We start from the raw sequence: 144,179 nt of genomic DNA, 5'->3' as shown, positions 1-144,179 counted from the left end.
CTTATCGCTATATGCGAATAAACAGACACAACCACTTAATAGAAGTAAGGAGATAGGAACTCCGTAAAAAGATGTATTTAAGTCCCTAACGGACAACAGGGGGTTACAGGAATAGAAAATACAGGTATAACAGGTAATACGATAGACTAACAATACAATATATTAATCAGGCTCTACTAGGGGAAGAAAACAGATACAGGATACAATCAGCCAACAATACAATAAGAATAAATACCGTGAATGCAACCGTTTACTATCTCCTCATCAAATATGCGCAGCGCAGTCCGGTCAGAGCTCGCTATCGTTCAGGGTTGAACTATAGCCCGGTCGAAGGTCAGGGAAAGGAAGATGTGCCGAAGTGACCAAGGCCGCCCTGGGTCACCCATCTTATAGGGTCAGAAGGGGGAGGTCAAAGGCCATTCCTATTGGTCGGGGGTCGTATGTCAGGTTCTCTGTGATTGGGGGGTAACATGATGCACCTGGTTTGAATGGGTGCAGGGGAGTGAACTTTTGGAGTTCTTTGTTTGTTGGTTTCGTCGTCAGGGGTTGTAAATAACAGTCGAAACCAGTTACATCTGGATTCCTTTGTTATACCTTTTTCAACAGAAACTGTCCTGGGATTATGGAAAATGTCCATAACTATCGGGCCGTGTATATTGCGAAATATTCGCAATGACCGGAATACTGCGCATAAGATACGGAACGGAACGGTACTAAACACTATACAGACAGATGTATGCAATGCTAACTAAACTATGTGTGGCGTTCTAAACCTTTAACTATATTTTATTTAGTGTCAGTATGTTCTTATGAATTTATGTGTAATAGTATGGCTACTCTTCTGGTCCACTTTGTCACACAGACTCGGGTATGGAAACTTTATTAGCGCAACTCTGCGAACCAAAATGGCGGCCATACTATCCTAAAATGGCGTGTATGCAACTCGACTTTCACAGTCCACCCTTTAACAGTAAATATAAAACTGTTACAATACAAAACATTTTAAACAACAATACAGAAATTCATAATCCTAACAGAGAAATTGGGATCCGTGAATTAAACATATAAGGGGAGTAAACCATCTGCTCTTGGCCGATCCGGGATCATGGATAAACGATGGGCCGCATTTATCGAACAATCTACTCAGGGTCACGAAGGATAATATACAATTTTTGGGATAAAAATAAAAACAGGGGTGGTTACAACATATACACGTTCACAAATATGGTTTCTTTAAAGGGAGGTGGTTTCGATTCTAGGGTCATATACCAAACCCTGGTCTTCCTCTGCATCTCTCGTTCTTACACTCATGATTTCTGTACTTTTTGTCTTTCCCCGGGTCACCACCTTTAAACATTTGAACAATAGCACAAAGACTATGATGGCTCCACCGATACAGAGAAGGAGTTTTCCTAGGCTAGCTATGATCCCTTGCGCCCATTCTCCCAAACCAGAGAACCAGTGCATGGGATTCAACCAGGAGGTCCATTCGCTAACTTTGTTACCTATTTCTGCCAGGCTGATATTGTGTTCCCTTCTAAATTCCCATTTAAGCTGAAGAATCTCATCCATCCGATGATCAATGATTTCTTCTGGGTCTTCAGTATTGTTGGTGATATATGTACAACATTTCACCCCAAACTGTGTAGAGAGGGTGACACAATATCCTCCTGTCATAGCTGTCAGATAGTTCAACACCATCCGATGTTGGACTAGCTCTCTTTTATACGCTTGTAACTCCTTCCCAGTGTATCTAAAGGTGTCATCATAAATCTCAGTGATGTTATCTACCAAGCTGGCCAATGCTTGGATATACTTAAAATTTATGACTCCTCTGGCGGTATGGGTGATATCTAATGCGATGAGAAGTTGGATACCGAACGACTCGTGTATCATTTCAGAAGCTAGGGGTTCTTTCTTAATTGTTAAATCCCTTTTGTGGATTTGATCATAGTGGGTATGAGTGTAAGGAGGAGGTATACCTCTGTGTATGCTCACCATCTCATCATGTGTGAGGGTCATCACTTCAGGTAACACTCTACCTAGATAACAAATTCCAACGTAGTTCATGGAGAGCCATTTGTACGCCCTTCTACCACAAATATAATAAACGTCGTCAGGGAGGAAATAAGGGACAGAGTATTTCATAATTTTATCACACATTATCCATAAGAACATTCCTGTCCCCTGCTCCCTGACTTGTTCCTCACAGGTTTCCGGCTGCAGGGTCATATTACAGTAGCCGGCTGATACTCTGCCGGCCATCATTTTACTTTTCTTCACCGTGTAGACATATTTATAATGTCTCCCACTAGTGCGGATCTTTAACAGTAATTCTTTATCAATAGGCTCTCCATCTGGACGCTGGGAGTAAGTTATTGTCTGGTTGTGCCATATCACTTCCCAAGTACCAATCGTTCTGGAACTCGAGAAGTTCATACATACCAGGGACTTATCCACTTGGTATGGGTGTAATCTAAGACTAGGGGACCTGGTATACAGGTATCTCTTATCCAGTGGCCTCCCTTTATTTAATACGCTTATCTCTGAAATATTAAGCGGGTATGGGACTAGGCCTACACTACTCCTTTTATGTAGTACTTGTTAACACACCCAGCATTCTGTTTGGTTTAAGACCTTACCCACTAGTGAGTGGTAATCACTCAAAGGATGTCGGCCTGTAGTTGCTTTACTTGTCGACTGACATCGCTGGATGCATTCTTCTTCCATTTTCGGTTGACAATATCTACAGATACAGTACTCACCAGACAATAACCCATCACATAGCCCTTGAACTACGTTTTCCTTATACCTTTTACCTTCTCCTGTTATGGGTAAAGTATCAAGCTGATTTTGGGATTCTACTCCACCCATGTCTGGGTCCATTATTACACTGTCAGGACTCCGCTCCGATCGCTCTAGAATGTGGCAGCCACCGAGTATTCTTGAATGAGGAAGAGGAAACAGGAAGAAAACAAAGAAATAGATGTACAACTGTGAACCTGTTGCTTGGAGTCCTTCCATCATCTCTACCAGGGGACTTATTTGCTCTGCTCTTGGACCTTTGTTCGCTCAGGTTGCTTGACCTTGGCTGCCTTTCAGTCTTCCCGGAACAATGCTTCTAGCGACACTTCTTCTCTTTCGCTCTCTGCACACTGGAACTCTGGGTTACTGGCTTTCTTGCAGTGGGACGAATGTATCCAAGTCTCTCTCTCTGCGACTTTAATTGATGTAGTGCTGGTCAACAAAACTTGGTACGGTCCTTCCCAACGGTCTATCAAACAACCTGAGCGTAAAAAATTTCGGATCATAACAAAGTCTCCTGGTTTAAGATTATGACAATTCTCGGTAGGCATATCAGGGTTCAGTAAATTCAGCTGCTTTTGTTGTTTCCTTAGCTGTTTGTTTAGCTTTAGGATATACTGTACAGTTAGCTCATTGTTACATTTGAGATCATCCTGTGGGTCTATCATGACGTGTGGCTGCCGACCAAACAATATCTCGAAGGGGGACAAGTTAGCAGAGCCCTGGGAGTGGTCCTAATGCTATACAGCACAATAGGCAATGCCTCTGGCCATAACAACCCTGTTTCAGCCATAACTTTACCCAATTTGTTCTTAATAGTACCATTCATTCTCTCAACTTTGGCGCTCGCCTGGGGACGATAGGGAGTATGAAGTTTACTATTAATCCCCAGGAGTTTACACATGATTTGGAAGACCTCTCCTGTGAAATGAGTGCCTCTGTCACTCTCAATGACCTTTGGGATACCATATCTACAGACAAACTCCTGACATATTTTCTTTGCTGTAAAGGTAGCAGTGTTGGAGGCAGCGGGGAAAGCCTCCACCCAGCTGGAAAACATGTCAACACATACTAATACATATTTCAAATTTCTACAGGGTGGTAACTGTATGAAGTCGATTTGTATTACCTGGAAAGGGCCTTCTGTAGGAGGGATGTGGGATGGCTCTGTTGGGATGGCTTTTCCAACGTTCTTCCTCAAACAGGTGAGGCATGACATTGCCACTCTACCTGCTTGAGAAGCGAACCCTGGTGCACACCAGTAGGCCTTTACCAGCTTGCACATACCTTCCTTCCCAAGATGTGTCAGCCCATGGGCAGCCTCGGCTAGACTAGGAAGGTATGCTCTGGGGGCCACTGGTTTCCCGTGTCCATCTCTCCAAAGTCCGGTGGACTCTTGGCCACATCCCTTCGACTTCCATACTGCTCTTTCCTGTGGGGAACACAAATTCTGCATGTCTATCAGTTTGGATGTGGATATCATGTTCAGTGTACAGAGGTTTGTAGGATGAGTGAGAATATTTACAGGGCATGCGGCCCTTTTCGCTGCCTCATCAGCGCGGCTGTTACCAAGGGACACCGGGTCCTTCTCTGATGTGTGAGCTTTGCACTTGATAACAGCCACTCTGTCTGGAAGCTGGAAAGCTCCCAGAAGTCTTCTAATGTATGTCGCATGCGCCACTGGTGTGCCAGCCGCCGTCATGAAATTTCGGAGGCGCCATAGGGCTCCAAAATCATGTACTACTCCGAAAGCATATCTGGAGTCGGTATATATGTTAACTGATTTTCCTTTGGCCAGTTCACATGCTCTGTGCCAGTTCCGCTACTTGTGCTGAGTGAGGTGGTCCCAAGGGTTCAGCTTCCACAATACCTTCTCCATCTACTACCGCGTAGCCTGTGCACAGCTCTCCCGTCTCCGTCTGTCTATGACAGCTACCATCAGTGAATAAGGTTATGTCTACCTCACTTAATGGGCTGTCGCTTATGTCAGGACGTGCTGTAAAGGTCTGATTCAGGTAGGTCATGCAATCATGCTTGTCCTCACCCTCACTAAACTCTGCTTTACCATTTTCAGCAACATTCCCATCACCCTCCACCCTTTGTGCCTTGGAGGGCACATGAGGAAGGAATGTGGCTGGGTTTAGTGTGTTGCATCTTTTGATGGTAATATTTACTGGGGCCATCAGCGCCAGTTCCCACTTGGTGAACCGTGCTGAGGACACATGACGTGTTTGGGCAGAATTTAGGAGGGCAGAGACAGCATGGGGAGCATGTACAGTTAAATCGTGTCCCAACACCACGTCCTCACTCTTGCTTACTAGTTGTGCTATTGCGGCCACACTTCGTAAGCAAGTTGGGAGTGAGCGTGCTACTGTGTCCAGCTGGCCACTGTAGTACGCTACTGGTCGGTTGGCATCACCATGTTTTTGGATAAGTACTCCTGCCGCACACCCAGCTGATTCAGTTCCGTACAGTTCAAAGGGTTTCCCATAATCTGGCATTCCCAGTGCTGGGGCCTTTGTTAGGCTCACCTTTAGTTCCTCGAAAGCCAGCTCAGATTCCTCAGTATGAGAGACCCGGTCTGGCTTAGTTGAGGAAACCATCTCTTGTAGTGGTAATGCCAGAATAGAGAACCCTGGGATCCAGTTGCGACAGTATCCACACATGCCTAAGAACGTACGGATCTGGTGCTGGGTCTGTGGCAGTACCATGTTCTGAATCGCTTGGATTCGGTCGTCGGTGAGGTGTCTCAGCCCTTGGGTAAGGCAGTGGCCCAGATACTTAACCCTGGTCTGGCATAATTGTAGTTTATCCTTTGATACTTTATGTCCTGTCTCTGAGAGATGCATCAGCAGCTGTCTAGTGTCATCCACTGATGACTCCAGTGACTCAGAACACAACAATAAGTCATCGACATATTGTATAAGTATCGAACCACTCATGGGTTGAAAGGATTGCAAACAATCATGCAAGGCCTGGGAGAAGATGCTGGGGCTGTCTATGAATCCCTGGGGGAGTCGTGTCCAGGTATACTGTACTCCTCTGTAGGTAAAGGCGAACAGATACTGGCTGTCAGGGTGCAAAGGGACAGAGAAAAATGCAGAACACAAGTCAATGACTGTGAAATGGGTACAGTGAGGTGGTATTTGCATTAGGATGACAGCTGGGTTTGGCACTACGGGGAATTGGCTCTCAACTACTTTGTTTACCCCTCTTAAATCCTGCACTAGTCTGTAGCCCCTCCCCCCGCTCTTTTTCACAGGGAAGATGGGACTATTGGCCGTGCTGGAAGTTCTAACTAGGATTTCCTGTTGGAGCAATCGCTGGATTACTGGGTATACTCCTAGCTCGACTTCAGGTTTTAAAGGGTATTGCGGTATTTTTGGGGCTATCCTGCCTTCTTTTAAGCGGATCTCTACTGGAGCTACATTTGCCATCAGCCCAGCATCCTGTCCATCTTCAGTCCAAAGGGAACTCGGTATTTGTGCTGTAATTTCAGCTACCCTAGATGGATTTGATTCTACAACAGTGGAATACAACATTAGCCTCTGAGGACTGTCCAGCATATCTTGCACTTCTTGTGTAAGATTTCTAGGAGTGTCCAGGAATACCCCATCGGGGGTGCAATAGATGACACATCCCATTTTACATAGTAAATCTCTACCCAGGAGGTTAGTCGGGGCCGCTGCAGCCAACAGAAAAGAGTGTTTGGTATGCAGAGGCCCGATTGTAACCTCTGCTGGTTTCGTCAGTGGGTAATGTTGTATTTTTCCTGTTACCCCAATTGCTGCTACTGATTGGTCGGTGAAACCCAAGTGAAGAGGAGTGTTGAGAACAGATCTGGCCGCCCCTGTATCAACCAAAAAGGTTTGCCTTACTCCAGCTATATCAACCTTCACCTGAGGTTCCTCTCTAAGGTGTTGTGTTAGTCTAACTGGCTGTAGGATACAGGTATGACCTGTTTCCTATTGTCTTACCTGGGTTGCCCTTAGTACAGTGCCAGCCATCAGATGGGGAGGAGGCATGTTGCGTGACCTGTCTGTCTCCTCCCATTGTCTAGGGGTTGGGTATCTCCGTGTCTCACCCTGGTGAGATTCCCATTCTCGCCTATGTGTTTTGTAACTCCTGGGGTTTCCTGACTTACATTGTGCTGCAATGTGTCCTTCCTTATTGCAGTTGTAGCAAATAAGGGGCTTTCTACCTGTGTCCCTGGTGTTTCGTTGATATGCAGCTTTATTTGGGGCATTTGTAAGAGCTTGGATGCTAACCATCATCAGTTTATCAGTTTGGAGTTCTCTGTGCTTCTTGATGTTACGGTCGTGGTCTACAGCAGATTCCCGTAGGGCATCTACTGTCATTCCACGCCAATTTGGAAAAGAAGTTTGGACTCTGGCTCTCAGGTTTTCTCTAAGCCCTTCCACCAGCACAGAGACAATCATTTCCCTCAGGTGGGGGTCGTCCTTAGGTTCGGAGACACCAGTGTATTTTGATACCGCCAGCAAGGCCTTAGTGAAATAATCAGCAGCAGATTCACCTTCCTTTTGTTTGATGGTAAAAATCCTGCTATATTCCACTGCCGCAGGAAAGTATACTCCCAATTGTAAATTGATCAGGCATATTTTTTTCCTGGTTGATCTCATCATTTATCTCCTTGTCCACTTTCAATCCACTATCCTGAATGAATTTCGGGATGTCTATGTGAGTGGGGAGACAGGCCCTCAACATGATTCTCCAATCCTTGTTGGTGGGCTCATCAGAGTTTCCCAGATCCCTTACAAATTTCCGGCACAATGCCAGATCTTTCCTAGGATCAGGGAAATCTGTAATGATGGATCGCAGCTCTAACCGTGTCCATGGGTTTAGCATGGTCATCTTCCTGGTAGGTATCACACCCTCTCTGTCTGCCTTACCATAGGGAACCTCCAGTGTGCGCATAGGATATGTTTGTACCACATCCGCATTACTGGGACCTGCTTGGGAGTCGTCTGTGTCTGTGCTGTGTAGTGCCTTCTTACCTGGGTCCAAGACTATGCTGTTGGCATCAGCCGTCTCCTCTTCCTGTGCTGGAGCCCCAGCAGCAGGTTTTGCTGGTTCAGCCTTTCCTTCAATCATATTAATTGCATGGGAGACGCCTAGTGCCAACAGCTGCTCGTTTTCCTTATAAGGGGATAAAACAGGGTACAAGTTAGCAACGGATAAATTACTGCTCATGTTTTGCTTATTAGTCATTAACCCCTTCGGCACATATGGGGGTGGGGGAGCTGTTGCGGCTACGGTTGCATTTTTATTGTGGCTGATTGTATCTGGCACTGCCAGACACCTGATTTCCCATTGTTCCTGTCCTTCCTTCTGCCACAATTTAAGAATTTCTATGTGCTTCACTCTCTTCTTACGACTGGAGAGTAGACATATTTCATCTTTTACTGCCGATAAGATTTCTGGATCAAAGCTACCAACACTGGGAAATTCTAACTTGCTGCCTTGTGTCATTTTTCTCCATTTCTTTTGGTAAACAACTGCTCGTTCACCGTGCTTACAGCACATAATGAAAGCCGCCGATCCTTTTGGTCGACTCGCTTCCTCCCTAACTGGCACGTTATCACAGCGTGACCCGTTATTACCCATAATTACAGGAATAGACGTTCACAGCTAGTAGATACCGGTGGGTTATTACTTGTCTGAGAGCTCCCCAAACACTCACTTCTCAGCGTCCTAGAACAGTCCCACAATCAAGCGGGTGCGAAGGCTACGAGGTATGATACTCAATCGCCAAGCTCTCAACTAGCAGCGAACTTCTAGTTGACCTACAAGGCGCGGCCAATCTTTCCAGGGCACAACAAACTTGTTTTCCTGTACCCCCAAAGACCGGATTTTCTAAAGTAGCTGATCGGATCACTGGGTTCCGATTTAGCTTCTTGTACCCTCCTAGTGGATCAAAATAGGTAGTTCCACGGAAGGGGCAGTTCCTATGGGCACGTCGTCACGTGCACCCTGGTCCTACACTGGACTTGTCCTACACTGGACTACACTGCGCTTGAGTCGTGCCGTCACACACCCGTTCACCTCAGTTTTGTTTCACACTGGGCGCTAGTTACACCTAGGTCTTATGCTTATACTTGAAATATTTCTGTACAGAAAATCTTCCCAGGCTGGTAGCTTCTCACTAGGTACTTATGCAGGTATAAATCCCTTCTAAATAGCTATAGGAATCTATTAAAATAATGCTTGAGTTGCTTGTTTTTGTAAAATGAACAAAAGGAAAAAAAACTTATTTTCTCTTATTAATCACCGCCTTATCCACAGTATATTACTATACTGTTTTAAATAAAGCTAGTGGTTTAATACTGTTCACCTTTGAGTTCCTATGTGTGCTGCATGTGCAGTGCCAATGAACAGCCACGTGTGTACGTACGTTGTTCACAGGCCGCCGATGAATCGGCCACCCACGTGTTCTATAGTGTATTTTCAAGGTTGCGCTCGAGTTTCGCTATACGCAGTAATTGCGCCTAAATGTGGAATAAATCCCTTAACTTCGTCCGAAAGTTACGTATCAAGATGCGAAATAAATCCCGCACTTAATCCGTAAATCACGTACAAAGATGCGAAAATTTCCCGATATGGGCACGTGCGCGCACACCTTGCGTAATACACAATAGACGCTTTACGTTACTGTAAAAGGCCCAGAACTTATCGCCACGTGGCGGAGTCTCTGGTCTTGCAGTAACTAACAATAAAAGTTATAGTTTTGCACAGAAGGGATCCTCTATAAACTCCACACAGACATAGGCATTCATCCACACTCACACCACTTATCTAAGAAATAAAGACGCGTACAACTGAATGGGCTTAAAGGGGACGGCTTATTTATTTTGAGCAGGGGCGGCCTATTTGAATCTAACTAAAATTTATGTCCCTGCTCTAACTAAGGTGGCGGGCAAAGAACGGCATGCAAGATAAATAACATTGCTGAAAAATAACAAAGTAATAAAAATAACAAACTCCGGATCTAAGGGCCACCTGCCCTTAATTGCCAAGGACCGGCCACCTGCCAGCGTCCAAGACAACGGCTCAATTATGAAGCGGACTTTTCAAAAGGGGCCAATTGCCCTTAAGGTCAGGGGGTTGACCTTCTGCTTCTGCCCCTGACCTCGCAAATATCACTAAGGCAGAGCTCACCACTCTGCCCAAGTCATCAAAAAATTGGGCCACCTGCCCTCAACTACAAATGTCCGCAAGAATTTTCGCTATCCGAAGTAGATGATCGTTAAGGTCCAGATGCGGGCCCACCTGGATCGGTGATGCCCACATCTCGACATCAACCACCAGCTAAGTGTAAATACAGCTCTAATTTAACTACCATTCTTTCCGCCAAGACAAAAATAAGCCGACAACAACTAAACGACTAAATGCAAACGACTTCTCAAAAACTAATTCTAACTAATAAATGGGGCGGGCGGGAGGGCAACGTTTCCTGAAGCAAGAGACAGAATCTTCTGGAAGCAAGAACATCACCCCATCAATCTCCACCTCTGACCTCAACCAGCCTATCCTGAACCGTCATTCAAATCAGCCAACCCGTCAATCAAGATAAGCCGAACCCCCGGGCCCAGATCAAGTGTGTGAGCTAAGGATTCCTGCCAATAGCCAGGTGAGTTTATGCTGTTTTCAGCCAGACAAGCTGGCTTCTACAGTCTTAAACTCCACACAGACATAGGCATTCATCCACACTCACACCACTTATCTAAGAAATAAAGACGCGTACAACTGAATGGGCTTTAAGGGGACGGCTTATTTATTTTGAGCAGGGGCGGCCTATTTGAATCTAACTAAAATTTATGTCCCTGCTCTAACTAAGGTGGCGGGCAAAGAACGGCATGCAAGATAAATAACATTGCTGAAAAATAACAAAGTAATAAAAATAACAAACTCCGGATCTAAGGGCCACCTGCCCTTAATTGCCAAGGACCGGCCACCTGCCAGCGTCCAAGACAACGGCTCAATTATGAAGCGGACTTTTCAAAAGGGGCCAATTGCCCTTAAGGTCAGGGGGTTGACCTTCTGCTTCTGCCCCTGACCTCGCAAATATCACTAAGGCAGAGCTCACCACTCTGCCCAAGTCATCAAAAAATTGGGCCACCTGCCCTCAACTACAAATGTCCGCAAGAATTTTCGCTATCCGAAGTAGATGATCGTTAAGGTCCAGATGTGGGCCCACCTGGATCGGTGATGCCCACATCTCGACATCAACCACCAGCTAAGTGTAAATACAGCTCTAATTTAACTACCGTTCTTTCCGCCATATCAGTTCATCTTGAACTGACCCGCCACCAACCTAATTCCAAATACTCCCTGAACTAAACCTCTAAACTTCTCAATGCGTCTATTAAATTCTGAAAAAACAAATCCATCCCGACTAAAGAGAGGTGCACCCCATCCGGCCTGTACAGGGTCTCGTTTCTAAAGGATATGGCCTCGTGCCTGACGACCACTCCGCCCTCCGTTACTATAGCCCTGCCGACTACGGAATTGATCCGCCTACGTACCAAATCAATGGCGCCCGGATTGAGTGCATCTCTCCAAACCCTCCTAGGTATAATCTCTGACCAGAAGAAACGGCAAAATCTCCATTCTCTGATCAGGTCCAGCAATAAATTCCTAATCTCAAATCTAATATTGAGACCGGAATTATGCGTGAGGTCGTTGCCCCCCAAGTGGATGATGACAAAAATTGGGTAACCAAACGCCCTAACTGACTCATCCAAGAGACCCCTCAACGCGGACCACCTCATACCTCTACGCCCCAGCCAACGGATAAATCGCGTCTCAGGGAAACGTTCCGTATCCGTGGTTACCTGGGACAAAGACAACCAATAAATAAATGAATGCCTTACCATCCATATTATATTGGTGTCCAAGCGTTGACCTGTAAGTTGAAATGATATATACCGTTAGAAATTTTGAAATAATGGCAAACATCTGGCAAAATTTTAAAGGGGGGCCCGGGAGATTCCCTTAAAGGTGATTTTGCAGTTCTATATTAAATTGTTGATACTAATAGGAATGTGATTTGGGTGATCTATTTAAGACTAATTGATTATTTGACCCGCTTGAATTATGTATAATCTCTTCCTGTTGTTTCTTATTCTATGGTGGGGGGGGGGGGGGGGGGGTCGCCCGATTTGACTTGAGGCAAAAAACACAAATCTTCCACCAGTTGGCTAAAACCTAATTTAAGACTGGTGATAACACAAAAAAATCCTCAAGGCCCCTCAAACACTAAAGCGTGTTTGGGCGAGCGGCTACTCCTCAAATGGGCTCACTGGACTATGTCGGCCTGATGTATTGCTTAAATGCACCAGACCGCCATCTTCCGAGTGCTCGTATGTCGACCTGAGACCAACCCGCCGCAGCGGCTGCCGAAGCGGCGCCGATACGGAAAGAGTGTGTCCCAAAGTCGGCTGGAGAAAGACCCTGATGCAATATACAGCGCCTGAAAACCGACCTAAACTGAAAGTTGGTAAGGGGGGACCCGTCGATGTGCATCAGCCAGGCCCCGGGCAATTTGGGCCGTAACTCCACGTAAGCCAGAGCCGCCGCCACCGGACAGATCCGGCGGTCGCCACTCCGACCCAAATGGACCCACTGCCCCCTGCCCGCTACATCAGTCTTTGAGCGCTGTATCTTGCACCATAAACCGTCGTGGTGCACGTCGACATGGCCGAACAGCATAGGCGAGGGAGATGCCCTGGTTGCGGACACCAATTCGCCTACTCTGAACGCCCCATGGAAAGCCATGGCAAAGGCCAGCCTGAAAAGTCGAACCTCGTAATCGTTTGAGCAAATTACTCTTAGGGACCTCGAGATTCGACGCAACAGGCTGGCATCAATCGGCCGTCGCCTGTCGGGCAAAACCGGCCTGGCTCTGGCCCATCCCTTAAGCATCCTGGAAAGCAAGAAAGACTTGGTGATGTCTCTCTTCCCACCAAGACGCAAAAAGAATGATATGCCTGCCAGAGAGCGTCCAACAAAACTTCTGGACTTACCCTCCGTGTACAGGCTCCATACATAGGCATTAATAAGACGCTTAGAGCTCTTACCTGTGCCACCCTGTTCCAGCATGAACTCGCTCCAGCGCTCCCATGAGGCCAGATAAGCTCTAAATGTAGCTGGCGCTAGCGACCGCAGGGCCAGCTCCTCTACCCCTCCAGAGGCACCTGCCATAAAAAAGATGGACATTGTTCACCATACTTCTGGGCTAACGGCACAAGTTGCCTGAATCTTACCCATTCGAAACGGGACAATGCATCCGCTACTTCATTAAGTACGCCTGGGACGTGCTTGGCTCGCAACGTAATATTGTTCGCCAAGCACATCATCACTATCCGTGCTAGAATACGCAAAACTGGAAGAGAGGTTGACCTTAGTTGTGTAATGGATTGGACCACCCCTAAGTTATCACACCAAAAGACAACCTCCCTGTTTCCCAATTCTGCGCCCCAGAGCTCTAAGGCGACCATTATTGGAAATATTTCCAATAATAGCATATTCTTGGTCATGCCGTCTCGTGCCCAAGATTCGGGCCAAGCCTCTGCGCACCAACGTCCCGCATAAAATGCGCCGAATCCGGAAGATCCTGCAGCATCTGTATATAATTCCAACTCCGCATTTGCAACGGCTGGAGCTTGCCATATGCATATGCCGTTGAAATTATCCAGAAACATTTCCCACACTTTCAGATCCCTCTTCATTTCTGAAGATAGACGTAGAAAATGTTGGGGTTTGCGAATCCCGACGGTCGCTCGCTGCAGCTTTCTACAAAATATTTTGCCCATGGGTATAACTCTACATGCGAAATTAAACAGGCCCAATAAAGATTGAGCCTGTCTAAGTGTTAATTTAGCAGCCGCGATGGCATAAGTTATTTCGTCATGTAACCGGTGTACTTTATCTAGTGGAAGTTTACACAGACCTAGCTCGGAATCAATTTCAATTCCGAGGTACACCAAATCAGTAGTAGGTCCCTCGGTTTTTTCCCCTGCCACGGGAACCCCGAAATCCCTAAATAACTCAAGCGCTGCTTCTAGTAAACTAAGGCACAGGTCAGAATTTGGAGGACCCACTAAAAGAAAGTCATCCAAATAATGAGTAATGCTGTCGACTCCCGACACTTCCTGCAGGCACCACTGCAAAAATGTGCTGAAGCGCTCAAAATAAGCACATGAAATGGAGCAACCCATGGGCAAACATTTATCTATGTAAAAGCCCCCATTTAATTTAAATCCCATGTACTGAAATGCGTTCTTATGCAAAGGTAATAGTCTAAAAGCTGATTCAACATCCAATTTGCACATGAGGGCGCCAGGACCAATTTTTTGAATGATGTCAATAGCATCCTCAAACAAACAATAATTAACTGTGCATAAATCGTCATCGATGGCGTCATTGACAGACGACCCTCTAGGACAAGAAAGATGCTGAATCAGCCTGAACTTTCCTTTAACTTTTTTGGGAACCACCCCAATAGGGGACAAAATTAGTCCCTCAACTGGTGGTGTTGAAAACGGGCCTGCCATGCGACCTAGTTTTACCTCGGCTTCAACTTTTTGTGATATTATGTCAGGGTGTTCCATGGCGGAGCGTAAGTTTCCCTTACTACCCGTAATAATTGGAGCGGAAACAGGTAATTGAAAACCTTCTGAAAATCCGGACTGCAAAAATCTTGCTCCATCTCTGTCCGGATACCGTTCCAGCCATGGTAACATCCTGACCAATACAATTGGAGTTGGGGCTCTATCCAACGACAGGTGCCGCTGGACCGCGGCTTTGTTTCGTCGTGGACTGAGCCCCACCTCCCCCACCAGTTGGAGGTTTTGTGCAATCCTTGATTGCGTGTTGACCTCCGCATCTGATACAAAGGTGCCGAAAACGACACCGGTTACCCAGGTTGCATTGCCCATTATTAAATGAGTAGCACCTACCATGGCCATGCTTCGTATTACTTCCCTTATTAATATTATTGTAAGGCCTGCTCCCATACTGCCTTACCCACCCCTTATTCTCAGGAGCCCTAATAGGTGTAGCTGATTCGGCAACTTCGCCGTATAATTCTACGTCTTTCTTACCAAAATCGTACACCTCCCGGCCATGCTGTTTCCTCCTAAACTCTTCGTCATAGACCCGCCAACCGGGACCGACGTAAGAGGTGTAGAGTTTATGAATAAGGAACTGGTATCTCACCAGGTTCACATATTCATCTGGATGTGTCTCTAAATAACAGGCCGCAAAAATTAGTATGCCTCTTACCCAGTTGTTATAAGTGCGAAATGCATCCTCGCTAGCGGGTCCTTTCTTCCTTGCGGCCAGAAGGGCCCGCCTGTCCTTGCTTGTTAAAGCAAAGATATCTACATAGCGCCCTTTTCTGATCCTATCTCTAGCCCTAGGGCGCAAACCCCGCTTAACAGCGGTGTTCGCGCACTGGACTGCATCAGACTCAACCGATACATTTGATGACCCGGAGCTATGGGACCTATATTCCCTACGCCTCTTCCGCCTTCGTCTCCTCACGACGCCGTCCGAAGATGACTTATCTTCGGAAGACGTCGATGCCAATGAGGAATCAGAGGTTTCATTTCTGCGCCGTCTCTTACGAGACTTTGCAGATCTTTTCCGCTTAGCTTTCTTTTCTACCGATGAATCCTCTGACCCCCCACTGCTGGACCCTGCATTATCATCCTCAGTCCAGTCAGGATCATTCGTGGACTCACCCGTATCAGATGATGCTGCCCTCCTTCTTCTACGATCACTTCCTCCTCGGCTTGAAGAATGTCCTTCCATGGCTCGCTCGGCGGAATCCTGACCTGTCAATAGAGGCTCGTTAACAACCCCCATCACGGTTGGGACATTCGGCGATACCCTTTCAGCAGAGGAAATGACATTTCCCCCTCGCGCCGCAGTAATAGTCGGAGCTATCGCTTTGGCTATGAGGTCGGATACTGACCCCAAAGTTGCCGGAGGGTCAGTTTCCCCCTGCCCACCTGTCCCGGTGGTTAACAGAGGAGCCACTGCCGACACCACCGCTGCACATATAGATGTGAGCGCCGATGCGTCTAATGACACGGTGTTACCTTCTGTGTTTCTCCCTGCAACCGCGTCCGCATATGAGCGACCCGGTTGCGTCCTGGCCCCTTGTGGTGCCATATTGGTCTCCCTTGCCTTCTCCGCGACCAACCTTCTCCTCGCTGACCCTCTAGATCTGGCGTTAGATTTTCTAACCCCCTCTACCGGATTCATTTCTAAAACAACTTTGCTGGTCCCCGTCACTAACCCCACCTTCTTCGTTTGAACCAGCAAAGGGGCCTTGCTCTTGCACACCGGATTCGCTGCTCTGCGAATCCACTTCATCTGATTCACCGCTTGAGGATACGGATTCAGCCGAATCCTCGCTATTATCCTGCCACGTAGCTACGGCCGATTTAAACATTGCGAATTCGGCTTCCGTTAGCTTATGCCTCATGTCCTCAATAAATTGTCCCTTGGGACTGCTAACATAACTAATACCACCAGATGGCGCTGCTGTATCATTTCTATTCTTCCCCTGTCCCTGAGACCTCCTGCCATTATCTCTCCTTACAGCAGAGGGCGCTCCGGGCATGGAAGTGCTTGCCACACACTCTGCACTGCAGTATGTATCACCCCTGTTCTCTCTTCCCCTGACATGCCTCACGCTACCCTCAGTGCTTATATGCACAGGGCCACCTTTAGTATGACTAGGGCGCGCTGCCCTTCCTTTCTTAGCCTTTTTTCCTTTATTAACTAAGGGTGCGGGACCGGAGTGACACTCGGCCCCCGCACCCCTCATTTCTACTGATGATGCGGCAGCGTCAAGCCTAGTGCCTGCGCTCCGCCTAGTAACCCGGCTGGCTGCTGAACTAGCAGGGAGGGACGCCGGCTCTGTCGCCTGCGTCCCCGCTGCCCTCCCCCTTGCGCGCTCCTGAGCGGGCCTAGCTATCAGCCCGCCGCCGGAGCCTCGCGCGGCAGGAGGTGCATCCGCCCTCCTGCGTTTCACATACCCTGCTCTCCCCCTCTGCCGCCCGCCCGCTTGCGCTACCCGGGCGGGCGAATCAGGTACTTGCGGCCTACCCCGCTGGCGTCCGCCCGCCCGAGCACCGCGGCCGGACGGCGCCATCCCCCTGCATATTCCTCGCCGCCCACCCGCTTGAGTACTGCGGGCGGGCGGCGTAGTCACAGCCCGCGGCACCCCTGCAGGGGCGACTATTTGAGCATGATTCACAGGGGCTGCAGCAGCCGCCTCAGCCCCCCTACCCCGCGACGGTGATGGGGATAAGCCCCTCTCCTCACCGCGGACGGGAGGCCTGTTCCTGGACCTAACCACTACACTGCCAGCATATCTGGTGGGAGCCCCCACAGATCTTTTTGGCCTGGCAGACATAACGAATTTAGATAGGACAGAAAGGAATTAGAAGAGGGAGAAAAGTTTATTAAAGACTAGCAAAAGAATAAGAAAATATAGAAAAGATATAGAAGAAAAGATATATAATGTCAATAGCAATTGAATGTAAAAAATTCTCTGTACTCAACAGTCCTCTCCAACGTTTCCTGAAGCAAGAGACAGAATCTTCTGGAAGCAAGAACATCACCCCATCAATCTCCACCTCTGACCTCAACCAGCCTATCCTGAACCATCATTCAAATCAGCCAACCCGTCAATCAAGATAAGCCGAACCCCCGGGCCCAGATCAAGTGTGTGAGCTAAGGATTCCTGCCAATAGCCAGGTGAGTTTATGCTGTTTTCAGCCAGACAAGCTGGCTTCTACAGTCTTGTACTATAATAAAACACAGGCCTTTGTCTCCACGTGTGCGAATTTTATCGCACGTGGCACATATACTGTAATAAACAAGCAACTCAAGACACTATACCCCGTTAAACTACTTGTGGCAGGCAGAAGTACAGTTTGCTAAACACTTAGATATGCTTTAAAACACGTGGCTTAATGTTTCACTTATTGTACTTCGGGTTCAACGCTAGCACTTCTCGAACCCCGCACCGCCGCGGACCTGGCCTATCCAGCAATGGATAATAAATACTTCCACCCTTTTGCTGGTATAGGTCAAGCCACGCGCCTGGTACTGAGCTCCAGAATGTGAAACGGACGGACGAGCCCTCAATTGTTAATGGCGATTAAATATGACCAAAGAAGCAATAAGTGAAAAGCGCAGGTTACGTATTATGTCCGTAACCAGCGTACCCTTTATACCTAGTTACGTGCGAACAAAACGTAGCGCAGCGTAGCGTACCTTTATTGTGTATTGCACACCATAGAACCAGTACTATATTAAGAGATCCTTTCGCAGTACTCAGACTCTAATCTGCGAATATACCTTTAAGGACAGTGTCCGTAATATACCTTATCGCTATATGCGAATAAACAGACACAACCACTTAATAGAAGTAAGGAGATAGGAACTCCGTAAAAAGATGTATTTAAGTCCCTAACGGACAACAGGGGGTTACAGGAATAGAAAATACAGGTATAACAGGTAATACGATAGACTAACAATACAATATATCAGGCTCTACTAGGGGAAGAAAACAGATACAGGATACAATCAGCCAACAATACAATAAGAATAAATACCGTGAATGCAACCGTTTACCATCTCCTCATCAAATATGCGCAGCGCAGTCCGGTCAGAGCTCGCTATCGTTCAGGGTTGAACTATAGCCCGGTCGAAGGTCAGGGAAAGGAAGATGTGCCGAAGTGACCAAGGCCGCCCTGGGTCACCCATCTTATAGGGTCAGAAGGGGGAGGTCAAAGGCCATTCCTATTGGTCGGGGGTCGTATGTCAGGTTCTCTGTGATTGGGGGGTAACATGATGCACCTGGTTTGAATGGGTGCAGGGGAGTGAACTTTTGGAGTTCTTTGTTTGTTGGTTTCGTCGTCAGGGGTTGTAAATAACAGTCGAAACCAGTTACATCTGGATTCCTTTGTTATACCTTTTTCAACAGAAACTGTCCTGGGATTATGGAAAATGTCCATAACTATCGGGCCGTGTATATTGCGAAATATTCGCAATGACCGGAATACTGCGCATAAGATACGGAACGGAACGGTACTAAACACTATACAGACAGATGTATGCAATGCTAACTAAACTATGTGTGGCGTTCTAAACCTTTAACTATATTTTATTTAGTGTCAGTATGTTCTTATGAATTTATGTGTAATAGTATGGCTACTCTTCTGGTCCACTTTGTCACACAGACTCGGGTATGGAAACTTTATTAGCGCAACTCTGCGAACCAAAATGGCGGCCATACTATCCTAAAATGGCGTGTATGCAACTCGACTTTCACACTATCAATAGTGGTTCCTACTATTTTAATTACAAGGGCTATTTTAGCATTGTACTAATGGCTGTTGTTAATGCAAACTATGAGTTTATCTTCCTGGATGTAGGAAGGAATGGCCGTGCATCGGATGGTGGCACTTTCAAGGACACAAAGTTCTACGAAAGGCTCATAGCGAACACCCTTCACTTGCCGTCTGTCCAGGAAACTAAACAGGGGCTTAACTTTGTGTTTGTGGCAGACGAGGCTTTTGGCCTGCACGAGCATGTCATGAAGCCATATGCGCAAAGGGGCCTGAACCATGACAAAAGGATCTTTAACTACAGGCTATCCAGGGCACGGCGTGTTGTGGAAAATGCTTTTGGCATCCTGGCTAGCCGGTTTTGCATTTTCCACACTGCCATTAACCTGAGGGTGGACAAAATTGACTGGGTTGTCACGGCGTGCTGTGTCCTGCACAATTTGCTCCGCAGAAAAGCCACACAGCAAAGGGCTACAGGCACAGCACTCCAAGAAGACCAAGAACTGCCAGAGGAGGTAGTGCAGATATCCTCCTTGCAAACCCCAACACAACACTACACAGGGAGTGCACGAGCCAAACAGGTGAGAGAAGAGTACATGGCCTACTTTAATGGGGAGGGCGCTGTGGATTGGCAGGAGTAATCAATTAGATAGCCAAAAAAATAGACTCACCGATGCAGACTGCGAATTCTCCTCCTCCTGCGCCGTTTTCCTGTTCGACCATCAGGACTACTCCTGTCCTAATCGACTCCTGGCTGAGGGTGAACGTCAACCTATCATAGTACCAGAGCGATGTTTGATACATCTCGTCGACTCCAGCACCAGACTTCTTTGCAGCCTCCACCTTCTTGTGTTCCTTTAAGAACACCGTGCGCAGATTCTGGATGCGTTTCCTCACCCATTTAACATTGGCCTCTGGGTTAAATGGGAGACTGTAGCGAGCCAAGTCCTCCAAGGCTTGGTTTCTTTTCATTTTGTTTGAATATTCTTTGGATTTTGTTCGCCACAGGCATTCCTGTGAACGATATTTTTCTATAAACCCTTCTAAAAACTCTTGTTCCTTTGCGTTGGACATTTGGACTGTAAAAAGATAAAACCATTTTAGTTGTTATAGTTATATCCATGTTTTGTTTCATATTTAAATTTTTATAGTTATATCCATGTTTTGTTTCTGATTTAAATTTTTATAGTTATAGTTACCAGTTTACCTAGTTCTTATGTTTTAAGTATTTAAAATGTTAATAAACTTTTATGAAAACCACTATACATTTTATTGTGCAGATTGCTATTCACACACACAGGTGAATGGGGCCTAGCAGAGAGGAGTGCATGGAATACTGCAATGGTGGACAACGGTTATATGTATATATCTATATATACACAAACACAGGTGAATGGGGCCTAGCAAAGAGGAGTGCATGGAATACTGCAATGGTGGACAATGGTTATATGTATATATACACAAACAAACACACACACAGGTGAATGGGGCCTAGCAGAGAGGAGTGCATGGAATACTGCAATGGTGGACAATGGTTATATGTATATATACACAAACAAACACACACACATGGTGAATGGGGCCTAGCAGAGAGGAGTGCATGGAATACTGCAATGGTGGACAATGGTTATATGTATATATACACACACATGGGGCCCACCCGAGCAAACAGTGACATGGTCGGGTGCACAGTTGACAAACCAGTGCTCTATACACACTATATACATTGGTGGCAACAGTGGGCATGCATAGGAGAGCATTGGGAGTGCAAACATACCAGGTTGTTGTTCTGGGAGATGAGACAAGAAGGAGAGTCCAACTGCTGCGCCAGCACTGTTTGCTATGTGGAAAAACATGGCGCCGGGGGAGTGTTTAGGAAATGCCACTCAAATAGGCTGGATCAAACGACGGACGCACCGACGGACGACGGAGGCGGCAAAAAACACTCACGATCTGCATACGATTGACGGTCGGTCGGCCTGGGATTGCCAGATCCTACCTGCAGCACGTAGGACCAAAGATGCGACCAAACGAGTGGCGTGTACACGCATTGGATCGGAATCGGATCAAATAAATGGCAAAAACACACGATAGTACATACAATCTGCATACAACCAGTCGGAATTGGATCTTAATTGACAGAATCGGGCCCTAGTCGTCCTGGTGTGTACCCAGCATTAAACTCCATGGGTTGAATGTGCCAAGCACTGCCAGTACATCCCACTGCTTATTGCCACTATGTACTAACATATGTGCTGAGGAATCCAAAGGGAAGCTCTTTGGTATCACTGCCACTGCCTGGGCTTCCGGTGTCCCTCTGCGCATGTACAGAAATGCTGGCTGCTGTGGGGCATGCTGGGAGGGATCCATGTTAGATTCCTCACACAGCAGCATTAAAAAAAAAAGGCAATAAAAATCCTGAAACATGCCTGCTTTGGCAGCACATATAATAAAATTGGAATGATAATTAGAAGATTAACATGGCCCCTGCGCAAGGAAGATACGCAAATTCGTGAAGCATTCCATATATTTTTACAACCACCACTTACTATGTAGAATAAAGCAGGAGATGGCACAGTGGCTCACACAGAGATTCTCATCGCATGAACATAATTAAAATGAATGTATTACCCAGATATATCTTTGTGTTACCCAGAATGTATAACCCAGATATATCTTTCAGTCAATTCCCCTTAAACTTCCCCATTGTTTCTTGATAGATATGCATAAAGCAATTCGCCACTTTGTGTGTGTGCGTGTAGGGGGGGGGGACCCAGGTTCGAACACAACCACCTATCTAGAAGTAAATTACAAGGTGGCCAACAATTACCCTTGATCTCAGCTTATTACCAGGCCTCCATACTCTATAGAGTTCTATACAGGACAAATCCAGAATCAAATAGTAGGAATTGAATACCTGCCGAGGTGGTAAATGAAAGATATTTATCCCTCTCAATTCCAGTTTTTTTCTTCTAGTTTAAGATACTTACTGTATATTAAATTCCCAGTACAGTACGCATTGTGTTTGCTATGGCAATTTGTAACAAGTTGCAAGGTCAGACTACATAAAGTAGGGGTGGAGCTGAGAGCTTGGATGCTTGTCACATGGTCAGCTTTATGCAACCTGATCTCGAGTCAGAGATCTTTCTGCTCTAGGGAGGTTCTACAGTTGTGTTGCGAACCGTAATGCCCATTACACATTATACCACACCGTACTGCATATTACATATTAAACTACACACCATAATGCCACATAAGTGCAGCTTACCTACATGCTCGTTGCCAGGAGATACATGCTTATTGCCAGGAGTTACACGCTCCTTGCCAGGGGATTACATGCTTGTTGCCACAGGGGATTACATGCTTGATGCCAGGGAGAGTTGAATGCTTGTTGTCATGGGGGATTACATGCTAAGTGTGCCAGAATAGGGCACCTCGGACAGGTTTAGGGCTCCACTAGTACCCCTCCCTATCATTTCTGTGCCTTTTAGGCGCCAATAATTTTGAGGGCACAATACATACTTGTGATAGCAGTGCTTGAAGTGGGCCGGTATATACCAGTATGTCATACCGACACTTCTTTCAAGCACTGCTTTTTTTTTTTTACAGCCCTGGCTCCACTGCTCACCCCTTTGAATTTCTGTTTTTATTATTAGCACCGTCATGCAGGGTTTCGTGGGTCAGTTTATTTCATGTGCCGCTTGTCGCAGTTGGAGATAGACCCAGAAGTAGCAGAGGCATAACCAGAGCCGGCCCTAGGCATAGGCAAACTAGGCAAGTGCCTAGGGCATTTGGAATGCCATGGGGGCACCAGCAGCTTCTGCTGATTAAAATGATATGCAGCATGCCTATATTCTGTGTGTGAGTGAGACTGTATCTGCATATGAAATAGTGTATTCATGGAAGTCACTGTAACATAGCATTCCATATTCAGGTACAGCCACAGTCGCACACAGAATATAGGCATGCCACATATCATTTGTCCTGGTCACATAACAATGCAAATAAGACGAATTTTCAATAAAAAAGGTACCCAACGTTAGCAGAACTGGCCAGGAGCTGCATGGCCTATTGAGGCAAGATGTATAAGGAAACATCTGTATCCAAGCAGAGGCAGAGGTCACAGTATTAGAGGCTGTGCGAGTGCTGTCTGCGGGTGGGTTGGTTGTGCAATAGTGTTCGGCATATGTGTAAGTGGCATTATGTGTGTCATGTATAAATGCATTAATAATGTGGGACATATGTGTAAAAGGCATTATGTGTGTCATGTGTATAAGGGTATTAATAATGTGCAACATATGTGTAAGGGACATTATGTGTGCCATGTATATAAGAGTAATAATAATGTGCAACATATGTGTAAGGGGCATTATGTGTGTCATTATGTGTATGAAGGGCATTAATAAAGGTTTGCATATGTGTAAGGGGCATTATGTTTATAAAGACATTAATAATGTGTGTCATGTTTAAGGGGCATTTCTGTGTGGTATTATCAGGGGTGCCGAGAGAAAGGGGTAGGGGGTACAAATTACCCAGGCCAAAGTCTGATGGGAGGGCCCAATGGGGGCTGGGAAAGGGGAGCAGGGTCAGAGGCAGAACTAGTGGCGGTGCTAAGGGGCACCAGCCAAAATCTTGTCTAGGGTGTAATTCAGGCTAGGGCCGGCTCTGCCCAGGCCAAAGTCTGATGGGAGGGCCCAATGGGGGCCCTGGGCCCCATTCCCTTAAGTGACAGCAGCAGCTGCAGCTCTTCTCCTCTGCCCAGCACACACTGCTTTGTGCTGCAGTGTGGCCATGGAGGTGCTTAAAATACAATATCTTCTCAGGATTTTTTTCTAAGGGTATAATGTGAAGAGTAATGTAGATAAGGTAAAGTGGTACTACTGTGTGATGTAACGTGACCAAGGGACACCATTGCATGATATAATGTGAATAAAGTTGCACTACTGTGTGGCATAATTTGAATGGGGGGTAATATTGTATGGCCATGCCCCTTCCCAGCAAGAACACACCCCTGTTTGGGTTGCGCACCGAATGTGTGCACTGTTTCTATTTAAAATATTGCGGGTAGGAGCACCAAAATGATGACTGCTATGATGAGGGTTGATGGTGCTGGGAAAGGGGAGCAGGGTCAGAGGCAGAACTAGTGGCGGTGCTAAGGGGCACCAGCCAAAATCATGTCTAGGGTGTAATTCAGGCTAGGGCCGGCTCTGGGCGTAACTACGGTGCCGCAGACCCCACGGCAGCTTGTGCGAGCCAACGCTGACGGGGGTCTGCAGGGCATTATGTAGCTTTGAATAACGGATTTGGTGCATTGTTTGTGTGTATGAGTGTGGTTGCGTGATTTGTGTATGACTATGGGTGCATGCTCTGTGGGTTACAGTGGGTGTGCTGTGTGGGTGACTACTGTGTGTCTGTGGCAATGAGTCAATGTTGTGTCAAGGTAGTATTATGCACTGTGCATCACTGACATTTATTATCAGCCTGACAGGAAGGTACATCCCACCAGGGTATGGTAGGGTGTTTGTACATTGTGTGACAATGTGTGTGTGTTTGTCTTTCGCTGTAGCTGGTGAGGAACAGTATTGGGAGAGGGTTAGGGGTTAAACAGGTAGACGTTAGGGAGAAATCCTGGATGGGGGGTGTTCTCTCTGTCTAAGCCCCATCATCCATATTTCCATCTATTCTACCATTCGTCTGATATTATGATTGCTGTCACCTGTGTTGAACTAGTTACTTATTAACCCCTTCCCGACATTTGACGTACATTTAGGTCATGGTCGGGATGTACTTCCCGACACATGGCATAAATGTACGTCATGACTTTAAACTGTCACTGCGTCTAGAGACGCAGTGACAGAGGGACGATGTCTGCTGTCCCTGACAGCAGACATGTCCCTGCATGCCCAGGGGGGGCTGCGATGCCGCCCCCCCCCGTCGGCGATCGCTGTGATTGGCTGTTCAGTGTGAACAGCCATTCACAGCGTTTTCCTGTGTTACCAGCGAATCAGACGCTCGGTAACACAGGTGTCAATCACCGCCGGGCGTCAGGGGACATGAGGGGGTCATCGGTGACGACGACACCTCACCCCACCTGCCCCCAAGGCTGTGATTGGTCTGTGGGACCCACGGACCAATCACAGCCAAGGCGCGACATTTAAACTAACGGTGACTGCGCTGCAGACGCCATTCCGGTCTGGAATTGCGTGCAGAGCGGTCACCGTGCCTATCTGCCGTGATACTGACCTGATCCTTGCAAATACTTACCTGATCCTTGCAAATACCTTACCTGATCACCTGATCACTGCTTGTAGCGTGCTGGATGCTTCCTGGATCTGACTTCTTGTGACTTCCTGCTGCTGCTGCAGTGTGATAGAGAGATAGAGAGAGATAGAGAGAGAGATAGAGAGAAATAGAGAGAGATAGAGAGATAGTGACAGAGAGTGCTATATTTTGTGTCTGCTACCCCCCCTTTTTGGGGGTGCAGGTTTTTTTTTTATATATATATATATATATATATATATATATATAACTGTCAGTGCTGCTGCTGCAGTGTCATAGAGTGATAGATAGTGATAGATAGTGAGAGATAGAGAGATAGAGAGATAGTGATAGAGAGTGCTATATTTTGTGTCTGCTACCCCCCCTTTTTGGGGCTGCAGGGTTTTTTTTATATATATATATAACTGTCAGTGCTGCTGCTGCTGCAGTGTCATAGAGTGATAGATAGTGATAGATAGTGAGAGATAGAGAGATAGAGAGATAGTGATAGAGAGTGCTATATTTTGTGTCTGCTACCCCCCCTTTTTGGGGCTGCAGGTTTTTTTTTTATATATATAACTGTCAGTGCTGCTGCTGCAGTGTCATAGAGTGATAGATAGTGATAGATAGTGAGAGATAGAGAGATAGAGAGATAGTGATAGAGAGTGCTATATTTTGTGTCTGCTACCCCCCCTTTTTGGGGCTGCAGGGTTTTTTTTATATATATATAACTGTCAGTGCTGCTGCTGCAGTGTCATAGAGTGATAGATAGAGAGAGATAGATAGAGAGAGATAGTGACAGAGAGTGATAGAGAGTGCTATATTTTGTGTCTGCTACCCCCCCCTTTTGTGCTGATCAGTATATCTGTGCTGATCAGCAACTTTTTGGGGGTGCAGGGTTTTTTTTTTTATATATACCTGCCAGTTGCACTGTCAGTTGCACCAAAGGTTGTGCACCTGCTGCCCCTCACTGGTAATCAGTGTCGCATCACTGATCACCTTTTTTTTTTTTTTTTGAGGGTGCTGTTTGGTCTTTTTTTAATTTTTTTTTATCAAATTTTTTTGATCAAATTCCTGTTGCCTTTGAGCGCTGTTCAGTGACGGACGTTACTGACCAACATCTGTGCTCAATTTTTGGCGCAGGACCTTTTTTTTTTTTTTTCCTGCACTACATACACACTACACACTACATTGAAATAAAGTTTGTACCCCCCCTACACTATACACGTGTTGAAACATTTCACTACCAGAAACACAAAAATAAAAATGGCATCCCAAATGTTATCCCAAATGTCATCCCAGTCATCCAGAAGAATGTATTCAGCGGAGGAGGCATATGCCATGCTTGCCTCTGACTCTGACACAGCCAGTGAGGCAAGCGGGGAATTTGAAGGATTCATCTTAAGCTCCTCTTCCTCCTCTAGTGATGAGGGACCCCCTCAAAGACGCCCCCGTAGAGCAGCTGAGACCCCCCCCCCAATAATTGATCTCGTATGGACCCCACCACCAGACAATTTTGAGCCCCAGGTTCCTGAGTTTTTGGCCATCCCAGGAATCCAATTTGATTCAACAGGTCTCAGAGAAATTGACTTTTTCAAATTATTTTTCTCTGATGATTTTATAAATTTAATGGTGGACCAAACTAATTTATATGCCCAGCAGTTTATTGCTCAAAACCCCACGTCATCATTTGCTAGGTGGACCCCTGTAGATGCAGTAGAGATGATGACGTTTTGGGGTCTGGTGTTTCATATGGGCATAGTAAAAAAGCCAGAAATTAGGCAATATTGGAGTACAGATGTTCTGTACAGCACACCGTATGGCCATGACCCGGAATCGTTTTGAGTTAATCCTTAAATTTTTGCATTACAACGATAATGCACAGTGCCCACCCAGAGATGATCCCACCTTTGACCGGCTATTCAGTCAGGCCGGTCATTGATCACTTCAGTGCCAAATTTGAAGAGATGTACATCCCAGATAAATTCATTTGCATAGACGAGTCCCTTATACATTTTAAAGGAAGGGTTAAATTCCGCCAGTACCTTCCCAGTAAGAGGGCAAGGTATGGCATAAAAATGTATAAGCTGTGTGAAAGCACCTCAGGGTACACCCACAGGTTTAGGGTATATGAAGGGAAGGATTCAAGAATTGAACCGCCAGAATGCCCCCCCTCCCTCGTAGGTGTTAGTGGAAAAATTGTCTGGGATTTAGTGCACCCCTTCCTGGATAAAGGTTATCACCTCTATGTGGATAACTTTTACACCAGCATCCCCCTGTTTAAGGCCCTTGGTTCAAGAGGTACAGCAGCTTGCGGTACTGTGCGCAAGAACCAAAGAGGCCTCCCAAAAACGCACATTGCCCAAGTAATGAGAAGGGGTGAAAGCAGGGGAATATGCACCGAAAATATGTTGTTGGTCAAATATAAGGACAAGAGGGATGTCCTTATACTGACAACAATTCACGGAGACAGTACCACCTCCGTCCCTGTACGAGGTACCAGTACCCACACCTCAAAACCTAATTGTATCCTGGATTACAATAGGTACATGGGCGGAGTGGATCTTTCAGATCAGGTACTGAAGCCGTACAGTGCCCTGCGGAAAACAAAAATCTGGTACAAGAAGCTGGCCGTGTATATCATCCAGATGGCACTGTATAACGCTTACGTGCTATTCCGTTCTACCAGCCAGAGGGGGACATTTATGCACTTTCAAGAGGAAGTCATAAAGGGCCTAATATTTGGGAACCAGCAGGCAGAGGGCCCCAGTACTTCTAGTACTGGCCCCCGTATTGTACCAGGGCAGCATTTTCCTGATGAAATCCCCTCCACTGGAAAAAAGGGCAGGACACAAAAAAGGTGCAAAGTTTGCTATAAAAAGGGAATAAGAAAGCAAACTATTTTCCAGTGTGACACTTGCCCCGACAAACCCGGCCTATGTATAAAGGAGTGTTTTAAAATATACCACACATCTATGGATTATTAGGTTCATCATTTCACCGTGCTTCGGGGGTCTTGCTAATGCCACATAGCACCCACCAAAATTCCACCAGAATCTGAGCTTCCCTTCTGAGTCCTGCCATTTTTTGGTCACACATGAAGCATTGCCGTACTCGGGAGAAATTGGGGCACAGATTTTGGGGTGCTTTTTCGGTACTTGTGTATTTTGGCGGCGCCCACGATGAGGATCGCGTCCATCGTGTGTGAAAAATCGGGTCCATCGCGTCGCGTCGTGTGCATTAACATGGCACACGACGCGACCGACGCGATGGACCCGATTTCTCCATAGGCTTCAATGTTAAAATATTTTAACATTGAAATCGTGTCGGTCGCGTCGGTCTTGTGCCATTATAATGGCACAAGATAAGATGGACTTGATAAAGTCCATTTTACATGGAATAAAATGGGAAATGGGCCAATATGGCCCATTTTTCATTGTATATGTCCCCGTCATGTCCAAATATAACTGCCCCCCCATTGTGAGCGGCACCCCAGTATTGACGTCAACCCGAAGCGTGGCGAGCGCAGCGAGCCCGCGAGGGGCGGCGGTGCGCGTCCTCCGACCTTTTCATACCCCTACTATCCACGTCGGCGTGGAGTTGAGAATAGAATAGTGTGGCGAGCGCAGCGAGCCACCGAGCCCGAAGCGTGGCGAGCGCAGCGAGCCCCGCGAGGGGACGCGGATACCTTCACAGGTAAACGCGTCCCTTCGCGGACTTCACAGGTGTCCGCGTGGCCACGGACACCTGTGAAGCCCGCGTGGGGACGCGGATACCTGTGAAGGTATCCGCGTCCCCTCGCGGGGCACGCTGCGCTCGCCACACTATTCTATTCTCAACTCCACGCCGACGTGGATAGTAGGGGTATGAAAAGGTCGTAGGATGCGTACCGCCGCCGCTCGCCACGCTTCGGGTTGGCGTCAATACTGGGGTGCCGCTCACAATGGGGGGCATTTATATTTGGACATGACGGGGCCATATACAATGAGAAATGGGCCATATTGGCCCATTTCCCATCGTTTTCTATGTTAGATGGATTTTAACAACTACATTTGATCTTGTGCCATTATAATGGCACAAGTCCGACGCGACCGACAGTATTTCAATGTTAAAAATATTTTAACATTGAAGCCTATGGAGAAATCGGGTCCATCGTGTCGCGTCCTGTGCCTTAAAGTTAAGGCACACGATGCCCACGACGGGCGCCGCCAAAATACACAAGTACCGCTTTTTCTCCTTCATACCTTATGAAAATGAAAAATTTTGAGCCAGAACTGCATTTTTGTGTAAAAAATGTAATTTTTCAGTTGCACAGCCCAGTTGTATCAAAATTGGTGAAACCCCTGGGGGTTTGAAATGTACACTATACCCCTAGATGAATTCCCTGAGGGGTGTAGTTTGCAAAATGGGGTCACTTGTGGGGGGGTTCCACTGTATTGGTGCTTCGGGGGTCTTGCTAATGCGACATAGCACCCACCAACATTCCACCAGAATCTGAGCTGCAAAATCCAAAAATCACTCCTTCCCTTCTGAGTCCTGCCATGCACCCAACTGGTATTTTTTGGTCACATGTGAGGCATTGCCATACTCGGGAGAAATTGGGGCACAGATTTTGGGGTGCTTTGTCTCCTTCATTCCTTGTGAAAATGACAAATTTGGAGCCAGAACTGCATTTTTGTGTAAAAAAATTAATTTTTCATTTTCACTGCCCAGTTGTACCACAATTGGTGAAACCCCTGGGGGTTTGAAATGTACACTATACCCCTAGATGAATTCCCTGAGGGGTGTAGTTTGCAAAATGGGGTCACTTGTGGGGGGTTCCTAACTTTTAGCATCTTATGGTGCCTAGAAACCTACATGGTGCCTAAAAAATAATCTCATAAAAAGGAGGCTCCAAAATCAAGTAGGTGCTCCTTCTATTATGAAGCCTGTGGTTTGGTCAACGTGCACACTAGGGCCACATATAGGATATTTATGAAAACAAAAGAATTGGGGGAATCAATTTTTAGTCACATTTCTCTAGTAAAATGTACTGTGTTCCTTAGAAAAATGTATTAAAATTGCAAATCTGCAAAAAAAATGAAATTTTGAAATTTCACCTACACTTTGTTTTAATTCCTGTGAAACACCTAAAGGATTAACAAACTTCCAAAATGCTGTTTTGAATACTGTGAGGGGTGCAGTTTTTGAAATGGCATCATTTATGGGGGTGTCTCACATACAAGTCCCTCAAAGTCACATCAGAACTGAACTGGTCCCTAAAAAAATCAGTGTTTGAAATTTTCTTGAAAATTTGAAAATTTGCTATTCATATTGTAAGCCTCCTAGTGTCCAAAAAAATTAAAAGGAAGTTGAAATAATGATGGAAACAAAGTAGACATATGGTCTATGTTAGTTATTAACTATTTTGAGTGGTATGATTATTTGTCTCACAAGCAGAAAATTTAACATTTTGCAAATTGCTAAATTTTCCATTTTTTTCCGACATTTTGGTATTTTTCACAAAAAAACACAGACTGTATCGACGAAAATTTACCACTAACTTGAAGTACAATGTGTCACGAGAAAACAATCTCAAAATCACTGGGATAAGTAAAAGCAAAAAAAAGTTATCCCCACTTAAGTGATACATGTCAGATTTGAAAAAAAGGGCTCTGTCAGGAAGGCAAAAACATGCTGTGTCAGGAAGGGGTTAAGAAAGTTGATGGCAATCATACTTTAAGAGAGAGAAGTCCTGGAACAGAGCATTTTGTCCCTCCTGGAATGGGTCATTTTGGGAGGTATGCGGTTCTGTGCCTTAACATTTTACAAAAACCTTAGTCAGAGATTACAGTTCACAAACAGACAGTCAGAGAGGGCCTTATTCTAGTTCACTCTTAGAGGCAAATTCCTTCTTAGCTGGACAAAACCATGTGCACTGCAGGTGGGGCAGATGTAACATGTGCAGAGAGAATTTGATTTGGGTGGGGTTTTTCTTCAAAGTGAGATCTATATTGCAGTGTAAATATAAAGCAGTCAGTATTTTCTCTGCACAGAAACAAAATAACTCACCCAAAGCTAAATCTCTCTGCACATGTTACATCTGCCCCCCTGCAGTGCACATGGTTTTGTCCAGCTAAGAAGGAATTTGCCTCTAAGAGTGAACTAGAATAAGGCCCATAGTGTCTACCCTACCCATGAACTGCACACATGGAATCTTACTATATACTTAACTTTATGTGTGCTATTGAGAACGCAGTAATGGATATTATTATTGCACACCTTTGTACCCATTAACTGTGTAAACACAATAAATACAGTACAGGTCTCATTCTACCAACAGGTGGCACTAGAGTCAGCAGAGTGAAGTCCATTTATCACACTTATTTCCTGCCAATGCATTTTGATCTGTTGCAATGTGAGCAGTGTCCTCTCACCTGTGTAAGTGGGCTGGTTACAGGTGAATACATTTGGATCTTAGCCTGTAGCTTTTGAACAAAGTCCCTGTACAGTATTTCAAATCAAGTTATTGTGTTGGATTTTGCGGTGTAGGAAGGAAGCCAATGCTACACAAGGGAGGTGGATTACAGAGCAGTTCTGCAATAATGAAAGGTAAATACTGTACTATTTGTATCAGACATAGACAAACTTATGTACAATATCATGACCATTGTACTTATACCTAACAGTAAACATCAGAAAAATGTATAATGTGGAAACATATAAATTGTGTTGTGTGTATCCAGTAACTAATGTACAACTGGAGCCTATCTGAATTAGGCCAATGGTACTGACCCATTTATGTGCTAAACTGTCATTTGTTAAGCGTTTGTATTACCCATACTTGCCTACCTGACCCTCTCCATGCGGGAGAAAATGATCTGTTCCTGGACTTCCCTGGTAATGTAGGATTGCCATCACCTGTGGTGAAACACCTTTACCTAGCTCCCCACAGGTGATGGCAATCATACATTACCAGCGAAGTCCAGGAACAGAGCATTTTCTCCCTCATGGGGAGGGTCAGGTAGGCAAGTATGGTATTGCCTACCATATTGTACATATACAGTTTTATATTATACTAAGTAGAACTTTTGTAAGATGTGGTAAAGGTTTAACTTTTATGTTTATATTTTCTTATATTCAGTATTTTATTTCACGTCTTCCTATTGCTGGTTCTGTGTCAGAGTACGACTCTAACAATCATTATGTAACTATATATGTGTGTCCATTATACAGTCAGGGCATTCAGGAACAGGCTAATACTGGAAAACATTTTGATGACAGACTTAAACATTAACTTTCCTATGTACTGTATGTTGGAGTCAGCGTACAGCCCCTTCCTTCCACCATCCAAGGCTAAATCTGTATTTCAATGGCCAAGTTTAGTGTTGGAAAAACAAACAGTACTGGTCACTGCAGCTTTGATGTGAGACATATACAGCTTCTTTTTGTAGCAGGGAAAAACATGAGCACTAGCTTCCCGACGACTGTATCCACAACTGGTAAGTGTCCGAGGATGGCACACTAATGCGGACACCGGTAGCTATGTAATATATATTGCGTGCGCAGAGGCGTAAGTTCATCTCAGTCGCCTGAAGGCAAATTGGAGTTTGGTGCCCCCCACCCCAAATATGTTGTGTGTCAACATTCCCCTGTGCATATCATCTGAGTCCAGCAGCATTGCTTGCTGCAGCGCAGGCTGAGTGTTACCAAGCAGCAGCCACCCTGTCCCCTATTGCAGATATTATGCTGTGTACACACGGGGGCAGATATATTGCTCAGCCAAACCAGTTTGATTTTGAAGTGTAAATGATTGCTGCTTTAAAAAAACCCTGGAGATTTCTTAGCAAATCTCTCACTTTCTGGGCAGTATACTCGGCGTGTGCAGCAAATCCTGTTTAGGATTCGCTGCACAGTCTCCGTGTTCCGGAGGGCTAGAGCCTTCGCTGCCAGCCCTCCCTGTCACTGTATTCAATGCCGCAGGGGCTTGCTGCCCCTGGCGGCGATTCTTAACCCCTGCGGCGGACAGCAGCAGGCAGGGAGATTGAAGCCTCCCTGCCTGCGCCAGACACTGTGGGACAGAAGCAGGGCTCCCGGGGACACAGACAGCAGAAGCTGCCCCCCGGGAGAGCTAGCAGGGGACGCAGGTAGGGAGTCGCTTGCACTGCTCCCGATTGTGCATATATAATGATCGGGAGCAGTGAATATATAAATATCGAATGAGCGGCTCTTGGCCCCCTGCTAGCTGTTATGTGTAAAAAAATAAATATATATATATATATATATATTTGAATAAAAATAGCATAATAAAATGCCTGATTTTTTTTTTTTTTTACACCAAATAAAAAAAAAAACTTTATTTAAAAAGTTCACATTCCAGTTCACCATAAAAAGATGGCGATTGCTACACTGTGACACACAGCGAAAATCACTTAGAAAGCAATTCACCATCTGATCATTGAATACACTCACGGCGAATCACATTGAAAAACCACAGCGAATTGCGGTGACTATCAGACGGTGAATTGTCCGTCATTCACTGTTGCCGTCGGCGAATATTGCACGTTGAATAGGGTGATTCACTTTTTCAGTAAAAAGATTCACCTTAGAGCATGAAAATAGCACGCATTCGCCGTAGAACATGGCGAATCAGCCTCATTGAATACTGCCCTCTGAACCTCTCATCCTGTTAAATTTCACGCATAATCTTTTTTACACAACATTTTTTTTTTTTTCAATTTATATAATTTATATAACAATGTGAGCCACACTAGCATTTTTTTAGCCAATATTTTGCACATCTCTCTCAGAGCTGTTGGCAATTTTAGTGGATATTTTTGCGCATCTCTCAAAGAGATGTTGGCACTCAAAGGGTTAAGCGCAAATTTGCTACCTGGAAAGGGGTTGCCTCGACAAAGTGGATGTAATCAAAAGTAGACAATAACAATGTCGGCACCATAATGTTGACAGGCAACATGTCCACATTTTAAGGTGAAATATCGACCTTAGTGCAGCAGTGAAATACTTACCCCTCGCTCTTTGTACGTCTCTTGCTGCTTCTTTAGTTGTTGAGTTATATAAATAATATAAATACTTATAAAAAGTGCATCTGTCTATGCTATTCTTATGCTTTAAAATACTGTGTATTGGCTTTTCTAATGACACGGCTTGCTAAAGTAAGTAAACATGGTCTATTATAAAGAATAAATATTAACACACCAATAACAGTGTATAGGGCACTGGTATTAAGTTCTATGATTAGGCTTATTGATTATACAATGATAAGGGGAGGAAGCTGCCAGGCAGCGCACTAACAAAAATAAAAAACCCAATGATTGGCTGAGACCTCTCCTTAGGACAAGTTGGACTAATGTATGGCGGCCTTTAGACAATGACAGGATAGTAAAAGGATTGTCAGAAGTACGGACATTGCTGGGGGTTCAGATGTTCTAGATCCTGGATGTGATTTCCCTACTCTTCCTGAAAGAGAGAAGCAATGGTCTCTTGTGACCCAAGAGAAACAAGGCATTTAATCTGCATAAAAATAACTGGGGAATATAGTGTGTCCTAGCCTTGCTTAGCTGTTGGAACACTGTGTTTTTATTCTGCATTTCCCTCACTGGCAGGAGACATAAATGAGCATCGGGAAGGTTCAACAAACTGAAATCTCAGGAGCTTGAGCTCAATATGGAAATTCTTACTCATGGCAGTAGGCTTATACCATTGGATAACACTATGGGGTGTACTTCATGGCAGACTGACCATATATCTACCACTTCTGGGCAGCTGCCAAGGTTCCATGATTCTAGGGTCCTTCAATCAGAAGTGGGCTCAGGATATCCTGAGCTTCTTGGGGGGCAGGTATCGAATGTGGGCCAGCGGCCCTGATAGTAAATTACACACAATCATAGCAGCCAGGCAGCATCATCTACCTGCCTCTTAGCATGCAGCCAGACAGTGAATGGCTGTCAGCATGTTGATTGGTGGATGGCTGGAGCTATCCACCAATCAGAATGGTGACATTCACTGTCTTAAAGCATGTGGAGAGACTGTGAGTTGCAGTAGTAGAGAAAAGTTGATTTTTCTTTTTTATTTATTCCGTGAATGGGTGGGTTGAGGCCCTGGTGCACGGCTTTGCCCTTTGCCTACAATGCTGATGCTTTCATTTTTCTGGCAAGCATTCTGCTCCTTGTGCTTCCTGTTTTAATAAGCTTTAATAACATCTTTGTCTGTATAAGACACAAAGCAGTCTGTAAATACCTTTCTTCTTCATTCTGACCGTCCACTGATTTGTAAAGGATGTCACATTACTATTGTACATGTATATTTTGAGATACATGATAATTCCATCACTAATACCCCTTCACATAGCACCTCGGACCCTGGTTATTGCCGGGTTGGTAACATATGGACCCAAGTCGAGGCATTGTGTGAAAGCACCACAGCTTATAACCCAAGTCGCCCTCTGTATAATGGCCTACTCGGGTTTAATGTGAAAGTGCTGGACCGGGTCCAACCCAGGTTTGCGGTGTGAAAGGGGTATAATGTGTGTCTGTAATCATCATCAATGTGGAGAATGGCACTACACCTATAAGAATTTGGATTCTAATGGGCTGATCCTAAGTTGGACGTATCAGTGGAAACTAACACACTTAGAGGTTTTATCCTGTTCTCACATGCATCTTAATCTAAATACGTGGTTTGCTCATGCATCATATGAGGCGTCTGAAGTGGCAAGTATCTCCACCTGTGTTGCATCCGAAGGAGCATAATGTTAAGAAGCCATTTCTGGGCGGCAACTAGAGTATTGTAAAGCATAAAGAACAGCGGTGTCTGTTGGTAGCATCATAGGAATGTGGTGAGAGTGCAGTCCATCTTTCCTACTTAATTTAAGTGTCAGATGTGGATGGGTGACTGTTTCAGACAGATTGTCTGCACCAAACACAGGGCTGGTGCAAGTCCAGATACAAATGATGACAGACTAATCATGGATCCAAAATGCAGAAGGTAGTGCGACCGAAATACATTAGAGCAAACAAGTGCAAACATAAATCATAAATCCCAATATTACCTCTTCCAGGAGGGACACAATGCTCTGCTTCTGGACTTCCCTGTCCAGGACCTGTGTTGAAACACCTTTCTTATCAATTATCTAGCTCACATCAGGTGATGGCAATCATACATTACCAGGGAAATCCAGGAACAGAGCATTTTCTCCTGGACAGGGTCATGTTGGGAGGTATGCATAAATGAACAGATAGAGTAATAAGCATATCTAAGTCTTTAAGCGGTACTTATGTATTATCTGGGCTCCCATGTTAAATGCACCCCATTTTTTCATACCCCTACTATCCAATTCCGCATGGAGTTGATTTTATATAGTGTGGCGAGCGCAGCGAGCCACCGTGCCCGAAGCGTGGCGAGCGGACGTGGTCTCATAAGAAAAACGGGAGCCCAGATATTACATAAGTACCCTTTAAGCTTATAATAATACACATAGAAAGCATGTAGTTCTCTAGATCACAGGTTCTCAAATTCGGTCCTCAGGACCCCAGACAGTGTATGTTTTGCAGGTCTCCTCACAGAATCAAGTGAAATAATTAGCTCCACCTGTGGATCTTTTAAAATGTGTCAATGAGTAATGAATGTACCTGTGCACCTGCTGGGTGACCTGGAAAACAGTCCTGAGGGCCAAATTTGAGTACCACTGCTCAAGATGTATGTAGAGAACTACTAGCAGCATGGACAGTTCTAGCAGCATGGACAGTTCTAGCAGCATGGACAGTTCTTTACTTACATGTAGTCCTCGAGAGCTACCAACAGTGCATGTTTTGCAGGTCTCCTCACAGAATCACAAGTGAGCTAATTCGCTCCATCTGTGCATCTTTTAAAATGTGTCAGTGATTAATGAGTGCAGCTGTGCAGCAGCTAGGTTGTCTTGAAAATGTGAACTGTTGGTAGCTCTCGAGGGCTAGGGTTGGCTACCACTGCTCTAGATTAGGGGTGACCAAACTAATCATCAAGATCTACCAACTGTTCATGTTTTCCAGGCCACCTGTGGATCTGTAGAATGTGTTGGTTAGGAATGAATGTAGCACATGTTTGCAAATGTGACAGATAGTAATGACTACAGCTGTGAACCAGCTAGGGGGTCTGTACAATGTGGTCTGTTGGTAGATTCTGAGGATCGGTTTGGACAGTCCTGCTCTAGATCATAGCTGGCCAAACTGGTCCTCAAAATCTACATACAGTTTATGTTTTCAAGACCAACTAGCTGGTGCACAGGTGTAGTCATTTTTGAAACACAGCCCGTAACATGGCACTCCTTAAAGTGCTATAGTTGTACTTTGTTTCTATTGCCTTGTAACTGAAAATGACTTCCAGCCAAATGTTTAATTAGTGCTTAATTTCGCTGATCCTGTATTTCAGATGCTGCTCTACAGAGTGTGGTTAGTGCTTATGCTCGGCCTGTGGACTTCCTACCCTCTGCCTGCATGTCAGGGCACAGCTAATGTTCAGAACTTCACATTGAGCAGAAACCAGACCCCTGAACAAGATCTTCTGCTCCAGACACCGGAACATTATCAAAATTGGTCGTCTCTGGAAGATGCGTTGAAGGAACAAGGATATTACCTAAAGCAGCTGTTTCACCTGTACGGCGAGAACGACACATTGACTTATCAGGGTCTGACTCTGCTGCTGAAGAACCTGGGCCTCGGTAAAGTGCAGGTGAATGTCTGACCTGTGAAAATGATATATAGGAATTATTTTGGAAAACAGAGATAAATAAATACAGATGAGTAGAAGAAGGAAATGTGAAATACATGTCTCCAGCTTTGTTTTGAAGTATTGTAAAATGTCAAGCAGCATTCTAGCTTTTATAATGGCAGTAATTATTCCTGCTGCTATATATATCCATACTGTACAGGCATGGATAAAAGGGAAAACATTTCCGTGCAACCCACGACAGGACCCTGCATACACACTTGCTGATGCCGGCTGTAGTGAGGAGCAATGGCAGGGTGGTGGGGAGGGGGCTAGCAATTTCCTCCTCTGTCCTGCATGTACAAACAATGGACGCTGTTCTGACGATGAGTGGGAGCACACATCATCAGTGACATTGTGCCTATACACACTGGACAATCTTTTTGACATTCCAGCTTGTCAGAATCCACAAAATTGTTTAAATGCTGTCCATTGTGTGCCCAGCTTTGGGTTATTATACATGATAACATAAAAAAGCATCATGATATGAATTTAATATAAAGATAACTGAATGGTGTTTCACGCCTGATTAAGTTTATACGAAGTCCTATTGAGTGCCTCCGTTCTGACCTCCCTGAAGTCAGTTGTGTCCCCGCGATTGTGCACTCCTGCGGATCCAGGAATGAAGGCATGCATTTTAAACTATACAACGTGCCGTAGCCCACTTCGTCATGCAATGTGTTCAGAAGGCGCGATGTATTGTGCTGTCACATTAAATCATTGCTCGGTACACATCACAGGCGTAAGTTCGTCCCAGTTTCCCAGAGGCAAATTTAAATTTGGTGCACCCTCCGCTTAAAATAGGTGTGATAATGGCCAGTGGGTCATGGTCAGACTTATAAGATTCAGCCATCTGCAGCATGAATCTGCATTTACTGGTGGGTCCCATCTCACAGTTCAACAGCAGAGGAGGTTGCTTTGTTGGTTGCTGCAGAGCAGGCCTAGCGGCACCAGACAGCAGCAGCCCTCCCCTATTGCAGGTGTTAGAAGGGCTCCTGGGACAGAACGGATTAAATATGCAGCAGAATCAGTGAGTGCACCACAAAGCTCCATTGGAAGAGCTGCCGTTACACTTGGATTGTGAACCAGCTGGTGTCCTTTTAGGGCTTGGAGCCCGGAGGCAGGAGTCTCCATTGCATCAGGGGGTTTGCGTCCCTGGTACAAATATTTTTTAGTGCAGGGATGGGGAACCTTTGGCCCTACAGCTGTTGTTGAACTACACATCCCAGCATGCCCTGCAACAGTTTTAGCAAAATAGAAAAACTGTAGCAGGGCATACTGGGATGTGTAGTTCAACAACAGCTGGAGGGCCGAAGGTTCCCCATTCCTGGTTTAGTGTGTACCCAGCATTAGACAGCCTTTGGCTCATTAGCTGTTGTGGAAGTACAAGTCACTCAGCTCCTGTAATTTTTCAAACACTGCCTGTAAAATGAGAGTTAGAAGCTGATTGGTTAGTGCAGTCCAGGGGCGGATTGGGGACTAAAATTGCACCTTGAAAATTGGCCTCATGTGGGCGGCACCAAATCAACAATGGGTGGAGCCAGCATAACAGTAGGTGGGATTTCTACATCGCTATACCTAGAGACATCGGTGACAGGCATGGCTAAAGCATTGGCCAGCGGGTGATGAACGTCGGAGAGTGGGGCCATGTGCACTGCATTGTGCAGCATGACACCCCTGCGATATAGTAGAAATAGACTGTGCTGCACAGTCTATTTCTACTTGCAATATCATCCATGCATCAGTATCGCAAGTCCCCTTAACACTGTGTGATTTTGGCTAACTTTACTTACAATTTTGACTATATGTAGGCAACATTTTTTGCCACATATTAGTACCACTTCACATTACACCACTCAATTCATAGAAACATAGAATTTGACGGCAGATAAGAACCACTTGGCCCATCTAGTCTTCTCCTTTTTTAAACATGTTACCTGAAACCATATTTGATCCTTATTTTTTTGTAAGGATATCAATATGCCTATCGCAAGCATGTTTAAATTGCTCTACTGTTTTTGCCTCTACCACCTCTGATGGGAGGCTATTCCACTTATCTACTAGTCTTTCTGTATCCACTTATCTACTAGTAATGCCCATTACATATTATGTCACACACACCGTAACAACTATTACATATTATGCCACATAACTGCCGCTTACCTACATGCTCGTTGCCAGGGGTTTCTTGCTCGAGGCCAGGGGTTACATCTCTATGCCTGGGGTTACATGCTCCTTGCCATGGGTTTCATGATTGTTGCCATGGGAGATTCCATGCTCATTGCCAGGAGGATTTACAATCCATGCTTGTTGCATAGTGGGGATTACATGCTCACTGCCCAGTGGGGGTTACATGCTTGTGGCCCGGGGATGGGCACTCTACGCTCCTCTGTCAGATGCTAGAAGTGCAGAAGCACAGGTTCCCTGAGGCGCTGCTCCCCGCCGCCTGGCTCCTGTGAGTTTTTTGTTATTATTTAAATGTAAGTAGATTAGCCAGAATCCAGTGGCCTCACGGTTGCAGCAGTTACACAGGTGCCACTGGTGAAGCAGTTACCAAACACTCTCCATTTTACTAAAGCCTAAAATGTGACAAAAAAAAACAAACACAAAAATGCAGTGTCAGGGTTTTTACAGCATTTTCTATATGTTCCAGCCTGCTTGGTGCTGGTGGGCAACAACATCTTTGGCGTTAACCAAAAGATGTAACTTCCCCTGAGAGGAATCCAGTTAGATCCCTTCTTGCAACCCAAATCATGTGCATCTCTCTCTGTATGCACAGAAGGGTAACCGGGTCCTAAACCTGAAGTCCTTCCACCGCATAGGACAGCCCTTGTCAGTAGGCTGTCCTTTGGAAGTTGTTTGGTACATACAGACACTGTTTATTATGGTATCTACAAATGGGATCACATGTGTGATACTTACTACATCCTGCCATCCATGCTGGGAAAAACAACCCCAATTGCCTGGTCTGGATAAGGTTATTAACAAAGTTACAAGCTTCACATGTTTGTGTTGTATTTAAAGAAAACAAAAAATATTTCTTTGATGTTACTTTTATCAACGGACATTCTTGTTTGTTACCACAATTAGGAGAATTTGAAAATTATAGGCAATAATTATGCTTTCTTACTCATTTTATGACCATAGGTGGTAGAGATACAACATCTAGAACTGGGACATGATCACGTTTCCCACCTGGATATACTCGATGTTCAGGAAAACAAACATAGCCATGTGCACTCCACCTGGGACCACTTACCACTCCCCACAACTCCAATGCAACGCAGCAATAATAGGAGGTATTTCAAATATGCTACATTTGTCTGCAGAATAATATTTTACTATATAACTTATTGAATATATGTTTTCAAAATGTTAAAAGGTTAAACTCCTGATTGGGCATTAAGATCATATTCGCAATGCAGCTAATAGCTCTACAACCCCAGTCCTCCACCAGACACCTATTTTTCTGAATAATTATGCATTTTTTTTACATGTCTGTAAAAGACATTGGCGCTGATGGTGTAAAGGTGTACCCCACCCCCAGTGGCACTGGCCATGCATGCACCCCCCCCCCTCCCCCAGTCGCACTGGCCATGCATGCACAGCACTGGTCAGAGCTCATCCGCTTCTTATAATATGCCCATAAACATTTTCAGCACCAGAATCCATCCAACTCCACATTGCAGGTGTGTTTTGGACAAGAACTGACAAAAAGGAACTCAAGGCCTACTATTGGGTCACATGGGTTATCCTAAAATAAAAGGAGAAACAAACAACAAATTGGAGTAAAAAGTCTACGTGATGCAAGAATTCCATCGTCCCAGATACAGAATACTCATCTACACTGTTCCCTACAGTATTTTCCTTATTCCACCTTTATAAATATCCATCCCTGTATGTAGTACACACTTCTGCCAATAAGAGCCCCAAGGTCATTTGATACCAGGTCTGTCGATTAATTTCCCTGGTAGCATATACTATAGTGGACAATTGTCTTGACCCCCCCCCAAGAAACCTTCCTTTTGGAATGATTTCATGTGTGTATCTAATAGCTATGCACTCTTAACCTATGGAGGTGGAGACCTATAAATAGAAACAGATGGCTATAGCTAGAGGGGATGGTATCACAATCCCGGTGCTTAGGATGCCGACAGTAATAAAACCGATACCGGCATCCTGATAGTCCGGATCCTATACATACTAACCCTCTTCCCCTACCCCCCCCCCCTGCAGCCTATCCCTTACCATCTCTGGCATACTTTCAATCGGGATGCTGCTGGGATTCCAGCACTGACACTGTGAGTGATATCGGGATCCTAACCCAACTAGACAACTAGTAGGAAGGTAGAGAATCCTGGAAATCATGGGACAGATTATCGTTACTGACCCTTGACTTAAACAAAAAATGTTGTTTTAGTTTTCCTTGTTCTTGTGATTTGCATATTGTCAATAATTAATAATCTATATTTACACTTTTAGCAGCTCAGATAGAAAACCCAAGGCAAACACAGAACATCCATCAACAATGGAGCCAGACCATAGAAAATTCACGATGCGTACTGACAAAGCAGTTAATGTACCCCCAGTAAATGGGCAATGGCCCCCCAGAGATATTCTGCGGCAGCTGTTAAAACTTCATCATACTGAGAACGGGCATCAACATGAAGGTGTAAGTTATCGTGCATTGCAAGACTCTCAAGAGGGATAAATTGTATATTCTCTATGATGTACTACTGTATGTAATATGCCATGCAATACACTAGAAACACATACAAAGCTTAGTAATTGTCTAGTTAGTGCTTACCTCTGAGGTGAAGTACCACTAGAGGCCACTCGACCGACCAACTTACTCCTAAACAGAAAGTGACAGCAAAATGATATGTTTGAAAGTTGCTGGTCATCGAGAGAGAGGGAGCTTTGATAAAGAGATTTGATGTAAGAGCAGATAGGGACAAGCCGTCATTTTGTAAGGCTTTTAACTAGTAACCAATATTTGCTTAGTGTCCCTGATATTGACATGAGCACTGCCAGGACCCTGGCAACATAGTGGCACAGTAGCTTGCATTCATAGTGTAAGGGCCCTGGATTTGTTTCCCACCAGGAGACGCTGACCTGCTTGATCACCACAAATAGACTTCTGTGCCCTGCTGGCTCCGAGTCAATGCTCACAGGACCTGATGTCAAACAATGATATTTTTAGGATTTTTATTGGATTTCTTGCCAGAATCCTATGAAAAGAGACCAAATCGCAGTGGAATCGCCCTAGTGTTTGGGCACCTTCACACATGGGGATCTGAGATTCTGTACCTCTGGAAATGTAACTAACTGCACACTGGGATAAACTGCATGCAAGGTTTTGGTGCATGTAAAAAAAACAAAAACCTGTCCCACCTATAAAAGGTCTACTCCAGTGGTTCCAAATATTTGAGCATTCACATCAGTCCTTGCCCCAGAGGGAGGAATCTATATTCCCTACCACATGTACACGCACACAGACATTCTAGGGTTAATTTTGTTTCGGGGCCAATTAACCTACCAGTATATTTTTGGAATGTGGGAGGAAACTGGAGTACCTGGAGGAAACTCACACAAGTATGGGGAGAATATACAAACTCCACACAGTTAGAGCCATGGTGGGAATGGAACCCATGTCCTCAGTGCTGTGAGGCAGTAATGCTAACCAATACACCATCCATACTGCCCTATGAAACCGATATTTGTCTTGCTGTCCCCAGATCTGATTATTCAACAGTAGTATCAACCAAATAGAATTACAGTGTGTATGAGAAGCTTTTGTGAATCAGAACTTGGTAGGAAAAAAAATAATAATAATATAGTGCGGAGATCAACGTTTCAGGGTTTTTGTTGCTCCTGTTAATCACTTGTCATGTTTATGTCCACTGCAGTGCCTCAATGTAACACAGTTGCTCCTGAACTTTGGGCTTGGATGGGTGTCAGAAATCACACCTGAGCAGTTCACCCTACTCTGCCCAGCATTGCTCTACCAGATTGACAGTCGTGTGTGCATTCAGCACAATGACCAGCTGACCGCAGATAAGGCACAATTCCAGCAGTCACTGCTAAAAGGTACAGTACAGTATGTTGTGCTTTCTGTGCTTCCTGTATGAACAGTCCTCAAATTACAACTATTCCACTTCCACTGAGCAACTGGAGCCACAATACATTTGCCGAATTGTGCACATGTGTAACAAAATGTATTTGGTCTTCTTAATGATGATCAGTTTAAAATAGCTGTGAATTATGATCAAAACACTGCACTGACCTCATGTTGTCTGTTTTGGCAAACATAGCACAAAGGTCAAAGATCACCTGTAAAAGGAATGGGCAGCACATTTATGGCACTCCCTACTACACTACTACTCTGTGTGCTCAGGAAAGAGATTCCGCAGATCACACCATACAGAGCTTCAGGGAAAATACAGAATCTTAAAGTGCATGGCATGTGTGTGAAGACTTGTCTGTCCAATCAGCAGACCAGATGTGGTCCTTAGACTCAAGACTGATAGCAATGGATTGCTTAGCAATTATCTTATTAGAAGCATCATGCACTCACAGGCCGTTGGTACATCTAGGCTGTGTACATGGGCGGATTGTGAATTTTTGTAGAAGAGACCTGGATTATTCCCAGTGGGCCCTATGACCGATCTACCCGTGAATGTGTTGGTGGTTCATTGTGCCTAAAATCACCACCTTTCTTTGGGACTCGTGTTCCAGTAGCATGACAGTATGCTGACATTAGGTGGCTGCAAACACTAGTCCTAATAAAAGTAGCGTACATGGGCAATTTTTTGTGTGTGGCATAAGGAAGAAGCATCGTACTGCATGGCAGGTATTACCAAAGAGAAGTTTTATAGCTGTGCAGGCACAAGACACTGCTGTATTTCTTTTTGTACTTAACAGAACTTTTTTAAATGAAAGTTTCCACTAGTAGAACATGCACATCTAATAAATTGAACCACTACTGTACATGGAGTATATGTTATAGGGTGCTAGAGGTCTGAGAACAGCTGTATTTTTTTAAAGTGCCAAAGGTAAAACCAACCTGGTTGCCGCTTTAAAAATATGCCCATTCTCTGGCAAGCTCCTGTACCTCCTGCTTCTCGCATCCTTTTACATTGACCCTTTTGTCTTACTAGTTTATACAACTCCAATGGCAAGAATTCTTGAAATTAAAACCATTCGTATAACAACTGATATATTTAATATGGAAAATCATCTGTATGAAACTTTTTTGTTTTAGTAATGGCAAACTACAAGAAGTCCAGTCTGTAAAGTCATGAATGTATTGTGATCTTTTCTGTATTCCAGTCCTGGCTTGGGGGGCAGTTGCGGTTACAGTGATCAGCGCCCCTTCACTACTGGCTGTGGCTTTTGTGCCACTTCTCAGACGCCCGCTGTTCCGCTACCTACTCCGGTTCCTTGTGGCCTTAGCTGTCGGGACTCTATGTGGTGATGCATTATTGCACCTCCTGCCGCACGTATGTCACAGATCTTTTAAATATTCTTATCCTGCTAAGTGATAACAAGAATATCATTTGTTAAAAGTTAAAACTGCCCCTTTATATCTATCTGAGCTTTGATGTATGTCCCTAAAAGTATTTTAATGGCAAATTACTTTTCTTGCTGTGCTTAGTTTGTCCTGTTTATTTTTTGGTCTTACTTGTTAAGTTCATTCATGATAATATTACTATTTTAGGAGCTGTAATAGTATATTTAGAAACATTAATGATATCTACATATATTTTGCTTCTAGGAGCTGCAGCTGATGCAGTCCCTAGAAGCTGTCTGGCTTGGTAATTTGTGTTCATGTGCACACTTACACTAGTAAGGGCATGCAAATGCTTTGCATGGAAAATTACTTATGTCAATGGCAATAACAAAAAATTACTTGACATGACATTGACAATATATGGTTACGGAGGAACTTCATTACACAATACATGAATATGAGCGAGTTCTCCGTGTTCACAGCACTTGAGAATTTTGCTGATACAAAGGGTAAGAAAACTGACAGCCCGATACAGTGGTGGAATATGTGAGTGGCAGGGGGAGACAGTATGACATAGCGGCAGATGGTGGCAATGGAAGCAACAAGAGACGGATGGTTACAGCAGGAGGACGCAGAGGGTGACTAGCAGGGGCGGATTTAGGGGTGAGGGCGCCCATAGGCACAAAAATAATGTCCGCCCCCCTGCCTAATTGTAATATTTTAATTGATTAGTTATAAGCCCTTGTTTGATGATTTGCTAAGTAGGACAACTTACAGGGGCAGTATATGTATGTCCTATCTATTTACACTCTATTCAAGATGGAACCTGGTGCACTACAGTGGAAACATTTTGCAGTTACTGGTACATTTCAGGCTGACAGTACTAATACATGCATCCAAGTGCCGCCCCTAGGCACGTGCCTCACGTGCCTAATGGGAAATTCGGTACTGGTGACTGGGAGAGTGTGACAGGAGGAGACAGTGGGTAACGGGTACAAGCACAATGTCCTGCATGGTGTGGAGAACAAGGGGATTGTACCTTGGAGACATGAAGGTAGCGGCCTCCACTATTTGTGGTTACCTTTAATTCACAGATTGCAGTGAATCAGACATAATGTACAGCTGTCTGTTAATTAGAGGCAGCATGTGACTGTGATCCTCAGCGCTGATAGGTGGTGGGACACTGCTATCAGTCTGGCCCTGCCTCTTTAAACTAAGGTCCCTCCCCTGCTCTCTGCACTGGGCCAATAATGTGACTTTGCTCAAAATGGTCTGCAAAGGGGCCAGGGGATAAGTAATTAATGCTCTGGGCAGCAATGGGCCCCTTAGTCCTCAGGGGCCCCGGTGCAATGCACCAATGGTAGTTCCTCCTCTAGCCCAATACCTGATGTACTATGATTTTGTTGCAGGCACAGGAAGAACACATAGAGGATAAACATCATAATGAACCCCATTCTATGGCACCTGTTTTGAAAGGGCTGTGTGTACTTGGTGGGATCTACATACTGTTCCTTATAGAAAATCTTTTAGGTCTGATGAGACGGAGAAGAAGGCAGAAGGTAAAATTAATCATGTAACAGATTTACATGCTTACTGATGCTCTGCACAATGTATTAATAATTGCTTTACCTTTAGAAACCTCCTCAGACAAAAAAGCCTATTCAGGCTGAAGTTTGCACCACAGTATTATGGGACCTTGGCCACCATGTAGGTGAGTAATACAGTTCTGCATCTAGCAAAGGTATCCAATAGGATCAACGCCCAGCTTGTTCTCCAAGTACACACATTTATATGTTGGGAAGGGAGAGCCTGAGATGCCACAAGAGTGACCTCACCAGGAAAAGTAGGTTTCTATGCAAGATAATTGTAGCCAATAACACATTACAGTGACCGTATTAGATACACTTTGCTGTGCAATAATACCAGTCTGATGCCCCTTTCCCACTGCAGCTCTTAAACGGTAAATTGCCGTTTTTCCCCCACAATTTACCGTTTAAGGCTGCAGTGTGAAAGCACCAGAGTTGAAATACCGGTTAAAGTTAACCGGTATTTCAACCCGTTTAAAAAGCAGAGTCCTACACGTTTAAATACCGTTTCTAAGGCAGTGGGAATGCCTCTTAAACGGTATTTAAAAATCCCACTCTACTTCCCCCTCCCCTTGTACCTTTCCTGGACCCCCCCCTCCCTCCCCTGGTACCTGCCCTACACCCACCCCCTCCCCTGGCACTTACCTGCGTGGGGGATCCGCATGTGTAATAAGAGTCGTACATATAAATGAGATGCTCATTACATATGCGCATATGTAATGAACGGCTCATTTATATGCACAGCGCTCATTACACATGCGGATCCCCCACGCAGGTAAGTGCCAGGGAAGGGGGTGGGTGCAGGGCAGGTACCAGGGGAGGGAGGGGGGGGGGTGCAGGGCAGGTACCAGGGAAGGGAGGGGGATGGTTATATAAAAGACAGGCACTCTTTTTACTGAGAAAATTAAACGGTTCACTGCAATGTGAATAGTACTTAAACTGTATTTAAAACGGTAATCTAGTGCAATGCGAATGCTAATACCGTTTTAAATACCGTTTAAAAATACCGGTACTTTAAATGGCTCTGCAGTGGGAAAGCAGCAATAAGCAATCCCTCAATATGTAAGATCATGTTATCATTGAATGTTTTGGTTTAGAGGGGGTGTCTGGCTGTACTTGGAAAAACACTTAGGCCCTTATTCTGGTTCTCAAATGGACAAAACCAGGTGGGGCAGATGTAACTTGTTCAGAGAGAATTCGATTTGGGTGAGTTATTTTGTTTCTGTGCAGGGTAAATACTGGCTGCATTATTTTTACACTGCAATATAAATCTCACTTTGAAGTAAAACCCCACCCAAATCTAACTCTTAGAATGTAGAGCAGTGGTTCTCAAACTCCATCCTCAGTTTACTTGTTCCAGGTCACTCTGCTGGTGCACACTGACACATTTTTAAAGACCAAAGGTGGAGCTTATGTTTTAACTCGTGATTCTGTGAAGAGACCTCGAAAACATGCACTGTTTGGGGTCCTGAGGACAGAGCTTGAGTATGTATGTTGTAGATGAGGATTAGAGATTATGGAATTGTACTAACTGTGACAATAGCAACAAAACACTGTGACAATAGCAACAAAACCATACTGTGTAATGGCTCTAAGCACAGTCCAAGATTCAAATACAGGAGCCATACCAACTGCCAGTGAGTCTCATCTGGTGATGTTTGATAGAGTGGCAGTAGGCGTAGCCTCCACCTCTGAAGTCGCTACTGGTTAGTACAAAAAGGTAATGTTTGCAGAGAAGTAAACCCCAAGTAAAATATTTTTAGATTGACTAACATTGTCACAGGTGTAGTGTTCACAAGCAATATGTACCTATTTATAGTATACAGTTATATTTACTATTATTATATAGTTCTATGCATCATGTTCTGTCCTAGATGATCTTATTTACTCGCACCCTTTGCACACCCCAATTTTGTAGCACTTAAATAATTGTTAACCTCTAAGCATTAAACATTCTGAAGAGATCAAAATGCATCTGTCTGTAAAAGAGTGCGTATACTCACAAACTGCAACAGCATAATGATAGTGTAAAGATGACAGTTAGGGTAATGCTACACCTAGGAAAGGGGGGAAGGGAATACTAAGCATTGGGGTGTGAACATTGTAGGCAAATCTACATATAGAATACATTAGATTAGGCCTTAAAAGGTACAAGGAAACAGCACTGCGGAGGTGCACTCATGAGAGTAAAATCAATTAATGTAAAAGATTAAGTACCGTACTCTCTTCTGTTAGGGCACTCAGCCTACTGAAAATTAAAACAAAAAATCAATTGGATTGGAGAGAGTGGATTGTTTGCTAAATCTTTCCGTGTGTATGCACCTTAAGATGTATGCAGTAATTTACCCGGAACCATGGTGGTTATATAGTCTAACCGCAGCAGGAAGAAAAGACCTGCAGTGAAGCAATCTATCACTAAAGGAAATAATTCTGACAAAATGTCCTTTAGTCGCTGGGACAGATCATCCAGCAAGAATGCTAACTTGCCAATTATTCTCCTCTCACACACCACCTCTACCGTATTAAAGGGCATTCCCAAAACCGGGCTGGCGTTCCTAACCAGTCTGTTTAGTCAGCAGACAAAATGCTGCTATCAGCAAACGAAATGCTGCTGCCCAACAAACAAAAATATAGCTGATGCCACCACAGTCAAAGAAAATCCTCAGTAGTGCTCCCTGCACCCCAAAATACTTCACTCTCCTCAACAAGTAAAGTCTGCTCTGCCCCTTTCTCTACAGAGCAGCAGAATTATCAGTCCAATCCAGTTTATTGTTCAGACGAAAACCCAGGTACTTAAAGAGGGGGGTGGGGGGCGCAGTGCCTTGTGGAATCCATCAGCTTTAAGCAACATGAAGTAACATATGCACAGTATTGCTTTGAGGGAGATCAGATCTTCTAAAGATTAGCCACATTCCTGGCCTGTTATGCCTCCTTCACCAAGGAAAACAGATATTATCCCCCCCCCCCCCCCCTGCCGCCAAATATTCTGCAGAGTATAGTCAGAATGATATGAGGATTCTCTAACAATGCCAGTGCCCAATGGTCAGTAAGGAAGCTCACCCCCAATGTGGTAGTAGAATGCAGCTCTTGGTATATGTATAGACTGGTATTTATTTTAATACAAAGTCCTAGAGTGCCAGGAGATGTGCTGCTGTATGTTACCTGGGTCAGGGTTCTTGTGCACCTAGGCATCAGGTGGATTCTCTCCCTGAGAGTGCCTGTCTTTGCCTATACACACACATACACACACACACACACACACACACACACACACACACACAAAAACACACACACACAAAAACACACAAAAACAGGTTTGGGATATTTTCTGTACAACATATAAAATTTTAATTTGACGAAATTGAATGGAGGGATCCTTTTTTACAAAACACAAGAGAAGCAGAGGGGTGAGAACTTTGGCACTTTAAGTGAGGTTCAGATTGTATTATGGTTATAGACCACATGTAAATTAAAAGATTGTCCAATACATAAAAATATAAGATTAATAGTAGCATTTCTTTCAGAAGCAGAGTTCTGTGAAGCATCAGATGGCTGCCCACAAAGCAGTGCGGAGGAACAGGTGGAGGAACCAGAAACCGGTGGTTACATGGCACCGTCACACCATGCTCACTCAGGCCACTCCCACAGTGCAGCAGGGGGAGGCATTGCAGAGTTTGTATGGATGGTTCTTCTCGGAGATGGAATACACAACTTTACAGATGGTTTGTCTATAGGTGAGGTGCCGCCAATAAGTATATCCTCTACAACCTTTAGTCTAGAGAATAATTATGTAAAGTAGGTTGAAAATGTTACATCCAGTGGCAAGTAACTAAGGACATATATATAGTAATGTACTATTTCTGTATATGCACAGTCACCATTGCAGGTACTGATAGGGATGATTAACTCCTACAGCACCCACATGGGTCCATCATGGCTCTAGTAGTAATGGAATGAGGTGTGTCAGATGGACAGTGTTGTGTAGCTCTAGAACTGCCTGTTATGAACAGTTGCTCAGCCGGTGACCCGCTAACTCTGCACCTGTATTTCGGTGATGGCATCTGACAGCAGGGGACTTTTTACTATTGAGAAGATCAGCCTGTTCCTAAAGAGCATGAGTGCTTATTATCAGTGGATGTTTCCTGCTTCTTGTAGGTGCTGCCTTTTCTGCTGGCTTCTCTAGTGGCCTCAGCACCACCGTAGCTGTCTTCTGCCACGAGCTGCCTCATGAACTCGGTGAGTGGTGCATATACTACAGACACATATTGTACAGGTACGGAACTACTATTTGTAATACTTGGGTTTTATGTCTCTAATTTGGAACCAGAAATACACATAAACAAATGTCCCCTGCCATGCCCCTATACAAAAATATTTGTTATGCAATTATATTATATTTGTATTTGCCTAGATACTTAATGAACATATGAGTGTAGTTGATTGGTAAGACACCATAGGGTCCTTCAGTGTTAGCTAACAAGCATTGGAAATCGAGCCTCACATTTACAGATATCGGCCCTTATTCTGGTTCACACGCAAAGGCAAATTCCTTCTCAAATGGACAAAACCATGTGCACTGCAGGGGGGGGGGGGGTGGCAGATGTGACATGTGCAGAGAGATTTAGATGAGTTATTTTGTTTCCGTGCAGGGAAAATACTGATTGCTTTATTTTTACACTGCATTATAGATCTACCTTTGAAGTAAAACCCCCACTCAAATCTAATTCTCTCTGCACATTTACATCTGCAGTACACATGGTTTTGTCCATTTGAGAAGGAATTTGCCTTTGCGAGTGAACCAGAATAAGGGCCGTCATGTCCTCTTTTCTTCTCTGCTATTTCTCATGGCTGCTACCAACACCTCACTTGTAAAACTGTCACTAATTAACATAAGGGGCAACTGCACACACCCACAGTGAACATCAAACCTATTTATCTCAGGTTAGTAATGTTGAGGAGTATGCAAATATCCCTAGTTTTATACTTTCCCAAACTGGAGTTGCCCTATGTTAGAGGTAAAGTTTTTTTTTTTTTAGGAGATTATCCAATGCGTGCTTGCTCTGTATAGGGTTGCCATGGATTTTCTCAATGAGAGTCCCTCAGTGCAATCTATTTTTGAATTCATTAGCTTTTATTGATTATTTTTGTTGATTTTGATATTCTAGATAAACAATGTATAGTAAACATTCAACATTGAAACAGAGAATACCAGTGTGTAGTCTCAATCATCAAATGGGGGTTATTCATTCCCAACAGATATTTCCGCCTGTTGAAAAAAATCAACCGTTTTTGACAAGAATAGGTTGAATCTATATTCGACCAATTCAATGTCCATTCCAATCTTCTGACCTTCTGAAACATTCCAAAAGTTGAAACCGACAGGGATTGGCGAATCCACGTCTCTTGTTGCTAATTCGATTTCCGACTCGACTTTTAAAATAGACGTTTTTTTAATAGGTTTTAGCCAATATTTCTGACTGTTAGAAATATCGTCCAAGATTTGAAAACTCACATAGTGTTATGGTATCGCCATTTAAATACGACACAATAACCATACATAGAATATCAAATATAGACAAGGTATTTAAACAAAAGGTAAGAATTACTATACACTCTGATAATATGACATGGTTACAAGCATTTAGCTAAAGTAGAATGTAAGATCATTGCTTCCCACGCTAGAGTTCAGGACATTGCCTGTGCTGCACCCCTTCAGTGGAACGCACTCCCTCGCTCCATTAGACTCTCCCCGACCCTGCAAAACTTCAAATAGGCACTGAAAACTCACCTATTCATCAAATCGTACCCTTACAGTGCAAAAACTAGTCCGGTTCTCCGACCCCCTGCCTGCTTACATCCTGCTAACAAGCCACCGCCCACTTGCTTGCACCTCATGTAATCTGTCTGTCTCCCCTTCCTACTAGATTGCAAGCTCCTCAGGGCAGGGCCCTCTTCTCTTCACATTTCACTCACAGCTCTCCCATACTCAGTGACCATCTTTGTCCGCATACTCATCTCCATCATTGGCCACAAGCCTCTAGTAGTACGTTGATTGAGTCCTCACTACTTATATTTAAGCTGTAATGTGTATTGAACTGTGGCGCTCTTTACCTGTACTCTATTTTTGTTATTTATTCAATGTAATACTAAGTTTTGTCTCCCTGTATTGTTCCTTTGTACAACGCTGCGAAACACTTGTGGTGCCTTATAAATAAAATAATAATAAGACCTTAACATGCTTGGGGGAGTAGATCATGCGTCCGGTGACCAAACCGTACAGAATCCAATGCATAATCGCTAACACACTATAGTCTAAAACCTCTGTGTAATTATGAATAAGTAATTACTTTGTATAAATAGAGATTGATGATTAAAAGTTAATTGAGAACATTTTGTCACTGTGGGGTAGATGTATGAAGCAGTGATAAGGAAGGAGAAGTGATAAAGTGTCTGGTACTTTATCATCAACCAATCAGCTCCTGACTTTTAGGTTACAGGCTGAGTTTAAAAAGGTACAGTCAGGAGCTGATTGGCTGGTCATAAAGTACCAGGCACTTTATCACTTCTTCTTCCTTATCACTGCTTCATACGTCTACCCCTGTATTCCTTTTGGTTTGCACTTGTATGCATCTTCCGACAAAGACAAAGGGACTGCTTTAGACTCAATCACTGGGCTGCAAATCTGCCCCGCCAGAGTCACCCCTCTCCCGCCCCGAATGTAAATATGGGGGGAATAAACATTTGCAATCTCTCACCATCGAATGACTTCCCCCTGTACGCAGCGCCGAGTGAGTCTAAACTTACTCAGAGCTGCAATGGCCATGGGGAGATGAAGGCTGCTGCCGACATCAGAGTTACTTCCTCCTCACAGCTAGGACTGCCTGCATTTTTAGGCGGCACTCCCAGAAAACCACAACGGTGCCTCCTACAAATGTCCACTGGCTGTCAATCAACGGTCCTCCCATAATCATGGCTAAAAAATTGCCAGGGTCTGTTGTTGCTTAGTGAATGACTGACCTTTTACTTCGTAGGTGATTTTGCTGTCTTGCTGCAGACCGGTGTCCCGGTGAGGAGGGTCCTTATCTTCAGCCTTGTGTCGGCATTTCTGTCATATCTGGGTATGATGGTTGGAGCCGTAGCCAGCCAGAGCTCAGCTCAGATCACTCCCTGGATATTTTCGGCTACTGCTGGAATATTTCTATATGTTGCCCTTGTAGATATGGTACGTCAGTGTTACTTCCTTATTCATTTACTGTCATATATTGTTATTTTTTTTGTGCCCAAGTGGTGGAAATACTCCCTGTTCTGGGGCAGTGGCTGTTACACCCTGCTTCATGCACATGAACTGGACCAATAGTTGCTCTGTGGAGCATAGCCAGTGTGTTCCCCTATCTGCAAAGAGCACATGGTTGGTGAGGTGGGAACAGCATTCCCAAGCCCTTCTGCAAATTACTGTCTCTGGTAATTTCTTCCATCTCCATTTCACTGACATTGTAAACTCTAATTATACCGCATATATTGGGCTTGATTCAAAACTGCATTGAATCCTTTGAATATGGGAGAAGAGCATTTATTTCCGAGTTGGCTTCATGTATGTGACCACAGCTCCATTCATCGGCCGTCAGGACATTGATTGGTGCAAGAGGTAGAGGATAAGTTAAAACTAAGCAAACATATTGGAGAATATCAAGAAAACAGGGTTCCTTTCAACTGATATCATGGCAGGAAACTTTAGGCCAGTTCAGCATCCCTGTACAGCAGGATTTCCCAACCACGGTCCTCAAGGCACACCAACAGTGCAGGTTTTGTAGATATCCAGGCTTGAGCACAGGTGACTTAATTAGTATCTGAGTGATTCTGATTAAACATCTGTGCTGAAGCCTGGATATCACTAAAACCTGCACTGTTGGTGTGCCTTGAGCCTGCTGTACAGGGAAGATGCTTTGCAAACCTGCATTCCTGCACCCTGTTGAAAACCTCTCCCAGTCAAGATACAGGGAGTTTACAAAATGCAGATAAAGGCCATTATTCAGATCTGATCGCAGTACAAATTTGTTCTCAAAATGGGCAAAACCCAGGCTTGCCTACCCTCCCGGAATGGCCGGGAGCCTCCCGGAAATCGGGTCCTTCTCCCGGCCCCCCGGGAAGGTGGGCAAGTCTCCCGCATTCTGGGATTTGCCCCGCTCCAGCCTTGCCCGCTGGGTAAAATTACATGAAATCGCGGGTACGCGGGGAGGGGCTTAAATGACGCGATCGCGGCATTTAAGCCACGCCCCCTCCCTCTCGGCCCGCGAATCACGGAGGTTTTCGTCATGGGGGGCGGGGCCAAGTGATGTCAGCCTTGCTCCCGCCCCCCTGATGTGTTGCCTCTCCGGGCTTCTCCCGGAAAGGTGAAGATAAAAGTAGGCAAGTATGGCAAAACCATGTGTACTGCAGGTGGGGCAGATGTAACATGTGCAGAGAGAGTTAAATTTGGGATGGGTGTGTTGAAATGTGCCCCACCTGCAGTGCACATGGTTTTGCTCATTTTGAGAACAAAATTTGTATGCGATCAGATCTGAATAAGGGCCAAAGTATCCTCAATCCAGGCTGGAATCCTAACACTATTGCCAATCTTTTGCCAAAGTAAGCAACCTGTCTTCATAGACAAAACAGATGGAATAGACATAGTTAGAATTACCAAATGTTACACCCCACTACATGTGATCTAGACCCTGCCTCAACCAAGCTTACAATAGGGCGTATGGACATAACTGGACCTGTATTTGCAAAGATAGTTCAATGCTCTTTGCAGACAGGTATTTTTAAAGTAAGCAATTGTTAGACCATGTATTAAAAAGCCTAATTTTGACTCCAATTGGCTGACCAACTACAGACCAGTGTTAAACCTTCCTTATAGAGGAAAAGTTTCTGGGAAAGTGGTTGCAAATCAACTAGAAACTCAACTGTCAACCCATGATATTTATGATCCATTCCAGCCAGTATTCAGAAGACATAGTACCGCAACAAGCCTGGTATGTGTGCCCTGAATGATCTTCTAATAAGAGAAAGGTGACTGTTCAATCATAATCCTTCTAGATCACTGTGTAGCATTTGAAACCATGGGCCATGGAATTCTAATTGAAGAATTTCTGTGGACTGGATTGCACAGCCCTTAGATATTTAAAATAATTTACGATGGCAAGTAAGTTTCTTCTGAAATATACTAATAGTCACCAGTGCCACTAACATTTGGTATTCCAGAGGGTTCTAGACCTGAGGTAGCCAACCCTAGTCCTCGAGAGCTACCAACAGTGCATGTTGTGCAGGTCTCCTCACAGAATCACAAGTGAGCTAATTAGCTCCATCTGTGTATCTTTTAAAATGTGTCAGTGGTTAATGAGTGCAGCAGCTAAGTTGTCTGGAAAATGTGAACTGTTGGTAGCTCTCGAGGGCTAGGGTTGGCTACCACTGTTCTAGACTATCTCACATGCTTTTTTTTGCAGTGCCACTGGGTGAAATAATGAGATACCGCATGGGAGTCTATATGAATCACTGCGGTATCCTGGGTAGTAGTTTGACATATAAACATCAGGTATCAGCCACAAACAAATGGGTGTCTGCTTAGGACCATTGTTTTTAATAGCCATAGGCCATGTTATTCAACCAGATTCAGCCCCTTACTTCCCAATTTTACACATCCCTTTCTGGATAAATAATTACAGGTTTGATTTTTAAAATAGCAAATTGACAAATGCTACTTGCTTGGTGCTTCAGTTGCTTCTGGGTGTAGTGTATGGCTGTATCCCTAAGTACAGAGTATTTAGTCATTAAATCTGTTTATTTATACTTATATTTTAGCACCATAATAGCATCTATAAATCTTCCTAATCATACACAACGATTACCTGTAAGCACTTTGGAACATAAATCTGTGCGTATGTCCATTGTTCTGCTGATATTATATTTCTAGAGCAGCTGAAACCAGTGTAACACTGTACCATATCCATTTGTATTCAGCTTCCCCAAATATTACATGGTGAGATGTCAGAACTCGGCGAGGGCGTGGATTGTGTTCTTCACAGCGCTGGATTCCTGCTTGGATGTGGCATAATGCTGTGCATCGCTCTCTTCCAGGACCAGATGGTGTTGACTTTTTAAGGCATGCAGATGAAAGTTTCACTGAATCACTTTACAGTGGCTGCTGTCAGCCTTGGTGGAGTCTGAGAACATATTGTAACATCTTACACCTGAAGCATGGAAAAGCCATGATCATGCAGTGAATGGCATTTTGGGGGGAAATTACTTCATCACTATGCAAAGGTCTGTCTTTTTATATGAACAGGAAACCATGTGTTTTACACACCATGACAACCTCTCAAGTCGAGTTATCAAACACTAATTGTCAGGGACTATTAATGCTAAGAACACTCCTCACACAGTAAGATACTGTTTATTGAGCCAAAGTGAAGCGGCCATGTTTAAGTGACAAGAAAAGAAAAAAACAACAACTGTACATGTGTATGTACATGTAAAGGTATATACACACTGTGCAATTCAGGCTAATGGCTTATTTATTAACTATCCTATTTCTATGCTTTTTTTTTTTTACTACTATTTCAGCTAACTGCACGTGCAATTTGGACTATTTTGCTATTTGAGCCAGGGCCAAATACATTTTACAGGCACCATAGAAATATAATTGCTAGCGCAGTCTATTTTCCCTTGCAATACCAGCTGTACAGCGGTATCGCAAACCTCATGACAACCGTGTTTTTTTTGGTTATCTTACTGTCCTATGTTGACTGTAGAGTAAAAATTGTATTCTAAATCACACCGTGTGTACACACCATAAGAAGTCAAATGTTTATATTTTGTATTCAAGTAGTTTTGATATGCACCAGTTATTTATGTTTGGTTTTTGAAATTCTTTGTACAATGGAATTTAAATAATGCCCAGGAAGTCAGTGTTGCCATACTTCCCAGAATCCCTCAATAGGTAGAAACCTGGAGAGTTTGCTGGCTATTCCATGGGTTCTAGACTACGGTCTTTTCCTAATCATAGTTTCAACATAGGTTGGTGGTATGGTCAAAGTCATTATCTTGCTGTTAAATGAACCACTGACCAGCTAGCTAGACACTTACCAGAAGCCGGCGCACAGAGGCTGTAAAATGTTGTGGTAGGTAGTGTACATGTCACTGCACCTGTCTATCATGCTTGCTCCTCCATGTTTGATAATAAATATATCCCTGTACCATTAACTGTTAAGTTGTTGCTTCCTGGCATGTTTAAAAATCAACATTTAAAAAGACCGTACTTTTAATAGCATAACATGAGGTGTTTAGCTATTCCAAGCATTGCTCTTACAACTTTTGGGGTCAAACATGCCAGGAAATGTTTTTTTACAAGATACCATTTAATAAATAAACCTCTAACACCAATACACCTACAAGCTGGGTTGCACCTGCAAATTTGTAGTTTCAAACCTGGTGGCAACCTAGCTGGAGAACACTTCTACACCGGCGTCCCCACCCAGCATAATGCTGGGCAGGTCACATCACCGGAGGTGGGTCATTTCACATGGGAGAGTTTACACTTCCTGTAATCCTGGGGTTTTTGCGCACTGCTGTGCAAAACCCAGGTTATTTAGGCTAATGTAAAAGGAGTACTCGTGACATACAAACATCATATGTAACGTTCCAAAGAGATTTCGCAATTTTGGAGGGTAATAAGTGGAGTAGTTACCACAAAACCAACAATCAATGAGCTTCTATCATATCAAAGACGCTGCTAGATAAAATGATAAAAGATGATTGTTTGCTTTGATTTTACCACTCAGCAAGGCTTGTTACATTTACCGCCACCCCCGCCCAAATTGTACATTTTGACTGAAGCCCCCTCCCATTCTTCAGTAGCCCCCTGGCAGCATATTCAGGCCCAGGCAAACCTCTATCATTATTGTAGAACAGCTCTAACCTATTACAGAGGCCAAGAGAAAGCATTTCTCCACTTTTTTTTTTTTATAAAAGGAACATTATATTTTTTTTTCCAGTTTTTGCCAACGTCCATTAAAGCAGTTTACCATAGTATAATTTTATTCTATTCAAGGGACACAAACAAAAGATCCTTATGGGAACTATTCTTGAGAGCATTAGCTCATGCTTTTATGCCAGAAATACTTTAGGACAAATCAATGATGTCACTGCCACAGGGGACTCCTCCACACGGTATGGAGAGCACCTCTCCTGCCCAGTGATTCCCCACTCTGCAGATAGGTGTATGCCAGCAATGGCATACAACTATGGACCGTATCAGATGCAATACATGGCAGATGCTAAAATGCACCCACGATGCGCTGCTGACCACTGTACATATGATTGTGCTGCTCGTCCAACCTCCACATTATGTACTTGTTATGGCTGGGATATGAGCATACTGTGCAGTACTGGATGACTAGCAACTCTGCAAACAGTTCTCAGCCTTTAGCGTATAGTGGTAACAATCTGAAGTTCACAGACCTTGCTTGAGTTGTATTATAATGAACCTGGAGGGTGCATAAAAACACCCAGCCATCATGACAGCCACTTTTGGTTTGTTTCTACATAAATGTCCACCTTACACAATATATATTTATATATTTTGGGCAGAGAATCCTTTAATTTCTATCTAGTAGAACTAGCAGTTACATATGGAGCCTTCCCTTGCTGAAGAACCCCTTTGAACCACAATGCCAAAATGTTAGCTTCCTCTACATACAGAGCAACACCCCACTAAATGAGCGGGACACTTCTCATATGTGTTTTGACCAGTTTTTGTTCCCATATTGGTCTAATCAGGTTTTATACATGACGAGTAATAATATCCAGAACCTATAGAATTTTACATAAGTCGGATTGCTTTTATTTTCACAAACTATACACAAATAAAGAAAAGGCACAAACCACTGATGTTCGAAGCTAAAGCTCTTTAATAAACAGAATCGATTCAAAGCCACAATATGAGCAGCAGGACTTGGTTGCAGTGAACTTTATAGAAAAGAGATCAAGTTTTGAATGCACTCTCCTGTATTGTGATCCCCAATTTATAACTCCCACAGCGTCAGAAAACAAAATAAATGTAGATTTGCACACACATTCTCCCTTGCCCCCCCACCCCAGCCCTAACAAACAGAATAATATTGTTAGAAGACTGAACATTTGCAAGTGGGGTAGAAAGGCACAGCCACAGCACGGGATGCCATGCGGCACTCCGTAGTTGTGTTACTATGATATACCAGAACTATGAGGCAGTGAACAGCCATCACAGCAATATTACCCAGCTGTAACAAAACACAAGTGACCGATAGGATTACAGAGGAATTTAAATTACAACCAATATGCACTACAAAACCCCCATTCCAAATTAAAGTGTTTAGCTGGTAATAAGGGGTTTCGTGAGCTTGAACCCCACCTCTTCCAAGGAGAACACAAAACACAAACATTTTAGCTTCCCCAGGTTTATCCTGTTTGTGGGAGTCAAGGCAAAAAGGTGTCTGGCAATATCTTGTGGTGTTGCGAGAGTGAGTTTTGGGTAAGTTACTCCGAAGTCAGTAATGGATTTAATGCTACGATCACTACTACTAATACTGTACAATAAAACTAACACCGCAAACATTAAAATGTTCTGCTTGAGGCAAAATAGAATATCTTCATTCTCTAACCCAAAAAGAAGGGAACCCACAAATACATAGACGGTACTACTAGAGGTTTAGAATGACATCTCATCTGCAGTCTCAAAACAGGAGATAGATTTCATCCTAAAATAAGACATCTACTACTTGCTTATCCAGCCAACATCTAGTAAAGATGCGCAAACGTTAGATGTTTGTTAAACCATTCTGACCTCCATTCCCAGATAATGAATATTTACAACAAATTGCTTTGAGTGTTGAAGCTAGATTCACTTCAAAAACTAGTGCATTCTTTATCTCTAAAATATTAGAGTCTCCATAGAGGAGACAACAAAGATGTTTCTCTTTCTTTACGAGCCTGCATCTAAATTGCTTGATAAGGAAAATGAATATGAATTCCTGAAAACCGGTCCTGTGGACAGCGAGCAGTTGTCAGAACTCATTTTCAACACTTTCTATTGTGTTCCGGTCTGGCTGAAACCTGGCTATTGCCTGGTTAGATTCTGACAGCTGCAGGACAGACAGAATTCTCTCATAGGCACTTACACGATTACTGTGAATTCTACTCCATATGTTCCAGAGAAAAGTGGCACGGAAGTTTAAACATGCCTATCCTAAGAATGGAGAGGACTATTCACAATAAGTTGACTTGTGCAAGCTGGATGGAAATGCCAGACAGCTACAGAAGATACCTACAACACTATAGTTACAGAAGCGCATCATACCTGGACTTGTGTTTAGGAATCAAAAAAAAAAAAAAAAAAAAAATTTACATCCAGCGGAGACTTGTTTCCTGCCATAAAAGTGCAATAATAATTCATCCTGCAACTTCAGTGAGAAATACTCCTATTCATTACAACTAAATAAACAGCAACACAGACACGTTAAAGTACTCACAGCCATTAATGCCCCAAAAACTCACACGCACAGAAATGTAAAGGTCTCAAGAGGTCTAGGTGTTGTGCAAAAAAGTCTCTACTACTTCTGCATGGTACAGTACAATGTGTCCCTTCTAGCTTTGAAAGGCTGGACTCGAACATGAACCCGAAAATAGAAAACGTAAATGGTAATTCAAGCCGCGTTCCTAAGCATCTATGCTTTCCTCTATCAACGAGGACACAAACACTACGTCTCACTCTCACACCAAGTATAAATAGCTGCCTGATTCTCAAGCTCATGGGTTGTTGCAGCCAAGTTGACCATTAATTAACATTCTAGAAAGAAAACCATATTTGAGTATATATATATATATATATATATATATATATATATATATATATATATATATATATATATATATATATAATTTTTTTTTAAGGCAATTCTATGCTGGTGAAATTTCCTTTGTGTACAGTATAGTTTAAATGGGATGCAGACTTCGAGTACAGCGATTTCTCAAAGCAGAGGGGTAAAAAAAAAAACCCACGAAAATAAGTCAAATATTAGTATCTGCAGCATAAAGACCACCATATGAGGTTCTATGCAACGCAGTTGTTTCCAACAGCACACTAACAACTTTGCTGGAAAGGTCACATGCTTTCACCTGCTGCACTGAAAGGACTCGCGCTAGAGAGAGAATAAACGTAATTGCTGCAATGTCCTAAAATCAAATTTACAAGTATTCCAATGTTATATCATCCTAATCTTTAAATGAAAAATAAAAAACCCATTTTGAACTCTGCTTTTGTGTATTGTGCCATGAGAACCTGAATAGTGTGGCATGCGGTAGATTCTGTGACATCTTACCAGCATGGGGTGGCTGTGCTGACTGCTGGGGTCCCATTGAGAGAGCATCAGCTTCTTCCCTTTCCAATAGCGGTGTGCTATGCAGGAAGCAGCAGCTGGTTTATACTGGCAGTTCGGTGTATTATTGGAGAGGTTCATAATAGCTTGGGTACAAATTATGAATGAGAACTGTGTGTGAGCACAATACTAGTGGACACGAACCACCTCCCCACAATTTGCAAGGTGTGAAAAGCTAAAAAGTAACGTAAGAAAAAGTTATTATGCAATTATTGGCCCAATTTGCAGATTAACTGAACGTTTTGCCGATAAGCGTATGGCAGTGACTGATTTGTAATTATAGGATGGCTGGACATGAAAAGTCTTTCAATATGTCCGACTGATCTAACAAACAGTGAGACGCATCTAATAGATTATGTAGGGTATTCAATCTTGGCCACGTTTTTCAACAGGTGTTAAAAAAAAAAAAAATTTAAAGAAAGGATTTGCCTGCCAGCCAGTATTCAATCACAGACGTTTTTGCCCATTTTAAATTACATTTTGGGCCATGCCATTTCACTTTTTTTGCAGTGAATCAGCATGGGCAAAAGAACGGCCACAAAAACTGTCAAAGACCATGTGGATTTGTGGCAATTTCACAGATTTGCACAGTTTTCACCTAGGCTAGATTTTTTTACCCAGGTGAAAGAAAATCGGCATGAGGCTTGAATAGGGCAAGTTGGATTCAGCCTAAAACCGGTCAAAAGTCACAATTGAATACCCCCCCATGTTGGGCTACTATTGCCCACATAAAATTTCCCCTACGTATCCACAAGGGATGAAAGCAGATATCCTCAGGTATCATGGCTATACACTGAGATATCAGCATGGCATATGCCCAGTAGAAATGTGGACAATACTCTTGAAATAGGCTTTGCACATTTTAGGGATCCCTGCCACTCCAGACTGCACTGAAGCACTTTTTTTCTTACACTACTTGTTACGATTCATGGTGTTGTATCGTTTGAATGAAAGCAAAGATCTATAAAGCACTAGAAAAACTGAATATCAAAAGGCATAAGTGATTAAAAGCATTATATTAACAAAAAGCAAAAGCCACACAAGCGCACACACTACACATCTCAAACACCAGTTGATATAAACCTTAAAGGATGGTGTCAAAGAATTCTCTGGAAACAGCATTTTGTTTTTGATGCAATGGAAACCCTCTCAAAAGAGTACTTCCATTTAGAACACACTGCTTGCAGCATTCCAAAAGCTTCCTGGTGCCACCATCCTTTGAAGTAAGCACTTTCCACAGATGCCTAGGCCTTCTCCTGTTGATAGACTGCAAAGCTACAGTAATCTGTACAAAGACAGGATGTTAAATGAAGGAGGGAAAAAAAAAAAAAAAAAACTAAATGGCCTCAAATTATTATATTATATGCATGATCAGACATAAAACCATAAGTTAAGCACTATACAATGCTTTTTAAAAAGGTCAAGGTTGAATTTACAGACATCTTTAGTGTTAATTACATTCAATGTCACTACAACACTAAATGAAGCAATTTGAATAAAAAAAAAAAAATGACATCAGTTATAGGATATCGGGGCATGTGATCAGAGTCCTCAGTCTATTGCAGACAAGAAGCACTCCTCAATGCTAAGTGTAAACCGGTTCATTCATGCTTAGGACATGTGGTCCTCTCCCAATGTGTAACAAAGTGTAGACACGTTACCATACTGTATGCACCGGTTTACATTTTTTAATAAACAACGCTGCAGAGGTTATTCCACTGCTAAGCATATTGATATTATGGAAAATAAAAGATGCAGAGACAAGCCATATGTTATTGTCCCCACCTTTCAGATTTTGGATATGACTGTTGATGACTGGATTTTTCTCCACCACCAGGTGTTCCACTACTCACACTGTGCTATAGTCTATTACAACTCACAGACTTAAGCCACATGTGAGATTCTATACCTACTCCTTGCCATTAAACATCCCTGAGTTGTTCTTTTATGGCACAAATCAGATATCTAAAGTTGGGGAGTGAAGTAACAAATGAGCCGACACACACAAAGCTGGTCTGAAGACACAAAATGAGCACTTGCTTCCCCCAGAAAATGTAAACGATCAATATGGAAGCACTGTGGCATATCACACCTGTGAAAACAAGTTGTTGGGCCATTGAGAAATGCCTGATATTGGCGGGTATTCAATATTAGGCGTGCTCCCGCAGCCATCTCCCAACGGGGGAGATTGCTGCGGTGCCCTATTCAATGCTGTGTTCCCCGACAGCATTGAACAGGGGTTTTGCACAGAGCGAGCCCAACAGCACAAGCTGTCGGGCTCGTTCTGCCGAGAAAAGCCGGAATTAGGCGAGCTGTGTGTGTGTGTGTGTATATGTGTGTGTATATGTGTGTGTATATGTATGTATGTGGCTATACAAAAGGAAAGTACTGTAAAAACCATAAATTAGTGGCGGCCCTGTCTCACACGTGGTCACTGTTGCTGAAGTAGTACTAGTGTCATTTAACCAAGAGAAACAGAACAGAAAAAAAAGGCTTTATTTCCTTGCGTATTGGAAGAGGTTAGTGAGAAATCACAAGCATACACATGTCACAGCAGACAAACACACACACTAAAATCAAGCCATTTGCAATAACTGGGTTAAAATGTGGGAAGTTTGCATGGTCACCATCAACACACACAATGGAAGGGGTTGGAAGCACTAGACTTCAGTCAGTGTTTATTAGGTTGTGCATATGTGCTGTCAGGTGTAGAAGGAAATGTCCTAACGATAGCAGTACTAAGAGTTCAGTGTTATTTACCTGACTTGTGAAAACGAGGTCTGTTGCATTTACCTCAGTCCCGGCTAAGGGGTCTCAAGGTGAGTTACAACACTTATGAAGGGTGCAGCATTTACAGACAGGGTAATGACATATATACATAGATGGGTAAAGAAAGGATGGATTGCTCCAGTTCGGTTCCATCAGGAAGCCTCCATTAAAAATATAAAGAATTATATGATTGCAATACAGCTGCTTTATGACTTTATTGCCACAGTCCAAAACTCTGGATTTTCCCAGAGACAATGTGCAAACAGAACAGCAGTGGCAACAGGGCAAAGAACAGAGGTAGCCAAAAGAGATGAAACCTCTTACTGCAGGAGACCGCAGGCAATTATTAGGTATCATTTTTACAAATCTCCTTGTTTAAATAAATTGTTCCACACAACCCATACAATAGTAATTTGTGCTTCCAATTCCATTACGAAATAAATCATTTGAGGCTTCTAGCTCCATTTTGTTTTGCTAATTAAGTCACTTAACCACAACCAAGCACATTATGCCCCAACAATGACAACATATTTGCCTAAATTCAGAATAAATTCACACAAAAGGTCTATTCTAGACTAGTTACTGGCCCCCGCAAATAGGAAGGAGATTTTCAGAAAGGAAACATTCAGCCTATATACTTTTGAAGTGTTTTGCTTTGGTTTCTATACAAAAGGCATTCCCTGTTTTATCTCTGGGTGGGCACCATACTACGGAGTAACACAGAGAAGCCATGTCTTCTGTTCTGTATGGAGCATACACAAAAAGAGAGGTGAAACTAGCTCATTAAAGTCCAATTCACATTGAAAGTACCTTCTTCTTACAAGGCATTATGAGCTGCCCAATTAATAGGAATTAAAAAAAAAAAAAACACCACACAACTGTGCATTTAAAAATCAGCCTTTGACATCTGATCTAGCATAACTGTATTATTTCTTTTCTTGTGCTATGGGAACTTTCAAAAGGAAGTTTACAGCAAAAATAATTTCCACTCATTTACAGACCTGGAAAGTAAGGGCTGCCCTACAGTGCATAGTCACTGGCCAGCTCCGTATACTATATTGTTGTGAAATTAATGACACATTGTGAACAGCACTAATCTAATCATTTGTCCGCACTACACTTTCCTTCATTGAACTTCCAGCATTGTGATAAAGGACAAGGGTTCTTCATGGGTCCATGTTTGGCATGGGGTTTTTGGTTTTCAGATTGGGATTTAAAAAAAAAAAAAAAAAAAGAACACAACTTCAATTAATTGGTATGAAAATGCTGCCAGTTAACCCATAAACACATTGCAACGCAGATGGTGGGAGAGGACAGCAATGTCACAATATTCACTTTTGGTTACCTTTAAATTGTAATTACTTATTGCAGTTACATGAAAAAAAAAAAAAGAAAAAATATATCACCCGTAATCCCACCAATTACGCAGTCAGGAAATTAGAATATATTGCTAGAATAGATATTAAGATCAGGAAATTGGCTACCAGTCATGGCTTTATACAATAGATTGACCAAACCATGCAAGCTTGGTCATCGGCCCACTCACTGGATACACGTAGATTACATGGTGTGCTTCCGAACCTGGTCTAGGAGGTTAAATGATTAGTTTAGGATTTCTGAAGAGGGGGCGGGGCCAAAATGAAAAACAAAAAACACACACCAGTAGTTTTCCTGCTTTGGTCCAATTTAATGCAATATGGGAATGGGGTCAAAATCAATCTGCAGCCTCACCCCTATAGAAAATGTAAGAGGATCACACTTTTGGCTTATCAAGAGGTGCAACTGTACACCAAAGCTCAATGAGCCTATGTACCCAATATTAGCTTGCTCCCAGAGTTGAGAACATTTGAGTGTGTCTGTGTATTAATATACTCAAGACAATAGTTAGTGGTTAGAGAGAAAAAAAAATCTTTCAAATCAATGGCAACCAACCATTGCTTCACCAATAAGTGCCAACCATATTTAAATTTCAATTTAATATCTTGGTATATCACGTCAGAGGATACATTCAGCAATATGGCTCACGACAGCTATCCAAATGGATGTAGCTCCTTCTTTATACAGTGGCAGTGCAAGTAAACCTGTTTGTGAAATGCATTTGTGCTGTTTTGTTTCTTTTAAAGTTCCCTCCAATTGACTTCAAATATCAACTTGACCTTCCATCAGTACCATCTTCTCTGCCCAGGAGTGAGCACAGCAATGAAGGACAGGTCAACCTTCACTCCCTCCTTTTACCTTTTACTCATGTTAAGGGCATTCAAACCCTTACAAACCATACCCCTAACACTGTTGCATGGATCTTGACTGCACTGTAACAGCAACGTGCTACAGAGATCAGCAGCAGTGACAGTCATTAGAAAGTGCTTATTAATGAAGCAAGTGCTTTGCATTAGGAGCTGAAAGAAACTTCCATTACAAGAGTGGCACATAAGGGAAAGACCCAAAAGGGGGCCCAGAAAAAGAGTTCTCTGGCCTCCGATGCTCACTGAATAGGTGATGAAGTATTGGAATACATTGGGTCAGTAATGAATATAGGGTGAGGGAGGAGGGGAGGGGGTACTTTGGCATAATAACTTGCTGTGTGAAAACTCCAGTCACCATTCTCACGAATAAATAATACCCAAGAAAAATGGCTGCACAGTTTGGAGGTAGGATGGGATCAGGGAGATAGGAATGGAAGTTTCAGGACAGCCCTGTAAACAACGCACTTCGGTAACCGGACATGACACCTCCAATAGCAATATAATGCACCATCTTTTGCTTATTTCCTTGCCCGGCAGCCCCCGCCCCCAAAAGAAAATAACAAATTATTACTTGGAATTGTCACACTGTGCTGCCAATGCACATTTTATAAACGTTAAAGGAGAACAAGACCAAGCAGAGTTGCTTAACACGCATGTAACAAAATATCGGAGGAGCAAAACTGCTGCAACATGCCCCCACCAGTGGAAGAAGAGGCAGAAAAGAATATGCACAGCTAGGCCAAATCTGCTAAAAAGCCCTTTTTCACAGAACTTTGATTGTCTCATTTTCTCAACATGCAGAAAGAGGGGCAAAAAAAGTGTCACAAGGAAAAATATATATATAAAAAGTTAAATTAAAACACAAAAGGAAATGTAAACACACAGCAGTCAAAACATGCAGCCAGTGAGGAGAGAATAGAACACGTGTGAAATGATTCAACAACTAGCACTGTGGGTTCCTCTTGTTAAACAAGTGACTAGCAGATTCTGCAAAGGCAGTAATAGAGTGCAAAATACCACATTAAAAGGTTTTATCTCCCATCTTTATGTGCAAAACTGTAACATACATGACATAATGCCAACAATTTCAGGGTGTGACAACCTAGAACGCTAGGTTACAATAAAGCAAAGTAATGCAAAAACATGGGAGGGTTAAGGAATTTATTGTGTTCAAACCAAAAACGCTGCACAACTAAACATCTTAGCCCTTTACACTACCACTCAGCATCTTTGGACCCACGCGTTTTTAACGCGAGCAAAAGCTTAAAATGTACGTCACATAATATTGCTGAAGGCAGTCCTTAAATACAATTTTATCTATCCAGCTAAAATAACTGTCAACTTTTTCCCTATATAGACAAATATTCTTAAACCTTCAAATCCGCACAAAAAGAAATCTACAGAAAATGCTACATTTTAAGAAGGCACACATTAGAAATTATATGCAAGGGAGGGGAATTGCAGAACACTAAATGCAAACATGAAAACTGGCCTGTGTGACTCTCCCTTGTGGTAAATACTTAGAAGGGGAAGCCATTCAAGTTTTAAACACCAACAGAAAACTGAGGTAATCTGTGTTGACTGAAAAAAAGTAACACTTTATAGTTTAAGTATCAATAAAGGGGATAGATATGTAACCATACATTTACTACAGTGTGTGTGCTTTTGTGAAAACTTTTTGTTGTTGTTGCAAAATTAACATTTCTAATCCTTGATCATGATATTTTGCCATCTGGAAGATTTCTTGCCCACTGTTTTTCTTCTTCATTATTTTTATTCTGAAAAAACTAAATGGTTATGAGTCTACATGTAGTCTTAGGACCAAATGTGTTTGTTACTCAAGATACATACATAAATTCCTGTTTCATAATTAGTGCAAAAGCCTCTGCCCAATCCCAAAAAAAAAATTGGAATTCCATAGGTCTTAAAATGAGACTACTACTTCATATATTGATTCACAAGTGGGTTTTCATATTTTGGGGGCGGGGGGGGGGGGGGGGAACAGAATTGTAATCAGTGCTGTTCAAGACAGAAATATATGGAATGCTCACAGACCAGGTGTTTGTTGACAACCAATAGTTCTACACTGACAAGAGGTCGATGTGTGCTATATGGTCTATGTATTTTTTAGGGGAGGAGCCACAACTTTTTCATGCTTTACAATCCACGTGGACTGCAGTTGGGAACAGTAAAGTGCGCTGATGGTAGCGGAGCAAGGGTACATGGTACACTATTCAGGGTTATACATGCTCAGGTGTGAACATTACCCCGCCCAAAAAAGTGAAACCCGCATGTGGACATATTGACTGTCCTAGTCATGGTCTGTGAGATGATCCACAGTATCTATAAACTGTCTCTTTTCTACAAAACAAAGTTAACATTGCTCAACAGCATACATAATCTTTAAAAAGTAAGAGTGGTTTAAAAATAATAAAATGTTCTAAAAAAAAATAATGCTAATAAAAGTTGTGTTTTACATACTGAAGGAGGACTACCAAAAAATTTAAAAATAAGTTGTTCAATTAAATTTAAAGGTCATATTTCCAATTCAATATTTGTGTTTATGAATGCAGGACTATCTTTTTCTCTTTAAAAATCCAGTGTTTCTCCTTTTTCATTAATATCGGATATGGTTTTAAATCCAAACAGTGATAATTCACAAAACTCAGCTAGTGCAAGGTCTAAAATCAGACATACCAAACATGCAGAGGCAACTAAAGGTGTACACACGGCCCACAGCCGTGCTAGTCGATCCCCATTTGATTGAATCAGGATCGAATTGCACAGCAAGCCCAAAGACATGCTAGCAATTTTGACTATATAGTACCGATCTGGGTACTTGTGTTGTTTCACGGCACCCGATATATCAGATGCGATATCGGCCGATGTATATCAGATGAGATTCAAAGCATGCTATCCACTAAGCATGGAGTACATTTTATATAGTGTGGCGAGCCCCGCGAGGGGACGTGGATTACTGCGCTCGCCAAACTATATAAAATCAACTCCATGCATAGTGGGGTTATGAACAGGTCAAAAATCGCTTTGGATCGCATCGATATATCCGTCGATATTGCATCCGATATATTGGGCACCGTGAAACTTCACAAGTACCCTGAACTGTACTATATAGTCAATGCAGCCCTATCTAGCTTTGATTTGTGCTGTACAGGTGTGCGCATTTGGATTGAAAGGTTACAAAACCTGTGCGATCATCATTCGATCTATTATCGATCCCGATGCGATTTTGACTATATAGTCAAAATTGTAGGCTAAATTGTACCGTGTGGACACACTATTACTGAGAATTGGGTAACCTGAATAGAAGGCTCTACAAGTTGAGATCAGGAAGTGCCAATAAATGCTGTGGTGCTTTCACAATCAGTTTTCTTCAATCCATAAAGCAATGTGCCAACACCACACATTTACGTACACCTACATAAAAAGGTGTGTGTCTAGGCTCTGTAAGCCCCATATATCAGCGTCCACAATACTCCGACCAGCCAATCGGACAAAGGAATGACAGCTGATCCACTGGGGAAACTTAACATGATAAAGTTGCCCAATTCAACTATCCTCGACCGAAAACTGTTGGGATTGAGGTAATCAGGGTTTTAATTTTTTTTTTTTTTATATTGTGGATTTTGTGACCTTGATCAGGATATTGCAGCACTTAAAATTGCTGCTGTATGGTTGTCATTAGTCACCATCATCTAAAGCAATATTGTTTTGGTAACATGGTTGTCAAAAGGGCAAAAATATATATTTTTAAATAAGTAGTGTCGATGGAGGGACTGCTGGTACAGCGAGGGTATTTACCAATATTCTACTGACGTAGATACTGCACTGTTAGTACATTGCTCATAGGTCTCAATGGAATCTGTACAAAGTGGGAGTTATACAGTGTGCATTGTGGCTGTAGATTAAAGTATATTCCTATGTAAACTATCAAGTGTGCAATAGTAATAGGATAGATATCTGGGACATGTATACATTTTATGAAGGGAGAGGGAAGATATACTAACAGGCCATAATAAATAAAAAGTGAGGATTAGATTTCTGGATTATAGGTGCATCGAAAGCCATTGTATGCAATATGTATGGCAGAGTCACATGAATTTGTATACGTGCTCTCTAAACCCTGTTATACAGAAGATACATTAAATGAATTACCCTCATTAGGATCACATAATTAAAGACTACAACAGTATTGGTTTATGTTGTACTGGCACAAAGCTATTTTAGTACCGGTCATATAACACTGCTCTGGAACATAAACCGTCTGGGGTGTGCTATAAAAGATCTAGAGTACTTTGGTCACCAGTCACAAAAGGTTAACAGATAGAAAGTCGACAGTGACAGAAGGTTGACATGCCAAAGGCCTGACCAGTCTGGGTTACTATTCCCAATCATGGTTCATGTGGATTGTAACGAAACAAATGCTGGGACAACATGTTAAAAATTATTTTTTTTTTTTTTAAATTAAACAATGCATTTACCATTGTTGCGTCGACATAATGAATGTTGACCATTGATTTTATGGTATCTATAGTCTTACTATATTATAGAACACCTGATTAGGAGTCTGGTGAAAGTTGATCACTGGGATCATCCTGTTGGGTATGAAATGCAGTAGGACCCATGATGAAAACAAAATACATAATACAGCAGAATAAAAAGTAAGGAAATATGGACTGGATATGGGCATTGGATCTAAAAAGTATCAAGTTAATTCAAAATTCATAGCACCGTATATTCCTTCTTAGATTAATTGATCTTTGCCGACTACTTTTCTTTTGGCAACTGTAACAAGCTACAATATTCCGTAGTTTTGGTAGATAAGAAGGGTATTCCATTAAAAACGTACCAAGTCAGAAATGGGCAAGTATGTAGGACATATGAAACCCGAATGGCGATGTAAAATAAACCACCATTAAGGAGCTAGGTGCCATAGTTCCCAAAAAACTTAGTAACAGTCATGGAAACGTGCAAAGCTGAAGTTGGCCCTATACGCCTTACCTTATTGCATTATACAGAAGAATGGTTAGGATTAACGCATTGTGATATCTGCTCTATGAATACTAAAATAATTGCATGAATATATATTAAAAAAAAGCACCATTCTTATATTTTTGATAATTAAAACACATATGCAAAAACCTTTCAATTCATATAAAGCTCAAGTAAACAACTAGTACTAAAATAACCTCTCATACACAAACACACTTCCCTATTAGAACATCGCTTTAGGTTAAAAAGTGTAATTCAAGTGCAAATTATACTCCGAACAGAAGAGACTGCAACAATGTGGATCCCAGACAGGAGAGATGGGAAAACAAAAATGACGCAGCCTAGAAAAGCCACAAGACTGAAAAAAAAAAAAAAAAAAGTTACAACCCCCTAGGAGTCTAAAAAAGCTTAGTATAAATAATTCAAATACTGATGACATGGCAGAAACATCTAGTGGAGTCAAGATGATGGGAAGATCAGAAAAGGAATAACAGCAGTAGAAACACAGGGTTACTAAAGTGCCTAACTGGCAGGGGTATTTTGCAGCAGTGCATAGTGGGAATGTCAATTGAAGATCAACCAGCTGGCTAATTTACAGCACCTCATTTGCATAAAGACAAGCAAACAACTTTGCAGTGCCCAAAAATGATTAGGCATTAGGTAAGAGAACCAATAAAGCAACAGTTAAAAAAAAAAATTGTAAAGCAAAATAAAAATGATTCCAGTCATGTGACTAGGAATAGATCATTAAGGTGCTGCTTTCCCGTATAGTCCCTGCCACCCAAACAGAATTACTAAGCTGCCCCTGAAATTCATATTAAGGCCATGTGACCCTTAAACTGTATAATGGCTTTCAGGACCTTACAGCAGCAAATACATGAATTAAACCTTGAAAAAACAGATCCTTCTTTCACCTTCATACAAGACATTGTGAAAGCAAGGGAATCTGCTTAAGGACAAAATAAAGGATGTACCCTATCAGTAAACTCCATTATGCCCGACCTGGGCTTCCTTCACAAAATACAAGGAAGGTACAATATTACATAAGCTTCAGTGCAGGGCAGGATAGCTCAAAAGAGCAGATGAACGTAGGAAGAAAGCCCAGGCACAGCTTATACCTCTGCAATTGTGTCTTGTTCTCCTTTAAAGTGCCCTATAAGTATTACACTAAATAAATTAAAGTAAGGTTTTGGGTAACCGCAGTGCGGGAGGAGCTACTCAGAATAGCAGCCATCCATGGCAATGGAACCATGCCGATCCTTTGCGTAGGCACAGCCACCACCGTTAGGGAGGACAGTCTTCGCAGCGATGCCGCAGTTGTTCAGGAGGCTGAAGCTGAATGGGAGGATGGCGTCTTTTGGTGGGAAAGGCTTCATGGTGGATAGGATAAGTGCCAAGCAATCCGCTACATCTTTGTTGGGAGCACAGGCCAAGGCTGGGGTGTGACCTGCTATCAAGAAAGAATAACAAAACAAACAAAAAAAAGTAGCTGTCAAACAGTGTTGCAGAGTTCTACTATCTACAAAACAGTAGCACATAGATTCATAAGTGAGCATTTTACAATCCACCTCTAAAACAGCATCCACCAGGAGACTTGGCCCTAACCCACGAGCTCCCAACTGGACCAGTTATAAATACACAGCTCAACCCATTCCACTTTTTTTTTTTAGAATCAGTGAAGTTAAATGCCAGGCATGGGCAAAGTATGGCCCTCCAGCTGTTGTGAAACTACAGATCCCAGCATGCCTTGCCATAGGTTTAGCATGCCCTAATAGCAAAACTGCGGCAAGGCATGATGGGACTTGTAGCTTCACAACAGCTGGAGGGCCATAGTTTGACCATGTCTGATATAAGCAATATGATCATTGTTCAGGATTTTGGGGATTTGGGTAACAAATTTGAAAAGTCACCTCCTGTCATCTATGAACAACTATTCGATTAGGTTAGTATGGTAATGTTTCTACCCATAAATTAGCTGAGAATTTGGCGACAGGGATTCAACGGGTCTTCTTAACTTGAGTTTAACACAAGAAATACTTTAACTGCTGTCACACTGGCTAATTGTTAGTTCATACTTAAAGTCCTAGAAAATCAGATATTTAAAAAACTATTTGGACATAAATATTGACAGTTATTTTAAAGGTCCCCATACACACTGCGATAAGCAGCGTGCAATGTGACACGTGGGCAGTACAAAAGCACGTGCAGCACATACTTTTTGTACTGTGCAATGCCTGCGGGAGAGCTCATTGCGTCGCATTGCACACTGCTTATCACAGTACGTATGGGGACCTTTAGATACATCTGTGACTTAAAAGATTATATAAATATTAGTGTTAATATAAATTCACAATAATCAGAAAGTGACCATTTAGGATCTCTGTAGACCAGGGGTGGGGGAACCTCCGGCCCGCAGGCCTTAAACAGCCCCCGTAGGCACTTTGTGTGGCCTGCACTCCCACCCGGCGGTCTGCATGGGAGACATGTAAGAGTCTCACGTGAGGTGGTGATGCGGGTGGGAGCGTGACATGCTTCCAGCAGCAGCCGCTAATCTTCATCCATTTTAAATGGCCCGTGTGACAAATAAGGTTCCCCAGCCCTTCTGTAGACAATTTAAATCTTGCTTTTCCATTCCTCAAAATAACCTGGACAGGCCAATAGAACTCTTAAAATAACCCTGGAGTACAAACAAATGGCATGTACATGATCCTTGCTATAGACTTTATTTATACCTGTGATTAAAATACACAACATATTACATGTAGAAAGAATTTTATTATATATAAAAGATCGATATAGAGATCTCACTGCAAATCTTCAAAAGCATTGTGGCCGACTTCCAAGTTAACTAAAAATGTTTTTGCTATGGATGTGTAAACTAATATTTTGGTGCCTCCTGACCTGCAACCTGAACACACACCTATTTTGCATATTTCTTTTGTAGTTGCCCATCTTTTATTACAGTAAAAACTAAGTGTAGGCCCCTGCAGCAAATAGTTTCTAAAGGGTCTAATACAGCTGTAGGTGGGAGCGGGATTATAACCTGCGAGGTCCCCTCTACAGTGTGTGGAAAAAGTTTCTACTGGGTGTTGCCCTGGAAATGGCCACTGCATGTTAAAAATGTAATTCAGATAATTGCTATAGGAATCATACAACACAAAATATTACATTAATATTTAAAAACATTCAGGTAAATTAGGTTCTCTCATTTACATATGTCTAGCGTCACCAAAAAACACTGCCATCTGTTGGCAGTAAGTGAAACTACATCTTTCTCTCATAGAGGTAAACATGTACAATTAACTGCCTTACTATCTTTCAAAGCATTTGAGAAAGCATTACCTTTTGCATAGAATGTGTAGCTATGAGTATGACATTTTTTCCCCCAATAGGACTCCTGATATATCTTCCCTGTCTGGTGTGTCGCTCTCTGCTGTGGTGCAGCTAGCACAGTGTGGTCTGTATTTCAGCACTGATATGAAGACCAGACCTGTGCTAGAAGCACCACAGCAGAGAGCAATAACCCAGGCAGGGAAGAGGAACTCAATGGGTTTTGAACGATGCAGGGTGCTAGAATGACGGCTATTAAGGGCCATATGTTGAAGATAAGTGGACTGAAGTGCATAAGTGAAGACTTGAAGAAAACTAGGAATCCCCAAGCTTACTGTTTCTCTCTCCCAAACATTTGTTGTAAATCTAACCTACAAACTCAGTCCCCAGAGGTGTCGTGTTTCAGGCCACCTAGAGAGTGTGTGATACACAGTGCATCTACCGGGTGAGCTGGAAAACATGACCTGTGTGGTGTCTTTAGGACTGAGTTTGAGAACCTGTATTGTGCAAGATAGCTCAGGGCACTAGACGGGTGGCCAATCGCAAACTACTTCTTAACTTAGCAAGCTTGGGAGCTGCACACTAAGCTACTGAAGTAAACTACCAAGACAACATCCACAAGAAGCAGATAATATTTCGATATGGGTTTGATGCCTTGTTTTAAGAACTTGGAAATAAGAGAAAGCCAAAACGCAAAGGCTGGGTCCACACATCGACAAAGAATGTGCTTCACACAGTGTGGTGTTGCCACATTGTTTCCCCTGAAATCTGGTCAGCAATGGCCGGAACCTGTTCTGCAGGATCTGGCCACAACAGTGTGTAACCCCACAAAGCCTACTTGGGGCCAAGCGGGTCCCGCTGAACGGGACTCATTTGGCCGCTACTTGTGTCCCAACCCTTCGGTTTGGGCAGAAAGTAACTTTCACTCAGTGGCCAGATAAATCCTAATCTAGTTCTGGCCTGAATAAAATACCCCAGAATACAATACAGGAAGACTACAGTTCTTCAGAGCAGTTACTACCAACTCCAAAGTCAGCAACATTTCATGTTTTGCAGATCAAAAGGTATTGGAGATGGGGAAACTTGGCTCCAGACCCCCATGCCATCACATAGAGCATGTCAAGAAAAGGTCAGCATAATCTTAGCCCTCCTGGACTTCGTATCCAGAACCACAAATCCCAGTTACGGAGATAATTTGAGATATGCTTGATTAAAACAAAAACCCCTTCGAAGTGAACCTCTATGCCAGTACAGTCTCCTTCAACGGCTTTAGTATTGCCTCAATTTGTCCTATCCCATAGGGACTCCCTATGATGGTGATCTGATATTGATGCAGTATGGAACTATCCACCCAAGGAGGCAACTGCAAGTTTTCTAAATCCTTGCAGGTAAAGTGTGCAACCTAAAAGAGACCCGACACCTATGTTTGGTTCCAACTTCACTTCATCTGGTGATACAGCAGTAAAGCCACAGGATCTACAGGTAGGGAGAGATCAGTGCCTAAAGTTCTCACAGAGGGGTGTAAAAGTACAGAGAAACCTTCTGCCGTGGGGAAAAAATAAATATATAAATAAATAAATAAATATATATAAGTTCTGCATGGACTGAGGTAAACAGCTCATCCAGGCATGTCTCCACCTCACATGTTGCAATAAAACATCTCAGGATTGGGTAGACCATAAAATTGGGAGCCTGCTGCCCTTTATCAAGAAGAGGGGAGTCATTCTCTTGGGATGCTTTAACTCTGGAGCCTAAATAGTGCCAATGGCATGGGGTAATAGTCACTACCTGTGGCACAAGTTATTCTTGGGCATTATTTACACATAGGCACTAAAAAGGAACATATAATATGCATAGTTTGGGGCAGTGATGGCTTACCTGGACACTCCAGCTGTTGAACTACACATCCCAGCATGCCCTGCATCCGTTTTAGCATGGCCAAATAGTAAAACTGTAGCAGGGCATGCTGGGATGTGTAGTTCAACAGCTGGAGTGTCAAGGCTAGCCATCACTGGTTTAGTGCCTATATAAACACTGCCAATTTAAAGTGATCTGACAGCAATGCAGAAGCTTTGAGAAACGCAGCAGGACCAAGGGAAGAGAGAGAGAGAGAGACATGGTAGCCTTAAATTCTTAAGACAGTAACTGATCACTCAGGTCACTCAATAAGTGAAGGCCACCACACACAGATGTAATTCTGTACCTATTCTACAGGATAGGGGAGTACAAGTCTCACCTTCCTCATCCACAGCCATAACAGTAGCTCCTCTTGTAAGCAAAGCTTGGACGACGGATGCAAGCCCATTTCGGGCAGCAATATGGAGCGGCCTAGCAGGAAAACAAAAAATTTAGGAAAATACTGTATTCCATTAATAAACAGTATTATCTAATTGTATCTGCAGTCATTACTCGTGTCTTCTAGGTAGCTGTAATTTACATAGCCACCAAAAGCAAATTAGAGGTGAAAAAAACAACGTTTAATAAAGACCTCATGAATTAAAGAGCATTTATTGTCTGGCAGTTATTTCCTGGCTGAATTATCATATTACAGCAGTTCGCTAGGAACCAGTGTCCAATCAAGAGAACTCGTAGTGATGATATGGGTTCAAATGAACAGAATAAAATACAGGCTACAGAATGGCTGCCTTAACCATGTGTAGACCACAATTCATCACAATACACAAGTGTGGTCTAATAGCCACACATGCTACAACATGGCATGAATGAACACATGATGAATAATAATACAAGTAATGAAATTCTTAAGGTATACTGGAAAATGTGTTCACTAGAGGACTGCTTTTAGTCTGCGTATACAGGCAGGGCTAAATCAGAATGTAATGCTAATGCAGGGTACTGGACAGTGACTAACTACCAAGGTGTGAATGCATAATGCACTCGCTGCGTTATTTTACATAACCATGTAGAACAGTGGTAGCCAACTCCAGTCCTCGAGAGCTATGAACAGTTCACATTTTCTAGATCACCTAGCTGGGACACAGGTGTATTCAGTACTCTGAGACATTTAAATGATCCACAGGTGGAGCTAATTACTTCACTTGTGATTCTGTGAGGAGACCTGGAAAATGTTAACTGTTGGTAGCTCTCGAGGACTGGAGTTGGTTACCCCTGATGTAGAAAAACTAATGCAAGGGAACAGAGGGCGTATAGCAACTTCACTCACATTTGCAGCATGCTGTTTGTTGCATTGATAAGGCCAGTATCCTGGGTCTCCCCTAGAAGCAGCAAGGCACACTTCTCATGACCCTGGAAAGAATAACCAGATGAAGGAAGCTGAATGGATGTAGCGATTTGGACAACTAAAATTAAATACTAAAATGCAACCACACAACCCAATGTAGGCGTTTTCTAAAAGATAGGATCATCAACTTAACTATGTGCTGATGCTATGTAGGGAAGGCTTACTTTAGAACCTGCATGGCGAGAAAAATGGCAGATAAGCCCTCTGTCCTAGGACAACTGTGATGCCGGGTACGCATTACAGGATGTGTGTACCCAGTGAGTTCATTAGTGTCAGGAGCCGGTGAGGTAGCAGGTATCAACAAGTGCATGCATACACACTTCCTGATGGCAGCAGCGACGGAGCAAAGGCCCATTACCTGTTCAATATCTGACTCTCAGGAAATGTTATTCCCTAGGGCAAGGACAGTAAATCATTGGCCCCTCCATCTGTTGAACTACAAAACACAGAATTCCCTGCACAGTTTTGCTATTTTGACATGCTAAAACTGCTGCAGGGCATGCTGGGATGTGTAGTTGAACAACAGCTGGGGGGCCAAGGATTCCCCATGCCTGCCATATATTTTTAAATGCCATCACAAGTTGGTCTCTTTAGTTCCACCAAAACCAAAGTGGGTGGAGCCCAAGGGAAGGGTCTAGTGCGGTATCAACTAAGCCTGTAAAGCGCAAATTTGAGCAGTTTGTCTGGTACTTGATCTCTCTGCACGGTTTCATACAGTCACCCCATAATATTTAAATAGAAAATTTGCATCACAAAATCTGAACTCGGTTTATCACAGGGAAAATGTATTTGGTGCATGGGCTCTCTCTCTGTATAAGCAATCTACAATTTCATACAGTTGCATCTAAAGTCTCACTGTTCAGTTACAGTATTTGGTCCCTTGTACACCCAATGCCCCCAAGTGACACCCCCATCCCTTGTCACTAGGCCACAATGCCAAGTTATTACATCACTCAATAAGAACAAAAGAATTATGGAAGGAGAAAAAAAGGAACTTTGGGTAATAGAACGCAGCAAAACTAGCATGAACATGAAACCTGGTTAAATCTGAATAAAGAAATTTCAGATCTGTATTAATTAAAACCCCTGGAAACTGTAAAATATCTGTTTAGGTATAACCTGCGTTTTTTTATACCGCACAAAATATTACATTTTAAGAACAGAGTGCTAACATTTTCAAATGTAAACACTTCAAGGTCTGCAAACCCCTGAGCTATATATGACCGCTCAGGAAAAGCATCTTCAAAGCGTATCATCAATGTTCAACAGTGAAAACACTGACATGGTGATTCTTATTCAATAGACTTATTAATAAGCAGAGCCAGGCACCTTGCTGCAGGCTAGGTGAAGAGCAGTGTTCTTGTTTATGTCCATCACAGTTAAATCTGCTTTCAACAGTAGGAACTCTAAAAAATAACAAGAGAAATCCTGATTAAAACAGAGCCAAGAGAAAGATACACTTCTTAATAAACATTTTTAGTGTATTTTGTCAAGCAAAGTCGAATCTTACCAACTGCGGCAGTTCTTCCGTTCTCTGCGGCTGTCATCAGTGGCGTCCGTCCTGACTGGTCAGTGGCATCTACCTCAGCCTGGTTCTGCAGCAGTAGTTGTAAACCATTCACGTGGTCAGCAAAGGCTGCAGCATGAAGAGGAGTCCTAGCGAACAGAAAGGCAAAGGTTGTTAAGAGGAGTACTGGATAAGTCACCAAGAGTTGAGATTCCGACTGTCGTTTCTTTGACATCAGAATCCCAACTATCAGTAGCCTGACAGTTGGAATGCCAACTATTTTGCCTTGTGAGGGTTCACGACCCCCATAGAAGTAAAATAGAATAGGTGGGACTTGAACCCCCTATCTGGCTCCTGACAGTCGGGATTCCGATGTCGGAGAAATGACCATCGCAAACCCAACTGTAGGCAACCTATACCATACCATTGAGAGAAAGAGCGAGTGGAAACCATAATTAACATAACATTTACTTAAGAAAATAACTAATTTCTCTTTTTTTTCCAGGGGGGCACTGGTAACTGGGTATAGCAGGTGCTCGAGTAGCCTGGGCATTGAATCGTTCAATCCTTTACAGCACAGGCTCATCCTACTATATACTGCGTCCTAGTGCTGAAATAAAATTTCACTTCGGCCTGTGCTGGCCCCAACCTCTTTGCTTGTGGCATTGCGCACAGGGGGCGGATTCAAATGGTTTTTCCTTTTCTTTATTTTGAACTTGATTTTAACTTTTGGGAGAGCTTCAATAATTTCAGAGGCCTGTCAATCTTCACCGGGGGAGCCACTGAGCGGATGGTTTCCTGCAAGAACCAGTCTGAATTCCCCCAGTCGAAGCCACTGGCTTTAGCAGCTATAAATTTGAGACTCATATTAGTGTGACGCCTATTTGGAAAGCTCGGCTCTATTAGAGGCAGTGGCATGTGTAGAGAGGGGTTGGGGCAGTGAAAGCTTCCTCCCTAAACCACCAACACAGCACAATAAGGCACTGTTTTTCAAAAACAATTTTGGCTCTGGGACGTCAGCCCTGTGAAGGAGTTTCTTCCCAGTGCTCCTCCCCCTGGGTACCAGCAGCACACAACCATGTCAAGCATGGAAGCCAAAAGAGTTCCTAAATACACCACTATACCTCAATGTATGTTTGTTTTTTGTGTGAAGCTCTAGTTTGTCTCTATACATTTTTACTAGTAGTTTGTGTATAGCCTGACAAAGCAAACTTCTCTGTATGTGTGGGATCAAAGCAGCCTTTACTGTTTGCCAATTACTAAATGTATCCGCTCTACTGGAATAGTTTTATTTTTCTTGGAGTGAATTTTAACCATGTGTCCTTTCCCACACTAGCCTGTACACTGCTATTGTGATTACAAAAGTTTATAAGGCATATCCGGTCATTAAAACAACCTGTTCAGCAGGACTATCAAGAGAAAATCTTCTACAGCTTTCCAAGAGGGGCTTTTGGACAGAAATTCCATACATGCAAGACATGTTTCACTGTGGTTGTGTCCGAATCCATTATCCGTGCCAGGTCCCCCATCTGACCAACCATAGGAATACGCTCCAACAGGCTATGCTTCAACTGTCAAAACAATTACACCCATCTGGACAATCTCAAGCAGGTTTGTGCAAGACTTAAGCTGGCCATTCACCTAAAGATTTTGTCAGATCTGACTGGTAGGGACAAAAAAACCTGGTAAGAGCTGAATGCTCTCATCCATTTCCAGGTTTTTGTTCCTACCAGACAGATCTGACAATCTTTAGCCATGATGTATAGCCATCTTAAGATTCCCGTAAACCAGATTATTCAGCCTTTGTTGAGCAACTTCCTTGAGTTTCAGTTATGTCCCTGCAGAAGATGCTGGAACCGGCTGTAGTACCCCATAAACACAAAAGTATATTCTCTTGGTCATCACTGTGGGCTTACGATTTGGATTGTGCGCTCTCCTATCATGAGGAAGATATTTTCCAACCGGATTTAGAGCTGTTACATGAACGGAGAGGCCTTGATTGCAATGGTTAAGTCCACCTTCCTTATTGAGGACAATAGGGTATAAGTGAGGGGCAACCGCTGTAGTCCCTATTTAGTGCTTATACTCCTCCAGCACCTACTATACCCATAGTCTCCAGTATCTCCCAAAGGAGGAACCAAAGAAAGGATTTAATGGTAAGTACAAAAACCTCCACGATTATTTTTCTCCAAGGGAAAGTAGGTGGACACAGACTGCTGATCATAAACCCCACTCCTTAACTATCTTATAGCACTACCACATCATAGCACTAGGTGGTAATGGTCACTGCATGATTAAGAGTTAATGGTCAAATTAAAAATCTAAAATGTTCTCCTGCAAATATTGGGGGCAAAGATGCTGGGATTTCTTAGTGAAAAACCAAATGCAAAGAAACGCAGCCAATTTTCTTCACAACCAAGGAAGATTGATCTATAAAATTAAGAGCTACAGCTTCATCTTACCCCAGCCAGACCATAAAATGTGGCCAACCGCTCCAGGGTTGAAAACCTATTTGTTTTAGGATTACAACTTCAGTCAGTCATTCTGAATATAGGCCATAACATTCTGTGATGTCCCAGGGTTCTCTACTTTTGCAGACTTTTACCCCCACTGTGTCCTTTGAACATCTCTGGTCTTAAGAGGTAGAATGTTGCATCCAAACACCCACCCTGAAGGGTATATCTAAAAACCAATATGCCTGAATTATAGATATGCCAACACTCTTTCTACCTCCGCATCCTCCCCATGATAAAGTAGTACCTATGGCATGAACATTTAAATTAAGGTTTTTGATAATTTTTATAAAAATGTAATTGAAAGGCTAGAGGATATGTCCCCAACTGGTATTTAAATGAACTCCAAATAAGGTTTTTTTGCTGGTTGCAAAAAGAGGTTAACCTACAAAAAGCATTGGGTTGTAAAGCCCAGTGCTTATAAAGGTCATGTTTATGGACCATAACTAAAATAAAATTATTTTACTCGCCGTATCTTTCTAGTGAAAGCATTGCTTTTTTTAAAAAAAAATATTGGGAATTAACCCGATCAGAAGGGCTTCGGAAATACAGACTTATTACTCTAAAGTAATAATGAGTGGCTTAGCACGTTGCTTATACCAACCTCCCTTTGGCATCTTTGCTGTTCACAATCTTGGCACCAATAGCCGTTATAAGCATTTCAGCCGAACTGTCTTGGCTGTTAATTCTGCAAGGATATTGCAAAGAAAAAGGTATAAAGCAGTGTAAAAAATATTAAAAATATAAAAAATAAAGAAGTCCCAGACAGACTTACACTGCACAGTGCAAAGGGGTGAAAGGGTTTCCTTCGAGGTAAGCAGATGGGTTGTGTTCAAGTAACAATTCCAAACAATCTTCGTGCCCTGGAAAATGAAGTAAACAAAGCTAAATACAGCATACACGAGGCAGTGAACTCCATTAAATCAATTCTTTTAGGCTGGTATGCTTATCTAAGACAATATTAGGCATTAGGTCTCACCATTGTAAGCAGCCCAGTGCATGGGAGTGTATCCGTTGTAATCCACCACTGCATCCAGTGGGTCTGTAGAGAGTGCAACCTGCAAGTACACGTGCACCAGTGTAGCATGGCCGCAAGCTGAAGCAAAGTGAATTGGTGTGCGTCCCTTGTAATCCCGACACAGCACAAAGGCATCGTGGTCCAGCAGAGCCCCCACACAGTCTTCACAACCAGTAACTGACTGCAGGCACACAAGAAATTGGACTTAAACTCAAATTCAAAATGGCCCAACCATATGGAACAAACCATAATCAATCGCTCTGCTCACCGCTCTGTGTAGTGTGGTTCTCCCTCTTTTATCTCCAGAATCTACAGTGGCTCCTTTCTCCAGCAGCAAGTGAACACAGTCAACATGTCCATTCATCACAGCAAGCATAAGGGGGGTTCTAGCACATCAAGTAAAACATTGCACTGCATTAATGACCATAAAAATGAACATTTGCCAACTAAAATACCTATACAGGTGCATATAACATAACAAAATAGCATTTTGTACAATCATAACCTAAAAACCTTATGACCACTGCAAAGAATTAGATCTTGTATACCACTTAAGGCCCATACACACTTGACGATTTTCAGCTGAAAATCGGTCAAAACAGCCGTTTTGAGCGATTTTCGGCTGAAAATCGCCCAGTGTGTATGCCCCAGAGATTGCCGATTAGCGATGATGCGCGCTCCCGCATCATCGCTAGTTAAGTGGTTCATCTGCTGGTTTTACCAGCAGATGTGGCGATGATGGATGGTTTTTCATCCATCATCGCCATGTGTGTACGCCGGCCGGGCTGAAAGATTAACCACTTTCAGCCCGGCGGACCGCCCCGCTGCCCCCCGCCGCCCCGCCCCTCGTCTGTCATAATACTCACCCTGCAGGATTGGTCCGCGCTGCCCCGCTCAGTCTGCTGCTGCGGCTGGATGCTGCAGAGCATCGCTCCCCCGCCGTCCTCCTGTTCTCCTGGGTCCCAGAGCTCTGACGCCCGGCCACACTGACGGACACGCTGAAGCCCCGCCCCCCTACACCCTGCTTCCTCCGCCTCACTCTGTCCTGCTCCACACGGAGCACCACTGTCCACCAATGTTTTCATTTTTAAGCCAGTAATATATACATTGCTGGCATGTGCCAGCAATGTATATATTGATGGCACCACTGGGCACCAATGAGATCCTTAAGCCAGTAATATATACATTGCTGGCATGTGCCAGCAATGTATATATTAATGGCACCACTGGGCACCAATGAGATCCTTAAGCCAGTAATATATACATTGCTGGCATGTGCCAGCAATGTATATATTACTGGCATCGCTGGGCACCAATGAGTTTCATAAGCCAGTGCCAGTGGGCACCAATGATGTTTGATTTATTAGCCAATAATATATACATTGCTGGCACAGGCCAGCAATGTATATATTACTGGCACCACTGCCCACTAATGATATGCATTGAACAGGAGTGCTATGGGGACAACTGTCCCGGGCCCCGCCGCTCTGACAGAGGGTAGGGTCCAGGCAGCTCTATCCTCAGCACCCCCGCAGTGCCGGTGAGCCGAGCCGCTGCAGCCAGCAGCAGCAGAGACTCCGTCGCCTGATGTCAGACGCTAGCGTAAAGCTCAGGAGCGGAACCACTAACTCATCCGTGTTCCACCGCACTCCCCGTGCCCGTGTCCCATCGCACCCCCCCCCCCGCATCCCACCGCACTCCCCTCACCCTCAACACAGATGCCGACAAAGGTACGGGGAGGGGGGGGGGGGGGGGGGGGGGGCAGACTGAAAATCAGTCCCAGACCCCAAAATTCCTAGTGGCACTGAATTATTAGATGGCCCTTGCTCCCACCATTGGAATTAAAACCCGCCCATTATGTAAATAGCCTTTAATATGAAAGATTTTCAGCAAAGTCTTTTGCCTCCTGAAAATCTCTTGCTCTTTGGGGAAAATAGCTCAGTGTGTACGAACTACTTTGGTGAAAGGTATATCTGTCAGAGATTTTGGCAAAGTCTTTTCAAATGAAAATCTTCTAGTGTGTATGGGCCTTAACTATAAACACTATATGTGGGGGAAATCAATTAAGTCAGTTCTTTTTTTTGTCTAGCGGAAAAAAAACCAGACTTTAGTAATCAAGTGCAGCAATTTTTTAGTTCGTTGATTGTGTCACTTTTTTTTTGTTTATAAAAAAAAAAAAAAAATGTGACAAAAACATGTGGATCTGCAATCAATTCGCCAATCCATGTGTTTGATCGAAATATACGGCACAGACAAGAAGTCAAAAAAATTTGCACTTTTATTGAATAGGTTTAATGTACATTCAGCCTAAAAAAAAAAAAAAAAAATGGTGAGAAGTGTCTTTCGACACCACCCTATTCTGTATTTGGGAGAAGATATTAAAAAACGGGGAGTTCTCTAACTATAGACATGGCTTTATGGCAATTGAGATACATGTATGAATGAGTCAGACACTCAAGTACAGACATTGAACTGCTAAAGAACTCACTGCCCATGTGCATCCGTCACATCAGTAATGTCCGGTCTCTCACTACTGTCGATCAGCAGGTGCAACACATCAGTGTTTCCAGAGGCAGCTTAGGAAGGAATAAAGAGAAAAAAATTAAATATTACCATATTTTTTTTTCGGGGAGCGGGCATGCAAGTACCAGGGGAGGGGGGCATACAATATTAAATATTTTATTACACTATTTGGTTCAGAATATTTTTTTTCTGTTTTCCTCCTCCAAAAACTAAGGTGCGTCTTATGGTGCAAAAATATGAAAGGGTGACCATAATCTTGTCTCAGCTACGCAAATATTTCCTTCAATGGTTTCCAAAAAAACATTGAAGGAAAAGTTGCAATGGTGTACAAAACTGATCCAGAAGTATAAAGGGGGAGAAGAGAGAAAAAAAACCCCACACACGTCACAAAAATCTCCCCATCAGGACAGGCTATGGAATTACTAATTGTACTGAAAATGACTTGCTCATGACAATTTGGTTACTTACCAAATAGCCATTCTCACGGGATGCAGTTTAAATCCCGGCGGTCGGGATCCCGGCGTTCAGAATCCCGACAGTTTCTCTCTCCGTGGGTGTCCACGACACCCCTGGAGGGAGAATAAATTAGCGCGCCGAGCGTAGCGAGGCACCGGGCCCGCTGCGTGGCGAGCCCTCAAGGGGGGGCGATCCACGTCCTCCCCTTGTCGGGATTTTGTCGGTCGGGATTTCATACTGAATCCATTCTCACCTGTACCTCATTTCACATAATATACAACCTAAAAAACCATGAGCAAACTGCCATGCCGCCTTACCTGCTACATGCAATGGTGTCCATTTCTTTTTGCGGTCCTTGACGAGAGGGGAAGCCCCGTGGCTCATCAGAAGCTCAACACACTCCGTGAAACCCCTTTCTGTGGCGAGGTAAAGCGCAGTGCGGCCCTTGTGGTCACGAACATCCAGGTTCACCAGCGTTTCCGCTAGAGCTTTTAGGGTATCGCAGTGACCATTATAGGCCTGCAAACATAATGGGAATAGATTTTTATTGGCTTGGACATCAATAGGTGTCAAACATATACATGTTAAAAAGGAGATAACCTTCATGTTATTGAATTTTTGGAGGCTGGTGTGTGCTGTGATTATTTATGAAAAGATTTTTGTACCTACTGGGGCTTATAGCAGGTACCTGCTCCACCCCTCCAACTGTCAAGAACCTTAGTACATTAAGACAATAGTGAAGAGAGCGTGAAGAAGAATTAGCAAGGAATTTAATTATAGCAGCAGGATCTCCAGTCTAAAGTGACCAGACATTGTGGTCGATATTCTATTGATTCTTTTTATCAAGCTGACCGCGCAAATTAAGTATCATGTTTAGCCACCGGGGAGTACGAGCTAAAATGCTGGCGCCGTGAGTTGATCATGCCCAACAAGAGCAACAGCTGAATAGCCCATCTGCTAACAAATGAATAGCAGGCATGCAGGAGTGGCAGCTGGCTATGCTAACAATTATACAATTGCATAACACCTTTCTAGAGAGATAATGTGGAGTAGTTGCCCAAAGCAACCAATCAAATCCGAAGTCATTTCAAAGACTGTGGGGGAGTGATAAAGTACCAATCAACTAGCTCCTGTCATTTTTAAAACCCAGACTAGTAGGGCAGTTAGGGATCTCAGACAACCTCATGACAGTCAGGATTCCAACGGTCATTGGACCGATATCGGAGACCCGAGTTACCAGGCTATTCTCCCTCGTGGGGGTCCACGACCCCCATAGAGGGAAAATAGCAGATGCTGCGAGCACAAAGAGTCCACAATGGGCTTAGTTGCACTCGCCCACTGTTTGAGTAGCGGCAGCTGGGATTCCAATGTCAGACTACTGCAGGGTTGACGACTTTATAATTCTCCTCTCCTCTTCCAGCAGCTGCTCAGGGGGCGGGGCTTAAGTGTGACGTCCCTAAGCCCCGCCCCATGATGGCAAACGTCCGAATTCGCGGATCTGTGGAGGGGGTGGGGCTAAAATTATGTGCTGGTGTCATTTTAGCTCCGCCCCCTCTGAGGCGCGAGGATTGTGGCATTTTAATGCCGCAATCCGGGGAGCAGGGGGGGGGGGGGGGTGTCCCCCCTGAATCCGGGAGGGTTGTCCACCAGTGTTCCCTCTAAGCTGTGCGCGTGCACACAACTCGCCGAGCCCGCGCACAGACATTACAACTGAGCGCACAAAGGTTAAAATCTTGTTTTAGTGTGCCACGAGTTTAATAAGGTTGAAAATCACTGCTATAGTCTATATGTGTGGTGTGTGAAGTCTGTAAACATTCAAATTGCTTTATTAACTCAACAGAACTCGAAACCTAGGCCTGTATACGTTATGTGACGCACAAAAATGTACATTTCCTTCCAAAGTTGCACAGCCAATATCTTTTTCTGCACAAAGCCTTCGTAAAATTAGAGGGAACATTGTTGTCCACCCTTCCGGGGGGGGGCCAGGAAGGGGGCCCCGGCCATTCCGGGAGAGTCGGCAACCCTGGACTACTGTCTGAATTCCGAATGTTGGAAGCTCATACCACACTCAACAGTTAGGAGCTGACTAGCTGGTAAGGAAGAGTGAATGGGGTAACTACTAAACTGATCTTACAACATACAATGGTTTAACTCCGTGAAGACATACTACATACTATAAGGGAGTGTAAGCAAGGTATACAATGTTCCCTAAGAATTCGAAGAAAAAGATTTAACAGCAAGTACAACGTAATTCTCTTATTTCCTAATGGGACACTGGAGACTTCACAAAGCGTGAGGAAACCCTTCTGACCTGTACGCAATAACATAGTATCTTTAGGAGTCAAAAGATGTAAAACAATAAGAACATAAGTGTGCACTGAAGACTAGACAGCCAATCTACATTTCAGGTATATGCTTTTTCTGCCAACATACATACAAACTGTAAGAGGACATTTCAGAGATTCCAAGTTCTTACTATAGTAACTACAATACTTACAGCTAAGTGCAAAGGGCTAACTGGTACAGTGCTTTCCACATCCTCCAGGCAGTTAAAGGACATCTCTAGGAGCTGTAACACATAAATGCAGTGTTAACATTTGTTCACATAAACAAAACACTAGAAAGAATTAAGGGAAAACCAGGATGGAGGTTTAGCTTGACTAAAGTGCTGTCAGATACTTACTAGTTCCAAATTCTGTCTGTTGCCATAAGCAGCTGCATAGTGAACAGCAGCATATCCCTGTTTATCACGAATTGAAGGATCAGCATTGTTGTCCAGCAGAAATTCTAAGGCGCTGTAAAGGAAGTCGAAAGTTATACAGACATTTGTAACAGCAGAGGAATGTATGGCATTGGGCAGCTAACACTACGAGAAGATAGAGCAGCGTGATTACTACACGAGGCCGGGTACAGCCCCACACACACTAGGCGATAGTGATCATAATCTCACTCAGAAAGGGCGTTTTAAGTGGTATGGTTTACAATATCGCCTAGTGTGTAATGTATGATTGCCATCACCGGTGGTGAAACACCTTTCTTATCCGTTACCTAGCTCACCACAGGTGATGGCAATCATACATTACCAGGGAAGGCCAGGAACAGCATTTTCTCCCCCATGGAGAGGGTCAGGTAGGCAACCCTGGTGTACACTCCATGTTACAGATGCTCACTTCCGTGTCTGTAACAACACTCGCCCTCGTACAAACATGACAGTCGCTCACCCCGCTTGCCGATGCAAGGGCGGCGCACGGGACCACGCACCGCAGATGTCCAGAGCCATACACAAGGAGTGATGATCCGGGCTTTATTTCTAAGCAATCTAGTTTGATCATCCTATGTGTATGCCTCTTTAGAGATTAATCATGATTGAAAGTTTAGAGTAGAAAAAAAAAAGCGTACAAGACAACCAAGTAGTTAAACAGAAAGATATCAGACGTCAATAATTAAGCATAAGTAAGTACATCTGTGATATCCTATAGATTATATCAGACAGTTTTATTTTAGGGTTTATTTTTATTACATAAAATTTTTTGAGGGACACTAAAGGGACCAACAAACATGAATAAGTAGCGATGGAAATCATCATTTAGGATAAATGTATTTTCTTAATATGCCATCCAATCATACACCGCCACTACATAAATTCCTTACCACCAGGGGGAGAGAAGGGGGGGTGTTTGATTAAGCATTAAACACTGAAGCAACAGGTCAGGGAGTATCATCCAATGGTTACTGCATGAAGAAAACATTAATATTGTTCCAGTATAAAACCCAGAGGAGGTTTTTCCATACATGGCTGAAAGTATTCCCCCGTAGGGTCTGATTCAGAGGTCCATGCAAGTGCAATGTTCACACAGTTAAATGTGCAAAGAATCGAAAAACTCACAGGGCACACGCACTTCCACAGAGCACTCCCAAAAGGTGCTGCTGCTGCAAAATCGGTCCCGGTGGCATCACAAATTTTGTGGGAAAACGAATTGTTTCAGGGTGTGACTAGTTTGGAATGGAAAAGAGGGATTTTGTACTTACCGTAAATCCTTTTCTCCGAGTCCACAGGTGTCACTGGAGTTACACTGGGGAATAGAAGGCGACCGCAGGGAGCATGGGCACTTTAAAATAATTAATACATGTGACCAACTCCTCCCCTTCTACTTCCCCTCCCAGGCAGTCATAAAGATCGTGCCCGAAAGGGAGCAGAGAGATACAACACACATCCGAGAGGAGGTTCATCACAACATAACATCATTCAACACGTATAGTGGAAAAAGATATATATATATATATATATAAGAATAAATGAAAAAAACAACAGACACACAGAGTCAAACCAGACAAGACCGGTGTGTAATAAACATGTTAACTGACCCTGACAAGGGAAAACTCCAGAGGTTACCCAATAGGAACCTAACACTGAACGAAACAGGTGGAGAACAGCGCTGAGGTGGGCGTCCAGTGACACCTGTGGACTCGGAGAAAAGGATTTACGGTAAGTACAAAATCCCTCTTTCTCCTTCATCCACTAGGTGTCACTGGAGTTACACTGGGGACGTCCCAGAGCTTTCAACCCGGGTGGGTGAGCGCTGAGATCCCCTTAAAACAGAGCGGCCAAACTGAGAAGCTGGAGCCGCAAAGGTGTCAAACCTATAAAAGCGCGCAAAGGTATGACGACCTGACCATGTCGCAGCCCGACAGAGCTGTTGCAGGGAGACCCCACGGGCAGCCGCCCATGAAGGACCCACCGATCTGGTGGAGTGCGCACCTATGTTAGCCGGAGGCGTTTGAGCCTCAGCAAGGTATGCCTGACGAATTGTCAGACGTATCCATCTGGCCAGTGTTTGCTTTGACGCTGGCCATCCACGGCGCACTGGGTCGTAGGTAACAAACAGGACATCCGTCCTGCGAAGAGAGGCTGTGCGAGAAACATAAATTCGCAAAGCCCTTACCACATCCAAAGACCTATCCTCAGATGAAGCCTCTGCAAAAGCTGGAACCACAATGGGTTGGTTTGCGTGAAACGCTGAGACCACCTTTGGAAGGAAGGAAAGACTGGTACGGAGCTCCGCTCTGTCCGAGTGAAACTGGAGGAATGGAGAGCGACAAGAAAGCGCTCCCAATTCAGAAACGCGTCTGGCCGAGGCCAGAGCCAAAAGAAGAACCACCTTCCATGTGAGGTAACGAAGATCTACCTCCTCTAATGGTTCAAATGTTGAAGACCTCAAATACCTGAGGACCAACTCAAGGTCCCAGGGAGCCGTAGGTGGGCGGATAGGGGGCTGAAGCCTCAGCACCCCCTGGAAAAAGGTGTGGACTTCCGGAATGAGCGCTATACGCTTCTGGAAAAAAACTGAAAGTGCTGAAACCTGCACTTTAAGTGTATTCAGTTTAAGTCCGGAGTTAAACCCCTCCTGTAAAAACAGGAGCAATCTAGCCTTTTTGAACAGAGTAGCAGGTACTCTGCGTCTTTCGCACCACGCCACATAGGATCTCCAAATACGATGATAGTGTTTGGAGGTGACTTCCTTCCTGGCCCTCCTCATGGTAGGTATCACAGCCCTCGGAATACCTGCATGTCTCAAGATGGACCTCTCAGCAGCCACGCCGTCAAATGTAGACGTCCTAAATCTGGGTAGATGAAGGGACCCTGACTGAGGAGGTCTTCCTGAAGAGGTAGCGGCCACGGTTCGTCGACTAGAAGATCCGTCAGGTTGGTGTACCACGAGCGCCGTGGCCAATCCGGCGCTATCAGAAGCGCTGTTACCCCCTCCCTGCGAATGCGCTGTAATACCCGAGGTATCAGCGGAAAGGGAGGAAAGAGGTAAACGAACCGGAACGGCCAAGGGGCGACCAGGGCGTCTACTCCTGCGGCCTGAGGATCTCGGGTCCGCGCAAAGTACGTTGGGAGCTGGAAGTTGTGGCGGGACGCCATCAGATCCGCCTGCGGACAGCCCCAACGATGTACTAGGGACTGAAATACCTGAGGATTGAGGCACCACTCCCCCTGGTGGGCATGCTGCCGACTTAGAAAGTCGGCCTCCCAATTGTCTACTCCGGGGATGAACACCGCTGACAGGGCCTGAGCATGGTTCTGAGCCCAGAGGATGATCCTGCTTACTTCCTTCATCGCCGCTTTGCTCCGAGTGCCGCCCTGCTTGTTGATGTAGGCGACGGCTGTGGCGTTGTCGGACTGAACTCTGATTGCCCTGCTCCGCAGCAGGTTTCCCGCCTGCAAGAGAGCATAGTAGACCGCTCTGAGTTCGAGCACATTGATGGAGAGTAAGCTCTCCTGCCTCGTCCATAACCCCTGGAACTGGTGTTCCAGTGTTACCGCCCCCCAGCCCCGAAGGCTGGCGTCTGTGGTGAGGAGAGTCCACTCCCATATGCCGAACCTCCTGCCCCTTTGCAGGTTTTCGGAGTTGAGCCACCACAACAGAGACAGACGGGCTCGAGGAGACAGGGTCACCCGCTGCTGAAGATGCAGGTGAGACCCCGACCACTGGTGAAGGAGCGACAACTGGAATGGGCGCGAGTGGAAGCGGCCATATTGTACCGCCTCGAAGGAGGACACCATCTTCCCCAAGAGTCTGGTGCAAAGGTGCACCGTTACCTGTGGCCGTCGCAAGACCGACCTGACCAGGACCTGCAGGGACTGAACCTTGTCGGGCGGTAGAAAAACCTTCATTTGCTGGGTGTCGAGAATCATCCCCAAAAAAAGAAGGCGTTGGGACGGCTGTAGCTGAGACTTTGCAAAGTTCAGAATCCACCCATGCCTGATGAGAGTCTCCTGAGTGACCCGAATGTTGGACAACAGAGCCTCCCTCGAGCGATTCTTCAGAAGAAGATCGTCCAAGTAGGGGATAATGGTGATTCCCTGAGCCCTGAGGACCTCCATCATCACCGCCATCACCTTGGTGAAGACCCTGGGGGCCGATGAGAGGCCGAATGGCAGGGCCTGGAACTGCCAATGATGTTCCTGTATGGCGAACCGGAGGAAGGCCTGGTGAGGGGGCCAGATGGGAATGTGCAGGTATGCATCCCTGATATCCAAAGATACCAGGAACTCTCCCTGTTCCAGTCCCTGAATCACCGACTGCAGGGACTCCATCTTGAATTTGACCGCCTTTAAAAACGGATTTAAATCCTTTAGATTTAATATAGGTCTTACCGAGCCGTCCGGCTTCGGCACCAGGAAGAGACTGGAGTAGTATCCCTGAGTACGCTGCTCCTCGGGTACTGGAATCACAACTGCCGTTGTCCGCAGCTTGTTTATTGCTGACAACAGGAGTTGCGCCTTGTCTCCTGAGACTGGGAGACCGGTCTTGAAAAACCTGTTTGGGGGGACTAATTTGAAATGGATCTTGTAGCCCTGGGTTACCAGATCCCTTACCCACAAGTCCTGACAAGACTGCAGCCAGATGTGACAGAAGGACAGCAGTCGAGCCCCGACTCTGGGATCCCCCAGATGAGACCGTGGACAGTCATGCGGCTGGCTTGGAGGACTTGGGCTCCTGGACGGCTGCCGAGGCGCCTCTGCCTCTCCCTCTGGAGCCTCTAGATGGGGCTCCGCCTCTGGAACGACCTCTGAATCTGGTCGAAGGCCGAAAGGACCGAAAGGAGGGCCTTTGAGGGGTCCTGCGTGTAGCTGGAGGAGCCGCTGAGGGAAGGAAGTGGGACTTACCCCCAGTTGCTTGGGAGATCCACTTGTCGAGCTCTGGCCCGAAAAGAACCTCTCCATTGAACGCCAGGGCCTCCACAGCACGCTTGGACTCTGCGTCAGCCTGCCACTGGCGCAACCAGAGAGCTCTGCGAGCTGAAATAGATAAGGCCGAAACCCTGGCTGCAACCATGCAGACGTCAGAAGAGGCCTCTATTAAATAATTGGATGCCTCCTGGATCTGTTCAGCCAGCTGAACAATAGAAGCAGGGTCAGAGCCCTCACGGACCTCTGTTAGGATCTGAGAAGCCCATACCCCCATGGCTTTGTTTACCCAGCACCCGACCTGGGCCGGACGCTGAATAATTCCAGCTGCTGAGAAAATGTTCTTAAGAGTTACTTCCAACTTTCGGTCAGAAGTATCCTTAAGAGTGGTTGCACCCGGAACCGGGAGAACCGTCTTTTTGGACAAACGTGAGACTGAAGAGTCCACTACAGGAGGTATCTCTACCTTCTTTCTACCGTCTGGTGGAAGAGGATAAGCAGCCAGGAACCTCTGAGGTACCTGGAATTTTTTATCAGGATGATTCCAAGCCTGCAAAATATGTTCATCCAACTCCTCTGCTGGGGGGAAGGTGGGTGACTGCCTTTGTCTCTTCCCAAAGAAAGAAGGACGAGCAGGGATATCTGTGTCATCTGACACCTTGCAGGCAACCTTTACCATATGTATAAGGTCTTCCAGACCCGGAGTGGCTGATGCCGGCTCCTGTGTGCCTAACACCTGAGGCTCAGGTTCCACATCGTCATCATCATCATCATCATCACCATTATCTGGAAAGGCAAACTCGCCTTCCTCCAGATCAGGCATATCATCATAATCTCCAGCATCCCCAGAGGGCTGTAATACCCTTTTTCTGAGTAAGGGAGGGGGATTTTGCCTAGAAGATGAAGCAATGGCGCCATCTGCTGGTGTCAAGGCCCTTGTTAGACTCTGCACAGCAGAAGTCAAGGAAGCCTGTTGAGTTCTGGAAGTTTCTCTGTCCTTTTGAGCAGCAGAGAGCTCACCAGCTAAATGAGACATCACATCAGCTAATTGTGATGCCCAAACAGGGGTATGCACGGGGGACTCTGGAGCTGGGGGTAAAGCAGCGCATTTATCACATACAGAGTCTCCCTCCTGAGAAGGTGTAAATTTAACTGCACACTTCTTGCAAGTAACCTTTTTGGAGTTACCCCCTGCCATGGTTCAACAGAACACCCAGCAATCACCACACACTAGCAAACTGATTACAGAAAGTAGGTATAGGATAGGCAGCAATATATTATGCTGGAAGGGAGAGACAGTGAAAGTAAAGAGCTGTCACAGAGCTTTGTACAGCGCTATGGCATATACCTAAGAGCGCTATAGCTCTAATTTTGAGACACAGCCCAATCTGTCTTCACCTAGCTCTAATCCCCACTGTAACTCACAGACCGGATAGAGCGTTCAGCAGGACGGTCACCAGGGGACAGGAATCGCCCAGCTGCAGTCAGGATAGATCTGCAGCGCAACTATGGAGCCTCCAGCAGCGTGTTCAAACGGCGCCAAATGTCCAAGATGGCCGCCGCGACTTGCAGGAACGCTGGGGTATGCCAAGGCTGCTGGGAAGTACCGCGCGGTAACTCCGCCCCCCGCCTGGCAGCTCCGTCACCCATAATGGCGCCAGGTTTAAAAAACCCTCTGCTGCACCGCCGTTTGTGTCCCTGACCTTCCTCTAATAGGAAGGCAGGGTAATACTCACAGTGCTGCGGCCATGCCGTCGGCGGTGGGGCTGGGGGAGGATCGGGTGCACGCTGCGTGAGAGCGGCGCCCGTTACAGCTCCAGAGACGGTGGTCTCTGTCAGCCAGGGAGCCGGGCGCAAACCCTATGAGCAGCAGCCGGCTCCCTCCGGCAGGCTCCCACGTCGCAGGCAGATAGTAGCAGCAACTATCTGCCTGTCCTCAAAGGCAAACTTGCTGCTTTATGCCCTAATATTAAAAAAGCCCAGGAGATGAGCCAAATGTGACCTGCTCCCTTTTGGGCACGATCTAAGACTGCCTGGGAGGGGAAGTAGAAGGGGAGGAGTTGGTCACATGTATTAATTATTTTAAAGTGCCCATGCTCCCTGCGGTCGCCTTCTATTCCCCAGTGTAACTCCAGTGACACCTAGTGGATGAAGGAGAAACAAGTGTTCTGTTCAGTGGGCAACTGCAAGCTGCTACAGATATGTTCCCACATCATTGCTGCAGAGGCGCCAAATGTCCCCTCTCGAGGCCAAGCTTCCACGTCACTCAGTATCTAGGGTCTTTTTGCTGAAAATGTGTCTTAGTGGCAATGTAACGCAGCTAGGATGCAGCAGGACACACACTGGATTAATTTGATCCGAAGCACTTCTATATGTCACAGGTGTAGATGTATGAAGCAGTGAATAAAATTAAGCGGATAAATTGCCTGAGGCAACAAATCAGCAGCTTCGAATAAAACCTCGATCAAGTGCATTTCATAAAACTATACATAGTAGCTGGTAAGTTACCATGGGCAACTTCTTCACTTCATACATCTCGCTGGGGTCTCTGAATCTCTACAGGTAGTGCGACAACATAGCAGCTGCAACTTTTTCCAATATAAGTTTTGTGGCACAGACTCAGTCGCACACAATATAAAAAAAAAAAAAAAAAAGTCTCATATCCAGACACTGCTGTGTGTGATTAAAAAAATAAAGTCTTTGTCAGTGGTTTACAAAGGAACCTTAACTTTAGCTCTCCTACGTCAAAGGAAGAGTAGTCATAGATTTATAGAAATTCTCATGTCATTCTAACGGACATATATTATACTAGATATTGGGGGGGGGGCCTGAACCCTTTCACAGACATTACATTCCAAAAAGAAGGTAACCCTATTAAAAAATAAAACAGTGTCTAGGTCAACATGGGCAAAATCCACATGGACTACAATTTAGAACAGTAAAGTGTGCCGAGAGCCATGTGTTACACTAATTGGGGGTGCATGTCGACAGACAAGCATGTAGTGCTTCTGTCAACCTTTTCATTCTCAACCATTCATGGTAGAACTAATTAATGTCAACCTTGTGATCCATACCCCATTACATACCAGTCATTATTATTAAAGACAGGATGAATAAAAGCCTTAACTGGAATCAGAGTTTGAATACTCAAAATACCCAATAGGCATGTAAAATCATACATTGTGGGAGCTAAGTAATAGTAATACAGGTTGAGTATCCCTTATCCGAAATGCTCGGGACCAGAAGCATTTTGGAAAATGGATTATTCCATGTCAGAATATTTTTATATTTCAATGAGGCATCTTGCATTTATGTTGTATAAACACAAACACATGAAATACACAGAAATCTATTTAATTTGTGTATGAAAACAAGGTTTTAAAAAATGAACCAAAGTTTGTGTACAATCTCAGGCACCGAATTTGAATGCCAAGCAATCATTGGCATTCAGTTACAGATGTACCCAGTAGGTTATTTGCAAAGAAAAAAAAAAAAAAAACTCAACTTGTAATAAATGGAAAGCATTTACTTCAAGAAAAATATAGAAGGCAAACTACTTTCACAGATTTAAGCTAAAAGGACAGACTGAAAATAGGATTTTTTGTACCTACTGTTAAATCCTTTTCTCGTAGTCCATATGGGATACTGGGTTGTATACTATGGGGATAGAGATCCTCCGCAGGAGAGACCGGCACATTAAAGCTTTCAGTGTGGGTGCACTGGCTCCTCCCCTCTATCTCCCTCCACTAGTCAGTTAATGAAAAACTGTGCCAAAGGAGAGCTATGTGAGGAGGTATGTGAACAATAACGTGGTGAGATTCTCACAGCACACCCAAATCAAAATAATAAACAATAAAATAACAAGAGGTGAATCATAACAACTTTTGAGTTCACCAAGAATCATTGAAGAAGGTCAATATATGACAAGCCCTAACCGTGTTAGTAACAGTGTCTTTACAGCAGAAAGCCGCACAGAGATGGGCTCCCAGTATCCCATATGGACTACGAGAAAAGGATTTACCGGTAGGTACCCAAAATCCTATTTTCTCTACCGTCCAATGGGATACTGGGTTGTATACTATGGGGAGGTCCCAAAGCTACCAGAATGGGGAGGGAATGTGCAGAGTCGGCTGTAGAACCGCTTGTCCGAACTGGGAATCCTCCCTGGCCAGAGTGTCAAATCTGTAAAACTTGACAAACGTGTTACTCCCTGACCAAGTTGCGGCCCTGCACAGCTGCAGGGCCGAGACCCCTCGGGCAGCCGCCCAAGAAGTCCCAACAGATCTGGTGGAATGGGCATTCAACGCTGGAGGAAGGGACAACCCAGCCGATGCATAGGACTGTTGTATCGTGCATTGAATCCACCGGGCTATGGTCCTTGTAGATGCAGGAGAGCCCTTCTTTTGCGCATCATACAACACAAACAAACTATCCGACTTCCGGATTCTAGCCGTACGTTTAACATACGCCTTGAGGGTATGTACCACATCCAAAGAGAGAGGTATATCAGGATGTACCACGCTGGAAGGAAACACAATAGGTTGGTTCAGGTGGAATGCGGACACAACCTTTGGCAGAAACTGCGGCCTGGTCCTGAGCTCTGCCCTATCCTCGTAGAATACCAGGTAAGGGCTTTTACAAGACAATGCCCCAAGCTCAGACACCCGGCTGGCTGAGGCCAGCAGGACAAAAGTCTTCCAAGTAAGATGCAGCATGGATTCCGTCGGAGACCAACGGCCTTGCAGGCGGACTCACTGTATCACTGCTCCCCAGCCTCTGAGACTGGCAATCAGAAGCCAGTCCTGTATCTGGAAGCAGCGACCCGCCAATAGATTTGGCAAATCTAGCCACCACTGCAGGGAGAGTTTGGTCTGCGCAGACAGGCAAATCCTCCTGTGCATTTGCCGGGGGGATCCTGACCACTTCGTGAGGATATCCAGCTGAAAAGTCCTGGAGTGGAACCTGGCATACTGGATGGCTTCGAATGAAGCAACCATCTTGCCCAATAGCCTCAGGCAGAGGTGCACCAAGACCCAAGGATTTGATAGGACCTCTCTTACCAATTCCTGTAAAGCTGAAGCCTTTTTGGCCGGCAGGAACACCTTCTGCTCCATCGTGTCCAGAGTCATACCCAGGAACACCATTCTCCGGCTCAGGAGCAACGAGGATTTTGGTATATTTAAAATCCACCCGTGGTCCCTCAGCACCTGCATAGTCAGATCTAACGCACTTCTCAGGGCCTCCTCCGATCCTGCCTTGGATCAGCAGATCGTCCAGGTAGGGTATGACATTCACCCGCTGGAGCTTGAGAAGGACCATCATTTCTGCCATGAGCTTGGTAAAGACGCGCGGGGCAGTTGACAGCCCGAAGGGTAGCGCCTGAAACTGGTAATGGCCGTTTCCCACCGCAAATCTTAGAAAGACTTAATGGGGAGGCCAAATTGGGACATGCAAATAGGCGTCCTTGACATCTACAGAGGCCAGAAACTCCCCTTTTTCCAGGGAGGCAATCACCGACCTAAACGACTCCATTTTGAATTTGAACACCTGCAGAAAGGGGTTTAGCGACTTCAGATTCAAAATGGGCCTTACTGAACCGTCCGGTTTGGGGACAAGGAACAGGTTTGAATAGTAACCCTGACCTTGTTCCTGTATTGGTACAGGTAGGATTACCTTGGACAGGAGGAGCTTGTGAATTGCTCCCTGAAGGAGGCTGGGAGGGCCGACTTGAAGTAGCGTCGAGGAGGGAGCCTGGCAAACTCCAGCCTGTAGCCTAGCGAAATAAGACTCCTGGCCCAGGAATCTAGGCACGAGGCGTCCCACACCTTGCTGAAGTGCGACAGTCGGGCCCCCACCTCGAGACAGTCTTGTGGTGGGTGCACCCCGTCATGCTGCCGGCTTGGAAGCGGCAGGGGCGGTGGAACGGTCCTGATGACCTGAGGAGTTTGGCTTCCTGAATTTCCCTCTAGTGCCTCGGCTAGCATTAGAGGCACCTCTGGCCTTAAGGCGGAACTTGGACCCACGAAAGGACTGCTGGGAGGGACCAGTGAAAGGGCGCTTTGCCAGAGTGGGTGCTGATGGGAGGAACGTGGATTTCCCTGCAGTAGCCTTAGAAATCCAGTCGTCCAGCTCACTACCAAAGAGCCTCTCCCCTGTGAAAGGTATGCTTTCCACACTTCTTGGAATCCAAATCAGCCACCCACTGGCGCAACCACAGAGCCCGCCTAGCCGACACGGCCATTGCAGAATTCCGCGCGTTTATAGCGCCCAATTCCTTCTGTGCCTCACAAAGCACCCGTGTCGTGTCTTGAATGTGACGCAGGTTTTCACCTAACTGAGCCACGGACATGTCCGTCAACAAACCCTCTTGGATCTGCGTGGACCAAGTAAAAATGGCCTTAGCCATCCAGCAACTGGCCAATACTGGGCGTTGTGAAGCCCCACTGGCCGTGAACATAGACTTAAGTGTTGCTTCAAGTCCCCTATCTGCACCATCCTTGAGGGTAGACACCCCAGGAACTGGTAACAGCACCTTCTTTGAAAGGCGGGAAACAGAGGAATCCACCGCTGGCGGTTCCTCCCACTTCTTCCTACCAACAGGATCAAAGGGATACGCATTTGTGAACCTCTTTGAAAGCTGGAACCTCTTTTCAGGGTTCTGCCAAGCACCTTTATAAGCTCTTTCTAATTCAGCCTGTTCTGGAAAATACACCGGCTGTTTCCTCTGGGTCATGAAAAAGGAATCTCCCTCAGAGGGTTCCTCCATAGGAAGCTCTAACACTTCCCTAATGGCCTTAATTAAAGCCTCAGAGCCGGGGACTGACCCTACCCCTGACACCCTCGAAGTAGGACAGCTGCCTGGTCAAAGCAGCGTCCCAAAATAATAAACTAAATAAAATTTTAAGAAAAACTCTGGAGCATCCAGAAAGCACTGCCTCTCCTGAGGCACATTTTTCTAAAACTGACTAGTGGAGGGAGATAGAGGGGAGGAGCCAGTGCACCCACACTGAAAGCTTTAATGTGCCTGTCTCTCCTGTGGAGGATCTCTATCCCCATAGTATACAACCCAGTATCCCATTGGACGGTAGAGAAATAAATAAGATAAAATGCAATCCAAATAAAACCATGAATTGTATATGTAAATAGTGTGACAAGCACTCACAAGAAAGCCTCCTTTTCTAGTGAAGCTTTCGCAACATTTTCCTCTGACTCCTGGCTTGTTCCAGAGTTTGAGTCCACCGCTCTGAGCAGGTAAAGAAACACAGGTTGGTGAGGAAGTATAACTGTTCAAAATGTCTTCTTGGTGGGTTTTTTTTTTTGTGAATACATACTATTCAAAACACACGACAACAGAAGCCACTAATTAGAGCCCTAGGTACTCGTTTCTAATAGAAGTGATAATAGTAATACAAATATGAAAACACTGCATACAATATCAACTGCCCTCCACCACAGTGCAGATTTCTATGCAAGAAGTTTAATTATTCGGACAACTATGGCATGACAACGTCACCTGATTTCACCCAGTTATACTGTAGCTATCTGAAAACCACATAAGAGCCCTGCCTTATTCCACAAAACCATCTGTACATTATTACTTCAATCTGCATTTCAGCCACCTTCATCTTGTCTGAGGTATTTTCATTAAGTGAAATTGTGGTCCACAGCTCAAGCCATTATATGGGTCATTACACGGGTGCTGAAAGTGCCCCAGTACCAATATGTAGGTACAGGATATCAGAAACTAATAGGGATTGGTTAGAATTAGCCTTAGAATTCCAGGTACTAGATTGAGAAGGTCAAGAGGTTTGATCGCCAGCTTCTGGTGAAGGCTCAATCCAGGGAAGTTAACCATGACCGACAGTGATACTGGAGTACCACCACTGCGTCCTGTGATAGACATATCTGCCTGATCAGTATGTGAAAAGGTTCTTTTAATATAGAAACCACTGGGAGGCGGGATTTATGGTGTCTCTGGATAACCAGGACATAACCAAAGGGGGGAAAAAAAAAGAAAGAAAAGGTATTCAGGTATTCCCCCGAAAGCCTACAAAGCCACATTGATCGTCAATCAATTCCCTCCTAAGGAATCTGTCCGTGTGCTCTAGAACAAATCTGCTACACCGGAGGAGCTCCTACATAACTTGCAAGGACTGAAGAGAAGAAAAAACGTCCATAGACAAGAGAGAACACTGGCCCAATTAATTCTGCCAACACCTGCAGTCTATCCACGCAGGGGTTTAGCCGGGATACTGTCATTGTGTCAACAAGCATTGGGTCAACACCATTATGTCGCCATACAGAAAGGTTGACAGGTCATTAGGTTGACACAATCATTAGATCGACATGGGCAAGGACAACAAAGGGTCAACATGGGTTTTTTCACAGGTTTTTGAGCCAACAAGCTGTATTTCATGTCCTGCCATCTACTAGGGCGTGGTGGGAGAATAAAATAGTGCACCGAGCGTAGCGGGGCACCATGCCCGAAGCATGGCCATGTTTCAATGAGTGTGTCAACCAACTTATTGTAGACCTAATGATCCATACCCGTTTCACCTCGGCCTGCATTGCAGCACATGGAATGAAGAGGGAACATCCTTTACCTAGGCAGTTTGCTCCGAAATATAGCACAAACATAACTATGCACACAGTGAGGTAATTTAGGGCTGCTATACCATTATCCTTTATATAGCACCCCAAGAATTCCGCAGCACCCAGCTACAGAGTTCATAAACAAGAACAGCGATTTACAGTTCAAGTCAGAAGGGGACATGTACAAGGTATATAAACCTATCTGCATCAGCAGTATATACTAAGTATTACGGTGGTATTGAACCGATGAGATTAGATGCAATCGAAGGAAGTTTGGAGACTGTTTAAGTAATGCTGTGTACACACGGGGGCGATAGGGGCTGAAATCGCTGGGAATATGGTCGCTGAGCGACCATATTGCCAGTGATTGGAGTGTGCACCAGCGATAAAGCTGGGTGCGCGCTCCCGTTTTCAGCCCCTGAATGGTCGCTGGTCGGAGGAACATGCTCCTCCGACCAGTGACATCCCCTGCCTCTTCACCCAGCACGACATCCCCTGCCTCTTCACCCAGCAGTGTTTAAATGTTCATCTGCGACCATCTCTGGTCGCAGATGAAAACGGGACACGGGGCAATATGATTGCTGAGCAATATATTGCTAGCAATATATTGCCAGTGATCATATTGCCCCGTGTGTACGCACCTTAAGAGCACAAGGAAAGAGTACTCTGGTCGGGAGAGCTTCCATATTAAAGGGCAGGGCAGGCAGAAAGACAGGGGTGACACAGATGTGGTAGAATGTAAACATGTAACAGTGGCTTAGGATGAGTTGGCTGGGTTTGGTGATGTACCAGCCAATCCTCTGACATGTTACAGGAGGTGTTTAAAAAAGGGCAACTAAGAGCTGGTTGGTTGGCACTTTATCTCTCTGGAAGTACATGGGCCCCCAAAATTCCAAAGCTCAATAGTCAGAAGCTCATCAGAAAAGTAAATAAGATATTTTGTTAGTGTGCATACAAATACTCTACATATACGGATCTAATTTATATTTCCATTCATTGCATATTATCCACACTTACTGTTAGCCTGTATAAAAAGCTCTTCTCTATTATTTGCACAGAAGTAGTTAGGCAAGCTGGCATACAATTACATAGTTAGTGAAACAAGAGATAGGAGCTTAATATTACCTGGACTGCTCTGTCTGGTTTGAAGACTTAGAAACCGTATGGGGAACCCTGCCAAACAAATATTATACATATAACCCTTATCTCAATTAGTCAACTGCAGTAACAAATTCTGCTCATTACACACAAATATACAAACTACATAATGGAAATTGGTATTTCTGCAAACGTTAGCATGTCGACAGCCAGCATGTGACGCCCAACAGAGCTATTAATTAGTGACTCCAATAGACAGGAATCTGGAAGAGATAAACAAATCAATAAAACCCCCCCCCCCCAGGCTCACTGTACTTCAAAATACCCATCATGCAGCACACCATGAACTACTAGGAATTGTGTGGGCAGGTAGTGTCCGGCGGTGAGTGTGAATTTTATTCAGTTTAACTAGTAAAATTAAAAAAAAATCCTGTTTTCCCTGTCAATCCATGTGGTTCACTCGACCCTGGGTACAGACTACACTGATCTGGTAGAATGGGCCTTAACGCTAAGCAGTTTTCCTACTACACGTTAATCTACATATTGATCACACAGAAATCTTTCTTTGGATGCCGGCCAATCACTTTTGTAGGCATCAAGAGGACCAGGAGGCCATCCAATTTCCTGACATCCAAGGTATTTGTGTCAGATTTTCAAAAGGAGACCACAGACTGCCCCTGCACTTCACCGAGTGAATGCAGGTACAGGCAGTGTGGACTCGGTCTCTGCGACCGGCATAGTAACTGCCAGCATCGCCTCAGCCTGTAGCAGCACAGCACCAGAGGATAGTGAAAGCTGCAGAGTATAACCATTTTATTAATGTGGTGACTATTGTAATTCTTTTTGCTCCATTAAGGGTCCAATTGTCATCACGCCTGCACTCATTAAGTCAGGACATGGTGTATACCTTATGACTCTCTTGCCCTCTACAGGAAGCTATTGAAATGCCATTCTCACTGCATAAGTTACTTACATGGGAGATCTGATATTACCCTACACACCATACAATTCTAACTGTACAATTTGGGATTTTCTCGTGGGATTATTATGTCCACGTAAATATATTAATCTCTCAGCATCTCAATCTTTTTCTGTAAGAAGATACCTAAATGTTATATTTACTGTTTGTGTTACCGATACCAGACATTTGATGCTACCAAACACATCAGACATATTTCACTGTGTATTTAGGGATCTTTTCAAAACCATCTCTCCATTAATGGCGGACGTTTACTGCATATAAATGGATATGATCTGTGTGTAGACATAATACCATCCCGCAGCAAATTAACCCTCCAGTACGGCCTGGTGTTCAGGTACATCAGTCCTGACACCAGCTATACTGCTCTCCAGTGGGGAACAAGGTACATTTCCTAGCAAATTTTCTCTTTCCGGCTGGATAAATCTATGACCCTTATCACTCTCATCTGCCATTTGACACTTAAGTTTGATGGTAGACAGCAGATACCCACCCATTCATTTCTAAATACTTATCTACTGTGACTCTTATTTGTCCCCAGTACCTCTAGATTTCCCTGCAATGCAAAACTAGCAACAGGGTGATTTTGACCTTGCTGGACAAAAAGCAGAAGCACACCTTGGCTTCCTACTAAAAGGCACTGTGGTACTCTCATCCTTGGTATAGTACGGCCATACTTCACTGGTCCGCCTGAACTCCATCCCGCACTCAGAAGCTAAGCAGTGAATGGTCTGGTTAGTATCTATCTGGGAGACCAATTGGCAATACCAGTAGCTGTAAACAAACCTTGACAGCAGATACACCTTTGTCTGACTGAGGGAGCACTCCATTTTTATACTCAACGCATATTAATCACCGGGAATGAGACTATATTTAAATCAGCAGAGGATAAGTGTCAAGCGCCCTTGATCTCCGTGCTCCACCAAAGGAATCATACATTATCTTAACAGGCATTGAAACTATTAGGATTTATTTGTATTAGATCATTTTCAAATTTGAACAGTGGAGCTTGCCTTTATTTTTATTTTTGATAACTTCGCCAAGAACACTGACTGTTGTAAGATTTTCTTGATCATTGAGCATTGTCCGATTGATTTAATTAGACGTACCTACATTTTAGCATGAATTACCCAATAAAAGTTATGTTTTAAAAATTGTTCAATCATCATCAGTAAAGTGTGCCCCAAAAAGCCTTGGTTGTTCTTCCTTTCTGACACTCTGTGACCCCTTTTGGTTTTCAGTTGTTATGCTGAACACTTTTGGGAGCACCACCAACCAGACACCACTAATCGACTGAGTATCAGTGGTAATTATGTTGGTTGAATCAAATTTATGTACGGGATTATCAATAATTTAACTCTTTTCACCAGTGCCACTCCAGACCCATATTGTATGAGTAGATTTTCAAAGCCGTAATAAAAATTACTGAGCAAAGAATAGAATAGAACTTCTGTCAAACATACAGTGTACTGTAGAAGTAGTCAAGACAACACCATCCCCCACCCCACAAAACACCACCAAATCAGGTGAGGAATTTGCTGCGATTCAACACTGACTATAAAACAGCAATGGACTAGTTCTGTCATGTCCAGCTGTTGTGAAATTACAAGTCCCATAATGCCTTGCCACAGTTTTGCTATTAGAGAATGCTAAAACTATGGCAATGCATGATGGGATTTGTAGTTTTGCAACAGCTGGAGGGCCATAGTTTGGACATGCCTGGAAACTGACTGCTAGTCACAAAATGTAATTCTGCTAAAAGTCTGCAATTGTTGAAAAGTTCTATCTTCTGGAGGAGAACAGAAGATGATGCTTTGCAAAACTCAGTTCTCTCACAGAAGCAGACAAAAGGTCCTGGGCCAGGTGAAAAATTGGTGATTAGTATTCAGTCACGGGAGTTTTTTGCCTGTTTTTAAGTCCATTTTTTGCTGATTCCATATACGTTTTTGGGGGCGAATCGGGATTTGCAATTTCGCCGATCCACGTGGTTTGCGCCAATACTGGATTTTTTTTCACCCTGGGATTGAGTACCCCCAAAAAAGTATTTTAAGATACTGAAAATTCTTAGGAGTAACGAATTTTCTGGCTTTGTACAGAATTCCAAGATGAATGTCTGTTGCTTAAAGCCCATACACAGTGGGTGATTATGAGCTGAAAGCCACATAAAACAAGTTTGAGCGGCTTTCAGCTCAAAGCCACCCAAGTGTGTATGGCCCGGCAATGAGCGGTGATGCACGCTCCCGCATCATCGCCGGGAAAGCCTCTCATCTGCTTGTATTACCTGCAGATGAGTGGCTTTGTGGGCGGCTTCCGCCCTCTGCTGACAGAGACAGGCAGGGGGAAAGCCGCTTAGCGTGTATGTACTGAGCAGCTTTCCCCCCAGTGATGACAGCGGTCATTGATGTCCATACATGCTGGGCATAATAGCCCAGTGTGGACCTTTTGAGAAGCCTACTGACAACATGTGAAGGTCTTCTGTATGAAACATTTTTTGTCATCCAGGGAATGCAAAAAAAAAAAAAAACTATTTTGAGGAAACACAAACATTGGCACCAGTTGAAATAGGTATAGAATCATGAGAAAATCAAGGCATTAAGTAGATGCCTACTGATTCCTTGATATTTTTTGCCTAAATTGCCCTTGGCTGGAATGCTGGGCAGATGACGGTCCTCCAGTAATCCTAGGTTAACCAGCGTTCTCTGACCAGCATCCCAGACAATGTTTCAAGATATTACTTTAATGTATGATTGCATGGTCTGAAGACCTTTAATTGGCTCTCTATCAGGTATCATCCAATTTTAAGTTGACTATGGTGCATCCTGGCCCATCCTATAGAGGATCAGGGTATCTAGAAGTTCCTTCTAAACTTTGGACATCACGAGAGATCTCTAGGCATTCATGGAGGGTTTATAGCAAGCTCTCCCAAAACCATTTAACAAGTAACTAAAATCCCATTATATCTCTTGGAATAAAAGAAAAACCTGTCTAGTGCCAAACCTAAAACTCCCCAGCAACAAGAGCATTTGATCAGAGACAAGGCTTGAATTCTGTACATCAGAGAAGCAACTGAATAATCCCAAATCACTCAACCTGTTTTGTGAATATCCATTTGCGAGACCATCCGTTAGCGAGAACAAAGGAACAAAGCTTGAAACAGAAAGTGGTGGGACAGAGTAAGCATAGAACACCCAAGTTGGGAAAAAAAAAAAAATACAATTTGGTAACATGAGGAATCTCCAGGACAGGAGCCTATCCCCCTACTCAGGGATTCAGTAAACCCAGCTGGAGGTGGGAATAAATAAAGGACATAGGGCTGATCCTGAGGTGGGAATAAAGCAGACAAGAAAACAAGTAACTGCGCACCTGCAAAAACCCTTTTGCAATGTATGGGTTGCAAATACATTATTCTACATGCAGCCTTGCTGCTTCTGCATGTAACCAACAATTAGTGGCCAGCTTTATTTTACACTGCAATTTAGATTATTCAAATCGGACTTGCATGCAGTGCAACATGGTTTAACAAAGGTGTGCATTTACACCCCTTTTCTATTGCTGCTACAACCTGGGTTATTGCTGTGAAAACCTAGATCGCAGTAGCTCAGTGGAAATGGGTTAAATCGTGTCCAGCGCCCCAGGAATCCAACCCAACTAGCTTGCACAGTAGGCCCCAGGAAGACTGTATAAACAAGGACGCATCTTCTTGGTTCCTACAGTGCGGAGACTGATGTGAATTTGGAATCTCTACTGAAGCTAATGCTGCAGAGACTCCTGGCACTACTGTACCTATATGAGACAAACTGCTCTGTCCCAGAAATAAAAATATGCCAGCAGCAGAGTCGTCAGTCACTGCTCTGAACCGGGTATCTGAATCTCGAGTCAGACCTGGAACCAACGTGGAAAAGGGTTATTACTTGCGCTTTTTTTGCTTTATTCACATACGAGAATCAGACCTAGAGGATACAAAGGGATTGCTCACAAGCAAAATCTAGAGGGATGAACCAATACTTTATATCTTCGTTTTGCCCACAAGATGATTGTGAAAAGTATTTTACAGGATAAAAAGGAAAACGAAAAAAAAAAAAAAAATATTACACCACAGCATAAACAGAAAAGAAACAGTGGTAAGAATGGTTACTCTATAGATCTAATAAAATAAATTAAAAAAAAAAATTTTTAATTAAACCAATCATTGTTGCCCGGAAAGATGATTTGAAAAACAAACAAAAAACCAATAGCAACACAATTCTAATTTCATAATGCATGGGTACTCACCTCCTGTAGGTATCTGAAGCAGCAGCATAGTGTAATGGGGTGCAGCCTTTGAAGTCTGCCACAGTAACACTGGCTCCAGCTGTGACTAGTGTCACTGTGCACTGGTAGCTGCCATTAGCAGCAGCATAGTGCAGCGGAGTCCTAAGTGGGGAAAAGAAAACAATTTAGATACTTTGGTGAGCATGCACAGTTGTCAGCAACAGGACTGCAAATGGACTCCTGTAAATAAATACTGCCGCTTGTTCGTAAACAGTATTCCACGGTTATATGCAGCCACACCTTCCCCATCCTTTTACCTGTGGAAGTTGCTACCATTAGCAGCATGAACTTTCACCAACCTTAGAGCAAGGCATCCATCGATGCTCATTCGATTATTTGCAACTGATTTGTTGAATGGCAACTACAACACAACAGACAATGGGGTGTATTCAATACGGCCGGCGAGTAGGTTAAACGTCAGGGATCTCCTAACACAAGTGATCCTCGCCATTTAACCCCCGTGCCGGCCGCTCACCCTATTTAACATTCTAGGGGAATCCTCGCTGCTAGTGCAGGGAGCCCGCTGCATTTAGCTGCGAGTCTCGCTGTTTTAGTGGCCGCACACGCCATTTCCCCCTCGCTCCAAAAAGCTAGCAAGGGGGAAATGGCGTGTGCAGGGGGTCAGTTGAATAATAACCCTGCGGAGCGGTGACAGCGAGCAGGCAGCACTGCTCTGTCACAGCTTGCAAAAAGAATTGACTACACCCCTAAGAGTTTGTGTACCTTTGTGCGCTCACATGGGGTTTTTAAACATATGTGATCACTCGCAATGCGATGCTCTCTCTCACCTCGGCAGGCAAGCCCCGGGTCACCTCCAGGCGCCATTTCCTACCCCGTTTCTGCATTTCAAAAGATTGGCAAAGAGCCAGTCTTTTGAAGTTTCCAAATTCTGCCACCCACCGTCAGCTCCACTGACTACCGCTGCCCGCCCTGCTGATCACTGCCAGCTACCACCCACCAGTCTCCTGGCCCTACCCGGTTCCAGCACCGGATGGGTCACATTGCCCATTGGGTGCTGGGAAAAAATGAACTTATGCAATCGGATGGGAGATCACATCGCGAGGTCGTACTGTATCCGATTGCACTAATGTATGGGCACCATTACTAGGACCCTTTAAGGATACTTTAGCCTTCGAATAACCATTTGTTATAGTAAGAAAGCACAACATAAATGTACTCCATTCAGGTCCACTGGAAATATATATAAAACTATATAAAAATGGTGTGTACACACTTTGTCCACCTTAAAATATCTTCTAAAAAAGGCCTATATAGCATGACATTTTTAAGCGCACCTTCCAAATTTATCCTGTCTCATCAGATCAGCGCCGCTGCTCGCCAGCAAGTTAAGACATTCAACGTTTCTGCAAAACAATTGAAAAACTTTTTACAGCAAGACAACAGCTGAATAGGTTGCACATATTGGCCAGGGCACAAAATTCACAAATCAATGATACATGAGGCAGCGAGACCATGGTGGCCCTACCATCTTCAGGTGGATGTGCACCAGAACTAAAGGATTGAGAGGTCAATTCCAACACTCTGCACCGCAGAACCGGAGGAACATGAGCTTATACAAGAAATGGTTTCAGGGAATACCAACTCTAGCCGATTATGGTTCTGCACTGCAAATACCATTTTACATACGCATTTGTACCATTCAATACATTTTACTGTAGTGAAAGAGCCAAGTTACCAGGCACATAGAAAATGATTTCATCTCAGACTGATTGCACCACCCTAACATGGTGATTTGGAGCCAGATTATGTAATGTTCTGCCACAGGTCACAGTGTAGTGAAAAAGTTCCTGGTTCTCATGAAGACTCACCCTCCTGAAGCAGCAGCGTGGAGGCAGGTCCTCCCGAGGTTGTCAGGTGTGTTAATATCAAATCCGGCAGACAGCACATGTTCATTACTCAGCGAGGCCACTATGCTGTACAACTGACCTGAAAAAAAAAGGGTAAATACAATGGATATCAATTACAGAACACACCGCAAAACACTTTGGGTTTATTACTGCTGTATCTCAAGAAGTTCAAGATATCATTCAACCCAATATAATAAGAATCTAGACGCAACAAGTGGCAGCGTGCCTACCCTTTGGTAATGACTCCAGTATCCAAATTGTGCTCTCTCTCCCCCCCCCAATCACTGGTAAACTACCACAGTTATCCACTTGAAGACTAAAGCGGAAGAACAGTAGCACTGGACAGATTTTCCTACATAATAAGCAGGTATCCAGAGCAACCTGCCGATGTGCTAGCCTCAGGGAGCAAAACTGCACTTCTGAGCTCAATGAACGCTTTCTGCAGCAGTTGGCAGACTGCAGCCTCTGGGTCCCTGAAGGTGATTGAGAAGATACGTTGGGAGGGAGAGATCAAGTTTAGTGGGACAAAAAGGAGAAATGAGCCAACCTGGACCAGTTCTAGAGCTTTGGCAGCAGTTGCTACTATGCATGCAAAATACATATTTTCCCAATAATTCTGCCTTGCGCTCTAACAAACGCTTCGTCCTAAAACGGAAACCATACATATAATTTTTTTGCATACTGTTATTTACCTGAGGAAAGTAGCTTACGACAACAGTCTGAAAACCCAAATAGGACAGCTAAGTGCAGGGGAAACATGCCATGAACTCCACGCCTAGTGTAAAACAAAACAAAACAATCTACATGATAGAACTTTACCAACTTTATATGATTTGAATGGTTCTCTGTTAGGACTACAAATATTAATGGAAAAAAGTCTGTGCACTGTTCCTTACCGTGCAGTATCCGCACCATTTGTCATCAATGTACTAATTAGCAGCTCATGCCCATATCTAGCAGCAACATGCAGAGGAGTATTGCCGTATTTATCAGCACAGTCAATTTCACTACCTGTGGGGTAACAGAGATCATGCATAAGTCTCAAAGCGATCACACATTTCTAAAAAAAAAAAAAAAAAAAAAAAAAATTAAATAAAAATAATGACGGCTGTGTAAGTAAGCAGGAACATACCATTCTGAATCAAAATCTGGGAACGTGTAAACCTTCCATGTACTGCAGCCATGTGCAATGGACTCTTCCCTTCTTTACTCTGCCCAAAGGGGAAGAAAGGACAAATAATTTAAACATTGTGGACAGTGTAGAAGCAGCACAGCTACAGTACCATTACAACAACATAACAATGATACATGAGAGAATGATAGTTAAAAACTCAAGCTATCAAATAAAAAATGAAGGTCAGCAGAACAGAAATCCGGATTAAGTGTCTCACTGCAGTTTCTGGGGACAATTGGTTCAACAACAAATCAATTGTTGGTTGCCACTACATGGGGGCCCAACGGAGCCATTAAGGTGTTGTCGGACCGTATGCAGCTGGGGGGGGGGGGGATGGGATGGAATGCATGACTGATCAAGAATTTATTTTTGCAGGGCATACAGTGAGATATAACTGAATGTCTAAAGTCCCACTGCTAAATAAAAAAAAACACAACTTATGTCGTTCTTTATCCAGTGTAGACCTATTGACCACTTAAAACCGTGGTTCCCAGACTTGGTCCTCAAGAATCTACAACAGTTCTTGGGTTCCATGTCACCCGACCGAGTCAAATGATAGGATTGACGCTAGGTCGAGTGTCACCTTTAAATGGTCGACAGACTCAATGTTGACACAAAGAAAAAGGCACCAAACATGGTCGACACTGAAAAGGTTGTCTTGCGTTGTTAGTTTTTTTGGTGTCTGTCAACATGGACACCATATAGGTGTATCGCTGAGCTTGCCATGCTTCGGGCACTATTCTATTCTCACTCTACGTTCGGCTGCAGTCTTCAGTGTAGGTTGGGGGTGGGCCTGGCCATATTTGCTGATTAACTCGCCAATGCTGAGGATTGGTGGAGCGGCGGTGCAACTGTCACATAGAATGTAGTGGAAAATGGATTTAAACTATTATATCGTGCGCTAATAAACAGCCCCGGTGACCACCTCCGAATGATTGAATCACCACTTAAAAAAAAAAAATTGGCAGGTCTCCTAGGCACTACTATCAATCAACTGGAAATCTACAGATTAGTGTACCCAAAAGAAAACAAGTATTTTGCAATAGTGTGATACAGATACAGTAAATGGCAGTTATTAAAACCACAACAGTATGAGCTCGTACCGAATGGTTTTGTCTACACAGTGGGTAGACTACAGCGTTTGTTTGAGAGACTTAAAATGTCACCAAGGATCATCTCCTCCTTATATTCTTTTTCCTTATAGTGATATCCACTCAAAAGGATTAAGAGAAAAACATGGTGCAATACATAATAATGTTTATTATCAATTAAAACAGAGTATGCAGGAATTAGAATCAATGGACTCTCACCATTTGATTTTGTCTACAAAATTTGTAGACAAAATAAGCATGTGTTATAACCTTCAGGCGTCCCTGGATGCTGGAGTCTGGTAAGAAATCCCAAGAGTACTTTCCCCGATTTTAAAAGTAGCCAGCAGCCGACTAGTTTCAATACCTTGCAGTATCTTCTTCAAGGCATAAGATTCTGGCTATTTGGGCAGGATATTTATTTATACCTCCCACTTTCATAAAAAAAGTAAAACCTAATTCCGGCCATAGATTTACTAAAAGCGTAATACAGATGATTTAGAGAAAGTTCTAATCCACACCGGGTTTTTCTGTAACATATGCCGCTCATTTCCATCCAATTCGCGGCAAAACACGACTTCCGGTCGTGGCAAAAAGCGGAAGTGACATTTGCGTTCCAGCGGCAACTTCCGGTTTGCGTGTCATATCGCGGAACTTCTATTTCCACCGGTAATTGTGTGTACAAACGTGCGGTTTCATATTGGTACCTTCCAACTTTATCTTTATATCTTTAGGTTTATGCTTTAAACTCATGAGTTTTTATGATCTTTTATCAAATTTTATTTTTATTGATTGTTTTTCTATGAGGTACAACTGCACAACATAAAGCACTTTTGTACTTTATGTAATGATATGGACATTCCGGCATAAAGATGAAGTTGAAAGATGGAAGGAACCAATATGAAACAGCACGTTTGCACACACAATTACCGGCAAAAATCAGAAGTTCCGCAATATTACACGCAAACCGGAAGTTCCCCATTGAACGCAAACGTCACATCCGCTTTTTGGCGCAAATTGGATGGAAATGAGCGGCATATGTTACAGAAAAACCCGGTGTGGATTAGAATTTTCTCTAAATCATATGCCTTGAAGATACCGCAAGGTATTGAAACTGGTCGGCTGCTGGCTACTTTTGGGGAAAGGACTCTTGGGATTTCTTACCAGACTCCAGCATCCAGGGACGCCTGAAGGTTATAACACATGCTTATTTTGTCTACAAATTTTGTAGACAAAATCAAATGGTGAGAGTCCCTTGATTCTAATTCCTGCACACTTTTTATTAATTAATAATAAACATTATGTATTGCACCATGATGTTTTTCTCTTCATCCTTTTGAGTGGATATTACTATAAGGAAAAAGAATATAAGGAGATGATCCTTGGTGACATTTTAAGTCTCTCAAACAAACGCTGTAGTCTACCCACTGTGTAGACAAAACCATTCGGTACGAGCTCATACTGTTGTGGTTTTAATAACTTTGCCATTTATTGTATCAGTATCACACTATTGCAAAATTCTTGTTTTCTTTTGGGTACACTAATCTGGAGATTTCCAGTTGATTAATAGTAGCACCTAGACCTGCCAAATAGTCAGTATGGTATTGTATGTCACATAGAATGCCCAGCTATGCGTGTACAAAAAGAAATTAGAAAAAAAAAAAAAGCTGTAGGCTGCGAAAAACAGTAGCCCCCTATTAAAAAAAATAAATAAAAAAAGCCGGACTCCTGCCAGATCCTAAATGAAAACTTGCCTTGACTGGGGTGAGGTATAGAAGGAGCCTGGGCTCCCGGGAAGTCTAGACTTTAACTGTTGGGTGCCCAGCGTCTTACGCCAGCCTATCCCCAGTGTAATACCTGAGTAACCATATGGGCCGATGAAGAAATACAGTTCTGTCCTTTTGTGGTGCCTAAAGGTGGCCATACATCAGAAAGTCTGGTCTTACAATCTTGATTATGTCCAATTTCCTTTCAACTATCGAGCAGTCCTTGGTGGGTTTTTGACACACAATGTACTCACAATCTGTCATACAATCCATTGAGATTGTATGGTTGGGTGCAATGTCTTTCTGATGTATGGCCACCTTAATGACTTGTATAAACTCATAAGGGAATATTTATAACTTGAGGTGGCATTAATATGCACCAACTTTTATACCTCTATTTTTCTTAACCTTTTGAAGTACAACTGTTATTGAAGTGAGTTCAATCTTGCAAACTCCATTACCTACCACCCTGCCTGGAGCAGAGTTCCATTAAGATCAGCATTTGTCTGGTTATTGTCATGGAGAGCACTTGAATAGCTATTTTTAACAGTAACAAAGGGTCAAAAAAAATATAAAATAAATGTAGACATGTGCGGACAACTAAGTAGCTGTAGCCAATCGGTATATTGTAAAATGATTATCTGAATGGCCTCCATATTTAGAAAGTAACCACAACAATGTAACTGTAAAAACTATGTTAATGTGGCTAATAAAAATTCATTTTTAATCGCATGGATCACATAGCTCACACAATTTAACAAAACAAGGGTATGATTTACATAAACAGTAAAGTGCAGCCCATCAGTAAAAGTCTTAGTGTATATCAGGGGCTCATTTGTTACATATAATCACCCCACTCAAGAGAATGTACCTGATAATTGACATCAGCTCCATTGTTGACTAGCAGCTCTAGGCACAGTGCTCCATTCGTGGAAACGGCAGCAAAGTGCAAAGGGGTAAAGCCCTTCTCATTGGGCTGATTGACATTAGATCCGTTGTTGACCAGTTCGATGGCCACAGCATCCTGGCCCATGTAACAGGCAATGTGCAGGGCAGTGTTTCCAAAGAAATTCGGTTCATCTATCTGTTTGAGCACAATTACGATTTAGAGTAAAGGCAAACAAAAACACACCACAAGCATGAAACACATGGATATATTAAAGTCTCAGGGGTTGATCCTAACAGGTTAATGATGAGTCGCACCTCGTAAATCACGGGACCGGGCACACTTTACGGCGAACTGATATCGCTTAAAAATTGCTCACACCTCCATTGGGGTGTAAGCAATTTTAAGCTAAAACATCCCAATAAAGGGTGCGAGATCGGCTTAATTCGGGTGCCGTTTTCAGCATTTAAACTGCACCTTGCACCCTTCAGCACAAATCGGATTGACCCCAATTCTAAAAACTGTATAGGTTGAACTTGATGGACGGTCTTTTTTCAACCTTAATTACTATGTATTTGCCTCCTGTTTGAGTGTACATTTATATGGAAACATGGATGGTTGTCCAAATGGATCATTGAAGAGAATACAGTCTAAAGCTGGGTACACACTGGACAGCAATTTAAACAATTCTGCCAATTCCAACAGGTCAGCATCTAGCGTGTACGCATCTGTAATCTAAATTTTGCCCATTGTGTGCACACAACGTCACTGACCATGCACGCTATAAGTAAGCATTAGCGGTCTGAACATGCCAGACAGAAAAGGATAACGCTAGATGTTGCAGCATGTCCCTTGCTCCCCACCCGTTTGTTGTGCAAGATGTCTCTTGTACACCTCGTCAATTGTGAACAAAGCATAAGGGACCCTTTCTTAGTTTATTAAAGTATGTACAAGAAAGTTTTGTGCAATCAGGAATAATCACTAAGCATCTTCCTACTTACCTCCACACCCAGCTTTAGCAAATACTTCACAATATCAATCCTTCCACTAGAAGCCGCTGCATGGAGGGGCGTATAACCGTTTTTATCCTTTGACATGGCATCAGCTCCCTGAGATATCAGCAGCTTTGTAATCTCCAGATGTCCTGAAAAAGGATCAAGACCAGAAGCTAAGATGTAAATAGGGCCGGGATTTTTAGTCCTGAAATTCCAGCAAGTTAGGAGTCATGTGTAAAGAGGTAACGTTTAGCAGGGCAAATATCACAGCTACGTTTCCTTACTTTTACAACATTGCTGCATAAAAATTATCCGTTTGCCAGTATCTGGCCCCAAATATACACACGATGCAGAGAAACTAGTCACTAGTTCTTTCTCAGATATCATTTACTAAAAATACCATACAACATCTGTGAAAGTTAAACCTTAAACTGAATAACATTGAGAGGTTAATGCACCACATTAAAATATCTGAAATTTGTATAAAAGACATGAATGACACTTCACAAGTCCTCTTTTATAATCAACTGATCGAATTGAACTTAAGACATTAATGAATGTCTCAAGAAAAAAAAAATGAACAGGATTTTTGTCTTACATGTTGAATCCATTTTCGGAAGTCATGGTGGAACACTGGTACATTGGGTCATCTCAGGTCCCTCAGACCGGGCACCAAGGAGTTAACTTGAGTGCAGTGGGAGAGGCTCCCCAGCCCATTACCCAGCCCGCCCCAGACAAGCTCAGTTTACTCAATAAGCCAAGAAACAGGAAAAGAGAAGAAAGGAACGCCAAATACAGCAGCTTACAAGCACCCGCACCATGGTTTAGGGATATATAAAAAAAAACCTCCCAGCAGGGAGGATCGAAAGGCAGGCTCCCAGTGTTCCACCATGGCTTCAGAAAAATAGATTTAACAGGCAAAAGTGTCACATTGAAACTAGACAAATTATTAATAAAATAAATGGATTGGTGAGGTACGGTGCTGTGAGCACACCACACAACAAAACTAGTCCAAGAGTGCGGCGAGACTTACCCAGGTAAGATGAATACATTATGGGGTGCCGGTCCTTTTTATCACAAATGCTATGGTGCGCCCTCCGGTTCAGCAGCATTACAACAATCTGAAAAGTATGAACAAGTTATTACTATAGAGCTACCAAAAAGCTGTACTCATGTTTACTTGTGAGCTTCTCTAGAAACCCTGAACCCCTTATACTTTTAACACCAGATGCAACAGGAAGATGAAAGGAGGTTTCAAAATGTGGATTTTTGTGGAAATATACCAGGATCACACAGAGGTAATATTTATCAAACTTGAATGGTGACCAATCCTTTGTGTACATACCTCTATACTACCACTAAGAACAGCATGATGGAGTACAGTACGTCCTGTGCGATCCGCTGTGTTGACATTTTTCATCTGCCCAATTAAGGTCTCCGCACATTTAATTGCTCGGTTTGCAACAGCTGCATGTAGGGGAGTCTGCCAGTTCTTGTCCCGAGCAGTGACGTCTGCAGAGTGCTTTACCAGGAGGGAGATCGCTCTCTAAGTGGACAAAATGGTTACGTGTCAAACTCAAGACTACTAGAATACAAAGGGAAGGGTGAAAAATAGATCACATCAACAAAGCAGATAAAATGCAGAGGAAACAAAAAGCCAAATTCCAATGTAAAGTTAAAATAAGAGTAAAATAAGAGGCTAGGTTTAAAACAAATATTGTAACATCCTGTAAAGGTACAATTGGTTTAAATGTACATTTGCCATAATAAATGTAGTAATTTGACAGATTTTAATCATGGTTTTTAATAAAAGCAAAGGCCAGGTGGAGCACAAAACAGCCACTAAAAAATAATTTACCTCATTTCGTGCAGCCGCAGCTCGGTGCAAGGGAGTAAGCCAGAGTGAATCCTTTGCATTAACATTAGCACCTAAATAGGAAAAAACAGTTACTTCTGCAATTAACAAAAAAATTGCTGGGTCACTGCATCATACAGCGCACCAAGAACCTTTGCAATCTGGTGGACCAATATGCGATAGATCACAATTGACCTTGTGTATTAATGCCTATTTCCCTATAGAGGATTATAAGCTTGCAAGCAGGGCTCTCCTACCATTTTGACTTTCTGCAACTGCCAAGTTCTTTGTTTTTTTTGAATATAACCATTTTCAATTGTGCAACAGAATTTTAATGCGCTATATAAGAAACTTTATATATAAAGTGTGTTGTATGAACAATTCTTAAACGTGATTGGCTACAGGTTGTTCGAGATCACACTTCACTGTTTCGGTTTATTGTAAAACCTTAAATTCCCTGGCAGCAATAGAACCTCATCCACCGTGCAAATGCACAAATAAAAACCATTGAATCTGGCAGCACTCACAGGATTTTGCAGCATCAAAGATAAAGACACTGTTCGTGAATGATGATATAGATATAGTGATGAAGGGGAGCCCATTTACAACTTGTAACTTATTGTCCTGATGACAAAGTGCCAGCTTTGAAATGTCAATAAAAGGAAATATTCCTGTATTCCTGAGTGCCGCCAATTTATTTGGTTCATGTTTCAGTGGTTCTACAGAGAGCAACACTATAAAATATAATATTAATGAGTGACAGAAGTCTGTGTGAGATCATTTTATTTTTAAAAGAAGGATGAATACAAACTAATTCTTACCGGACTGTATTAATAGTTCCATAACTGGCGTGTCTCCTAAGTAGGAAGCAGCATGCAGAGGAGTGCGTCTCTCTTGGTCCTGTAAAAATGATCAAACGAATGAGGGCAAGGAGAAACTATATACCTGTGGAATAACCTGTGTGAGCGTTCATTCAGAGACCACTGCCATAGCAAAGACTTCAGAAAACAAAAACTCCTCTAGACCAGTGGTTCTCAAACTCAGTCCGCTGGACCCAACAGTTCACATTTTCCAGGTCACCCGGCAGGGGAACAGGTGCACTCATTACTGACTGACATTTTAAAAGATCAACAGGTGGAGCTAATTATTTCACTTGACTGTGAGGAGACCTGGAAAACATGCACTGTGTGGGGTACTGAGGACCAGCTTTGAGTACCTGTGATCTAGACTAAATGAACCACAGGAACACTGCAATAACTAAATATCACACAATCCTTAAATGAAATACTTCAGTGGAAATTTGTCACACAAAAGACTGAATTGCATTATACACCAATCATTTATTAAAAAGGCTAAATTTTCTTTAAAAAAAATGCACAAGAAACAAATACAGTATGACAACTTTAAAAACACACACACACAAAAACATTAGACAGCTGACAATTCCCATCCCTATAGCTGATGGGTCGGAGTCTGTTCCCCTGATGAAGTCATTTGTGACGATACACGTCGGGGTTTCATCTATCTAGAAAGAACAAATCAATGGACGTGGTCTCTGACTCCGATATGCGTTACCATATGTTTTAATACATTTTATAAAAGTGGTCTCATTTTTGGTCACAAAAGTGAATTTGAAAGGTTTCATGGTGGTTGGGAAATGGCGGCATTGAATAGATGCGTGTTGCTTTCAGATTGTCCCTTTCATGAATAACTTATACAAACATCGAAAAATATTAGTGTACACAGTGTTACAAATGTAGCCACACATCTTTGGAACTATCCTACAGACGTGCAAAGGCATCATGGGCGCCCATAGAAATATATGGAGCGCATATGCCTCACATGTCTAATTCATGGGCACACTAGTAGCGGCATCCATTATAACAGGAATTCCATAATCCGCTGTAATGACCAGCACAACCTGGCTTTTGTTTATGAACCCTATGCGGTGTCCAGCACCTGTATTGGTTGTATCCATCCACATTACATGCACAGAACATATTTTACATACATGTATAAAATGCCATGAATATATTGAGTATTCAAGCAAAACCATGTTGGTTCTTAGGTTATCCATTTCCAAAACTGTACGTACTATGAACAAGGGCTGAAGATTTTGCTCACTGATGCAAGCAGCAAGCATCAGGAAAAAATAGGATTTTAATACCTACCGGTAAATCCTTTTCTCGAAGTTCTTATGGGATACAGGGAGTCGTTCATAACGATGGGGAAAAGAGCTTATCCGAAGGAGACAGGCACATATAAAAATTTATACAGGGTGTACTGGCTCCTCCCCTCTGCTCCCCTCCCTCTAGCTTCAGTTAAGTGAACTGTGCCGAAGGAGAAGAACAATATGAGAGGAATATGTGTATATTTACCGTGGTGAGATTCATCCAGCACACCCAACATTCAACATAACAGACCACATTAGCAACCCCATAACCTGGGAAGTCTAAGGGCCTAAGAACATGTCAACATGACAACTATTTTGAACTGTGTTCCAACTGGAACAATGCATAGAATTATCACCTAAGTGACAATTTACACTCGTGGACCTTTAAGGTACACTATGTAAGATTAAGTTACCTAGGTAACCTCCACCCTATGTCCGCCAGGAACAAGAAGGGTAGCAGAAGGACCCAGAATTGGTCCATATCTCACAAAGTGAGCAAGGCAAACCTCCGCACAGAGGCGGGTGCCCTGTATCCCATAAGAACTTCGAGAAAAGGATTTACCGGTAGGTATTAAAATCCTATTTTCTCTATCATTCTTATGGGATACAGGGAGTCGTTCATAACGATGGGGATATACCAAAGATATCAGAACGGGCGGGATTGTGCGGAACCTATTGCCGCAGCACCGCTTGCCCAAACTGAGTATCCTCAGTGGCCAGAGCATCAAACTTATAAAATTTGACAAAAATGTGTTGGCCAGACCATGTGGCTGCTCTACACAATTGTAAGGCCGAAACTCCTCGGGCAGCCGCCCAGGATGTCCCCACGGAACGAGTAGAGTGAGCTTTCACCCCAACAGGCATAGGCAGCTTTGCTACTGCATAAGCCTGTTTAATGGTTGCACATATCCATCGTGCAATAGACTGCTTGGAAGCAGGACGTCCAATCTTTTGGGCATCATAAAGGACGAAAAGTCCATCAGTTTTACGAATCCTTGCTGTTCTCCTGATGTAGACACGGAGAATCCTTACTACGTCCAAGGACGTCGGCACCTCAGAATGAGGCCCACCAGCAGAAACCACAATTGGCTGGTTCACATGGAACGCAGACACCACTTTGGGCAGAAAACGCGGGTTAGTGCGTAATTCTGCCCTGTCCTCAAAGAATATCAAATAAGGACTCTTGCAAGTCAATGCCCCTAGCTCCGAGACCCTCCTAGCCGAAGCTAGGGCCAGTAAGACCACTGTCTTCCAGGTTAAATATTTCAGGTCAATTTCCTCCAAGGGCTCAAACCAGGAGGATTTAAGGAACTGCAGCACAACATCCAAGTCCCACGGTGGAGTAGGGGCCACAAAAGGAGGTTGTATATGCAATACTCCTTGCAGAAATGTCTGCACTTCAGGAATATTAGCCAGTTTCCTCTGGAAGAAAACTGATAACGCAGATACCTGCACCTTCAAAGAGCCTAGGCGTAGGCCGAGATCCAGACCAGCTTGAAGAAAGCTAAGAAATCTTTCAAGTCTGAATTCTGATGGAGAAAACTTTCCCTGTTCGCACCAACCCACATATCTTTTCCAGATATGGTGGTAATGTGCAGCTGTTACCGGTTTCCTTGCACTTGTCATAGTTCTGATGACCGAAGTGTGAAACCCCTTCTGAGTCAGGATCTGCCGTTCAACTTCCAGGCCGTCAAACGCAGCTGTTCCAAGGCCTGGAAGACGCACGGTCCTTGCATGAGTAGATCTCTTTGCAGGGGTAGGCGCCACGAGTCCCTTTGCAGACTTAGAAGTTCCGGGTACCACGTTCTTCGTGGCCAGTCTGGGGCCACCAGAATCACCTCGGTTCCTTCTCTTCTTATCTTCCTTAGCACCCGAGCCACTAGGGGAATCGGTGGGAAGACATAGACCAGGCTGTTGAACGTCCACGGTATGGAGAGGGCGTCCACTCCTTCTGCCTGAGGGTCTCTTGCCCTCGAGAAGTACCTGGATACTTTCCAGTTGTTTCTTGATGCCATCAAGTCTACCAGTGGGGTCCCCCACCGAGCCACCAGAGAATTGAATACCTGGTGGTGTAGACTCCATTCCCCGGGGTGGAGCTCGTGGCAACTGAGGAAGTCTGCTTCCCAGTTGTCCACCCCGGGTATGAAAATGGCCGAGAGCGCTTGGCAATGACTCTCTGCCCAGGACAGGATCTTCGATGCTTCCCTCATACAGGGCCTGCTCTTGGTCCCGCCCTGTCTGTTCAGGAATGCCACAGTGGTGGCGTTGTCTGATTGTATACGGACCGCCTGACCGCTGAGGAGAGGGCCCGCCTTCAGAAGTGCGTAATACACAGCACGTAACTCCAGGCTGTTGATATGGAGGCGTGTTTCCCATAGGGTCCACTTGCCCTGAAAGGACTGACCCATGGTCACTGCCCCCCATCCCGTGAGGCTTGCATCCGTGGTGACTAAGACCCAATCCTGGATGCCAATCCGACGCCCTGCCAGCAGGTTGGGCGTGTGGAGCCACCACTGTAGTGACAGTCTGGTCCGAGATGACAACGCAATGCGCCGGTGCATCTGGTGGTGTGACCCGGACCACTTCCCTAGGAGATCGAGCTGGAAAATCCTGCTGTGAAACCTCCCGAATTGGAGAGCCTCGAAAGAGGCGACCATCTTTCCCAATAGGACAATGCACTGGTGTACTGTCACCTGGGGGGTCCTTAGCAAGTCTGTGACCAGCCGCTGGATGTCCAACACCTTGTCCTGTGGCAGGGACACTCTCATGAGAGCTGTGTCCATCACCATGCCCAGGAACTGGAGTCTCTGTGAAGGGATCAGAGAAGACTTTGCCAGATTCAGGAGCCAACCATGGCCCGACAGGGTCTGTATGGTAACTTGTAGAGCTGTCTGTAGTTCCTGTGGCGACCGCGCCTTTACTAACAGGTCGTCCAAGTATGGTATCACACAGATACCCTTTTTTCTTAAAACCACCATCATCTCCGCCATCACCTTGGTGAATATGCGCGGGGCTGAGGACAAGCCGAATGGCAGTGCGCGAAACTGATAATGCTCGTTTAACAGCGCAAACCTCAGATATTTCTGATGAGGGGGCCATATTGGGATGTGAAGGTAGGCGTCCTTCACATCTAGGGACGCCAAGAACTCCTCCTCCTCCAGTGCCGCTATCACGGCCCGCAAGGACTCCATCTTGAATTTGGTTACTTTCAAGAAGGGATTCAGGGATTTTAAGTTCAGAATTGGGCGCACTGACCCGTCCGGTTTCGGAACTACAAATAGGTTCGAGTAATAACCCTGCCCCCTCTCTAGGGGAGGGACCCGGGTTATAACCTTGGCCTGCACCAGCTTTTGGATTGCTTGCTGCAACACCACTTGGTCCTCTGGGGACGCTGGGAGGCCTGATTTGAAGAACCTCTGAGGTGGCTGAACTGCAAACTCCAGCTTGTAGCCGTGCGTAATAAGAGCCTGTACCCAAGAATTGAGGCACGAGGCTTCCCAAACCTGGCCGAAGAACGCCAGTCTGGCTCCCACCTCTGCCGGAGCTAATGGTGGAGCCCCACCGTCATGCTGCGGGTTTCCCTGCAGCTGCCCCAGATGGCCGCTCTGCGGTGGCCGAAGCGGAAGGCTTCCTGAATTTACCACGGGAGCCTCTTGCAGCGTTTGAACCACCCCTTGCTTTAGGGCGGAATTTACTAGCCCGGAAGGACTGCTGCTGGGAGTGAGCCTGAAAAGGACGCTTCGGCGCCTGTGGAGTGGATGGCAGGAAAGTGGACTTCCCGCCGTGGCTTTAGAGATTAATTCGTCTAAATCACTGCCAAATAACCTGCCACCTGTGAAGGGGAGGTTTTCTACACTCCTTTTGGAGTCAGCGTCAGCTGCCCACTGCCGGAGCCAGAGGGATCTGCGCCCTGACACTGCCATGGCTGAGTTACGGCCGTTAATGGCTCCTAACTCCTTCTGCGCTTCACACAGAACTTTAGCAGTGTCCTGAATATGGTGTAATTTTTCAGACACCTGTGCAACTGTCATGTCGCCCAGAAGACCTTCCTGTATCTGGGAGGCCCACGTGTATATGGACTTGGCCATATAGCAACTAGCTAATACAGGACGCTGACACGCGCCACTAGCAGTAAAAATGGACTTCAAAGTGTTTTCAACCTTTCTGTCCGTGGTGTCTTTAAGTGAAGACGACCCTGGTACTGGGAGTACCATCTTTTTGGCTAAGCGAGACACAGAAGAATCAACCTCTGGTGGGTCCTCCCACACCTTACGTCCCTCAGGATCGAAGGGAAACGTGGACTTAAACTTTTTAGCCACTTTAAACCTCATTTCTGGGTTATTCCACGCTGACTCTAATGTACTTTCCAGGTCAGCCTGCTCAGGGAAAACTACCTGTTGCCTTTTCTGAGTAGCAAAGAAGGTATCACCTGTTGTGGATTCAGCTAAGGGAAGGTCCAACACCTCCCTGATTGCCATAATCAATGGCACTGTGCCCCGCAGTAGTGACTGTGAAGCATCAGGCTCGTCATCACCTGCGTCTGCATCATCCATATCATCACCATCATCCCCATCGTCAGCCCCGGAATCAGGGGTTAGAGAGGGGGTCTTTCTCTTACGAGTATCCCCAGGGGTGGGAGTAATTACATCCACTCTGGCAGAGAGGACAGCCAGCTCCCTTTGTACTCTCTGGGTCTGTGCTGCAGTAGCAGTTAACTGTGTAGTTACAGTTTCAAGCATGGTTTTTATACCTGTAGCCCAGGCTGGCTCCTGTGAGCTGTCCTGTGTGCTACTTTGCTGCCCAGTTAGTTGTGGGGGGACCCCAGTACTTTGAGGGGACATGCATGACTCACAAGTAACCTGTGATGAAGATGCTGGCACAAACTTATCACTGCACACCATACATGTAAGTTTCCTCACCATTGTGACAAACAAACAGTCTCCCCTCACACAGCGCGCACACACAGTGGATATGCAGTGTGAAATAACCAGATAAATACTATGTGTAGCCTTATCTGATCTGTACAGCTTAACAAGCCAGTGGGGTGGTGTACAGAGGATAATGGAGGAGACCAATACACCTGATAACCTTAGCTCTCCGATTAGAAGAGCTGGTAATACAGTACAGTAATCAATAACAGTACTTTACAGTGTAAGCAGGCAAGTGCACAAGTACACAAGCGCTGAAAACCTGAAGCTGTCTCTGCAAGCAGATTCCCTCTGATCCACACCGCTGAGGAGTGTCTGGAGCAGTATAATGGCGTTTCCAGCAGCCAGGGAAGAAGCAGGAAGCAGGTTTTGGCGCCCTCACAGAGCTGGTCTCACTCTGGGTAAGCTCCGCCCAGCGTAATGGCGCCGGAGCTTACCTGCGTTTTATACTGAGACTGACATTGTGTCCAAATCCTCTTTGGTAACTGCCCTGGACAAAACAGGAACTGTACCCTGTCTCAGTGTAGGCAGGGGTTTACGCGGTCCCTGTGCAGGGCACCGCCATACCGCCGCCATTTTGCCGCACAATAACCCGGGGACCCCACGGCGGGGGACCCCGGGGTAATACTCACCACTGACGTCTTCAGACTGGACTAGGGGTGTGCGGCGTGCCAGGGGTGTGCGCGCTGCAGCGCAATGCCCGCGGTAACATCACCCACTCAGGACGGTGGTCCTGTGGCAGGGACAGCTCGGTACCTTGAAGTGGCCAGCAGCTGAACCCTTCCCCTAGTCTCCCACGACGCAGGGCTGCTGTTAAGTCCAAACAGCAGCCCCAAAATAATAAAGAAAATAAAACAGAAGAAAAACTCTCTGGAGCTCTTCCTGATGCATGCTTCTCCTGAGGCACAGTTCTCAAACTGAAGCTAGAGGGAGGGGAGCAGAGGGGAGGAGCCAGTACACCCTGTATAAATTTTTATATGTGCCTGTCTCCTTCGGATAAGCTCTTTTCCCCATCGTTATGAACGACTCCCTGTATCCCACAAGAATGATAGAGAAAGAGGTGAAAGACGAAAATGTAATAAGCAAACAGAACACTGATTGGGCCTCCTGTATTACTCACCAAAATGTTGACATTTTCCTTCTGGCTGGACAGTAACTGTTGTATTTCTTCTATGTTGCGATTGAATATTGCTTGGACCAGTGGATGCTGAAGAGAAAAAAAAGTATTTATAAAATCACACTTCACTCTCCTTTTGAAATTATAGTTTACTATATTAAAGTGTTTATGTTTAGTCTTCATACTAAGCCAAAGTTAATCAAGAGAATATTTTCACAATAGAATAGTTCACTTAGATGTAATGGGGTCTGGTTTGGTGCCTTTTAGGTTGTAAATACCTGCCAATCTTGGACTGCTTTTACATACATAAAAGCAACATAACCTGACCAAGAAATTCTGTCTTTCAAATTGGACTGTGTTCCGATGGAGTCATCTAAAAGAGCAGCATTTCAGTGACCCAATCTCCAACCCCCCCCCCCCCCCCCCCTCCTCCTCACTGTCAGGTTTTAGTGCTATCCACACTGGACCACAGGTGACTTAATTAGTACCTCCATTATTTTGATTTATCTATCTGTGCTGAAACATGGCTTTGGGGAGTACTCAATGATTTTTTTCTCCGTTTAGGACTCGCTGCACATTCGCAGGGTTCAGGAGGGCTGCAGCATTCGCTGCCAGCCCTCCATGTCACCATATTCAATGCAGCAGGGGTTTGCTGCCCTTGCTGGCGAATTTCAACCCCTGCGGAGCCGGGGGACAGAGGCAGGCAGGGAGATGTAAGCCTCCCTGCCTGCCCCAGAATTTGTGTTCGAGGGCTCCCGGGGCACAGGCAGCAGAGGCAGGGGTAGGGAGCCGCTCCTCTGGTCCCACACATAACAAGCCGGGACTAGAGTGAAGTAAATATATGAATATGTAATGAGTGGCTCCCTGCTAGTGAAAGTGTAAAAAAATATATATTAAATATATATATATTAATGTGCTTCAAGCACATGAATAAAAATAGCATGACCCTTCACAGAAAAAAAAAAAAAAAAAAAATTATACACAACTGCAGTTCCCCTTTGCAATCATTGGGCCAGGCAAGGGGCGGACCGTGATAGGGATCTCACACTATTTTATGGGAGTCCACATAGCTACGCAGGCCAGTGCCTGCCAGGGGCTCTTCGTTATGGTGGGCGCAAAAAAAGGTCAGTTTCCACTGACTTATTTGCGATGGCAGGAGAAATAATTAGATGGTTGGTGACCATCAAATGATTTCTCCTGCTGCAGAGACATGCAAGCAGTGTTCCCTCTAAGCTGTGCGCATACAACTCGAGGAGCGTGCGCACAGACATTACAACAGAGCGCACAAAGCAGCAGTGGTCCCTTTTTGCAGTTGTGGACTCAATTAATGTGTGTTTCACCCATTAACTACATTGTGTGCTGTGTTTTGAATGTTTAAATGTTTAATATCATTTTGAAGTAAAGTTAACACAAATGCTGAACGTCATTTTCCAATTATATATAAGTGACGCACAAAATTTTTAATTTCCTTCCAAAGTTGCGCAGCCAAAATCTTACACAGCCTTTGTAAAGTTAGAGGGAACATTGCATGCAAGGGAATGTGTTTTTGTTATACATCCCCTTGCATGTTAAAAAAAGTAATAGTCAACAGGGCTGGAGGTAGTCTCTGGAGCCAACTAGAATGACCCCCGAAAGGTGGTATTAAACAGTTTTTATCCTACAGCCTCCTGAGGTGGTGAGCAGAAATCAGCAAGTGTCAGTTGATTGGGCACACTAAACAGGACTTTGCATGGTTAAGCCACTTTACTGATCTAGAATACTTATTGGGCCTACACCCATAGCAATAAATGGTTATTTTCTAAAGGGATCTGAATTAACTGACTAGATCGCTTAGAAATTACACACATCGCTGTGTGGGTCGTGCCCATAGCGATAGCCATTACTATTATAGCTGTATTCGCTATCTCTGCAGCCAGGAGTGCATTACTTGTCCAGGACATATCCCGTATGTTCTGCACACCTTCCCGCTTCCCCCATCTGTATGCACAGAACAGGATTTCTCCCTCCTGCTGCAGACCCCTTGGAGTAATGCTGCAGTCTGTGGCCACCACTCGCAAAATCGTGCATTGGAATGCTGTGCAAGTGGCACTCTGGGGCGCATGCACAGAAACTAAAACTGCTAGCAATGGAACATAGTACACCCTCCAGCATAACCATGCCAATCTTTCTCATGAGATAATCATTCCCCCCTGATGCAGCTTATCAGTCTGGCTTGCATATCACTGCTGATATGTAGACCAGACCTGTGCTAGAAACACCACAGCAGAGAGCGACCCCCCCAGGCAGGAAGAGGAAAGATACAGGGTGCTAGAATGAACACGAATACTGCTTTCACATCACAAACCCTGCTCTGAGCCGGTCTTTTAAAATGTTTTTTAAACGGGTCTGAGCAAGCTAAAACCCTTTCACATTGCATGTTGGAACCGGTATATAACCGGTTCCTTACCGGGTTGGTACTTCACCCTTTGAAAACAGTGGGATGTCATTTTAAATGGACGTTTCTGGCTCACACATAAGATGTACCAGCACTCGCAGCACCAATCACCCCCGCAGCCAATATAAACCTAGATGCCCAGGCGTTCCCCTAAACTTAATCTGCATATGTTTCCTCCTGTTACTGTATTTCCCGTTTCTGCCCGGTAACATCACGCAGGGAGACAGCCTATCACGTGCTATGACACAGTGCTGACTTTTTGTGCACCTGTGTTTAAGTCACACCAATTGATGTGGAATGATTTAGAATAAAAGCCATTACCTTTAACTGTGCTAAGGAAGTATAAATAGTGCTAGAATCTATTGTAACGTACAGGCTCCGGGCCAAGGTACTTAAAAAAAGGCATCCTCCAAGTAATGCCCAGCACATTTACATTAGGGGCCTTACTGCTTTGGTTTTATGTTAAAAAAAAAAAAAAAAGCTGAAATGGGTTTCCATTTGACATGATGGGAGCAATTCAAATCTTATATCTTGGACTTAAAAGCTTATAAAAGACCAATAAAGAGACATCATAGCCAAGAACATTACACTGTGGGCATACAGTATTCTTGACAATTCTCTTAGAGCAGCTACCTCTTGGATTTTTTTTACCACTCTTGCGAGTCAACCAGAATAACCTCCTGTGTCTCTTACCTATACTCTGCCCAAATGTACTAGGTTTTCCTAAATTAAGGGGCTAAACATGTGCACACTACTAAGGGCACCCAAAAGACCTAGGTTGGCCAAATTTGTCTGCAAACTCAGGAGGGTGCAAGCAGTAATAATGGGTACCAGTGCACCATCAAAAGCTCGTCCGGAGCGTACGCCATGATCAAATAACTAAACTCCCCCTTTAGAATTTAAAAGTTTATCCTGTACATAACATCTGTGGGGGATGCCAGGTTAAACCCAGGCACAAGTGACCAAATAAGTTTCTACGTTTCCTCCATAGAAGCATCAATAAATGAATAATGGGTGCTGGTGTAGTCACCAACCAGCAACAAACTACAAAGGGGGGTGTAGATTGAGAAAGCGTATAAATTGCACCAAGTGTTTTGCACTAACTGGTGCATAAAATATAGGTATAGGAGAACACATCTGTAGAGAATATCAAACAGTGGGGCAGACGTATTAAGCATTAACAAGAGATAAATGCAAGAGTGATAAGGAGAGATAAACGTCCAGCCAATCATCTGCTAACTGCCATGTTACAGGCTGTGTTTGAAAAAAGTCAGTAAGGAGCTGATTGGCTGGACGTTTATCTCTCTTTATCACCCTTGCATTTATCTCTTGTTAAGGCTTAATACATCTGCCCCAGTGTCTTTAATTGATCGAGTTTACAAATTGGCATTTATAATTAACTTTTTATTAAGATAATTAACAATGTTGGATTGCCAAAGGGATTTAGTCCCAGAAAAGGAAAAAAAAACCTCAAAATATTGGGATGTCTGCAAAAACCATGTTTTTGGGGCTAAAGTACAAGTGAAAAAACAGAAATTAGATGGTACAGAACTGAAAACCACCAATACTGTTTAAGCACATTACATAGGAACCCTCTAAGGAATTAACCTCTTTTCTAGAATGAATTAAAAGTAATGACAGTAGAAATATAAAGTAATACAGGGCTCGACAATTTTTTTTTTTTAATCTAGGAGCCAGGATGAAAGTGTAGGAGGCAGAAAACTAAAAATACGTAAAGTGCGCGCCAAAAAGTTACACCATAATGCCTATTACACATGTCGAACACCCATTAGATATTATACCACACGCCCATTACACATTATACCACATGCCGTAATACCCATTGCATATTATACTTTATGCCATAATGCCCATTACACGGTATAATATATATATATATATATATATATATATATATATATATATATATATATATATATATATATATATATATATATATATATATATATATATATATATCCACGTGCCATAATGTCCATTACATAGTATGCCACATTGATACCAGGCAGGGGCAGATCCAGAAAAAAATAGGGGGGGGGGGGGGGGGGGGGTGCACCATTATAGGATAGTGGATGAGAAGGTAGAGGTGGACAGGGAAAGGCACAGGGTGTTGCAGAGAAAAAGGATGACAAAAAGGGGGTGACTGATGGGAAGAATCAGTGGGTAACAGGGAGAGGCAGAGGGTGACCAAGAGTGGGTGAAAGGGAGATAGGAGTGTGACAGAGAATAAGCAGTGAGTGACAGGGAGACTGATGGAAAATGGGTGAAAGGGAGAGGTAGTGAGTGGCAGTGTGAGAGAAGCAGAGGGTGCATCACTGTTTATACCCCCCTCTCCATTTCCCCAACCCCTCATTCCCAATAGAAGCAGTGCTGTTTACTGCACCTAGAGCAGCGAGTCCTGGCAGAGTTTATTCTGTAAGGAGTGCTGGCAGCAGCGTCTGGCGTCTTTGCTATCAGACACGTAAGCATCGGGTCCCCATGGCGGGTAATCATAGCAGGACTCCAGGAGCATTTGCAGCAGCCCCTGGCGCCTCTGTCATTGGACACGAGAGCAGCCCCCCCCCCGGTGGGTTATACGGTTAGCTATAACATCCAGCGCCGCAGTAGCCAGCACAACTCACCTGGCTGCTGCTGTATCAGAGCAGGTCTGCAGCACGACTATTTGAAAAGTCAAGACGGCTCCTGAGCCAATCAGGAGCCACCGCTGTATCTCCGTGCTCAAGTTTTAAATAGCCTCGCTGCAGACCTGCTCTGATACAGTAGCAGCCGGGTGAGTTGTGCATCACTCTACCGGCTGCTGCGGCGCTGGATGTTATAGCTAAGGGCAGTATTCAATGAGAAAAATTTGCCCTGTTTTATGGCGAATTTGTGCTTTTTTCGCCTTGGACGGAGCATTTTGCTCTCCAAAAGCGAGCAACCCTATTCAATGTGAAATATTCGCCGTCTTTCTAAGTGATTTTTGACGTCTCTCTCCGTGTAGCAATTCTCCATCTTTTCATGGAGAGCTGGAATGTGAACTTTTAAACTAAGGTTTTTTTTTTAAATTTTGGTGTAAAAAAAAAAAAAAAAAAAAAAAAAAAATCAGGATTTTTTTCTGTGAAGGGGCAAGTTATTTTTATTCATGTGCTTATAGCACATGAATATATATTTAATTAAAAAAATATATTTTTTTAAAAAAAATTTTTTTTTACACAGAGCAGCCAGCAGGGGGCCGGAGCTCTCGAGCCGCTCATTAGATATTCATATATTCACTGCATCCGATCATTACATATGCACGATCGGGTGCAGTGAATACTGGGTCCCCCCCTGGCTATAGGGGGGGGGGGGGGGGGGGGCAGCTTGTGCTGCCTGGGTCCCGGGGAGCCCACCTCCCCTCCACATATGTTCTGGGGCAGCCAGGGAGACTTTAATCTCCCTGGCTGCCACCGTCCCACGGCTCCTTGCCAGCTCCCTGCCGCGGACGCTGCAGGGGTTAAGACTAGACGCGAGTGGCGGCGAGTCTTAACCACATTGAATAGAGGGAGCAGGAGTGGCAGCGAGCCCTCCGGAACAGGGCGAGTACATGGCGAGAGAAAAAAATCTCTCGCCATGCACGGCGAATTTTTTTCATTGAATACTGCCCTAACAGTATAATCCTCCATGGGGCCCGCTACTGTCATTTTCAATTCAAGTCACTCTGCCCGGGGAGTACTGCTTCCTGGCAAAACTGGTCGCTAGGAAGCAAAATCTGGTCGCCGTAGCGACCGGGTTTTGTCGAGCCCTGAAGTAATATGACCTTAATTGATCAATATCTAAAGCAAGCATGTCCAACCTGCCGCCCTCCAGATGTTGTGAAACTACACATCCCAGCACGCCTTGCCATAGTTTCAGCATTCCCTTTTAGCAAAAACTGTGGCAAGGCATGATGGGACTTGTAGTTTCCCAACAGCTGGAGGGCCGCATGTTGAACATGACTGATCTAAAGCATGCTGATAGGTTCAAAGAAACACAACAGGCTAGTTTGTCACCCAAAGTCACAGCAAATCAACTGTGTTAACCATTTGATATAGGCAATTTACAACCAAAGCGGCTATTATTGTTTTTGCTGCAAATGCTTATTGGGTCCAAAAAAAAAAAAAAACAACTCAGGACATTCAGTAGTTCACTGCCTCTTGCAGGGGACCGTTTAAGATGCAATGGACAAAATGCATCCACTGACATCAGCAGAAACGACAAAATATAGGTACCAGCTGTACTTTAAGTGCCCCGGTCACCTAGGTCATGGGATTTGGCCAAATCAGGCCATTGTGTTATAGCACAGTTTCACAACTCACTTACTGTGCATGCTCTCAGTTTTGTATTATTTATGTAATCAATCCATAGATTCATAGTTGTTTATCATATTTACTATAATCTCAATATATATGTCTGATTACACAGAGACATGAATAGTGGAAGAGAGTTAAAAGGGTTGTTAAAATTAAGCCCCATACACACTAGGTGACCCTTGCTGCAGCCGATATAGTGAATATGGGTGGCTGATATCGAATGTACACACTGAACGATATTGGTATACTAAATGGTCTAGTGACACCCCCGCTACCCGCAGAAAATGTGGGTTAACTAGCACTATAGCCAAATTGACATGCATTATCAGCAGACATCAATGGTAGCAAATGCGCCAATAACTGAAAAATGCCCCTTACACATATGCCACACAACGTAATACTTATTACACCGCAATGCCCCCGACACAAGAAGCCACACACCGCAAGGGGGAATGATCTGTTCGGGCAGGTAGAGAAGAAGAAGAGCATGGGCAGGTGGAGAAGTATGGATGGGCAGATGAGCTGTCATCAGGGTTTGAGCTACCAGGATCGCTCAGGCGAGCTACCAGTAGTCCCTGCTTTAGTGTTCATTGGTAAGGCAAGAGACCTATATTGCTAGTTACTGTATTACTAATCATTTTTTGTACTTTTTTTTTTTTTTAGAAGATACTAGGAGGTTTTGCCATTAAAAACAACACATCTATTGAAGGATATTTATAAAAGCAGCTACTGTTACAATTTTTCATTGCTTTTAAAATCAGTGCACTCCAACTCCCACCGATATTACTATTGTGCTGTGATCATGTGTGACCTACCATGGTGACTATTTCTGCCTGTAAGTTACAATGCAGAGGACAGTGAAGGTTCAGAATTTTTATACATATGGATTTGTGGCAGATTAATCCTTTGGGGGGGGGGGGGGGGGGGGGGGGCACCCATTGGATCAATTGAACTGTTCACCCGAAAGTACTGCTTTGGGAACACCTCAGAAAGCGGCAAGCTGAAATGCATTTTCCAGCGCAACAACTAAACTGCTCTTTTTCACCATCTAGTGGCAGCTGCAAGGAAAAAAAAAAGTGAATGCCCCCCTAAAAGTTCAGGTTTTAGTTATATGTATGCTTAAAAATTGCAGATTGTAATATAAATATAATGGGCGGTACTAATTAATTCACCTATGCTCAATATGGATATCCTTAAAACATGGAATGCTGGTGTGATTTGAGGAAAGTGTTTGGGGACTCCTGAGTTCGGTGAACACAATACAAAGTCTCTAATCACACAAAGAAGTGGTTACATTTTATAGTAGGTGTTACATATATTTTCTTTTCTAAATATGCTGTTAAAATATCACCAACCTTACAAACAATGTTGCAATTTAATTATTTGTTTTATCCATTATTATTACCAGTGTCTGCCAGAAAACAAAAAGGTGTGTATACACTATGGAATATTTTTAAACAGTGTCTGATATTAACTTGTAATTGTCCCGAGTCGTCGGGTCATGCAGTCAAATCTGTTCAGTGGGAGGCTGGGTTAGAATGAGATCATTCAGTGGGTATGCCCTTTACCATTCATGCACTGGTCGGAAATAGCGAAACAGATTGACTACCCACCTACATCGCTAATGATATTGTTCGCAATCATATAGCGTGTACTCAGTTTAAGGGGTATATTTTGCCGAAGATGCCCACGTCTGCCTAGGGCCTGGAAGGTCAAACTTAATATTTAACCCGTTAGAAAAATCTAAACATAAATTATTTGAACTTGGCTATATTCATTAAAACCGCATATTCACTTAATTATTTTTATTTAAAAATATTACTACATTACCCACAACAGAGACTGGCCAGACAAAATGGCAAGTTAACATCTATTGCTCCAGGCAAAGATGACTTGGGCACCAGATCATCATAAAAACTTATTTCTATTTATGTAAATATAAATGCACACAATTTCCCAACATTAATATGGGTATTTAACCATAAAGATTTAAGGTCCGTACACACTGGGTGAATATGCCCAGCGTGTATGGACAGAGATGATGCCAATCATAGCTGCGGGGAAAGCCACTCAGTGCATACAAACTGAGCGACTTTCCCTCTGCCCGGAGCAGACGGTGGGGGGGGAGGATGGCTTTGCATAGCGCAGATGAACGGCTTTCCCCGCAATGATGCGGGAGCGCACAGCAGCGCTCACCGCCGGGGCATACACACTGGGCGGCTTCGAGCTGAAAGCCGTTCAAACTGGGTGTTTTGCGCGACTTTCAGCTCAAAGTCGCCCAGTGTGTATGGGTCTTTACACTCAAATACCAGTTTATGCAGACATTATTAAAGAAAAGGAGTTAGGAAAATGATGTGCTGTACATTTTAATAATTCTGCCAGTATCAATCAGGAACATAGCAGTAACGAGCCATAGGGCATTATGTAAATAATAATGATCCTGACAGCTACCAGCGTTGTCAGACATCCCTAGATCTCTGCTTGCATCAACAGAAACATTAGGGGGTATTCAATACCGGCACTCACCTATTCAATGCTGCCGTTAACGTCAGCATTGAAGACAGTAGATTGTAAGTTTGCGAGCAGGGCCCTCCTACCTCCATGTCGGTTTGTATCTACCCAGTTTTTTTAAATCACTGTTTCCCATTGTAAAGCGCAACGGAATATGCTGCACTATATAAGAAACTGTAAATAAATAAAGTTTCCGACAAAAAAAGATCAGACGTTAAAAAAAAAAAAAAAAAATCAGATCTGTTTGGTCAGAAAAGGCTGTGGATTGTCCAATTCACGGCCGTTTTTGCCAATCCGCAGACTTACGACAATCAGTAGCCAGAACAATTCTGGTGCTGTCCACACACACTCCACTGATTAGATGTACAATGGAGGGCACATGGAATAGCTGACATGCCACTCTCAGCAGAGGTGGTGAGCGGTGTGTCCGTATGGGGGGGGGGGGGGGTAGACGCACTGACAGGCTGCTCATCTCCTCTGCGGAGAATGGCGGTCAGCTCTTCCAGTCGTATCCGCTCTGAGCTTGTCAGCACGATGGGGTCGGCAGTAGGGCGCACATTAAATCAATTTAAACGCCAGGGCAGATTAACAAGTAAATAAAAAAATGGGCAGGGCACTGTGCCCAGCAAAAAGAGCTAGAGTGAAAACTAATGCTGTACACGGTACAATTTGACATTAGACTTTGGCTATATAGTCAAAATCAAATTGGGATCACAGACATCGAATGGAGATAGAACATGTTTAAGCTTTTAAGTCTATCCCAATTCAATACCAATGTGCGCTCCCATTCAGCAAAAATCGAAAAGCCAAATAGACAGTGCAACAATGATTACATAGTGCAGATTGAATGTACATAGCATGAATTGTATGTAAATAGCACAAGTTAGCAAAAATTGGATAGACATCAAATCTAAAGGCCCCCATACACTACGCGATTTTGGGACTATTTCATCCGATTTCGGCACTTTGGGACGATAACCGGGTGAAATCGCCCCAAAATCGCAGGTGTGTGATATATGATCCTATCCGCGGTCCCATGCGCATCGGATCAGGGAGGTCGGACGGTCAGCGGGTCCCTGAGCACCAGCACACACTGACCTGGCCGGGTATGCTCAGCTGTGATCACAAATAGCAGCAGCGGGGACGGGCAGTGCAGTGGCAGCTATTAGATTTTTAAAATACCTGTCAAATGACTGGCCGTTCTCTGATTGGCTGAGAGCTCTCTCAGCCAATCAGAGAACGGCCAGTCATTTGACAGGTATTTTGCACCGCCCGCCCCCACTATTTGTGATCACATGCCCGGCCAGGTCAGCAGCACTCGCCGCACCCGCCCCCACTATGATCACATGCCCGGCCAGGTCAGCAGCACTCGCCGCCCACTCCCACTACTGGCGCTGCACCCCACCTGCTCCTCATTGGCATCACCGCTACCCGCCCCACAGCTCCCCATTTGTTTTACATGTGATAAATCGCAAGCGATTTATCACATGTAAAAATTGGCTCATCAAGTCCTAAATTGTATGTGAGCTTCCCAGGGAGCTGCCGGGCGGCTCGGAGGAGAATTGGGTCCGACTTGTCCTTAGGACAAGTCAGCCTAATGTATGTGGGCCTTTACTCGAATAGCAAAAGGAATCTCACTGTGTACACACCATTAGTGTCACAATGTATGGCTTCTCAGATGCGCACTCCCATGTCAGATCTGTCTGACCTACAGATCCTTGGTGCTGCACCAAGGATCTAGCAACCATGACTGGGATGGCATACAGTGTATCATATGCAGTTCGGTTGTTGGGGTATGGCATGCTATACCTCACACGAGTGGATGGGCACCTTTAGGCATCAATTTCTTAAGCCTTTGATGGTGATAAAATGAATGGAAACATGGCTGTACAATATACTGAGGCTATATGCATGAGGACACCATCTGTATGGAGCGGACAAACCACCAGTAGTCATAACAGGCAGATGTTAGTAATGGAGGGTTGGGGTAGAAGCGCAATGAGCCAGACAGAGGACGAGGTATTGGGAGGACTATTCAGCACCCTCAGCCAGACAGAGGGCTAGAGAGTTGGGGCAGAGACAGAAGAGGTGACGTCTCATATTTCTCTATTGCATACTAGAAAATAGACAGAATCTGATTGGTTGCTATGGGCAACACCCCCACTTCTCTTTTAGGAAGCTTTAATATATGTACCCTTTTGTGACTAGCCCGGCTACGGGTGAAGAAGGACGCCTTCCCCAGGGGACACGTTGTTAGGACACGGCCTGGGGTGGAGTGCAGAGACCAGGGCAGCCTCGGTGGAGGTTGGGTACCTGGAGCGTCTATGGCAGCAGCGCAGGGAGCCCCGGAGTGGCTGCACGGAGATGCGTGCTGGCGCAGGGCGGAGAAACCAGCTCCCCCATCGGTTGCACAGAGCAAGCGTTGCGCAGGCACAGCGTTCCCCATCCCCGCAGCGCGGGCCTTGTGCCATACACGGAGGCCTGCAGAGTGACTAGGCCGCAAACTGCGAACCGACCCGGACAAGGGCCGTAGCGGCACGCAGCAGCACTCACCTGGTCAGTGATTTCGAGGACTCCCATGTCCTGCGGTCAGTCAGCATGGAGAGCCCGTCATGAGGCGGTGTTTCCCGCGGGACGGGCGGCAGAAGGCGGCTGCGGGCGCTCAGGATGCGCCTCACCTCCTCGATCCTTTTTCTTATTGCTGCAGGAAGCCAGGGCCCGCCTACCGACAGTGCTCACAGCGACCTCTGCTGGCCCTGGCTGCGGCGCACACAGGATACAGAACCTGCGCGCAGCGGCCCCTACAGCATCGTGGTGTATGTGCCAGGGACAGCCACACACGCAGCATCTAACGGAGAGGGTCTGTGTCGTTCTGCTGTGGGAAGTTCGACAACACTTTGAAACAAATTGAGGGACTCACGAATGACTCCATATGCAAGTTGCATAATGCAACAGACCTATTTGCCAAGATAATTAATTGTTCCTGCTTTCCCCAAAACATTTTCAATATTACTTAATTCTGAAAGAGTGTTAAAGAAAAAGGCAGAATTTAAAGTACATGCATTGAAAAGCTCCAAAACCAATTGCAAATGCATTTAAAAAGACAAAAATCATAGTAAATGGGTACGTCCTCATCTTTGCCGCAGAACTTGCGTACTGTACGGCAGTGGCGTAGCTAGAAATTTTTCTCCCCCCAGCCAAGAAGGGGCGAGGTGATGGACTACTTCAGCCACTGAATGAGCTGACAGGCGACCCAGGCAGTAGTGAGCGCTGAGCTGCAGCGGTGTAGCTAGGCGCCATGGTGCCCGGAGCAATGGCATATTTCGCGCCACCCCCCCCCCCCCGGTAATGAATTGGGGGTGTGGCTAACATGTGTTGGCATGTCACATTTGAAAAGAAAAAACTTAAAAAACGCAGTAACGGAATCTGCTGCGCTATATAAAACACTGTAACGGAATCTGCTGCGCTATATAAAACACTGTAACGGAATCTGCTGCGCTATATAAGACGCTGTAACGGAATCTGCTGCGCTATATAAGACGCTGTGACGGAATCTGCTGCGCTATATAAGACGCTGTGACGGAATCTGCTGCGCTATATAAGACGCTGTGACGGAATCTGCTGCGCTATATAAGACACTAACGGAATCTGCTGCGCTATATAAGACACTGTGACGGAATCTGCTGCGCTGTATAAGACACTGTGACGGAATCTGCTGCGCTATATAAGACACTGTGACGGAATCTGCTGCGCTATATAAGACACTGTGACGGAATCTGCTGCGCTATATAAGACACTGTGACGGAATCTGCTGCGCTATATAAGACACTGTGACGGAATCTGCTGCGCTATATAAGACACTGTAACGGAATCTGCTACGCTATATAAGACGCTGTAACGGAATCTGCTGCGCTATATAAGACGCTGTAACGGAATCTGCTGCGCTATATAAGACGCTGTAACGGAATCTGCTGCGCTATATAAGACGCTGTAACGGAATCTGCTGCGCTATATAAGACACTGTAACGGAATCTGCTGCGCTATATAAGACACTGTAACGGAATCTGCTACGCTATATAAGACACTGTAACGGAATCTGCTGCGCTATATAAGACACTGTAACGGAATCTGCTGCGCTATATAAGACACTGTAACGGAATCTGCTGCGCTATATAAGACACTGTAACGGAATCTGCTGCGCTATATAAGACACTGTAACGGAATCTGCTGCGCTATATATGACACTGTAACGGAATCTGCTGCGCTATATAACATGCTGACAGCTGTAAATAAATATACATATAAAGATATATACAGCACAGTAGGCCAGGGCAGCAACAGAAGCCAGAGAGATTCACTCTCCCCCAGCCCCTACAAACAACCCCCCCCCCCCCCCAAGCCCCTACAAACAACCCAACCCCCCCCCCCCCACACACCTTCTTCTAATCCTCCAGGCTACAGCCAGCGCTTGGGAAGGATGGCTGATGGCGCTGCTGTAGCCTGGGAGGAGGGAGGCAGTCAGAGGCAGGTGACTCGGGCAGTGGGAGGAGTCTGTAGTGTGCAGCTGCGCTGCTCGGAAGCCGGACCGAGCAGCAGCAGCAATTCAGACAGAGAGGTCGGAGTGTCACTGTCAGCCCGCCCCTGGCCCTACCGCCTGTGACGCTTGGCGGCAGGGACCGGGCGAGCAGGGCAGAGCAGGAGCCGGGCAGGGCAGCAGCCGGCGCTGCGCACACTGCCCGGCGGCGTGACACTTCTAGTGCAGGCATCATTTGCGGAGGGGGGGCGGGCCGGCGGCGCCATTCAGCCAATCTGCGCCCGGAGCATGAGCTCCGGTGGCTCCGCCCTCCCTACGCCTCTGCTGAGCTGGCCCCGCTCCTTGCATATATAATGAGTGGGGGCACAGCGCAGGGCATATTTACTGAGCGAGTCCCCGCCCCGTGGATATGTAATGAGCGGGACCCGCAATACATTTGCACGGGGTGGGGACCCATTCATTCAATATGCACTGCACTAGGTCCCCGATGATTAGATATGTACAGGGCGGGACCAGCTCAGCGCTCACTGCTGCCTGGGTCGACTGTCAGTTCAGCCAGCGGCGCCCACCACAGACCCCGCTGGCACCGCTCCCCAAGGCCGCCGCAGGGTCTGCCACATATGTAGCTACGCCACTGCTGTATGGCTATCCCACCACCCTGGGTCCACTCCACCACCCTGGTTTCACGCCACCATGTATTACCTTTAGTAAAGTTGTGGCGAGCAAAGCAGAGCGAGCAATCGAACCCAAAGCATGGCGAATGAAGCAAGCCCGCGATGGGACAATGGTGCTGCTAGGCATCATTGTCCCCTCGTGGGATGGCTTCTCTCACTACGCTTTGGGCTCGGTGGCTCACACTGATTTGCTTGACACAACTTTACTAGAGGTAATACATGGTGGTGTGGACACAAGAGGGTGGTGAGAAAGTACCTTTAACTGTCAGAGATAGGTGGCCAGAACTCAGCAATTGCTTTCAGAATAGCTGTGAAAGCATCCTCCACTCTAAAGCCGAGAGATATGATTGGAGGTGGTGACGAGCAGTGCCCCCCTCCAGTCTGAGCCGCATCATAATAGACTGTCCCCCCCATTCTGCAGGAGGCTCTCGCACCAACTAACATACTTCCGCTGCCCCCGTAAAGCCATCAGAATCCCCCAGCACAGGGGCAGAACTGCCAGAGACATTATATATATATATATATATATATATATATATATATATATATATATATATATCTGTGTGTTGTAATGGATTGTGTAATATTCTGTAATGGGCAGTACGTTGTGTTCCATAATGTGCAATGGGCATTATGGTGTGTGCAAATGCCATAATGTGTAATGGGCATAATGGATTGTGTCATATTCTGTAATGGGCATTATGGTGTGTTCCATAATGTGTAAAGGGCATTACGGTTTGTTCCATAATGTGTAATGGGTAACGCCTCCTTTCCTGATGTCACACCTCCTTTCCAAGCCCCTTTTCCGGCCCCGCAAGGGTCCCACCTTCTGCAGGTGGGCCTGTGTGCTCAAAAATGGCAGGGCCGATTTCTGGTCCCAGTCCGGCCCTGGACAAAAGTATGAGGCCCCTGCCGCAAGCTTACAATCTATACTAGTTCCACAATGGCTGGAGTGTTACAGGTCACCTGTGTCTATTTTACAGACATGGATAATAGGAAGAAACTAATGCAATTAAAATATGCTTGAGACGTGACAGTTGGTCTGATTCAGACCCAATCGCTGGGCTGCAAATTTGTATGGTTGTATGGAATTTGTATGGTTGAATGATTTTCCCCCCTCTGTGCTTTCACACACAAAACTTTGTTGAGCAAATGTGATGTGAAAACAAGCATTGAATTGTCAAAGGCAAATTTGATTCCTAAAACTTAAATACATAAATGTCTTAAAAAATTGTAGTTGACAGAGGCCGAAATAAACAGGAATGCCATCACAATAAACCGAGCATATTGGGCCTAGTGGTTGTTCTTGCAATGGTTGATGTTATTGTCTGCCGTTCACAATTGTGATAATATGATAATATGGACAGAAGCTAACCTGAACATAGGGACGCCCACTGCTGCTTCTTCATACCATTATCACAACTCAGGTGATGTTGCAGAATCTGAGGGCCTCTGTATATGATCAGGCTGAGCTATCCTGGGACGCTGAGGGCTCTCCAGTAGCAAGTAAGATCACAACTGCTAATTTATGCATAGCCATGATACGCCACCGGAATGGCCATGATACGTCTCTGACCACTCCCCGACCACTCCCTGTTACCACCTCCAACCTACCTGTCACTCACTTTGCAACTACATCCTTCTTGCAAGCTGCATCACATTTCACTTGCTGCGCATGTGCGCTGTGGCTCAGACATATTCATTTAGATGGCAGGGCCTAATGCCGTGAGGTGCCTGCCCCTAGAGACAGGGCCGGATTAAGGGTCTGGAGCTGAAAATGTTCAAGAGCCTA

At 44.3% G+C, this 144,179-nt stretch overlaps 2 protein-coding genes and 1 non-coding gene across 14 annotated transcripts; 2 read left to right on the top strand and 1 right to left on the bottom strand.

Annotated features, from left to right (window-relative positions):
- Positions 1-21,625: 21,625 nt before the first annotated feature.
- On the top strand, positions 21,626-21,728 carry LOC146061804 (U6 spliceosomal RNA). The gene has a single exon (XR_014471255.1). It is a non-coding gene; the product is annotated as a U6 spliceosomal RNA (small nuclear RNA).
- Positions 21,729-31,780: 10,052 nt separating this feature from the next.
- Positions 31,781-59,382, top strand: SLC39A5 (solute carrier family 39 member 5). 6 transcript variants are annotated; one of them, XM_083169150.1, is made up of 13 exons: positions 31,781-31,893; positions 31,986-32,045; positions 37,863-38,162; positions 41,346-41,497; positions 42,681-42,870; positions 44,108-44,288; positions 45,531-45,700; positions 47,121-47,270; positions 47,347-47,422; positions 50,822-51,031; positions 51,453-51,533; positions 54,329-54,519; positions 57,297-59,382. In XM_083169150.1, the coding sequence occupies exons 3-13, from the start codon at positions 37,863-37,865 to the stop codon at positions 57,435-57,437; spliced, it is 1,842 nt and encodes a 613-aa protein (XP_083025276.1). In that variant the 5' UTR covers positions 31,781-31,893; positions 31,986-32,045; the 3' UTR covers positions 57,438-59,382. The 6 variants fall into 6 exon arrangements, with proteins under 6 accessions (XP_083025276.1, XP_083025277.1, XP_083025279.1 ...); XM_083169151.1 differs by having other exon boundaries at positions 31,792-31,874; XM_083169153.1 differs by having other exon boundaries at positions 31,860-32,045; positions 50,825-51,031.
- An 839-nt stretch (positions 59,383-60,221) lies between these two features.
- On the bottom strand, positions 60,222-139,932 carry ANKRD52 (ankyrin repeat domain 52). 7 transcript variants are annotated; one of them, XM_083169141.1, is made up of 29 exons: positions 139,733-139,932; positions 127,910-127,996; positions 120,510-120,588; positions 119,692-119,762; positions 119,179-119,379; positions 118,867-118,954; positions 117,840-117,982; positions 116,824-117,036; positions 113,057-113,135; positions 112,821-112,935; positions 112,617-112,699; positions 111,886-112,003; positions 111,352-111,420; positions 110,018-110,158; positions 104,794-104,841; positions 102,239-102,319; positions 90,064-90,175; positions 89,878-89,949; positions 87,698-87,899; positions 86,890-86,977; positions 84,670-84,787; positions 84,363-84,582; positions 84,159-84,246; positions 83,988-84,071; positions 80,874-81,019; positions 80,693-80,769; positions 79,286-79,368; positions 78,338-78,429; positions 60,222-74,221 (listed from the first exon to the last, which is right to left on the bottom strand). In XM_083169141.1, the coding sequence occupies exons 1-29, from the start codon at positions 139,757-139,759 to the stop codon at positions 73,986-73,988; spliced, it is 3,261 nt and encodes a 1,086-aa protein (XP_083025267.1). In that variant the 5' UTR covers positions 139,760-139,932; the 3' UTR covers positions 60,222-73,985. The 7 variants fall into 7 exon arrangements, with proteins under 7 accessions (XP_083025267.1, XP_083025268.1, XP_083025273.1 ...); XM_083169142.1 differs by having other exon boundaries at positions 60,222-74,218; positions 139,733-139,931; XM_083169147.1 differs by lacking the exon at positions 78,338-78,429 and having other exon boundaries at positions 60,222-74,218.
- Between the last annotated feature and the right edge of the window lie 4,247 nt (positions 139,933-144,179).

The sequence above is a fragment of the Crinia signifera genome, chromosome 2 (assembly GCF_055691185.1).
Source record: "Crinia signifera chromosome 2, ASM5569118v1, whole genome shotgun sequence".
NCBI classification, from domain to species: domain Eukaryota; kingdom Metazoa; phylum Chordata; class Amphibia; order Anura; family Myobatrachidae; genus Crinia; species Crinia signifera.
Note: the sequence above shows the minus strand (reverse complement) of the source record. Positions and strands in the feature narration are given on the sequence as shown.

What these genes read in the sequence shown, in the direction of transcription:
- SLC39A5 (XM_083169150.1), top strand. Translation starts at nt 37,863, where the DNA reads ATGCTGCTCTACAGAGTGTGGTTAGTGCTTATGCTCGGCCTGTGGACT. An exon ending in TACAGATGGTTTGTCTATAG is followed by an intron (nt 51,032 to 51,452) that starts GTGAGGTGCCGC and finishes TGCTTCTTGTAG; the next exon opens with GTGCTGCCTTTTCTGCTGGC. An exon ending in ATGTTGCCCTTGTAGATATG is followed by an intron (nt 54,520 to 57,296) that starts GTACGTCAGTGT and finishes ATTTGTATTCAG; the next exon opens with CTTCCCCAAATATTACATGG.
- ANKRD52 (XM_083169141.1), bottom strand. Translation starts at nt 139,759, where the DNA reads ATGGGAGTCCTCGAAATCACTGACCAG. An exon ending in AGACAGGATAAATTTGGAAG is followed by an intron (nt 110,159 to 111,351) that starts GTGCGCTTAAAA and finishes TTCCCCACTTAG; the next exon opens with GACTCCGCTGCACTATGCTG. An exon ending in ACCCCTTTGCACTGTGCAGT is followed by an intron (nt 84,072 to 84,158) that starts GTAAGTCTGTCT and finishes ATATCCTTGCAG; the next exon opens with AATTAACAGCCAAGACAGTT.